Below are 144,179 nucleotides of genomic sequence, written 5' to 3'. Positions count from 1 at the left end.
ATCTGTTGGTACGATAGTGAACCGCCAAGTGAAGCAAAAATAAAAAAGCGGCATGGCCGTATTACACTTTTCTCAAATTATTTCGGGCCATTTTCGACCTATAAGTACATTTCGCATTAAACTTGACGCCTATATTTCTGGTAAGCAAGAAAAAAGTAGCTCAAGCATTACAACTAGACAAAGTTCTTAGTTTTGTTAATTTTTTTCATTCACTGACCGTTGTCAGTATAACATAAGGTCATTATCCAATGTTCTCTTTGTTTCCGTAGCATTCTTGTAGCAGATCGTTGCATATTGCTTGAATTCATACTACTTCATATTATACAATACACGAGATCTCTACAGTTTCGCAGTATTTTTTAAATATTTATTCTGCCTGGAGACTCGGAATTCGCTTTAAATTTATTATCGGAACATAAAAAAACAAAAGAATATTACATTTTATTTTTTTAATTTAATTTTTTATAAGGGGTCTGACAATGTCTTGTTAATGATACATATTTATTGCAACTTATTATATATTTCTGTTCATGCCTATGTCTATGTGTGGGTATATATCAAATGAAATAAATCAAATTATAATGGTAAGACCAATGTAAGGACTGACAGTTAAAAGTACTATTTATTTATTTATTTATTTATTTAAATAGGAAGCCAACGTTTTATACAATTATAGTTCTTAGTCCTAATTGATACTTAATAAATTAATTTGTTACATGCATTAATTGTACACCCCACTTATAGGCTAACTCGAATTTCGCATGTACATGATATGTAATAAAATAACATTCTTTGCATGTTCACTCACGAACAAAAAAAAATAAATAATAATAATCTAATAATGATCTTAAACAATAGCAAATGTAAAACAGTTGAAAGTAACAACTGGTAAAAAATGAGGTACAAATAAAGTAAAACAATTACAAGCACTGACTTAAGGAAAAAGTAACGAGAACCAAAAAAAGAAAAAGTGTGATCACAGCTCATAATCAAAACGCAATAATAATACTGGGCTGATAATAGAGTAGTAATAAAAAATTATGACAAAACTAAGCCCAAAAACCAAGACATTCTTGCGCAGTATATTCCACAGAGACCTTACTTCGTAGAATTACCTACACTAACCTCAAGTAGTCAGATAGCCTTTTGCTAGTCTTTTGAAAGGTAACAGAGAATGCTTGAAAATATCTAACCCAGCTCCTTTAAATACGTTATTATAAGTTAGAATCATTCTGTTGATGGGAGCATTACGGCCGATGTTAGTCCTAGCAAACCTTTCCCTGAAAGTATGTTTATTCCTTATGTGGCTCCTTGAGTTATATTTTGGTATCGCCAATCCAACTCTCTCTAACAAATTTGCACTATCAAGATCACCCTTCACAATTCTGTGAAGAAAACATAAATCTATTAATTTTCTACGATTACACAGGGAAGGCGTATGGTAAAGTTTTAACAAATCCTCGTAACTGTCATTCTGTCTTAAGACTTTATCTTTGTAGGCCAGGTGACGTAAGAACTTCTTCTGTACTCTCTCGATTCTGTCTCTATGTGTTTGATATTGCGGATTCCATACAACAGAACAATATTCCAGTTTACTGCGTATCAATGAGTTAAAGAGTGCAATTTTGGTTGAAGATTTTTTAAATTCCTTTGTGATTCTTATAATAAAACCTAATACTTTGAATGCGTTTGTAATAATGTTATCAATATGCGGAATAAAGGTCAGTTTATGGTCCAGTGTAACTCCAAGGTCGGATATTTGATGTAACCTCTTCAGAACGTTTTCTTTAAAATTATAATCAAATATGAAATTTGATTCCTTTCTGCTAAACGTAATAGCGTAGCATTTTAAATGGTTTAATTTTAATTTATTCTGGTCACACCATAATCCAAGCCTATCGATATCCATCTGCATATTCCTTGCGTCTTTAATATCGTTTATCGTCTTGTAGAGTTTGAGGTCATCGGCATATAATTGAAACTCACAATTCTTAAAACACTTAGCTATATCATTGACGAAAATTCCAAATAAAATAGGACCAAGAATAGAACCCTGAGGTACACCCGAGGTCGCAGTAAATGCATCTGATTGGTAACCTCCAACGACAACGTTCAAAGTACGCCCTGTTAAATATGATTCCAACCACTTTAAAAGATAATTATCGATGCCATAGTCGCTAAGTTTTTGAAGTAAAATATGATGGTCCACTAAATCAAAGGCCTTTTCCAGGTCCGTGTAAATGCAATCTATTCTCTCCGAGTTGTCCATAGCCTTTGATATATCGTCAACAAAAATTGCTAAATTAGACATAGTAGACCTTTTTTTAGTAAAGCCGTGTTGATTATCTATCATTGTAGACTTCATGTGCCACGTAAATAGAGGGCTAATAAATGATTCAAAAACTTTTGAGAAGACAGATAGTAAACAGATTGGTCTGTAATTCTTTATGTCATTTTTGTCACCACTTTTAAAAATGGGTACCACTCTTGCCTTTTTCCACAAGGAGGGGAATTCACCAAGAGATAGCGATTTGTTAAAAATTACATATAAAGGCTTTGCTAAAGAAACAGCACATCTTTTAATGAATAATGGAGGTATGTGATCAGGACCAGTTCCTTTAGCAATATCGAGACTTTTCAGCTCTTTTACAATGTCACTCTCAAGGATGTGCGTATTGTTCAAATGTGTGTTAAATATTGATTTTGTAATGGGGGATGATGAAGTGGTTTTTAAATCGTTCTTAGCGTAAATATTAGAAAAATGTTTTGCAAATTGGTTACATATATCAGACCCATTTGTGAAAGAGCAACCATTCATTGTCATCAATGCCGGGTACTCACATTTGTTACCGCGCAGATTTTTGACGTACGAGTAAAAGTGTTTAGTGTTTATTTTAATATTGTCTTCCATCTCATTTAAATATTTTCTATAATCAGTGTCAATTAAAATTTCACATCTGTCTCTTAGTATTTCGTATTCAATTTTATCCATGGGATTGTGATATTTCTTAAACAACAATCTGTACTTATTCTTCTCTCTTAATCTTTTCTTTAAATTACTCGTGTACCATACAGGCTAATTACTATTATTCTTCGGTTGCCCTTTTGGAATACATTGCTGGACTAAGTTGCCCAAGTGTGAATAAAATATTTCGGTCATTTTATCTACGCTGTCGCAATTAATAAGTAAAGTTTCCCAGTCAATGCCGGCAAGGAGTTCATTAATTTTTTCATAATCACCCTTTCTAAAGTTTTACCTAACATTAGTCTTCACCTCCAGCGTCGATGGTTTATATTCTAGTTCAAGCTTAATCTGTAGAGGAGGATGAAACTTGTCAACCGAGCATGCTGAGAAGTTGCTTTCTGTTACTTCAACCTTTTTATTTGAACTGAAAATAAGATCTAATATCTTCCCGTATGCATTAGTTACAGAGTTATATTGCGAAAGAGACGTTAACCCCATAAAATCCTTAATTAGAGATATAACTGGACCACTATTGCATGGAAACATTTTATTATTGTTAAGGTCTTGACTCCATTCTATGGACGGAATATTGAAATCCCCTAATACTAGGGTTCGTGATTGCTTGTTATTTGTTATTCTCTCAACATTTATTGTGAAACGTTCAAGAATGTCGTATTGTAGTGGCGATGGGATATATACTGCACATAGTGAAATAGTTTCCGACTCCAGTACTATATTAACCCAAATATCTTCACAATTAGTTTCCCAAGAATTAACCCTGTAAGATTTATATTTTTTTAAGACTGCTATCAAATGTTTCAAATTTTGTCAAAATGAAACCTCATTTTAAGAAAATTATTTGATTATATTTCTTTTGTTTATATTTAAATGTGTTCGTTTATTTATGTGATATTTAGCTGATAAAAATCATGAACCTGAATTTAAAAAGAAAGAAGACGCTCAATTAATTTTTATCGACACATTTACAATATGTCGTTCGAACCACCTTATTTTAAGAAAATTATTTGTTCCTCTGATTATATTTATTTTAAGTCTATATTTAAGTGTATTCCTTTTTTTATGTTTCTGTTTATTTTTAGTTGATAAATATTATAAATGTAATTTTAAAAAGAAACTCAATTTATTTTGCAAAGAGCCGACGCTAACGTCAGTTAGATTTTCGAGTGGGGTTGCGAGTGGTAGTAGTCACCAAGGTATATAAATGGGAGCAGTCACATTGTAAGGGCAGTGTTCACTTGGACGCGCACTCGTCAATCCACGTGGCTCAAATTCATTATTGCTATTCTATAATAGTAAATTACTTTTGTGGTGTTAATCAAATAGTAACAAGTGAAATATAGTTATTTCAAAGTGTATTGAAGATTTAGTCATTGGATTGCAATATGAGTGGTTCACATGACTCTAATGGGCTCGGCGATCCGACGTCAGAAGTTGGGAGTCACCCGAATTCGTACACTCGAAGTCGGAGTCCAATTCTCCAAACCGAACATGACCAATGGAGAAAACTTTTTCAACTACAGTAGCGTAACATTTTTGAGTTAGTAAACTACATGAAGGCGCCCAAAGATTATGTAACAATGGCTGGCGCAAAATTCCTATGAAAATGCAACGTGGCTCGAATAAAAGAATCTGTTCCTCGCTCGATTTGGCACTGCTGAAACACCAGCAGTTGCCGTTTTTAAAATAATGAACAGCCGCTCAAATGATGGGGAGAATATTTCATCGGACGCATCTCCGCAGTACACGTTTCCAGATTTGATGCACATATCCAAATGCTTTCATTTACCACAGAAAAAAAAAGGTCACGAACAAAATTGCAACAGGAATTAATGTCTTTTGTCTACAAGAAAAAGAACCTTGCCAGTGTCTGAAAAAAAAAATTATTCATTGAGTGAAGCCCAAAAGCCAACATTTTACCGTTCTTGCTACAACTGTGGGAAAACTGGACATCTAGCGAATAAATTTGGACGCGTTGTTTCAAAATAAAATTCTTCTGTAACAAATCAGGATCCTATCCAATCAAATGCTTCGATGTAGCGTAGAGGACCATCACAGAGGACTATCATATGTTACCGAAGTGGATATCCAGGACATATAGCATCCTCGTGTCCTACTAAATTTGGAAAAACTTTTGAACACCCAGATCCGACCAAACAACGGGTAGATATCTGCACCATCAGTCCTGCTTCAGTGGACCTTTATAATCTGGGTGAGAGATTTCCTTTTTATTTTGATTCCGGTGCTCAGTGCTAAAATCTGTGCTAATATGTGCTCTAAATAAAGAAAGCGTAGCATATATTTTTTCTGGGAAACGATCTCATAATACTGTCGTTTTAAAAGGTATAGGTAAGAATAGTTTAGTGTGTCACTTACAAATTCTGTCAACGGTATTGATTCAAAACCACAACATTGAGTTATTGTTTTACGTTGTTCCTGATCAGTCACTTGAAATGATATTTTAGTAGGACAGGATCTTGTCGTTTTATGATTTACGGTTGTAATATCACCTGAACGGCAAGTTATTAATAGAACTAAAATAGCACTGTTCAACATCGTCCCTATAGATATAGCATAGATGAACGAATAGTTATTAGGGATAAAATTCGTAATCTCATCAATGCCGGTGTCATACGTGAAAGTTGTTTTTCCTTTTTCTAATCCTGTGTTACTAATCAAGAAAAGGATGGTGCTGATAGACTCTGCGTTGATTATTGTGAATTTAATAATAATATAGTTCATGATAGATACCTATTGCCCCTAGTTGGAGATCAAATACAACGTTTGGTTGGTGCTAATTACTTTAAATTCATATTCATCCCGAGTCTATTGAGAGTACTGCATTTGTAACACCAGATGGGCAGTATGAATATGTCTCTATGCCTTTGGCCTTCGAAATGCACCATCTGTTTACCAATGCGCTATTATTAAAGCCCTTGGTGAACTTACTGAATCTTTTGCAGTTTTCTACATTTATGACATCATTATCCCATCTGTCACAAATGAACAAAGTATTGAAAGACTTAAATTAGTCATAGACATTCTGACCAAAGCAGGATTTTCATTTAATCTCAAAAAATGTGCCTTTTTGAAAATAAAAGTTGATTACCTTGAATATCACGTTTCTTCTGGTCAAATAATCCTCGTAAGATTCTTGCTCTTACTCAACTACCTTCACCAAAAACTGATACTCATCTTCGTCAATTTATAGTGTTAGCTTCTTATTTCCGGCAATTTATCCCAGGATTTTCTCAAATAATAGCCCCACTTTACAGGATTACATCTAAAAGGAGTTACTGATTGGAGTCCTCAACTAGAGGAAATCCGTCAGAGAATCATTACTATTTTAACTAAAAGACTTGTATTGACAATTTTTAACCCTTATGTTCCGATAGAATTACATACAGATGCTTGTGCTGAGGGTTATGGGGCTATACTTATACAAAAAATTGGTAAGAAACCTCATGTTATTGAATATTACAGCAAAAAAACTTCTCCATGTGAATCAAAATATCAATCTTACGACTTAGAAATGTTAGCGGTTGTTAAGGCCATTAAACATTTCAAACATTACTTACAGAATCGAAAATTTTTAGTAGTTACAGATTGGAGCATGTAGGTGCATGTAGGAACATGGAGCATGTAGGTTTTTTGTTATTCCCAATAAAATTACAACCAAAATTAATCAGAAACAAATAAATTTTACTGAATTTTTTATCGTGACAAAGATCTTTTTGGTTTATATCTTGTCAAAATCTGTGTGTTATATATCTTGACAAAGATCTGTGTGGTTTATATCTTGTCAAATATCTGTGTGGTTTATTTCTCGTCAAAGATCTGTGTGGTTTATATCTTGTCAAATATCTGTGTGGTTTATATCTCGTCAAAGATCTAGGTGGTTTATATCTCGTCAAAGATCTATGTGTTTTATATCTTGACAATGATCTGTGTGGTTTATATCTTGATCAAGATCTGTGTGGTTTATATCTTGATCAAGATCTATGTGGTTTATATCTTGTCAAAGATCTGTGTGGTTTATATCGTGACAAAGATCTATGTGGTTTATATCTTGACAAAGATCTGTGTGGTTTATATCTTGTCAAAGATCTGTGTGGTTTATATCTTGACAAATATCTGTGTGGTTTATATCTTGTCAAAGATATGTGTGATTTATATCTTGACAAAGATCTGTGTGAAGTCTATGTTAAAATCATTCCCCTGTTTTTATAATTTTCGTTTAAAAGATACGTATACCAGTTTTTTCAACAATCAACCAATTAAAATTTTGGTTTAATCATTTCAACAAAAATAATAATAGTAAGAGGAGATATAATGTTGACAGTGTTTAAAAGGTTTATGTTGGTTTCTGTCAGAATATCCGAGCGTAACCAAAGATCAAATTACTTTATTTGATTTTAGATTCTGTTAGAACACACGAGAACGTGTGATGTTGCAGGACGGCCGTGACGGCACATCCAGAAAATGTCGCATAAACTACCTCATTATAAGAAAATTATTTGATATTTTGATTATATTTCTTTTATGTTTATTTTTAAATGTGTTCGATTATTTATGTGGTTATATTTAGCTGATAAAAATCATGAACTTGAATTAAAAAAAAATAAGACCCTTAATTAATTTGACGACTCATTTACAACATGTCATACGAACCACCTTTTTTTAATAAAATTATTTGGTCCTCTGATTATATTTATTTTAAGTTTATATTTAAGTGTATTCCTTTTTTTATGTTTGTGTTTATTTATTTAATTATTTTTAGTTGATAAATATTATGAATGTAATTTAAAAAAAAAAATTAAATTTATTTTAATTTTGCAAAGTGTCGACGCTAACGTCAGTTAGATTGTCGAGTGGGGTTGCGAGTGGCGCCACCGTGGTAGTAGTCACCAAGGTATAAAAATGGGAGCAGTCACATTGAAGGGCAAGTGTTCACTTGGACACGGTGTTGGACACACACTAGCATATCCACGTGGCTCAAATTCATAATTGCTATTTTAAAATAGTAAATTACTTTCGTGGTGTTAATCAAATGAAATAAAGTTGTTTCAAAGTGAATTGAAGTTTTAGTCATTGGATTGCAATACGAGTGGTTCACAAGACCCTAATGGGCTCGGGAATCCCATATATAATATATATATGTAAAGACTAAATATATATTCAATAATGTTTCAATATAAATAGATTAAGACTAATAGACTAAGAATCGGATTCGGAGATGAGGGCGTTCAATCAGCCAATCTAATTAACAAATTCTTCTGGCTTTTCACATCAAATAAACATAATAAAACGTTATAAAAAATAAAAACTATAGATTAGAGGTTAAAGGGCAAATAAAACAAAGGAAATTCGACTCTTTTAAAGAGATTATTTATTTATTTTGTTCTTGGAACTGGGAAACATTAGTCATTCATTTAAACGCACCATACCTTTATAATTATATTTTTAAACTTTATCCATTTAGTATTTTAAAATATTATTTTATAGTACATTAATAATAATTAATAAATCTTTTGTAGGTACTGTAGTAGAATCACAAGAAAGAATACGCGAACTCAACAACGCGGAGCCTCTCATGACTTTAAAGTCTCTCCTGTTCTAATATTCTTGAACATTGGAACAGAGTACAGGCTCGCATACGAACGTTCGCAATATGAATACGGTGATTTCTTACAATGAATAATATAATATAGGTATTTACATTCTAAGTTGTACTCGTTTATCTAAAAATAAATAAAGTGATATTAGAAACTCTACATCTATCACTAGTAACTTTTGAAGTAGTCGTATTATAAGCAATTTCAACAATAAATGTTATTGATAAAATAAGTACTTCGTAATTATAATATAATATTCTAAAATTTATTTTCTATCATCACAACGATACGTAGAGGACACTGTCTGCTCTGAAATTAATATAATTTATACAAAAATAAATCTATGCGCAATGTATGTATGTATGTAGACAATAGTCGTCTAAAGCTTCTCTTGATCACTCTGCTGATTAATACTGAAAAAACGAGCGAGGCTCGTTTGAATCACAGAATGGCCGGGGGCCTCGTGTATCCCCGACACATAAAATTTTAGTAAAATAGGGATATATGGATTTACGTAGCATAATTTTTTTATAGCAAGGACTTTGAAAACCCATTCGCCACATTTTCACAACAAATCATAGAATTTCGAACTCTTTCAAACTATTGGCGCTGGCGTTGCATACAGTAAATATTTAAACTCATCTTTATACAATCTTTATACCAAAATATCACACTCTGTGCATCTCTCCGTCAAACTAAACTAAGAACAAACTACAGTAATATCACAAGGCTAAACGTGCAGTGGGGGCGGTTTACGAGGTGCGAGGCGTTCGTCGGCGGCCAAGAGGCGGTCCAATTCATCGTCCTCGTAGAACACAACGAAGTGCTCAGGCTTCGTAACAGCTTCGAAAATAGAGCAGACTGAGGGTTTGACGTTGTAGAAGTAGAGGGGCTGTTGGCGGGCGTGAAAGTCCCCTGTGAGTTGTTCGATACTCTTGGCAGCGGTGTAGTCAGCGCTGTATATATGTGTGCATTCGATCACGACGGGTACCGAGCTGCTGGCGGCACATTTAGTGACGAGCCGGCGCACATAGTCGACAGACGGAAACATGAGACAGCGGTCGGGGGTGATCATCAAATACTCCACACCCTGCTCCGTCTACAAGTAAAATGTCATGACTTTCTCATGTTCCGAATTTACAAAACAATATAACTGTAAATAATTTACTCAAAAAACATTTTACCTTTAACATTTCAACAGAGAATTTAGGGCGTGCTGCGTGGTACAGGATGAAAATAATGTTGACGACGACTCCAGTTAGAATACCCAACTCGATAGGAAGAGTTAAGCAGAGAATGAATGTGCCTACGCCAGGTATCAAGTCCAATTCTAAAAAAAAATATGTTAACTAGTTACAGTTCTCTCCAACCTCTTCATATTTAATAAAACGTTAACTCACTTTTAGCTCGCCACATTGGTTTTATAACATCGTATTCCACCATAAATAAAATTGCAGAAATAATCACAGCAGCAAGTGCAGCTTTGGGTATGTACTCGAAATATTGCGTAAAAAATTGTAGGGCCAAGATAACCATGACACCTGAAACGTTTAAATGATAAATATAATATGAAAAATATATAGATGGTTATAAATAGTCATCTATCAGGTTACAGGTTAACTACCAGTATAAAGTCCATTGAAGGTTGTTCTGACTCCGGAGCCGTTGGAGACGACGGATCGTGCCAGTGACCCGCCGCCCGGGTACGCTTGCATAAAGGAGTTAGCGATGTTGGCTACACCGAGTGCGATCATCTCCTGCGTGGCATCTATAGTTCGTCCATCTGAGAACGCCTTGCAGATAGCGATATCCTCCAGAAGTACAATGATGGGTATCACCAGCAGACCCGAGCCCAATTCCGAGACCATCTCTAAGAAGTCTGCTGTGGTGTTGTCGGCACGCACGTAGCTCATCGGCGGCGCCTGCGGTGTCGGTACTCCCGACGGTATCGCTCCTACGAATTAATGACTTTGTTAAAATAAATTGCTTTTGTATTTATTTCTGATCTGAAATAAATAAATATCTTATTTAGTGTGGTATGATTTCGTGCATAATGATATAAATAAACTTCAAAATATCTAAATCTACGATGTTCTATTTCAGTTGTGAAATCAATACTAACCGTCAGGCACGTTCTCGCCTAGAGGGCGTAAAAAAAAAGATATAAGTTCAATATAAAGTTTATTATTATTGGAGCTAGAACGGAACCTTGAAACGGCGGCAGTATGTAATCATTGTAAAATTTTATTTTTAATCTTCACTAGAAATTTAAAGCCAACAGTCTGACGTTTAAGGGTCGAAGAGTATCAACGCCGTGGCTCACCTGAGCGCTACAATTGTGTAATAATATTTTAAGCACGTATGGATTGAGCCTTATGACACTTATTATTGAACTAAATTTTTATTCTCTTATAATTATTGAACTAAATTTTTATTCTATTCGCTGTTCGTTTCAAAGCCGAGGAATTTCTCTAAACGTATGTAAAAGTAAACGAACTAGAAATAATTGGAATAGTCGTAACGCAAGTAATTAAATGCATTACATACAGCTCTAGGTATATATTATCTATTAACATATAAATGTTTGAGTTTGACCACTCACCCATGAGTCGCACGGGTGAGGATCCCTGTTCGCTCACAAACCAGAATCCCAAAGCTCCCGACGCCACCACCACGATGGCATTCCGACATGTCCCCAACAGCCACATGCAACGCGTCAGAACTTTTTGTCGCGTGCTTGGACCTTCCGGGTTTTTTGCTCCTAATTTAATCATCCCGATTTTCTGTTAGAAATATTATAATTATAATATTTATAAAATAATTGATATCTTTTCAAGACTATATTTACAAAATAAAAAATAATTTACCCTCATTGAAAGAAGTAACGCAATGCAGATGAATCCTAGTACTGGATCCCAAAGTGATGCATTGTGAATATTTTGGAATACAGAAATCCACTGTTGTAAGAAAGTAGTTCCGGTCACAGATATAGCGAACATATCTTTGACTTGGGATGTGGCGATCATCAGAGCAACTGCTGATGTGAAACCTGAAGAAACGGGTCCTGAGACGAAATTGATAAGAAAGCCTAGACCGAGCACTCCCATCATAAGTTCCACGAGTCCCGTGAGCAAATTCAAGAGGATCGCCTTCTCCACTACGCCGCCAGCCACTTGCCAAGTGAGTAACGATGCAATGGCAGTAGGTCCTGCGGGTACGGCCCGGCACCCTCCCAGTATGATGTACACAAAGCAACCGATGAACGAGCCGTACAATCCGTATTGAGGAGGCAGACCGGCGATGTTAGAGTAGGCCAAAGACTGGGGGATAACTGTCAAACCCACAGAAACCCCCGCTATGACGTCTCCGATCGCCTCTTCCACATTGTACCTAAAAAAATACACATGTCTGGCAAAAAATATTTAATGTACGTGTAGTAATTGTAAGTTTCTATTTAAATAAAAACCTTCATCACGAAATAAAACTCATTCCATTTACATAATATTAAAAGGAATAAATCTCAAAATTCTAAATCTATTAACGTTTGAAATAAATATAATAAAACTTCGTTATAGTCCAGAAGAACTTCCAGAATTTGTCCGAGGAGTCCGAGTTCTCACTTAACAAAATGTGTTTGAGATAACTTTGACGACACATCGTCTACATAAATATATAAATTGATGTCAGTAGAAACATGAAGTATACATGCAATATATAGAATCTATCTTTAAGTCGATTGATAACATAATCTGTACATTTTGCACGTTTTTCTTAACTATCCATAAGATTATCAAATCGTTATCTTACTGCGGTAGCCAGGCTGTGACGGGAAATCTCTTGTTAAGGGTTTTCTTATTGAACCGTCTTCGTAGAGCTGCTCGCCAACCCTCGCTCGTGCCATTTTCTGAAACTGACAACACATTTCGTCCAATTCAATCTAAGACTGATCTTTTGTTTAGGAAAAAATATTATAACTTTAATAAAAGCGCATTCTCGCAAGGCCAAATTAATAAGAGCTTTGGTTTCACGATCAACTCCAAGAGGTGTAGGTTCGGTCAAGATCAAGGCCGTTGTGTCAACTTCTATGAGAGTTGTGACAATAATGATAATGTAACTAACGTTTATTTCATACCTCATTTTGCGTAACTGTTTTCAGACGTTTGTACGTCGGTCGATTTAAATACATTATTTATTTTGCGATTGCGCAGTGGTTTTTTGTATCGACTGTAAAAGATTGAATCGATGAAATGAAAACCTGTCCAGTATAATTGGATATTGCAATCGAAACTCAAAGTCGATTCAACAGAGACATACGAAATGGTTTCTCATTATTTTTATTCATAAAGAAATTGTAGAGGAACATTTTTATTATAAATTAATTTGTCTTTAAAAAGGGACTGAGTCATAACAAACTGCGATATGCATACACGTGTTGACAAACAGCAGAGACGGTGACGGCGGTAGGGGCGGTGGTGGTGACAGTGGTAGGGGTCGATATACTCACGAATATAGTCGTTGCTGGCGTTCTTGTCGTCTGGTGGCGGAAGCGACCCTGAAGACGCGTTGTGTTTTCTCCGCGGTATCATTCTAAACGAAAAATTCATGAAAAAATATTAAATATTATCTTGAGCATGGAATTTAGACGGCATGTGAACTAACTAATTATAACTGATCCTTAAACGACTTCTTTGGAGTTTAGTGCCATTTAATTTTTAGAAACACAATCGCAACTAATGTTTAAACACTATACTTTAGGACGAGGCCACGAATTTTACTAGAGATCATGTACTGTAATACATTTCAAGGTATTACAAACAAATATTTTCAATAGGAAATATATTTAATTTAACGAATTGTTTTTATGTCTCTTGTCTCTGTCTCCTTTCATAGTTTGGAACAATTATTAATTTGTAAGCTTTTCTTTCCAGTTCTGTGACACACATGACATTGGTGCCGAACCTATCTTTATCTGGCATACAATAAAATTTGTGATATCCAAGATTTGCTACTTTTCGTTATTTTATAACCGAGCTACTGTGATCAAAAATCCCGTAGTATCCAAAGAACTTGTTTCATTTATACAATATAATTACCTACTTTTAAAAATTATTACTTATATAATTTTATATTCTGAAATTTTAATGTTATTGTTATATAAGAATTAATTTTGACTGAATTTGAATCACATTTAAAAAAAGTTAAATATAAAATTTCCGGTAAATGGTAATAGCACTACTTCTAAAAGTTAACAAACAACACACCCAACCCTACACTCTCACAAACAACACACACACACAAACGATACATTTCCGGTTAGGACGACTTGAAATCGTCGAAATGAGTTAATTACGTTATGGAGAATGAAGGGATGTTGTCAGGCAATCAGCACTTAACATTGAACAGTGGAGAGTGAGCAGTGAATGCATCCGCTACCCGACACCTACCATAAAATGGAAGTGACGTAATTCACGTCACCCTCACGACCGATGACTGACTCGATCATACCAAATTGTTGCATTTATGGAACAATAAGCATTAACGTATGTAAGAGAAAGCAACAGCGGAGAAGAAAGATTTTGGAATACAGAAATCAACATTTTATTTGTTTTGCAAATGTGGTAATAATTTTTCGTAGGGCCCATGTATTAGTAACAAAATATTGAAATCACCAACAAAGGCCATAATTTAAATGCATTGCAAAAATCATATTATAGTATCGTACATACGGGTGTTATCATCTTCTGCGCGGTAACACTTCGGAAGGCTAAGTTATCACTAAATAAAAAATACAACGCAGGCACTCGAACCTCTAACCGAACGTGAATCATTTAGATCCTGTCCCGCTTCATTAACTAATCCACATAATTATTCCTAACGCTACCTACTTTATCTAAAAATAAATAAATAAAGTCGAGAAATCTCTCAGAAGGACTGAATACAAAGTAGAAATAATCTATTCAATAGAATCACTTTACACATAAACACCAGGCATTGAGACCTGTACTAATTTAAGGATAAACCGACGGACGAACGAGCATCACATGTGACTACGGAATGCTTTCTCAATCTGTAAATTATTCAAATTAAACATGAAGATGAAGGATCATCAGCTCGGTCAGCTGGAGGTCGCATCGGTCGCGGGTCCCTTCGACACATCGTCAGGAGCCATGGCGGCTGGCGAAATGAACTCCGCACAACATTTACGTAACTGTGATAACTCCACTTTATATATATGGATAGGTCTTAGCCACATGGACTGTATAAAGCATGACATACAACAATTAACACAGGAGTCCATCAATCATATATTTACCTACATTTTATTTTATTTCAGTCCAGTTTAGAAGAATCGCTGATTAAGTAAATGAAATAAATATTAATATGAGAACCGTTTGGAAAGTTGTCGAAATTAAAACGTAAAAGAAGCTTTTGATCGATGAATTATAGAAAAGCGTTTATAATGTTATGAACGACACAGAGTTCGCAACACAAAAGACGTCTCGTGAGTGCCGAGTGAGTGAAAAAAATAAAAAATTATATCTTACTGTTACGGATTTCGAAGAGCAGTATTTTAATAATGAACACTAAATAAAAATAAAAATAATATCCGAGTGGCAAGGAGCGGGGTGTCGGCGCCGGAGGAGGTCGTCGACGACTCACTTGTGCCTGCGGCTGGGATCGTGATGCAGGCTGTAGTTGGGCCGGTGTCAGGTGCACATGCCGTTCGGTGAGGACGAGCGCTGAGGAGACGGCGGCGGTGGCGTGGTGCTGGTGGGGCGCGGGACTGACGCACGGGACACGCGAGCGGATGCCACGACGGACCGAACGCGACTGACGGAGCCGAGCAGTGAGTGCCGGAGACCGCAGCCGGGGACCGGGGACGGGGCTCGCTGAAGATGCGCCGGACCGCAGAGGCTGCGCGACGCCGCTCCCCCTGCCCCCCCCCCTCCTCCTCCCGGTGACGCTGGTGTTCCCGTCCAGTACATGTGCAATATGAAGTGTCACCTGGCCGATGTTCTAACTCGTCACATCTTCCGTTGTGTGACACGTAGTTTTCGTACCGACTACTACCGAACGACAGTAAAAGGCACTATATATTTATATAAGATTACATTTACGTAGTCGAAGTATTTAAAGAAAATTAATGATAAATCCGTTGAGGTTCGATATATATAAATGTATTTGATATACATAAGAATTATAATTTTAGAGTTAAAAATTAAATTACAGTTAATAGTTAAGGTATAATGAATAAAAAATATTATTCTATGCCCAAAATATGTCACCGTTGAGTACGAAAGTGCATTAAGAATTTATTTTCTTATTGAAAGACAACATAGTACTATAAATAATAGTAATTAGTCTATAATTCCTTATACAATGTGACAACATTTCGTGGAATTTGGATCATAACAAGCAACTTGCCACATTCCTTCCACTGAAAGATATTTTCTATGATTTAATTATATTATGTAACAAAGGTGACACTTGCTGTTTCTCGTTAAAGGCATCTATTAAATGGTAATTAAATTGAATGCAAAGTACTAACGTATAATTACTTAATGACTTGAATCGTAATGGAGACGCTTTTAAATGTATTATATTTATAACGGCTTCATTATTTTTGGTAAAATAGCTTAATATTACCGAGCGTTTTCTTATTATATTCGTAGAAAATCGTATTTATAGCTTTGTAACTATAACCCATTTTTAGTTTTGAGAAGTCTTGCTCAAGAATCCCGTTGAACTCTTTATTTCTACTCCTGATCCTTTCATTAATCTCAAGTGAAAAGTGAACAGAACTATGTAGTGATGGCAGAAATAATGAATATTTCATTTTACAAAGAGGAAATTCAATTATCCTCTATTTATTTCAATAAATTATAAACTGAAGCAAGGTTTGGATTAAATATGTAACATAACAGATCTGAATGTTCGTCATTTCTAATACTTAACCTCTTATACATCTTGCATTTAATGTACACGATAGAGTCACTTCATGACCAGCTCCTTACTCGATTCGTCTTCAAAGGAGTTCCAAAGACACAATATGGGTGTATCAAGTTATAACTTCTTAAAGCAACGCTGATAATTAGCACGGGATATATCATCGGCGGTGTACTTGCCTGGTCGGGTCTCACCCATAGCCGGACGTCTTCCTCACATTCATCGACTGTATATTTTTATCATGTCTCATCACATACTTACACCTCCTTGTATAGTCCGAAGTGATCCCGTTTCAATTTTGTCACCGCATTTGGTAAAGAAATTTATTTTAACTATAAAAATATTGTCGGAACGATCTAACAACTGCCTTAGGTATTGCATTTATAGTTTGAGAAAACGTAATTACTTTTTTGTAACTTCAAATTGAACGAATTTTAACAAAAAACGAATCCAATCATTGTCCAAATGAGAAGGTACGAAAAAGAGTGTGAAGGTATGAAGTGGTTCTATTTATAATTCAGCCGCTGATTGGAAATAGGAGCAATTGTATTTTATATCGGAGTACTGTGCCTTAGAGAAGGAGGGAGGGGTGGGAGGAGAAGGAGCAGGGGGGGGGGTCATTACAGAGAGCACATGATGAGAAACAATCGCCAATTGATTGATACAAGCTATTTCAGGAGTTGGACTCTCGATAAGGCGATGGAACCAATATTGAATGTCGATTGAACATCGACCCACAATGATATCATTTGTGATGTTTCATTGAGACCGCTCTCAGCAGTTTCAGTGACTGCGACTTATTTATTGATGGCGAGTTTTGAATTGCTCTATTTGATTCGTTGATTTCATTATAAGTAATTTTGCTTTAATATATTCTACATATAAGAAAAAATATTGTATTCAATAAACAATGGAACGTGCGGTTTTCTACGCATATTTTGCAAGTGCAGATATCTGGCCCGATCGGTCCCGTTCATTGATGCCGTCGGAGGTGGCTCGTGACGTCAGAGCACGTGATCCTCCACCTTCCCCCTCGCCCTACACAGAGCCTCACCCCCTCCGCCACCCGCAACCAGCTACCAGTTCTCTTTAGAAAGTAATATATTCGTTTCTCTGCGAGGATTTCCCTCGCCGCGTTGTCCCCTACGTGTTTAGTTCCATCAACGTTAAAGCCGGCACATGACGGCCGGAACAGGTTCCAGTCGCGGCCGACTTGACCGAGTCATGTGACAGGCCGCGGTAATAATAATATTACGATGCATTCCCCTGAACACACATTTTCTTGTCCACTATTTGCGGAGCCTTCGCTTCACCCACACCCAGTAACATATGTATATCCACGGAGGATGTCACTTTCGAGTTCTATCAAAGCGTTTTATTTATTTAGTTACAATAATAAAAAACAGCATAACTCTTTCAGTATATCTGACTGTGTGTGTGTGTGTACTGTGGCATATATTCTTATGTATAATATATGATTTGAAGAAGTGTTAAATGTTTAAATTCATTATATTTTTGTTTCATTTGTTATTATTGTCTAAAAGAATTTCACTGTAATATAATATAAGGCATCGCGTACTTTAAGTTCCCAGAGACTCTTTCTTTACAATGGATCTGTAGAACTTTTCGCTGCATCACTTGTTTCTTACTTCACTGACTAAAACCTAAAATTTAATATTTATCAAATTGATACCCAATGTTAAATGTTACTTTGTTTTAGTAAATATTGTATGTATGGTTCGTGGCAGTGCCGCCACGATCACTCACGAAAACGATGCGAGCGTTTCCCGTTTCATGATAAAAAGCTAAATAACTGAACTTCTATAACAGTCACTTTTGAATTCGTTTTACATCTCATGATAGATCAAACACCGATACCCGTGTAGTCCGTGATAACGATGAAAATAATAGAAACTGGTCAAGGAGCGATTCGATTAGTTGGCTGTGACTCATTTGATGAAGATCGCGTGATACAGAGAGACAGACAGCCGCGACCCTCGACCCTCAACCCTCGACCGAGCCTCCTATACGGTAGCGGAAGTCACTCGAACGATGACAAGCAGCATCTCTGTAATCAGTCTAACAAACTTCCCTCTTGTCAGCCATCTCGTTCGTTTGAAGAGCACCGTCATAATAAGTTATCGGTAAAACTAAATCAATGTCGTAACAAAAAAAAAAAAATACTTAGTAGGGGTTTTACGAGGTTAACTTAGAAGTAAAGGAGTGGAGTAGGCAATTAATAATTCTTTACTGTTACTACTCTTAATAAATAAAAAAATTATCTCCAGATGACCAAAAAATATTACAACGTCATGAAAATCCTGAGTCCTCGAGTACAAGTACTGTTGTAAAATATCATAGAATTATATTTAATAATTACTCTGAGGACAAACGCTTCCCATGCGGGAGAGATGTACCTGACACTGTCTCTATAAATATGAAAAGAGTGACGTCAGGGAATAAAATATTAGAAAATGTTTAATCAGTTCAAATGGTAGCTGCTATGAGTTTATTTCCAATTATTGATACAAAAAACCACGACGCTTTAGGTATCTATGGTGAAGATTATGTTCTAATCGTTATTTTTGTCAATAAATTGAAATTAAAAACGTGCCAGACTGTTCGAAGAAAAATATCAGCCTATGAAACTGTACTTATTCCGAACATGGCTATATAATTGTTTTATTGAACATAACATTTTTTTTATCAAATATTCCCGCTTGTTTCCTTACTTTTTATAAGTGTAAGGTCAGATTTGTTCTGTTTCAATCATTCCTTCTAATTTAACGATAAACCCTAACCAGATCTCATCGCACAGCCATACAGAAGACGTCGTAAGTACAATCATTACATAGCTACTCCGTTCTTCTCTAACACGAGACTTCACGGTACAGTGATGTATATTACAATTAAGTCTCATCACACCTTGAACTCCATTTATGTCTTGTACTGGTATTATTTCGCGCCTATTGAAACCCTCCTTTTAACACGCTCCTGCTATTTAAGTTTTCTTAAAACGCAACGTTTCGAAATTTTTACAAATTCAGGACACCACTGCCCAGTTAAAAAATAATTAAAATTATAGATTTTATTTGTGATATATGTATAAATAAATATTCTTAAATGTAAACTGTCTTAGACAATAAACATATTATACGTATGATACGATCCAATCTAACGATAATGTTTAGTTGTTAAAATTTGATAAGTCCTTTCTTGTAATGATATAGTTCACAAAATATACTTACACGATAAGAAATACATACGTCCGTAAGATAACATCGAGTGTAATAGATCGTTTGATACTATCAATAAAATGCTAAGTGACTCGTTACAGATACATCAATAAAACTAACGCTGTGTCATTAACAAGCCGAGACGCGATGTTGATGACGGAACACGTCCGGGGAGAGTAATGTTATGACTGCTTCAGGGATCCCAAGACTTACAATGTTGATGTGCACAAATAAAGAATACAGCGATATATGAAAGGATGAAACAGCGGCTCAGTTTGAACGAGACGCTTCTCGAGCAACGATATTAATATAAATCAATAACAAACAGCGTGTCCATAGACTGTCACGTGTCTTACAGAATGATGTAGCTGTTATGAAATCTGTAAGACGAAGACTCGCTCGTCGGAGAAGGAACAATTACGATTAATATATGCGGAGGCTGATTTAACTGACACTGACAATATATTGTTGACTTTATTATTACCAGATGATACTTTACCAAATCTTTTCATATTCGTTAAGTGTTTCAGAAAAAAAATCCTGTATAATAGCAAATAAAGCGAGGACTCTCAAAGAACATTTTACTGTTAACAAAACAATATGTCAGTGTATAATATAGTTTACAGCATCGGCAACTAAACAGTCTGCTGAGAGATTTTCTTATAAATCTCGAGGCAACACAATTTAGGTGTTCATATTAAGTACTTATCATATTTTTCATATACGCGTAATAATAATTGTACAGTTAGTTTTAGTCGTAACATAATAAATTAACTGTCTATTGTTTTAGCTTTGTGCACACGCGGGCGGTTCCTTGTTTACAACCTTTCCGTTATTATTTCTGATCATGCTGTCATGAGATAAGAAATCCGCGAACTTCAAACCAAAGATGCAACTCTGTCAGATTTTATATGATATGATATGTTGTGATAACTTGCTGATAAAATACTCCTCCAGCGAACGATGACCCGTTCTGAAATGTATTTATTGCTCTCTCTACACTAAATAAGCATCAACTATATTGATTTGTGACCGTTTCCATTGTTTTTTTATATAATATTATAGTAAAAAGCATAGTTGTCATCCGCTGAAATATTAATAATAATGGAAGAAAGACAAATATATAACATCGATCATATAGACGTTGGAAACGACATTTCACTACAGAGAGATGTAAGTTTATTGATACGTAACATTCGATGAAGGCGACCGCAATCTCCTTTACATACTATTATAATGTGTTCAGATGTATGTTAAATGTCTTTAACTAACTGATGTCCATATTGAACTGTTTGTCCGTTCGTGAGATGCTTGACAAAATTTTAATTCTGTATCGGTAATCCCCTAATGCAAAACCAGCTTTATATTATTACAAAACGTTACTCAAAGGAAAGGGCAAAAAGCAGCATTATTTACATTTTTTGTAGTTATTGTGTTGAGAAATAAAGGAGCCAGGTGCAGTTCGCGGGCAGGTAACGCGTGAGAACAAACACTAACCCCCCCCACCATTGTAATCCTCACTCCTCGCCCTTGAAACACCCGTTTCAACGGTTCCGAGAAGTAAGAATAAATAAGTAGTAAGGAGATGAGTCACCGGACTCAAACAGTTTGGAGAACCGCAGTCTCCAACCGGCCGGGACGCTTGACGATACACCCGACACACACGACACACTGACCGGTGACGTGAACTCGCTCCAAACCCGACCCGGGAACAACCCTGATGCAATTATTATAAAGAACAGTAACGTTTTGTACAAGAGAGCGTCATGTGACTACGTTCCTGCGGAGTGTTTCTACCTTAAAATTTTTATATAGGTGCACATTATATGTAATATTGAGGTACGGTGTTACGTAAGAAACAGGAAGCCATTCGTATGTTGTGTGATGTGCATACTTAGAATAACCCTACAGGGTAAATAACGTTAGGTTTGTCTTAAGTATTTCACCTTTATAACAGCTGATAAGAGGATACTTATCCTTAAAGTTTTAAGGAAAAGAAGCAGAAAAATATTTTGTTTTATAAACGACCGATTATAAGCGATCGTAATATTCATTTCACTGTCCTCGTAGTTTTTGTCACTTCTGATTGAGATCACGGCGCGCTATAAAGGCGACTTTTTCTCAAGAATATCGGAAATTCTCTTATCATTAATAATTATCAAAAGGATATACAAAACTGAACTTAGACAAACTAAATAAGTTACAATGCAGTTTATAATATTATTTAACATAAGACCGCTTCGAAAAGTTAGCTAACTCTTGCAATGATTTTTTTCCATTTGTTTACAGACGACCCTTGCAAGAAACTATTTCCGCAAATGTAATATAAACTAGAGTTGGAAAAGTGCAATATTGACGACACCCTACAGGACTACAGCAGAATAAATATCAAACAGACAGACAGGTTGCACAACAAACACCGAACGATAACTGACGAGGAAGAACCTTGGAGCTCTCTGTTTTACACTCAATATTAGTTATTGGTGGAGGGATATTATAATATTGTAATTTTCAAGTTCATTAATTTAAATACATTAAAAGATAATTTGAAATGCATCATTTTTAAGTTTTGGCAAAATAATTTTAAATTCATCGTTTTTCCTACAGAATAATGAGGAAATATAATAAAATGCTTTTCTAAACTAAGATGTGACCACTTGCAGCTACAAGACTGTTCAAAGTAAAATAAATTTTTCTGATAAATAATTTCACAATTTCGACACGTTTTTGTGTTAATTTTACAAATAATTATAAATGTAATAACTACCTATATAAAAATTATCAATGTTCAGGGATAAGCTAATCCACGGCATACCCCCCGATATATGCTTCTGTAGTTGATTTAAAACTTTTACTGGAACGATGTAAAACTTCAGTTGTACAGAGTCTTTCGAAGTGTTCTATATTTGTAGTAGTTGAGGATGTGTTTTTTTTTATATTTGAGAACAATTAGTAAAAAGTTCATTATCCTGACGACTTTATTAAAATCGAAAAATCATATTGTCTTTATTTAATGATTAAATAAAAAGAGATTTGTCAAAGTTATTGATATTTATTGACAATTTTTATTTTACAAATGGAATAATAATCGCTTGGAGCGCCAGCTTTCGACACATTAGTATTTACAAGATCTCCGCTTAGAGCTGAAGACTTGCTCGAACATTATACAATATTACCTGAGGCGGACTCCATCCCACTACCTGTCCCAAGACGGACAGCTCGTGAACTGAGAAACTCGCTCTGGACTTTACTGTTGGCGCTTTTTAACACTTAAAAGATTAAAAAAAATGAGAAATGAAATGTAATATGCTACATTCAGTTCTGTACCAACACACATTACATGAAACTTTTACAAAGTTCTTTGCTTTGAGAACACAACTCAGAAAATTAATGGAAAAATATATATTTTTTTTATTTTTTATTCATCAGTATAGATATGTTTGACCAAAGACATTTATTATCTTCCTCCCGTACATGATCTGCATTTAATAAATCAGTCTGTTATTGGTTTGTCTTTACTGTGTGAGTGATATATCTACTACTACTACTATCTATCTACGACATGGCAGTGTATATTCTACGTATTTAGTGATAGAAGAGAAAAAAACGGCCAGGGGCACCAAAAACACTAAGGCGTGATGATCAGAAGGAGAGGAGGCTTTATAAGAGATTTGAAAGAGTTTTTACAATTTAGAACCAAACTGGTGAAGTGCCAGCAGGCGCTGTGAAGTTGTGAAGTAGGATATTGTTGTTTATTAGTCGCTCGTCTTCATTAATCAATATTCTAATGCGAAAGAAACATAAGTCCTTGATGTAAATTCAGTTTATAAATGGCATGAGTTAAGTGCTTGATTTAGTCATCATGTCGACAGGGGTTTCCCTTCTTCTTAAAATCACCTTCCGCATTCACAGCTCACTCAAAATCAACCTTTTACAAGAACAATCAACATGTTTCAGTTTTATATAAATCATTTATTTACTTAACTTTACTCTGTGTATGGTCGGGTGTCATAAATAGAAATTCACTACAACCGGCCACATTGCTGTGAGAATAACAATGACAATAAAAATGAACAAATATATAGGTATACAAGACAAATCGTTATTAGAGTCACCGCCTTCTCTCCAGTACCGATAGATGAGTTCACTTTAGTTAGTTCTAGAAAAAAAGCAATCAACTGAAATGAAAATGCCAAAGAAATGGCCTTTCCTGACTTAAATAAGATAATGACTGGGTGAGGGTCGGCGGAACAGCCTCCGATAAATAATAAGAATAGATGTTTTAATTGATTTATTAAAATGAAAAAGCAACGTTGTAAATGTTGTGATTACTGTACTCAACTGCAATTTTATTACTCAAAAGCTAGCATGAACAATGAATATTGTTGAACATTCTTCACAAGTTTTGAAAGAATGAAATTGAGAGAAACAAATCAAGAAAAAAAATTTACAAATCAAACGATTATAAAAAAATGTACATATGAAAGAGACGAATCGAGAAATGAAGACTCGACACGACACGACACGACAGGACGCGACACGACACGACACGACAGGACAGGACACCTGTTACTGGAATTTGTTTACACTAGTACATATGACGTAAGTCAGACGTGCATGACGTCATAATATGTTATTCAGTATTATACGGCTTCCATCATACCACAACTTAAAATACTCACATCTCTTTGTGTAGAATTATTATAATTAAGACTAGCAGCTCATACCATCTATGATTAATAAAGGAATAACTGAAACTATGTTCAGTTTATGTCAACAATACAGTAGGAGTATTCATCTCAGCCTCGAGCACCGAGACTAGTAAGTTATAGTTAAGCTAAGCTAGACGTCAGTAGAGGGACGACGACCGCTAAACGATGTTAGAAATGAAACACTGTCATTAAATTAATAAACACGTTTAGTTTAAAATGTTCGCAATAAATTAAGTTAGTTCTATAATCTCGATCACATGATCGCTGGTTTACGAGCACGGAATAAATTATGGAAATAAACAACGCCATGTTTAATGTAGGATATCTGAGAGCGGCTTATTGTATTACTTAAACAGACGTTTAAATAACGCTGCAAATACTTTTACGATTTAGATTTGAAGGATCGTAATAACTAGCGACAGCGTTCGTTGGCCACTTAACGATATTAAAAACAACAGTCGGTATAATTTTGTCGCACGTTTGATATCTTAAGACAGTTTTGAGAACTGAACGCTCTATAAATATGGTAAAATACAATAACCTTCTCTACAAGACAAAGTCCAGGGAAACTTCCAGAGCAAGATAATAGAAAAAATACACAAGACTATAATATTTATAAGACGCAGTTCACGAGCTCGCACATGATGTAACAATTATTATTTATATATACATTAGTGTATAATATAATATTAAAAACGACATAAACACCTTTTAAAAAATGTCGCAACTGACAGTGTTTGTGATTACCTGAGCCCAGTCATTTATATTACATACATAAAGGTTCAAGATATACCCTACCACCTAGCACTTACCACCTACCACATACATTTATGTATATGTAAATTTGTTATGTATAATATACTGTATAACAAAATCCGCTATCATAGTATGCTTATTGAAAAAACGTAAAATTAAAATATATACATGGTTAGGTTCACATACTTGAAGAAGATTCAATTATAATATTTTCCTTGTAATTCGCTATTTCCTATGCTCAATCAATATTAACAGTATGTAAATGAAAAATGCATGTGTCGGATACACATGTACAAGAGACTGTCTCGTTCAGCTTATCAGCTCGGTTAGGACGATGGCATAGACGAGGAGACTGAGGGGTGTGGTGGATGAGGGGTGAGGGGTGCGGTGAGACCCAGGAGGGGTATCTAGTTTCATCATTGACAGTAGAGGACACCGCCGAGATAACGGAATACTGATGACTGGTGAGGAACAGCCCTCGTTATGACACGACAACAATAACTAACTACGCATTACAATATTGTTATCATAACAGAGCACAAATAAAACGTGCCTCTCAATAACAGTTATTATCGCTGATGATACAAGACCTTCATCGTCTTGAGGACGGAACAGTCACTGAGAGTCGAAGGCAAAATATACACACATGGAACATTCAGACAACTTGGACCGTCGAGTCACAGCCTCCTGAAGCTGTCTGGTAGCGGTTGTAATATCATGTTGACTCGTGAGCCTGAAGTCGTAATGCAGCCAGGTACAAGTACTTAATGTTAATAATTAACAAACAAAAAAATAATACATGGATGTGATAATACACTGTTTTTATCTCGTAATGACTTCTCTTTGACAAGATTATGAAGTGATTTCAAATGTAAATGATGGATTTATTTCAGTTACAAAAGTAAAATGAATGTCTACTGATATACTTATAAGACTTTATTTGTGTATTAAAACATGTACCAATTTATGTAATTAAACAACTTCTTCAGACAAACAAAACAATCGAACTCAATCGAAACAACTGTTTGCTTGTGCCGAAACAGTATTTAATTTATCAAAAAGAACATGCACGACATGTTCGTGTTTTAAACACATGTGATATTCTTCTCTATGATTTAATATTATTTATGGACGTCTAATTTTTAAATTAATTATATTCGTTCCTCACGGACCGATTAAGAAACAAGCTCTTTTATTTTACATATACTTTAAAAAAAATATTTGAAAAAAAAGAGAAAAGAAAAACTTTATCATTGACCTAAGAACATAATCAGGAGTTGATTAAGAAATAAAATTGTAAGGTGCATGTGGGGAGTTGATGACGGCTGGGCGCTGGCCGAGATAACGTCAGAGAGGTACATTCTGATAACTCGCCGCAAACAGTTGGAGAAGTTTCAGGCCGTCACTGTAAAACAAATAAAACTTTTCTTAGGCATTTTATTTATGGAGCATTTTTTAAAGAACCCTCTATTTGATCTTAATCTTTTTAAATTACAACACATGATTTGAATCGGTCGATAAAATTTAATATCACATTATAAGATCGTGAAAAACTTCTTTTATGAAGGACCACACGTGAGTTGAAATAAATGTGGCATATTATTGTCCAGCCTTTATAATGTGTGTTTTATGTACGTGTCGCCGTAGGTTCTAGGTACTGCGAGTGACTCAAGTACAGTCTTATCTTTCCGCCACTCCTTATCACCTGTTTTAATTGACATTCTTTGCATATATCCTACGGACCGCTGACGCCAACGTTACTCCAACGGTTTAACATGCGGTCTTAATTTATTCGAAAATATTAGGATTTAAATTTACAAAAAAATGTACATATGTATAGGCGGATGTTCACCACACGCCGAGAGTTATTTTTCCTCATCTTACGTTAATACATGTAACGTGTATAACAAGGTACAAGCTAGCTTATAAATGACATATCTTTTCGTGTTTTTCTCCGCGTCGTCCACGATAATGACATATCACGTCTCGTTAGCACCATGATGAATGTTTTCTGTATACCTACCATGGGATATCATTTCGGCACACTCGCACGTGTATAAGGTTTCTTTCTAAACACGCTCCGCTAACTCCCATGGCGACATTAAGGAGAAGTGCGCACTTCAAAACTACCCTGCAATTATAACTTACAAGCTAGTAGTTGTTTGTTATTATTAACCTAACCTATATGTCCATTGGCCCTTTCGTTTTTCTTGCGAAAGGTTTCGAGTACTAAGATATAGTTTTTTATCGTAACTTCATGTCTTAATTTTATTTATATGGGAACCTAGTTTATTTAACAAAAAATAAAAACATCTCTTGTATTCATAACTTTAAAATCTTAGTTTTATGAAGTTTAGTTTAGTATTTAGGGTGTTTCTTCTTGAATCAAAAACCAACTAACTCCTTCTGTTACAATTCCCACATAGTGGTTACTGGAATCGTCTGAGTGTTTATGTTACATGTAATGTGGAGGACGAGAATGACAGAAAAACGTGTGACGATTAAATAGAAAATAGTAAAAAATATCGCCAAAATATTATTTACAGCAGACATATGAGGAGGCGCTTTACCAAGTTGAAAAATAATTATAAATGCCGGTAAAATTCTAAAATTCTGTACTGTTTTGGAATAACTAGAATCGCAATTCAATAGTAAATTGTTATGAAACAAGCCTTATGACTTGTTTTGTTGAGGATTATTCCCGATCACAATTTCCCGATCGGAAGTGAATCCACTTCAGAAACACCCGCTGATACAACGTTCATATCAAACTTGTTGATGGAAATAATCAAACGCATGTCACACTTCAAATGAGAAATGTCACAATAATAGAGTGTTCGTTAAAGAGTTGAATAATGAAACACATGTTCATGTATAATTAGATAAGAATTTACTTAATATTTAGCAATCATTTCACTTGCCATTATTTTTTATTAATATAATTTTCATCGAGTATTCTAAGTAAGACTTATGTAAAAGTCAAAATAACAAGGTAATCAGGCTTACCGTATCAGATAGCATTACCAGCATTCAAATATCAATAATACAAAGCGAGACTCGTCACAGATCAGTTATCATCGATTGATGATGATCGATGATGGAACAGTGATGGATTGACGTCACCACATCACCAGTTAGGGAACATGAGTGATGAGTTATAGAGATGTTTATATAGAAACAGATTACTGTGGGTAACCTTTACATTAGAAATAACATTCCTATAATAAGTTGTAAATAGTTTTATTGTAACATATCACAGGTATTCGTAAACATTTACTGTTTCTAGGCGACAACTACTAAGAGTAACAGACATAGTTTTGATGGTGTATTTATACGCGTCACTGTTGGTCATTTACGTGCAGAGGACACGACGGTCTTTTATAAAATGGTAATAATCTGGACGTCCCCTACCAGAAAATATAAAGAAGAAGCCAAAGATGGTCGCTCGTACCACGTGGCAAGCTTGTAGTCATACCAAGGCCATATGTTAGAGTACTGTTGTATTAGTACTCCTAAATTTTAAATATTCAATCTGAATAACCTTGTTACCAACATCTCTGCCTGGACATTGAACACATTTAATTCTATAAAACTATAAGAACAATATAAAAACACTACACTTTTTTTTATTTAGTGAACATTATATTACTATCGATTGACTTCAGAATCTACAACTCGTCGGGAATCGTCACTGAAATTTAGAGGTTCCAAGAGTTTTTTTAATTATTAGCAATTTGAATCCCTAGCTATATTTTAGCAATAAGAGCAATACTATCTGATTCTGTTGCAACGATATTATCTATTAAGTTAATAAAATAGGTTATAAATAGATTGCGTCTTATTTAAAGATATGCTCGTGTTATTTTTAAAATGCTATTGATTCTATGTTCGATATCCGCTTCTTCGCGACTTCCCGTTCATTAACATATCTTTATCTTTACGTAATATATAGCAGCCACCGTCATGCCTGTAGTTGAAGGTCGTCGCCTAATTAAGATTATTTCACCTTCGAATATTAATATTATTATTTTGTTAGTTTTTGGAACACAATTTTTAAGTTGACATCAGTTGTTACAGATGCATCTGCAATCCATTAAGTCTCGTGGACCGAACGTTTTAAAGATCCGATTCCAAAGTTACTCGGATAGTTGAATTTTCATATAAAATAAATCTCTATATTTTATAAAATATAATATCGACTGACAATTGACTATATAATAAGATTACGATCGCTCGCTCCGCGCTCGATGACACGGAGGAGTGTTTATGTTCTATTCATTTACATTTCTGTGATCTTTATAATATTTTTATTGTAATGAAAAAGGAAATAAATTCTTTAAAATGAATCAAACGATTTCCATTATCTAAAGTTTTATTGAGCGTTCTACATATATTCCTCTATTCAAATATTTACAATAAAATAAACAGTTCATTCAACAATTTTATGAAAGCATTTTGTTGCAATACGTAATAATTTCAAGCTCAAAGGTACGAAACGCATGAATCATGCGTGTTAAATTGACAGTTGATAAAATAAAACAACAATTTAAACTGATATGGTAATACAAACAATAAAACATCCAAAACATTCTCAAACCACGCGGCTGTTATTTACATTGAACAAACTGCGCCAGGCGATATTTTTATTGCTTTTATAACTGTATATTTGCTACATTATCTGAATCCAAAGCAAACAGTTGCATGATGAAGACGTAATAGTTCATTAATACGAGGTATTACATTCAATTCGTTTACAATGTTGTGTAATAAAATTACTTAGTGGGTACTTATCCTTCTCCGCCGTTTCGTTTTTTAAAGATGTCATCTCGTTTGTGTTTCGGGGCCGAGGATCGGGCGCCGAGGGTCGTCAGACACCTGCTCGCCTCGTTTCCGTGTTCGCTTCGTTCGTCTCCAGCCCCTCACACCGAACGACCTCGATGTTCTGTTTCATTACAGAACTCATTCAGTAAAGGATTATTACAAACATTTTAATAAAGACATTTAAATTACTTGTAATATTTAGATTCTCTATTGTGAATTTTTTTTTCCTCTTATAAAATCTTGCAACAATATTTTGTTTATAAGAATTGTCTAATTAAGTTAACAGTCACATATCTTAACTAAGGGTCACTTCTCGTATAATTTGCCTCAAACAACTTCGACAGGCCTCTTGTTGTATTCAGAAAGCTTAGCTTATTATGAGTTACCATCGAAAGTAAATATCTCCCGACATTTTTCCCATTTAAAAATGGTTTTCTCGGAATAATAGCTTACGTTGCCAATAACGTGCCGGTTTGTAGATAAATTAAGCTAAAGAACTCCACAAACACGTATTATTTGTCTTAATTTGACGCTTTGACGTTGTTTACATTATGGTGTTTATAGAATTATTTAAAAGCTTAAAAAAGAACTCGTTTGGACTTTATGAGGATGAGATGTAATGAATATAACCGTGAAGGACAAATAACCAAGGCCATAGTGACAGGACACTTAAAAAATATTCACATATTATGTACTTATTAAAATTTTGTTCATTTTAAAATTAATGTATAGTGTGACGTGTTCCGGTGAATACCCGCACATTATAATATATTATAATAATTTTAATATATATATTCTTTATAATAAAATTAAACCACCTGATGTGTGACGACTGAAGTTCAATCTGTGGTTCAACTGGTTGGTAGTAGAAACAAAACAAGAGTTAAAATATTATAATTAAACTACACACGTCAACATTGCCTAGGGGTATTTCATTTTTACCTTATTATATGAAATTCTGTATATATTTTCTTGAAACAATTATATACGAAATTGAAGTTTATATTATGGTTTATACTTGCAATACATAAAAAGAGATGCATCAAAGATTGTTAATTTATTTTTTGGGATTTTATTTTTGGGTGTAATTTTTACTTTGTACATAATGGATTTTATGTAGGAAATTATGAAAATTAAAGTCATAAAATAATCAAAAAGACATTCAACTAAAGTTAATAATCAGTATTTCTTCCCCTAACATTAATTAGAGTTCGGCATCGGTTATTTATGCTCAAAATTAAGTTATCCAAATCGAACTGTGCTGTTGTTCTTCTGTTATCAAATTTGGAGAAAAATTTACCATAGTTCTTCGTTATAACATGTCCCATGCGTGTTCAATGGGATTCATGTCGGGGGACTGAGCAGACCAGTCAATAACCCTGATTTCATGTTCCCTAAGCACATTTGATACCAGCTCAGCCGTATGGGCAAGGGCATTATCGTGCATGAGTTGAAACTCCTGGCCCATTTGTACCCTGTGTAGGATAATCACAGGTTCCACTACCTCTTTGCGGCAATCACTGCATTCATGTTCCCTCTTATCCAAATGAGATCGGTTCACGCACCGATACAAATACCAGCCCATACCATAATAGTGCCGCCTTGATATGAATGGACTTCTTGTGGATGCTGGAGACGGCTTCGTCTACCAGGAACTCGCCAAACCCTTTATCTTCGTGAATCCGGATGAAATCCAAATCGAGACTCATCAGAAAAAAGCACCATGGATCATTGCTCGTCACTACATGTGAAATTTTCGTCCGCGATTGCCACGCCGCAAAGCTGGAACCCGAAGTGGTCTGCGAGAATGAAGTCCAGCTTCATGTAATCTTCTTCTTACAGTTTAGTCACTAACCAATAATTGGTGGTCAGATTGTGGCCTTTGAACCATTTGCATAGCTGTAATATTGGGTTGTCTCCTAGCGATATTTTGAAGAAAACGGTCCTGTCTAGGGATGGTGATGCGATATCTGCCTGAATGCCGTTCAGCGACTACGCCTGTACCACGATATCGTGACCATAACCGGGCGATTACATTTTGGCCGGTTTGCATAGTTTTAGCAACCACGCTTTGTATAGCGCCCGCTTCCAACATGCCTACAGTTCTAATCTGCTCTTCCCTTGTCAAATGTCGACGTGAAATAACAATAAATGTAACACACGTTGAAATTAGGAAAATTTAAGAAAAGAAGAAAATGTGTAATTACTTTTAGTTTTTCAGAAATTCACAATTTTATTGTAACATGAACTAACTTTTCGACGGCCAAATTCGAATAATCGACATTCTTTTGTTTCAAAATGATTTTATGTTTTTATTTTTTTAAAATTTGGAAAGAAGTGGTGAAGAAGAAAATATTTTATATACAAACTTTTTTTTATACAGTAAATAATTTTAAGTCAAGAAGTCTTTCATGTAATGTCTCTAGACATTGTTGATGTGTATGTATAGTTCAATATAAACATAAGTTAGATATTTCAGCATGTATTAGAATTGTATTAATAAGATCAACAGAGGGTTTGTACGAAGAGATTAACTGTTTACCTTAAAAAATCTAATCATTATTTCTGTACGTAATAAGGTTAAATCTCATTTTAATTATAAACAAATTCGGAATCAAATCAACAAAATATGAATGTGGTAGTGCGAGTGTTCTCTGAAGCTCCTTACTGGTCGCGACCATTCATTGCATTATATCTCCCTGTGAGCTGACCTTACTAATCAAAGAATACATTTTTCCTCCAAACACTTCGTGGGTAACAGGAACCGACACCTGGTACTCACGTTTCGTTATAGCTTGATTTTATAAATGTAAAAGATTGTTGAATCGTATAAAATCACGTCACGTCCTTGTAAGTGAAACTTTTCTTAAAACTAAATTAGATATTTTCTCTATTTTACTTTTAATCTTATAACTTGACTACATTAATAAGGCGACTAATTTTTTAACATATATGACTTAGTAGGGACGTCAACTTTTTCCTAAAATAAATATTATTTAGTGTAGTGTTGTCTAACGCAATACAATACTCGCTCATCATACATAAACATAAACCATGTTATAAAACAACTAAACAAGGAAATTGTCATTTATATTCTTTCAAAAGCAAACTGGTATTTTGACATAAATAAAAACAAAAAAGATAATCTGGGCTATAAACGTACACAGATAAGTTACAGTATTGACGTTCTTCAAGATGAACAAGTCTGATTTCTATCAATGAATGTCTATTTATAAATTGATAAAATTTATATATTTGATATAAGCAATTGTCGTCATGCATATCTCTTGGCAGTTAATTTATTAATTAATGTATGTGAGAGAGCACCCTGTATCCTTGCAGCGGATCACACAAGCCTTCCTACATAATTACATTAGTCTTTTATTTTAGTATGAATATATTTTCGCATGTGTGTAATAGATCCTCGCCTCCTACTATTCTCCCTCAGACTGTTTCTTTCAGCAAGTCAGCGTCAGTCTGCTCGGAGTATATGTACATTTAATAGTGAGTTGTTTTTTCCTCGTTTCACTGATAACGCGTCGTTTATCAACGTTTAGAGTTCAACAATCTGTTGACACTGTACATTATTATTAATTACCAAAAGGATTTCGAAGATCGCGGTCAGCGATACATCAGGCGGCACCTGACTACATAGCCTGAAAGAAGGTTTTTGGAAGCTGTTTTTTTATTATCATATATCGAAGTTTTTCAAGGTACGCTATCAAAAAAATAAAGATCAGATCGGCTTTTGTTAACATTACATGAAAAATATTTCATTTTCTTATTCTCGACAATGAAAATAATAATAAAATGAATGAATTTGTTTTGTTATGAGGAAATATAAAAATAATATAGAACGTTGATGACGTAGGTAAGCAATACATTGACATGTCTAGAGACGTTTGGAAAATTATAAACGGAAATTAAAAGAATTAAAAAAACAGAAACAAAGAGCTATAAAACTTTAGTATAATATACTGAGGAATTCCTTAAACAAAGAGCAATTAAATAAATCAGTACAAACGAATGTCGCCCATAGAATGATCTCGTACATACGACGCGCGAGTGAATCCCGCGCGCAGAGACGCTATCTGTCATATGTTTAAATATTAAACATTCATCACATTTGATGCAGATTGACAGATCAAAGCCACGTAAATATAAATATTACTACAGCTATTTATCTCGGGTATATTCGACGAATAACTAACAATAAAGTGCATAACATTTCCCAGTCGAGTGAGTAATGACACAAAAATTCATGAATATCTATTTTGCAATTCATAATATCGTAATGCGACTTCGACGACTAATAATAATAAGTCCGTCAACTCGCATATACTTGGCAGACCATCGCTGTACACTTCTACTTCTAGATTTGATCCAAATCAAAAAAGAATATATTTGACACAATACTATAGAAGTGACCCAAAAACTGATTCGTTGCTGTCAAGAACATTCTTAGACAATATATACAAATAGGTATTTTCCTAGGATATACCAAATTGTCTTTTTTTTATTAACATAGTACAAGTTAAAGTGCACCCGCTGCCACGACTCATAAATAATTACTTTTTCTTAATGTTTTAAGCCAGTGTTTCTAGAATACTACGACGAGCCCGGTGTTACACTGACAGCTATAAATATTATGTGCTAGGTATTATTATAATATTATTATTACAATTTACAATCCAAGACGTCACAGGGACGGACAGAGAGGTGAAGGGAACGGTGGTCAGGGGTGTGATGATAAACATGACAAATGCAGTTCATCGAAATATTTTTTTGTTATTTAAAAATATATGATTTAATATAAGAGGGTTGCGTATGGAACATGATTACATGTCTTTAATATTTAAATACCCTTTTATAGTAAACTGACGTTTCTTCAATGATTGAAGCGACCGAACGGTTGCGAGACTCGATACATTAGCGAAGTGCCAACTCACTTGTTTTTGATACATTTTCCTCAAACTACGACCAACCTCTCCCGTGCTGCGGTCGGCTCCGCTCACAGTCGACTGTGGCCTTGAGATTATTTATTTATAATTGTTCGCTGACACATTCAACGTGAATTTGTTTAGAACTAAAAAATACAGCTGTTATCGATAAGGGAGTTCTACCAAAAAACAGAAACACAGTTTATATCTCGTTGGCAAGGAGAGATAATAGCTACAGTACCGGTTTAAAAGCAACAAAAAAGATTACAGGAAACATACTACAACACATTGAATTATAAAAAAATATAATGCAGAAAACTATATACGCGAGATCGTTCCGCGGTTACCGCAGTCCACAGACGCTAAGGACTAAAGAGATAAGTATGGGATCAAACTACTTGATTAGTAATAAATCTAATAAAGAACCACCACGAACAAAGCGTGTTCGTCTGTCTGTGGCTCGTCCTGTGTCGTGTCACGCCGCGGCCCCAAACTCAACTACCTCCGTTAATATTTTATAAACTCAATAAAGTAATTCCCTTTATTAAATAAACATAATTATCTAATAATGAGTACATGACACATTCAATTGACAAAATTTTTTTTTTACTTTGACACCATACGCACCATGCTGAAATGTCAAGGAGGATAATATATTAAGGACACTATTTTTACAAAGTTATACTTGGTTTTTACAAAAAAATAAATACTTACTTTATTTATTTTTTGTTTACTCCAACACAATTTTCTCTCGTTTGTGTCAATACTTAAATAATAAAAAAAAGAACGTCAGGTTAGTTACACTATTCATAAATCAAGAACCGCTCTACAGATTTAGGTGAACATAAGTGGGGATGTAGTTTAAAACGAGAAGACGGACATGGGATACTTTTGATCTCGTTCTATAGAAAAAATAAAAACTTATAAAATCCAAAATCTAGTTATTTACTGCCTCTAAGGGGGAACAGAGTACGTCGGGACAGCTAAGAATTCTCATCCTGAAGTGGACGCGAACAAAGTCGTGGGTAAAAACTAATATGAGAAGAGACCTCTGAGCATTCCATGGATTCACCGTGCGGGTGCCGGGTCCATCGCGTTGCAGGATATATAATATAAACCTTCCAAAATATATGAAAAGACAAAAGTCAGGAAACAAGTTGCTGATAAATGAAGAGGAAGCTACGATCAGCTCATAATACACTCTAGTTATAAACAATCAGAAAAATACGTAAATATTTTTAATTTTAGTATTATATTAGGTATTATAAAAGACAATATTAGAATGGTTTTTCTTGTAATGTAATAAAATAACTTTCCTACATTTTTGTCTACAAGAAATTTAATTGTTCCAGATAGTTCTAAAAAAAAATTGTCCATGAATATTACGCATTACACATGTTATAATAAGATTTTACAGGAGGCGAGGCCAGTGTTTCCCTGTTGAAAGAGCTCGCCCATACTCACAGAGAAGGTATTGCTGGGATCTCTGAATAAGATAATATTTAGAAACAACTTTACATTACCGAAAAATTGTATATTCACAAAGGTAACTGTGGCGCAGTTTCCCTTTATGATTCTCGTAGATATATATTCTTGTTAACTTTTACAATGAAAACTGATCTCCTTTTATCGAGTTTTTTATTTTTGCTTCGGAATGTAGTAAGTTTTACAGTATAATAACGAGTATAAAGAATGTCCTTCCAACATTCGTCTAATCAATATGAAATCTTTAGTAACTGTGCGGGTTTCCCAGGGTTGTCATGTTAACTTTCCCTCTGAACACAGCTGGACAGTTTATGTCCTCTGGTCAGGCGGGTGGTGCGTTCTTCGTCCTGTAGCCCTGTATTATTAGTAGGTGATAGGTAAAACTATTATTATTATAATTTTCAATATATATTATACATTTCTGTCTTAATTCTCACTATTCATTTTTATTATATATGTCGGAGTAGGAAGCACTTTGACGTTTTTTTAAAGAGTGACGTCAGCATAACTGACGTCACCAATGACTTTATTCTTGAATGTCGTCAGGATCTCTGGCTCTTAAAGGTAACCTCGTAGACGGTTCGACGAATCCCTTACTTCGAAGAAGTCCGTACCCTGCAACGACTCGAGCGAGACTATCCGAAATCTGCACTGAGTACTCTCACCTCTATTTATATAGACATTGTTGTGACTACACTTGCACAGGTGGTTATGCGGGTCGCCCGATGAGCCGCGGGGTCAAGGCCCTTCTGGCCTCGCCGCAAAGGGCGCCCGCGGTGAGGGTGGTCAGGGGGTATCGTACGGTCTCCTGGGCTGCAGCGACGGCTCTTGCTGGCGATCCGCCCTGGGATCTTGTGGCGTCAGTTCTCGCCGAGGTGTTCTCTTACGTCTCGGGTAGGAGGGCTCTCGGAGAGAACCCTTCGTCAGAGGAGATCCGGGCGCTTCGCCGGCAGGGGGAGTCGCGCCTTATGCGGGAGTGGGGGGAGGACCTGGCGGGCCAGCCGTACGGTAAACGTACAACGGCTGCGCTCCGTCCGGTCTTAGAGCGTTGGATGAGGCGGAAACGCAAACCCCTCACTTTCCGTCTGACGCAGGTTTTCACCGGGCACGGCTGCTTCGGTGACTACTTGTGTCGGGTGGCCAGGAGAGAGCCGGGAGGAGGCTGCCATGAGTGCGGCGCTGCGGTGGACTCAGCCCAGCACACCCTCGAGGTGGCGGCGCTCGGCGAAGTGGGCTTGTCGCTTTCGAATGTCGCGGAGAAGATGCTCTAAAGTGACAGGTCCTGGATGGCGGTGTCCTCCTTCCAGGAGATGGTCATGTCCACGAAGGAGGCATCTGAGCGGGAACGGGAGGTTGCGGCTGATGCACCCTCCCTCCGAGGACGACAGACGGGGGTGCGCCGGAGGCGATATTCGCAACGCCTCCAATAGCGCCCCTGCACCACGGGCTGGGGTCGGGCTGGTAACCCGGCTCCTGTGAAAGCCCGGCGTCGTCGGGGCGATCCTAATTGCCGGGATCGCCTCCTTTCTCCGAGGGAGTAAGTCCGGTCTTTGCCAGGACCGGCCAGTCACTGGTGTGCCCTGACGCTGACAGATCCGGGGTGCACCAACGTAGCGGCCGATGGCTTTCGCAGTGGTTTTAGTGAGTAGGGACCTGCCCAGGTCGAGTCTCACACATCCTCTCCGGCCCCACCAAGGCCGATGAGACGGCTCGTAAAAAGAGTTTCATTGCGTCATCAAAAAAAAAAAAAGTGGTTATGCAGGTGACACCTGATAATTTCAACTAGCCTCAATTATTAGTTATTCTAATAATAACAATTGCGCCGATATATACAATTCAAAAACACACAAATAATTTAGATGTCTTCTTTATAAATGGCCAAGTACCCAATGAGTGTTTCCCTTGTATTTACATCCACCCAACAATTAAGTTCCAACCTTAATTATTACTTACCCTGACACGACGTCATAAATTATTTCTCGTAATTTTGATTCTTTCTGACTATATTTTTCTTCTCCTGGTTTGATACAGAGTATTATTTCTTGGAATTAATACCGAGACTATCTATGAGTATAAAAGTTACTAAAGTTGAATATCTGTTAATAAATAAAATACTAACGGTGATGAATCAACTGATGGCACACCTCCTCGACATTCAACCGCTTAAACAGAAACACCTCCCGATGCTTAGTTAAGATAAAGTCAGGAAATTAAACATAAACAATGAGACACACAAGTACAGGTAACCGCTGATGTCACATTCACAAATTAGCCAATATTAAAGGCACTTTGAAGCCAAGCAGATGTTTCAAGTCTCTTGGATGTTGCGAGTGTCACATTTAGAAGTAAGAATTCTTCTTAAAATTTTGATATCAATTTCCTGGTGGAAAGATTCTTCTCGTTACTAGCGGTCGATAAAATTTGATCCTTATTATTCGGCTAACTCATATCTTTGTTTACCACTTCTAGGAACTGTAGAAGGATTCAAAAATGTAGATTTTGATTCCTTAGCTTAAAAAATAAATCTAATTAATACCGGGGGTTTAAACTTTAAATCTACTTTATTTGCTACACTTTATGAAAAAAAATATGAGTTGGAATAAAGGGGAAAAAAGTAAAGCTCATACAAACACGCAATCGCACGAGCTCACGAAGGCACACAGACATATTACATCAATTTCTGATTTAACGCAACCAAGTCTTTTTCAAATCAGTTAGTATTTATAAAAGATATTTTGTGGTGAATATTGTATAGCCCTAGAGATACGGTAATGTTTTTAACATTTCATTTATATTAATAGCTTTTTAGGTGAATACCTCATTGCTGCGTTCTTAAGTACCTAATTAGTTTCAAATGACCATACGCATAATATATGGGTCAAACAAAACAAAGTCGAAATAACATTTTAAACGACTACGTACATCATTTAAGTAGATACCATTATTTTTAATATCCACCCTGAACTAAAACTTTTCCGTAATGCTTTCCATTAACCGCCTGGCAGAAAGAAATATCTCTATTATGCTAACAATTTTTTTTTACCGTAGCATTTTTCTAATTTTGTTTCGTAGTCGGTACTCCAATGAAGTTTGACCTGGAAGATGCGATACGTTTCATCCTTCCTCTTGCGTACAACAAAGGATTTGAACAGTTTGTTTGTATTTATGTTTCCTTCCAACTAACATTTGTCTGTCTTCATGACTAGAGTGACAGTTATACTATATTCTGTTGAATTTAATCATAAAAGTAAAAATATAAATATCCTTTAAAATTTTAATCTATGGTAGTTTGTTATGTTTCAACTCCTAATTGACATAGTTTTTTAATTAATCACCATTTATTAAAAGTTATAACTTATACTCCTTTGTATTCTTCTAACTGTGATTTCATTTTACACGAACAGTACTATAATCCAGACATTGTACTTTATGTCCTGATTGTAAGTGATCACCTGTATTGTGTTTTTAATTTTAGTCATCTCGATGATAAACAATTGATGAAAGATGAAGACAAATCTGTAAATAATATTAATCGAAAGTTTGGTGTAATTTTTAAAATAATTCAAATGTAGTTCGGAATCAATCACATTTGGAAACAATTAAATGACAAGTTAGAGAACATTAAGAACATTAAAATTAATGAAATTAAAATAAGACTTCGCTAAAGTAATATAGAATAATTTTGAGTTGATTCACTTGAGATTAAATTCCATACTGTAAGTCATAAAGGGATAATAACCTTATTATATACAAAGACATTACCTTTCTTTGTGTAAAGATGTTACGTTGCTATTTTTTTTTTTTTGGTAATCTTCCTCTCATCTTCATCACTCTACTCGAAACTCTTATTTTTAAATAACTTTGACAGGACATGTTTCTGCACGCATTTGACTAATTCACTGCTATCTTTCTGAATTTTGAATGTACTTTTTTCATTTTAGTACCACAGGTTTCACGTAACACTGGAGGGACCACATATTGGAAATTAGTTAAGAGAAAATATCTAAACGGGAAAGGGTTGTTGGGTTAGGTATAGCCATTAAAAAATACAAAACGTAAATAACTATTTTTTTTATGACAAATGGGGAAAACGAGCAGACGACCTATCTGATGGAGGTAGTACCGACTCCCATGGACATCCGCAAAATTTGTTTTGCGGATGTTTTGCCACCCTTATTTGGGAAAGGGGGAGAGGAAAGGTTGGGAAAAAGGAAAAGGGAAAGGGCGGAAAAAGAAAACGGCAACCGGCTCTCTCACTCATCGGACAAAACGCAGCCGTAAAAAACTACTTCACGCCGATCTACTGTGAGAGGGTGGTACTTCTTCGGTCCAGCCAGCCCACGTTCGAGCTGTAGTTTTTTGACCACAGCTTGGCTCTATCGCCTACATTTTTTATGTAAGTATTCATCACAGATTGGGAAACAAAAGTATATTTTAAATATATATTGCATTAGTGAAATATTATTTTAAGCAAATTAACAACATGTTAGGTTAACAAGACGTTAGTCGTTTCACCAGCATTTAATGTAAAAGAAGTTATACAAAGAAAAATGAATATAAAGACAATGTTTCGGAAGTATTAGCGTCGAATTCCTATGCTTTGAACCGCAAAACATCCTAAAAAGATACTCTTAGTCGCTGAAGCCCAGATAAAAGTCGACCTTCTCGATTAAACTCGCCGTCAAATAACGGAGATCCGTTGTCTTATATTTCAGACCTCTGACTTCTCAGACTTAATGTAAGGGGTAGTTCAAATATAAACTATCCACTCTTCTAGTAAAAAGCAATAGGCCCAACAGCTTATGAGGCATTTTTAGGTGTGGAGTGTGTTGTCCTTGTTGTTAGGAGACATTACATAATGAATTTGCAATAAAATTGTTTTAAAAATTAAATTAATTTCCAAGTGTCAACTATTATTTACACATGACATTGAATTATTTCAATACTTTAACACATATTTTAATCTCAGGATCCTCACTCTTATATTTCTATTTTTTCAAATCCAATATTCTGCTTCGATGGGTTTAAACCTGGTTTAGTTTGTTGCCGCAACTCAAGCTTCTTGTTCACTAATAAGATATCAGAGAACACTTCGTTAACGATAGTATCGGCTTATTAATTAAGTACAACGGAATATTTTTGGTTCAATTAATCGAAACTTTCTTTACAAAATTGTATTTGATTGAAAAATTTAAATGATAGTACTTACAAAGTTTCATTAATCAAAAGCTGGAATGGTTTCAACAGAAATTGTTAGACCTCAGTCACATTCATTTTTCAAATAAAAATATATATTAAACATAAAACCTTCCCTCAGTTTGGTTCGTTGACAATGTCGAACGTTTAAGAGGAAAGGGATCTAAACAAAACAATTAAAACTTTAAAAATACTAAGAGAAAATTGACAATTTTATAAAAACTTTCATCTCTAAAATTCATCAAGATGAACAATGTCCTTAGGTTTATTAAAAATAAATCCAACCTCGTAACCTTACAGAGATCGGTCTGATTTAGTTTCTTGAATTCTTTAATCAAAATCTGCGATCAATATCGATAACAGTATTTTTAAAAAAACTTAAAAAGTCCGATTATTCTCAAAAAGTAATGGACAGTGCGGATAAAGAGCCCCGGTCCTGTCGAGATCATAGATTTCACTAAACATTTAAAAACATTATGTTTTTAAAAATACTTAGTAAATAATCAGAGACTGTTTGAACAACTAAACATTTCCATATATTCTCTGTATAATTTATACAGATGATTTTCTAATTTATACCTTATAATTAAAAGATTTTTTTTAATACTAAATAACATTGAAAATGATCAAAGATGAAAAATTTTTTTTCGATTGCATAACATAGCTCTTTAGTACAGCCCCTCCATATTTTTAAACACTGGAACAAGATCTGCCTCTCAAGTCTCACAGCAGACGCAAGTCGCAACCACGACACTTTAGTATTTTTTGCCTCAACTTCTTGAATCTCTTTTTCTTCCTTGTTTCATGTTGATCTTTTTCTGTTTTGACAGTTTTACAATCTAGTAGGCGGTTTTTTAAACTAACTTTTTTAACTACTGAACATCTTTCTTAATATATATTTTTTCAGCCGTAAGAAGCCGGATGGCCTAAGGAGAGTGAATGTTGTGCATTGTCAATAATAGACGCCACGATTTATATATAATACTGACTTTATATTGCTAGGATACTTCTCAAGCTGTGATGCAGCTAAGTCAAGACTCTGACCCTGAAGAAAAACTTAATCTTCGACCTGGCTCATGTTAACTTGCGAAAGTTACGACATTATGAAATACTGACCAGAAAACCAATCATAATAAAATTTTACGAACTTTAAGGGATGTTAAGCATCAGACCACACACGCTGTATAATGATTCTGAAAGTTAATACGCTTGAAAGCAACAAAAAAAAGGGATAAAATCACATCAATGTATTTTCGTTAAAACTTACTTTGTACATCATATGTTGATCTTTTATTCGTTTTTTAACAAATACTTGTGATATTATTATCTCCTAGTAGTGTAGTTAACGAAATCATTATAATAATTATATCCTAGAAATAAAGTTATTTTACCTCAAAACGTTGCACCACTATATTAAACGGTCTTGTACCGGGATGACTGGCTCAAAGTCTCTAATTTGAGTCGCTTTAAAATAACAAGTGTTGAATAAGGAACGACAAAGCGAAGATTACAAAATTATACAGTTCAACACTTTTAACTTCTTAACACAAATGTTTACTGTTTCTGCCAAGTTGTTTTTATACGCTGTGCTTGAGGGCTTTCTGTTTTTATTTCCAAACCCTTTTGATAGAGGAACAAGAGCAGAAATTGTGGTGTAGGTACAGAAAGAAGAAAAGGACTAAAAGAGATATGCTTAAATAAGTGACATACGTTAATATATATATATACATGAGATCGACCAGAGTATTGGGATCCTTGGGGTTGACATAGCGAACAACGTTCAATTCAAACGGAGACATTCGGAGGATTAGGCTAAACTAGCCTCTAAAAAACCAAGGGTACTGTGTAGAACAACGCAGTACTTCACACCGGGACACTTGCTTTTATTATATAAAGCACAGGTTCGTCCCCACATGGAGTAAGCTTCTCATCTCTGGTCCGGTGCCCCACAGTACCAACTTCTTCCACTTGACTCCATACAACGTCGGGTTGTTCGTATTGTCAACCATCCCCTCACAGACGATTTAGAATTCTTAAGCCTCCGAAGGGATGTAGGCTCCCTCTGTATGTTCTATCGCCTTTACAACGGGGAGAGCTCCGAGGAACTGTTTGATATAGTGCCATCGTCACCATTCTACCAGCTCGCTACTTGCGTAGTCCGTAGGATTGGATTTCATCCACGTCACCTAGATGCATTCAGTTTCAAAACTGACGAGGGTCGCGGTCATTTATTCCACGCACGTGCAGGATATGGAATGATCTTCCGGCCGAGATAATCCCAGAGAGCTACAACATGGGGTCTTTCAAACATTAATTTTCAGGTGGCCTCTCCACAAACTAGGTCGGAAACGTCTCTACAACACCTCTTATGTTGCAACTGTACACGGGCTTCTATCCGTCAGGTATATCTGGCCGTTTCCCCCTTTGAGTCATACAATAAAAAATATATGTCAATTTACTACGAAATAGTATAAAATAAAATTACATATCAGAAGCTAATTGTGAGAGATGTTTCTTACGTCGATGTTTAAAGGAAAGTGCACTTGGACTCTGGTCGTAAACAAAAAATGGGTGTGAGCAAAAAACAAAAAAGGTGTGTACCTTGGACAGAGAAGGATTTACGATGAAAAATAAATATAAATAATGGTAAATCCATCATTGCAGCATCACTAGCAAGCATCAACACTCGGCGAATTTTAGAAAGGCACCTTTAATTAAAGAAATTGACAACTGGTCACACTGTGTGTTTAAAATTCCAAACGAGACGCACACATATGAGATATTACAATATTTTTGAGAAGTGACATCACATCGCGTGCGCTCCTCCAGAACTAGATTTTTCTCTGTTTAATCATACGAAGAATCCTGAGACGGTTTGTTAAAGTATGACGAACCAGCTCCGCTTCCCCATCTCAAGGTCAATATCCAAAAATACTTGGTCACTATTCTACGAGGAAGTTTGACCATTAAGTTCTAACAAATAAGTCTAGATTTATATACTTTTTGATATAGCAAAGACTTATTTCAAAACTATGTTCAGTGTTATTATTTTACCTACTTTTCTTCCACATCCTAAAAGATATCTCATACAGCTCGAACCATGACTGGAGACATACAAATGTTAAATGATAATAACCGAGTGGTTCAGCTCACGGCCGCACTGGCGGGGAGGCGGCGCTAGTGGCGGTAGTATTACAGTATAGTATTACTGCATATATTCCATAAATAGTATTAGATCAAATCATGAATCAAATGAAATTATAAGTGAAATGTATAAGTGAGTATCGGTCAGTCAGAACACATCGATGTAGGGTTAGCAGCTGATGTGTAGAGTCTGTAATGCTTTTTTGTATGTGTGTAGTGTGCGCCGGCTACCACAATAGGCCATAACTTACACGCACCATAAGATAATACAGAAATCTACAAAGCAAGTCGTTTTTTAACTAATACTAAATAGAAGCTCCCCTAAGGGGAACAAATCACTAGACTCTGTGGGTACAGTTTTATTAAAACACTATAGTCAAGTATCTTCATGAGTCTACTTTCTTGCCTCGTGTCCGCGTCTTGTTCGCTTCCAGCCGCTTCTGTTTCTTGATAGTCCTGTACGCGGCCACCACGTCAAGTCGAGCCTGCTCCCTTCTCTCCTTCTCCCTGATCTCGGCGCCGCCCCCCGCCGCCCCTGCGGCCCCCGTAAGGATCCCTGTGAGGAGGAGTTGTCGTCGACCAGGTCTCTGTGCGCCGCCTGTCGTCTTCCCGTGTCTGGGCGGCGGCAGGGCAGGCGGCGCGTGCGTCACTTCCCCGAACGACACGCGCTCGTACACCAGCTCCGGACGCGACGCCTCCTATCACAGAAGGGACTACGTTAATGGTCGCGGCTCCATCACTCACCGGCGTAATGTGTACACAGAACCCTTGTTGTCGAACCTCTTTCGCCTTCTTTCGTTCCTGTTTCTTAACTGCTAGTCTCTGTACTCGCCCGAGCCTCGGCTCCTGCTGCTGGTTGCCATCTTCTTCTTCTTTTTTTGTCTCCTTCTCTCTCTCCAGTCTTCCATGAACGCCCCTCTCCCATCCTCGCGGTCCTCTTCCTGCAGCATCTGTGGAAGTGTTACAACCAAGTACCAATAAAGGATAGAATGTATAAGTCAATAAAGTTATCAACATTTGTTATGTTTTTAAATTAGGTATCTGAGTGAATCTGTTGTCATAATAAGATGCAGGTAGTTGGCTCCTCCACTTCTGGCATCTTTGTAGCTTCTGTCATACTTGGGTTACTTCCTCATTCATAGTTCTTTGGTTAAATTGATTATTATGTTAGTGACTATTTATCTCTGCTCTTTGAAATAATTTCACAATATGTTTTGGAGCCATTTTATTTTCAATACTTAACTATTTTAATCACTAAATTTCTTAAGCAATATTTTTGAATGTTATGGTAGTATGCTAGAATGTCTAGGACTATTTTATCGAGGAGACCTTAACCAAAAACAGAATTAATTCTCAAATAATCAAATTTCCATATTATGAGGAAAACAAATATTTTTGATGCTATTGTTATATGAAGGAGTTATGTTCGGAAGGAGTTTTTAAAAAGAAATTTTTGCACTTGCTTTAATATTATATTATTAATTCAAGCATTAAAATATAAAAAAAATATTTAGAAATAGATTTGACTTATGACCGACTTGTATCCAGACTTCCTGCCAAGTGATTATAAATGAAAAATAAATATCTTTATTATATGTGATCTGTTTTGATCTACAATCTGAGAATGCCTTGGTAGAAGTCCTGTCAGCCTTACCACATACATCTCAGGGGTATAACAGTATGAAGGAAAAAATAATCTGCACAGAAAAAATTGGGCAGAAATGTGTCATCTTTTAGGAATTTCATGTTAATGAAATTTAGAATTAAAAGACATGAAGATTACTTAAATGTATGTTTCACAAATTTTCAAAAAAAAGCACAAATTAGATGAATTACAAAATAAAAAATAATAATTTCAGTCAGGAACTAAACTCAGAAATAACTACATAAATTCTCTCCTTCGTCTCAACAGTCTCACATGTGTGATAAGATTTAAAATTATATTACACTTAAACTCATACAGATTGTCCATTTTTTTATGTTTAATACATGATTGAAAATCAAAATATAACACTCACAGGGTAGTCCAAGTGATCTGTTGGTTCATTCAGAGCACGGATTGCACTGTTTATACGAAGAGAGAAGCCCCGACCGGTTTCACCAGGCAACTGTTTCAATTTGGAGATGGGATTTCCTCCTGCACTTGTTTTTATTGATGCATCTATAGAAAAATACAAGTTAATAAAGAAATTCTTGTCAAATAATCAAACTGCGACTCACAATCGATATATATTTATGACCTACTCGTAGAACAATTTTTCTTTTCCTTTTTTTTTACTAAATCTTGGTTTTTATTTTGAAACGCGAATAGTTGCGTCAGTGAGCGGGGCACCGGTTGTTCATCGGGGTCCTTGGGAGGAGCGTTGATTTTGCCTTTTAAACTAAGAATACAACCAAAAAAAAAAGTTTCTGCATAAACAAATTTAACATTATAACAAAACAAAAAAGTTAAATATCTAATGTTCACGAAATTAATTTAAAAGAAATTTACTAACCTTTGTAATCGTCTAGCTTGCTGTATTAAAGGATCTTTAACTCCTCGGTGTTTTTTAGCAGGAATTTTCCGTCCCATTTTCTATAAGGTGATAAAAGAATAACCCATTTAAATAATATTAATTCAGGGTTAAAAGTAAACACGTGGTTTTTCTATTTGTAATACCTCTATCGACTATTGGCTATGTGTATAAAATTTTATGTTTGTTGTTACCAGCTACGTCTTTCGTTGATATTTGACAATTGTGAATTGACAAAAGAATTATTGTCATAATTTAGAGACATTAGACAACAGTGATTCGTCAAGAAATAATGTAGCAAGTAAACTGTTAAAAAAAATAACGAGGTAATTTAATTAATTTCAGTCAAATTAACTAATTTAAATATTCATTCATTATATGATCATATTTAAGATTAAACAGTTTTTGTAACATTACCAAAATCTTCTATATAATCATTATGTCTAATTACTGGACTTTTAATTCATAAAATAAAAATATATTAAAAAAAAAAAAAATGTACGATTCTCCTGCCACCTATATATCAATTTCGGAAAATTGAACTATATTGAAAGTCGTCCATTGATATAGCGATTAGCGAACGAATGATTTGAGTCGTGCGGGAGGGGGCTTGTTTTTAGCAGTAAGCAAGGTCGTTCTTTGTGTCAAAAAATTGTTCCTCTGACGAACACTTCAATTTTGTTATTAAAACAAGTGAGTGACTGTTTGTGCTCAATAACAAAGGTCGTAGTTTGCGTATGCCTTTAGTTAAAATAAGTTATTAACATAACTCGTCATTTTGAACGCTCCAATGAGTTTGGGAGGAGGTCATAGCACAGAGGGATCAAATGCAGGAGGAATATTTGTACAATTCAACCAGGACTGCACGTAAGTTAAATATTTAAAATTATTTTACGATAAAGAACAGGCGATGAAGTTGTGATACGTTCATATCGAAGGGCTTGTAAATACGTCATCACAGTCGAAGCATTAAGTCCAGCTGTAGGTTCTTTGAGGATCAAGGTTGCTGATCATAGCATTGCTATCGTAGAGAGCTGGGACCCGGGGTCATGTATCTCAGCGCCTCTCTCAACAATCAAACGCAATTGCTGTTACTGTGCTATGATGCAATCTGTCAATGCCAGCTTTTTCGCAACGAGAAACTGGGCTCAGTTGTAAACAAACAATTTTTTTCATAACAAGATGTAAATAAAGAGATGTTAAAGAATACGTAAATTTTATTATTATTAGTTTTACATATGAAGTGACAGTGTTGCACAACTACAGTCTACACTCTACAGTATTAGTCACCCTCTGATAGTGTAGTTTCTTTGTGAACAGCTGATTTTTGTTTTGGTTTGTAGATCAAATTTGTTCACCTGCATTGTATTATTAGTAAATGTTTTTACATTTAGAAAACATTCTCAGTTGTCCTATTTTAATTGATTTCTTATAGAAAGGTTATTTTTTTTTTAAGTATAATTATATAAATAATTTTAGTTTATAGAATTAATATGCATTTTCATATTGTCCCAACTAAAATAAATAAATAGTAAGAATGTATGGAAATAATGTGGTTGTCATTGAATCGTTGTGTTCGTGTTGTTTGAATATTTTTTGTTCGTGTATTCTTTAGAGGATCTACTTGATAATGTCTCCTTCTCTCACCACTTTGACTGTTCTCGGACCATTGTATTCTTTTTTAGTTCTATTATTTACATTTAATTAGTTTATTGAAACCAAATTGGTTTAATCGTTAGCGCCTTCTTATGTTACTTCACTTTTTGATATTATATTTTGTACAGGAAATGGTTGGTGAGGATTAACACCTATCATATATTATATTGTTTTTTAATATAACTTCTACTACACATAAAATGACATAATTATGTGTGGCCATAGCGGTCAATGATATTAAGTTGACCATCATAAAGTATTTGGAGTTTTACATGGCACATAGAACAAATTATGAGACTATTAAGGATTGCAACACACAAGGAAGGCATTTTGTTAAGCCTTGAACATTAGCGACTTTGTGACGAAAACTGTTCACAAAACATTCCATGTTGTATGAAGGTATAGTTTGATGTCGAGGTTAGTGTCAGTGTAGTGGAGATGTTTGCAGGTCGCTGGTGGCCGGCAGCAGTAGCGGCTACCACCTGTTCGCGCTCACTCCGGACGATGGTGTGGAGGAGATCTACGCCAGTCGCTCAGGACTCGACACGTGCTTCGTGGACCGTCTCTTCAGCAGCTCGCTGGTGGCCGTGGTCACAGTCTCCGCTCCGAGGTGCGTGTTCCGACTAGCACACAGTTGACGTGTCGTTAGTATTCCGTAGGTGTCGCGACCTCTAACATTGCGTCGCCGCGCTCTCTATTATTTGCTGAAGACCGTCACCTTGGACCTCATATAATAATTTTAATGCGATTCAATTCGTATGTATTGTTCGTATGAAATCTCTCTTTTAAGTTTTATTAAAAAAATAGATTTGATAAAAATTCATTATTTACATTTTTAGCGTTATTCCGCAGTCCACAGTCCACATGAACGAATCAATACTCTTATAATGTCTAGTGTATACTCAGCTGTTGGAGTTACTAATTGATCTTTTGTTTTGGGGAGCGTCTCGGTGTTAGTTTATCATATCCTATTATATTGTTGTTGAAAAAATTGGGATAACGACCTGTTGTTTGTATCGGCGAGTGAACTTTATCAGTGTCTAACTCACCGAAACAGTGAAATAATTCTTTTAACCGTTTGTCGAATATTAAGCCTAATTTCATTTCAATCTATTTAATCGACATTCAGTTTTTCTGAAAGCCTTTCGAAACATTTGGTGAACTCGACATTTAGTGTACAGTAATAAGACGCGTAGTAAACATCTTAGAGAGACATCCTGCGGTGGGCTACTGAGATGTAACGTGTTTCGTTTGATGAACCGAGATGTGTATCTCATAGTGAGAAACGGCTGATACATGATGTAGGAGACAACGAATTAAAACGAAATTTAAGTGGTGCGTAATGTTAGTTAGCTGGCCTAAGATAAGAATCACAACACCCAATGACGCCGCTCACATAAGTTGTTCCAGCTGGCTGCAGTAAGATTATCAAAACAATAGAATGGTCCACGTCTTATTATGCAACATGAATAAACTCGTCTCCGAGTTCAGAACATGTTATGAACTCTCTATGAACCACACTTTCATCAGACCGGTATGCTTGACGTCACTATGTCAGACTCCTCCTTTCCATCATCACCTTATACCATATGTACTGTTTCTTGAAACTCCACAGAAATTAGTACAAGAGTGTCTCGTCTGGTGTCCGCGCCGGTAACCGACTACACCGCGGTGTATTCAAAATAAAAACGGGCCGTAGTCATTGATATTAAAAGAATCCGTCATTATAACGAGAGCGATGATTTAATGAAATAAGAATTATATTTTAAAGAGTAATTATTGAAATTGAACAAAAAGCGAACGTTACCGTAGTTCAGTGGGGCTTGAATGAACACTCGCTTTACAAAATAACTGAGAATGTAACTGCAACATCGCGGCGGTTTTTACTTCATAGGAGATAAATAAAAATACTACATACAGGCTCTCTCTAGTATTTGCCGTGCGATTCAACAATAACAACGACCAAGTAATGTGTCCTCACACGTTTAATGTTGCAGGAAGTTAATAGTATGTCACTACAAGAAAGGCACCGAGATATGTAACTACAGCTACAGCAACACTATACTCGCCGTCAAGCTGAACAGATCCGTGAGTCCTTTATCGCCGAAGAGTGTACCGGCATGTGAGTGGATCGATGACGTCATTCATTTCCACCATTACAGAGGCTGATCGTGTGTCTGGAGGAGTCGCTGCACATCCACAACATCCGCGACATGAAGATCCTGCACACAATCCGGGACACGCCTCCCAACCCTCGAGGACTGTGCGCGCTGTCCCCTTGCGTCGAGAGATGTCTCGTGGCGTACCCCGGATCGAGCGCGGTGGGGGAGGTGCAGATCTTCGACGCCGTCCACCTGAACGCCAAGTGCGTGATCGGAGCCCACGACAGTCCCCTGGCCGCCCTGGCCTGGTCCATGTGCGGGAAACGCCTCGCCACCGCCTCCGAGCGCGGGACGGTGATTCGCGTATTCGCGGTGCCCGAGCGCACGCGACTCTACGAGTTCCGACGTGGCGTGAAGCGCTGCGTGTCCATAGCCTGCCTGGCCTTCAGCGCCTGCGGGGCGTACCTGGCGGCCACCTCCAACACGGAGACCGTGCACGTGTTCCGGCTGAGGGAGGGCGCACCGCCGCCGCCCGCAGAGGACGCGGCCGCGCCGCCCGACGGCTGGATGGACTGGCTGTCACAGGCGGTGTCGCGCGGCGTCACCTACCTGCCGCCGCAGTTCACGGACGTGCTGACTCAGGGCCGAGCGTTCGCCGCGGCTCGTCTCCCGCGGCCCGCGCGCCACGCCGTGGCCGCCGTCACGAGCTCGGCACGCGCCCTGCGGCTGGTGGTGGCCACGGCGGACGGGGACGTGTACGTCTTCGGTCTGGACGCGGCCGAGGGCGGCGAGTGTCCGCTGCTACGCACCCACCGCCTGCTGGAGCGCTCTCCCTCCGTCACCGAAGGTACGTGTCATGTCGTGTCGTCTGGCGTCGTGTCGTGTCGTGTCGGCCGTGCGCACACGCGCGTCTCCTCGTCTCTCCCCGCCTCACCTCACCTCTCGTTTCTGTTTCTGATCCTTGAAGCCGCTGCTCCTACTACGTTTTTATTATTATTGTTTGATTCCTTTTAGAACTCTGACCCTCGTCTCGATGGTAGATGTCACTCCCTCGTCAGAAGCCTCCCTGATTTTACTTCTACCACTAGAATGAATTATCTATTTCCGTAGTAGTTTCTGCTGCACATATACTTTATTTATTCATTCTCTGCTCGGTCAAAACCTTCTAACCTCTATATATTATATCTTTGAACCGTTTTCTTCACGAACCGACTGTAGGTAACAAATTTTATATCTATGTATACTTGAATTACTATACTCATTCTTTTTAGTACTATGTATGAAATCCAGCAGAAAAATAACTTATCTAAATTTATAACTTAGGTATATTTATGTATAAATTTATAAGTCCCCCAAAACGTCCACACGAAGCGAGCGCCCGTCGCCGTCGCCGTATATTTAAGGCCACGTGCGGCGGCGACGAGCGCTCGCTCACTACTGGTTCCCCGCAGCCCCGGCCGGCTGCAGGTACGCGGGCGCGCTACGGGGACGTCTCCCGGACCACATGACAGGTAGCTAGAGCCCGCACCCTGCCCCGCCCGCCGCTCTCTCTGGCCGTGACTCGCCCTTATTCCACATCACCGACATGCCCGGACGCTTGCCTGCCTCCCTTTTCGCCCTCATCCCCCTACCGTTACCCCCACCCTTCCCCCATCCCCCGACCCCGCGCTTGCCCAGCACTGCCCCGTCGTTCGTGAGCCCTCAATGCCCGCGAGCGATCGGGGCTGGTCGTCTGCTTGCTGTTTATATTTTATATTTGATGTGTTCTCGGATAGCGTAAGTACTCATATTTTGACAAACGAATCGAGTGAGCCTCGTTTCTAACAATCTGGCGTAGACAATCTTCTCACTTTAGTTATTTTTGGCTCACTAGAGGCCACGGCGGATGAGCAGCAAGACTGAGGTGGCGTCGCTGCGGGGGGTACGTATCACGTCGGACGGAAAGACGGATGCACTGACTGTCGGATATATAGATAAATTGATGAACGAATGTTTAGACAGATTGACAGCTAGAAATATAGATAGACTGAAAGACGAATATATACATAGATTGACAGTTAGAAATATAGATAGACTGAACGACGAATACAGAGATAGATTGACAGTTAGAAATATAGATAGAGAACGACGAATACAGAGATAGATTGACAGTTACAAATATAGATGGACTGAACGACGAATACAGAGATAGATTGACAGTTATAAATAAAGATAGACTAAACGACGAATATATACATAGATTGACAGTTAGAAATAAAGATAGACTGAATGACGAATACAGAGATAGATTGACAGTTAGAAATATAGATAGACTGAACGACGAATACAGAGATAGATTGACAGTTAGAGATATAGATAGACTAAACGACGAATATATACATAGATTGACAGTTAGAAATAAAGATAGACTGAATGACGAATACAGAGATAGATTGACAGTTACAAATATAGATGGACTGAACGACGAATACAGAGATAGATTGACAGTTAGAAATAAAGATAGACTGAATGACGAATACAGAGATAGATTGACAGTTAGAAATATAGATAGACTGAACGACGAATACAGAGATAGATTGACAGTTAGAGATATATTACTAGACTGACGGCGAATGACACTCATGAAGAACGGACTAAAGCTCATGAAGAAGACGATATTATGGAGTATTGTTAGAATTTTGAATTAAAAGAACATGTTGATATTGAACAATATACATAGGAGACAGGGTCCCCTTACCTCCGAGTATACCCTTGAAGATAAGATAGTTAAAAACAAAAAAATACTTTTCAAAATGGCGACGATCTAAGACAATATGGATTATCGTTGTTATTGATTAATTATTATTGTTCCCAATATAAGTAAAATGTGGCGAGAATTATTCAGTTTTCAGAACTATAGTACCTTATAAAGGTTCTTCAACAAGAAAAATGTCAAACGTACCGTATTGTAGTCTCATCTGTAACGTGTTCGTGTTCGAAGCTCCTCATACGTTCTGTCCACTCATCTCCATACCGATATGTTTCTGCTCCTGTTATTTAAAAGACGACGACCTTCCGACGGTCGACTGAGCGCCGTTCGTAACGTTCGCAGCCTCAGATCAGTCTTCATGAACCCGCAGGAACTCTTAAAGTCCGTTCTGTGCCATGACTTTTGTTTGTAGTGTTTGCGAAGGCTCCTCCGGCGAGTGTTCATGAACACTGAACGGCATTTGTGTACCACCACCATAAACACTAACCACATGTAAATACTCACTCGAACGAAACTATTGTTGCAACATGTTTGTAAGTAGAATATTGAATGTGATTTTCTAATAAACTCATTTAATATATTTCTGTAGGCTGTAACAGGAAGATGAACTTTCGTTTGTTTGTTAACCCGCGCCATCCTGGCCGGGCGGTGGATGTGAGTATTAAAGTCTGTAGTGCGTCCCGTAGCGTCCGTGACTCGTGCTCAGTGCGGCGTCTCCCTTAGTTAGTCTTAAATTATAGGTAATGTTAAGATGTTGTTAGATGTTGAAGTGGATTCTTGATGTGGGGCCGTCCATTAATCACGTGAGGTTGGAAAGGGGGGAGGGGGTATATATAAAATCACGAAATATCACAGAGGGGTGGGGGGGTTGCAATAATATATCACGTATATTTATTTTTTCGGGATACTGAATCGAAAAGCGGCGTTCGTCTTTTTGGCCTCACGCTAACTTGCCAGCCAGCCAGCCAGCACATGCCAGCGGTGTTCTTTGTACTTCTGTACCAAGAAAAAAGCTAAGGCTCGTGTGAATTCTTGTCATATGCAACCAAATCCGAGCAATAATAGTGAGGTGTACCATGTTCGTCCTAGCCGCATCCTCACGCGACGATCAAACGGTAGATCGAGAGATATTCTCTGCGTAGTGTGCGAAAACGATGACGCCTTGACTTGAGTGGCTTGACGAAACGGATGTTGATCTTCAACCAAGCACTGTGCCAACTTCTGACTTGCAAGATGCTTTATATCCAGTTATTGGTGTAGAAGAACATCTGACGAACCCGTGGTCTGAGGATACTGCACATTAAAGCTGTCTACATTTAAACGTTATAATAATAATTATTGTAGTCTTTAATTTTCTATAATAGAATTAGATTATACCGAAAGCTGTATTTTATAAATATTTAAAAATAGTTACGAAATTGTGTAGTTACTAAAAACACACGTGATAGAGTAAGGGAGGGGGGTAGTATTAAACCAAACCATGTATCACCAAGCGGGAGGGAGGGTGAGAGAAAACTAACTGTTTAAGTTCAATTTCCAGTGAGTTAAAGCTTTTTAAATGATAAAAAATATTGATCCGACTTGAACGTTACCTCAGAAGAATCTCTTGTTTTTTTACTTCATTCTTTGTTGTTATTGTTTTAATATTTATTTTATTAGTAAGTATTTTACCACACATATTGAATCTTAAGTGGAATCCCACATACGTAGCGTTGATCTCTGTCAATAGCTGCTATATTTATATATTTCTTCATTCCACTGTTTTCTCTAATCAGCATCAAGATATATTCAGTTGAATTTTTCCGATATTTGAGGGTCTTTGACCAGTTTCCTCACATCTCCAACAACCTCTTTTTTGTTGCTGCAGTAGTTGAACGTTGGGACTTTTTATACGTAACATGATAATTAAAACCAGATTGTTGTTATACGCTTGAGTACTTGAAAGTTCATCTTCCTAGAACTCGGCCGAAGATTCCACCATTTTTCATATCTTAGTGCTTTTTCACATTCAAGTGTTCAAAATCGTATCGTAATATGAATTAGAGAAGCGCATTAAGTCATTAGTCCAGATGAATAACTAATAAGACGTTAATTTTAATGTGAAATAGTACTTAAAAATAGTAAATGTTTTTATTGTTTGATGTCAGACGAAAGAGGGAATTGAATGTTTAGTGTAGAGGCGGCGGGTCTGGTCGTTTGTTCAGGTTATGTACACACTTGTAAATATAACATTCATTTGTACCGACGACAGAGTCCCGCGATATAAAACCACGCCGTTTTCAGTTCCTGAGATTGAATTAGTTGACGGTGACTCGTTCACAGACATCGTTTTAATGGAAAAAGATACAGAAACTGAAAACTGTGTAGTGTAGCGTCAGGCGGCCGTGTGTGAGTGTATGTGTGTGTGTCAGTGTATGTGTGTGTGTGTATGTGTGGGCGGCCTGTGTCAACCTGTTCCCGTGTACAGAGTCGGAGCGCGCCTTGGAGCTGGGCTCGGCGCTGGCCGGCTCGCCTCCGCGAGGTTCTTTCGATCTCCGCGACCACAAACACTTCCCGCCGATGAGAGCCCCCGCGACGCAGGCCTCCGCCCCCGCCGGGGACGTTCCGCCCTCCACAGGCGACAACTGAAGAGGAAGACGCTCCCTCCGGCCTTCGCCGGCGGACGGACGGACGAATCTTTTTGTATATATTTATATATATAATGGTTGTGCGTCCGTCGAGACGTACTTGTACAATATGAAAATGTAATCTTAATGTTAGAATATCAGTTGTGATAGTTGGGTTCGATGGCCGGCTGTGCTCGGCTGTGCTGTGCGTGTGTTCTTCGTCTGCCGATGGATGTTTGTGTCACGTCTGTATAAAAAAATATTAAAAAAAATCAATGTAATAAAAAAAACAGCGACGTTCCTTCGTCGTAATAGTGACCGGTGACACGAGGCTTCACATATCAGTACCTATGACTTCACCGTCAACAGAGTACATACAATAAAATAAATATTTAAAGAAGTATGTATTGTCGTGTTGAGTATTTTTTTAATATATTAATTCAATTTGGATTTCAATAATGTGCAGTTGATAGGTCTTCGTCTCGTCTGTCGCTTTAAAAATATATTGTAAATAATAAATTTTATTAAATTAAATTGCGATGTTTTATTCCCTTATCGATTCGTTTTTTTCTAATGAAGCGTTATGATAGAGAAAGAACTTCTTACCGATAAACAATGCAAATAAAAAATGGGGAACACGCTATGACCACAGCGAACGCAGATAGGTCCCACGAAGAGTGAATTAAAAAGTTTAATATATACATTTTATTTCACAAAATTTTAGAAAGAAGCGTAATACTTTACATATGAAAAGGCATCTCGACCATCTTCTCTGTTGTTTCTTCGCGTCATTTACAAATTACATGATCATACTTAACTAAAGGCAAACTTTCATCACTGTATAATGACTAAAATTGTAAGAGTGCTTAATGATAAAGCTATTTGGTTGAAAACATAAAATAAATCTGAGCCGGAGGTAGCGACTAGCAACAATCTCTCTGTCAGAACACGGGAAAGTTCTGCGTATTTTGATTAAATAATAAAAAAATTATAGGATTGTTATTTTTAGGATAAGATTATGCAAGTAGGCATTTAAAACTAGCTTAGTAAATATGTAATTCTTTCAAAATGAGTAACAAATAAAAAAAATATGAAATTATCTAAATTCAAGTTGAAACAGCGTTTTCAGTTGTAAATTCCTACCAACGCATATGCCAGCACGAGCGAACATTGGCGAATGGAAACTGGAAACTAATTGCTAATTTGCAAGATTGTGGTCCGTCTACCAGTAGGCATACTCACCTCGTGCAGGCGTCCTCGCCGTGTTGTAATACCTTCATCAGACAATCTAAAAATACATTATTCCAACACTTGTCCTGACTTTTACAGCCTATCAAAAACAAAGTCAATTTAAATCATTATGCCCGAACACATTCATAATGTACGGATCCTCAGAGTGGAGGTCGGTTATGGACCCGTTGAACTAAAATTCTAAGTCCTAGGAATGATTTTTCTATATTGTCTCATCGAATTCATGGCAGTTTTCAGAACTAAGTATTTGGGTGAACGTTAGACCCTTGAAAAATTAAGAAACGTAATTAAAGGAAATAATTTTTTTCTAAATTACATTATATTACATATAAAATATGAGAGGTAAAGGTACCTAATCAATAATCATAAAGTCGCGCATAAAGTTGAGTTCGAGTCGAGGTCAATAAAAAGTAAAAAATATGATAAGAAACTTTATTATTCCCATGTTGTACTATCTGTGACCTCTAAGCTTGGTGTACACTCTAGATTCTGAACGAGACACGCAAATACAAATTATAATAAAATAGGAGAGTTATGCAAATTAGGTTTTTCCATTTCTTCTAATTTGGTTATAAAAATTACAAATAAAAAGGTAGAGAGATAATGTAATTTAGAATGCTGTTTCTTTTAGAGTTATTAATAAAAAACGCTCCGTAGCTAGGTTATGACGTCACAGAAACGTCACAGGAATTCATCGCCTTTTTAAATATCACCGGTTTTTAATATCAAACTAATATGTCATGTCTGTGAGTGATCGAACATTCTTAATGTTTTTGTTTTAAGAGAGAAGAAATCATTGAAAGTACAAGTCCAAAATATTTATTTTCCTCGTTAACATTAGCCGATAACCGATCATAAAACATTCTTCTCATCCATCGCACGATTAGTTTATTATAGAAATTAGAACCCGTACACTTTAAAACAATAGTCAGTATGTACGTCTAGAGGGGAATTCCGCTATCCCCTGCCATTATCTAGCATTTGTAAATGTTGGAACCCCAACCGCCGGCTATAAGCCGAGTGCGGAGGGTTCCCGAGCCGGCGTCGCGTCCCCCCAACACACCATGTCGTGTCACACGTCCCTGAACCTGTCTCTTTAGCAGTTTCGGATGTCACAGTCCGTCTTCACTCCATATACTAACATCAATCCGACGCCCAATCTCAAGCTGTGTGCTCTATCGACGAATATTTTCAATGAAAGCTTGATTTTCAAACGTTTGCATGGTTATGATTGTCTTATTTGTGAATCAAATCAGTTCTTTATGAAGCGACCGAATATAAGTGAAAAAGATCGTCTCACAAATTGTCTCACGAGGAGATTGACGAATGTGATTCAGAAATGAGATTTTTTTTATACTATTAAAGCCTGGGAGTCAAAGAACGAGCTGTGACTAGAGACCTCACAAGGGGGCGGTGATATCTATAACAGCCGCGTGAGTATAGAAGGTGACGGCGATGAGATCGCACAATGAACTATACCAGAAAATATCATTTAATTTAATGTCTTATAAGTAAATAATATAAAACAAATAGCGGCTAGCAACTAGTAATTTCTATAGTCCGTCGGCGAGGAAGGACCGGCGGCCGACGGCGGGCTCGTTACATGGCGTTCCTGAAACACGAGAGAAAGAGCTGTACTGACACGAGTCACCTGACACAGAAAGAGACGGGGGGGGGGGGCTAGCTGACCTGGGCATCGCGCACATCTCACAGGCGTCCAGCGGGGCTGCGTTGTGGAACGTGCACAGCGGACACGTCCACAGTTGTGAGGCGGGCGCGGCGGGCGCGGCGGCGGCGGCGGCGCGGGCCAGCAGCGCGGCGGCCGCGGGCGACGCGCGCCACGCCTCGGCCGCGGACGCGTCGCGGCGGCGGACGGCGTCCAGCAGCGGCGCCAGCTGCTCCAGGCTCAGCGGCGCGGCGTCGTTGGTAGCCAGGAACAGCAGCACGTGCAAGTCGGAGGCCGCTGCCAGGAACGACTCGGCGCGCTCCACGTGCGCGTGGAGGCCGCTCAGGGACTGCACGTGCTGCTGCAGGGGCCGGTGCGCGGGAGGAAACGACGCCCGGGGGTCGAAGGTGGGCTCGCCTGCCGCGGGCGCCACGCCCACCGGCACGTCCACCAGCAAATAAGCCACCGGTAGCCTCTTCGCCGACACGCCTACTTCGTTGCCGTACGCATCCTTTTCCTGGATGAAAAATTAACATCACTTTGATTAATCTGCACCTTTGGTGTAGACTGTACGTGAAACTTTATATATGTGATTCTTTGTTAGTCACTCAGTAGGAAACACGATAACTATAGTATATATAGTATAGTGTAGTAAACCCTTTGAGAACACTTAATTTTACAAAACAATCTCAGATTGACTTAGTCAACAAGCGGTGTTCAGGAGTGCGGTAGAGATGTGTCTAGTCTAGATAACTAAGTAAATTCCTTATAACAATAGCAAAATAAACTGAGAGAACACATCCCAGGTTAGTAAACAGGCCCCGATAAGCTAAATTTTTTTTATATTTATCCATAAGCAAAAGATTTAATATTTTTTACACTATTGGCCCACCTCTTTTTAAGGACTAATACAGTAACCTCAACTTGAAAACTTGCCACCGCGGTACCTGTACAATGCACATAGGAAATGACGCGAGACAGACCCTGCTGAGTGTGGTTCGATTCAATTGACTTCCAAAACCTGTAACACTACAGGACGCGCGTCGACCGGACCCCTCGCATGAGACAATGAGCTTCTGGGTGAGCGTCGATACGCGTATACCGAGTCAGTGGACAAGGACTGTTCCGGTTCACGTCACACATTTATAGGGAGAGCTGTAGAGACGACGGTGAAGTGCTCGCAGCTTTACTCGAGGTCACGAAAACTGACGAATCCGTATACTTAGTAATATATATAAATATGAAAAGAAATGATGTTGTATTTTAAGCGAAGGAAATGAACACAGGGTTCGACCACCGACCATGAACCATCGACCTGCGATTGTACGGCTGACGTTTTATTAGCACATTACCGACATCTGGCGTGTATATTCAAATAAACAACGGACAGGCGAATGTAGTGCCATGTCACGCCAGTGTCAGCTGTCGAGTTACTGAGAAGTGTGAACAGTCATTACCTAAAAGAGTTTATAGTGCACTTCGCTCGTCGCGGCCGCGGCAGGGATGTTCCATACAGTACAGAATGTAAATATTGTAGATATACTTTAAAAGAAGCCCACCAACACCTACTGCGGCCGACGACTCGTAAGAAAAGAAGTGCTGTTCCCCGGAGCGCTATGTTGGTACAGGGCTTAAGATTGTTTTATTGCTCTTTACAGTTTTTATCCATACAGACGACTCTTTGACCGTCGGATCATCATAAACGTATAATAATTACAATCAGCACTAAACAATGAAATCCTAAATCAGCTAAATTCGAACCTGTGACTGCGGCGTCACTCGACTCAGCCGCTTTACCGATTGAGCTATCGGGTCTTAATATACCTCACTCATAAAATATATCGATTAATTATCTTTTTAGATGTCATTTGTTTGAGTTTTCATTCAAGAATCAGAATTTTGTTTTATTACAATACTAGTAGACCTTCTCTTGTCATATCAGAGACATCATTCAGTCCGAGGAGTGATTGAGAAACATAGTTCGTTTTGAAAACCATAGATTCTAATTAAAGCAACAAAATAATACAACGTTACTGTGAAGTATGAGCTCTTCGTATGCTGAAGGTATGCGATCTAACTAAACAACTGACAGACAACTGTCAAACAACTGACAGTTACCTATTTAAAATATGTTCAGCAAAAAGTACATGAAAAAAATTTTGCAAAATACTTGTTAAATTTTCTAATTTACTCGCAATTTTTAATTTTTTCTGTTATAATATACTTTTCCTGAGAATAACACAACAAAACAAAACTGTGAATCGGTTCAGCCGTTCACGAGCGATGACGTGACCAAGACATGCAAGGGGTCATTTTTACATATACAGATGAGACCAACCCTAAAACAGCCGACAGTAGGCTCTAACCCTGTGTGGACCGGACCATGGTTAGGGGAGGCGTCCGTGACAAGTAAGCGACACACACGAGTCTGACAGGTCACAGGTCGACGATCACGATTAACAGACAGGACACTCATTAGAGAAAAATATTAAAATGTCAGCTACTAACCTTATAGTAAACGTCAGGCACGTACTGTTCGGGCGAGCAATCCCGAATGTATCCGAGTTCGGGAGCGTCCCTGGTGGGCAGTAGGATGCCGTCCCTCACCAGCGCCGCGCACTGACCCGACACCTGATAGCCCTCCAAGTGGATGTGGTTGTCGGCGTCGCCTGCAACAACCGGCTCGTCACCCGCTCGGCACCCTCCTCACACCTTCCCCGCACTCTCCTCACCCCGACACTCACCTGTCACGCACACCGTCACGAATTTAGAGCCAAAGTAGCCGGACGACGCGTGCCTACACGCGTTCGGATGCTCGTTCTGGAAATGTCCTGCCGTGATACATTCCTGAGCGGAGAGGAAGTGCGTGTCCACACCCCTGAGGAGAAAACGAGCCGGTCAAGGAATGCGGAACGATGAGCGTGTGTGTGTTTGTGTGTGTGTGTTTCAGAACCTCAGACACTGCACCGTGCCGCTGACTAGATCCAACGGCAGCAGGTCGGTGAAGATCCAGCCGACACGCTCGAGGCCGAGACGGGCGGCAAGGCGGTCGAGGAGTGCGGCGTGGTCGTCCGACGCCAGGCGGACGGCGTCCCGGCTGCACTCCTGAGGCGGCTCGTAAACGGCGGCCACGCGGGCGCGAATACCTGCGGGGAAGAGGCGTCAGTGGTGGACAGTGGACGGGCGCGAGATACTCATTACGAGAGAGGAGGGAGAGCGCACCCAGCGGCACGTCGGGGTGGAGCTCGTAGCGGCCGTACAGGAAGCCCACGCGCTGGTGACCCGTGGCGCGCCAGTAGGAAAGGAAGCGCTCCACGGGCGCGGCGTGCTCCAGTAGCACGTTGTCCACATGGCGGTAGGGCTGCCTCGTGAGCGTCACAGCGCCCGGCTGACACGAAGAGCAGATGCCGCGGGGCCAGGGAGGGTGTTCCTTGCAGCCTGAGGAATAATACAGCTCGACGTCACCGACTCACCCGAGAGCTACCACTTCCCTCCAACCAATCGCCGCCTCACCTGGCTTTATTTTACATGACAGTTCATCCAGTGTAATGAACTTCCCTGATGTCATCTTGCGAAGGTAGGCGTGGAATGACATATGTTTGATGTTGTGTTCTTTAAGATAGCCCTCATCCCAGGGCTCCAGTGCCGAACAGTGCACACAACATCCTTTGGAATTGTGACGACATCTGCCACATATGTTCTTTTGGGTTAATTATTTTAATAACTAATTTTATATTAAGCATTAATGAGGACATGAACTGTCTCGTCAGTTGCTACCTCTTGTTTTAAAAACGTCTAAAATGTGACCAATGAAACCATACATTTATTACATATTATTCTTAATCCAGTCATAAAATAAAACCAATAATATCTAAAATATTATTGTATCTATTTGCAAAAGACCATTACATTAAGACTGATAATGACTTACAATTTTTCATCTCTCTGTCGGTGAATGCTGCCCGAGAGACGGTACAGTTGTAAATCTACCTCATGTTCTATTGGTCCCTTACTGACAGCATTTGAGGGAATCACTGTGGAAGGACCTGCCTCTGTTGATAGCTCTGTCAAAGGTTTGTTGAGTGGCTGCAAAACAACAGTATTCTATAGGGTTGCTGAGATGGAGAAACTCTTACAGAAGAGTATATTGAAGGGTGTCATGTCCTACCTCAGAACTAGTAGAAGGCTGGTCAAAGAGAACTGTTCCATTGACAGGACTCAAATAGAGCATGTCTCCATGTTGCAGACCGTACTCTCGGAGTTGACGAGATTTACTAGACGAAATTTCTTGTTTACGCGCGCGGTCTTTATGTAAAGCGAAGCCGAATGAGTTCAAGTTGAGAGTGTCGTGGACTCGCTCGTAGAGGCGCGATGTGACCTCGGTGTCCAGCATCTCCACGCGGGCTGTGCCCTCCGACGACTGGACCCGTAGCGTCTGAGGAAAACAAAACAGATAAGCTGAAAGCGACCCTCCTGTCAATATGTTTATGACAATGCCCTTCAATAATGTCGAGTCATCACTTCCAATAAATATATTGTATCCACTTATCATACAAATTTAAGTCTTTCCAAGGAATTGTTATATTTTGCAACGCAACGAAGGTGAGTAAGAAAATTTAAATCGTTGACAACAAATTTCAAAAAAAATTTGTCCTTTGTAAATTCCTATAGAGAAGACTACAGTCGACGGTATTTCAGGGATTACAGAGATAGAGAACTAATAACACACTTGAAAAGTTTACCATTTTTTTTGTTCCTGACATTTTCCTTTATAAATAAAATAATAAAATAACTACACAGCTCTACACTGACATGACAATTTTAGCAATTGACAATTAGACTATATGTCAACCACAAGCCATGACAACAACTTTCGTTTATTAACAAGAAAAGGAGTTCAACTTTAAAACTTGTATTTATGACATTTGTTTTATTTATGAAAACTATTAAAGATAAATGTAACATATACATTATGTTATTGTTATTGCCGTATATTAGTTACTATTATTATACAGTCCATTTTTAAATTATATTATAGTTATTAAATATTTATCTACGATAGCTATATTTTTATTTTTAAAAATAGCGAGATCTTTTTGAACACCGCTAAGAATTCATAAGCCTCATTTTCTTAGTAGCAAGTTGAGAAATAATTTCTATAAATATACAAATAACAAATTTTACATTAATATTTTTTTCCGTCAAGTCATTTCAAAATTTTACAATCACGTCACTGTTATCATCTGTCAATTAGTGTAAATAAAAGTTAAAAATAGGAAATAATAGCTAAAAATAATCCTCACTTGTTAAAAATAACTAATGAAATAAACGGTAAATATTCAAATAAAACATTTTTATGTATGAACTATAAGTCAAAGTCAGTAATTGTTTTAATATTCTTGTCTGAGAAATGGAGATAATATTTGATATCCAAATAATTAATACGGACAATTTTTTTGTATTGTCATATATTACATATTAAATACGATAATCATTAAGTGAAATCGAATCGTTAAGTAGGAGCATGTATAGCTCTACATAAGCTTCACCTATGTATGTTGTAAAAATAGTGTGTATTAGGTGGGTGTTCGATGTTCGTCGGTAGTCCTAGCTCCTAGCAGCACACGGCAGTCCGTGCCAGGTGCTCGTCTCGCTGCAGTCAGCGTGACGCGCGCTCTTTCTATATCGGAACTGTTGTCGTGCTGTTTGTTTACTGTGATATAACTTAGCAATCCTACATTTAATATTTGAAGGTGCTCACTTTTTTGTTGGCACAGTTCTATTTAAATTTAATTAATCAAATCCCAATTCCACTTTAAATGGATGCATTTGTAATATATTTACTACAATATAAAAATTAAAGCTATTACATTTCTATGATCTTTTCGGCCTGAATTTGTAAAAGACATTGCTGAGTATAAGTTGAGAAAATTTTACAATCAACAGGCCAAGAAAGCAGTGACGTCTCAGAATGTCTACTGAGGAGGGGGAGCCTGTGGACCTCTACATCTATGACCTCACAAAGGGTCTCGCTTCATTACTGTCACCAACTATACTTGGTAAGTAAAAGTTTCCCTTAGAACCATTTCCAAGATTTATATATAAAATTAGTCTTATTATCTCAATGTACATCAACAGCTTTGGCCATTTGTCTGAGATTAGAACATTATTCAGACTGGAGGTTTCAGTTTGTGATATATAATAATATCCTTTACTGTGTGAGAGCCTGTTAAAATGGTTTGTGTTTGGATATATGTTAACATTATAATCTTCCAAAACAGATTCTGTCTTTATAACATTGCGGCTAACTCTTTCAACTTTGTTATAAGTTATAATAGCATTTTTTTTAAGACCTGTGTGATGTGGACACATTCTTAGTACATAATATATCCATGTCAACATTATAGCTTGTAGTGTATTTTGAAAAGTGTAAATATAGTATTTTTATTTTATAATCTTAACTTCTTATGAGAATACTTTTCATTCTGGTGAAGAAAATATTTTCCTATCTCATATTTATCGAAATAGAAATTAAAGCATGAAGTCACTGATCCCTTGTAATGTCACATGTAGAGACATCCTTGTTTTGTAACTGATTACAGTTTGTGATCAAACAGACTCATCTCACTCATCATGTTAATGTCAGGTGAAAGTGCTCTAGCTTCTGTTATGTTGAAGGACACATTTTCCACTTTAATACATATTTACATAACAATAGTCACAAATCTGTATTAGTACTAAAAAGTGTATGTGTATGTGAGTGTGTATGTGTGAGGGTAAAGGACCCGGTCGCCTAGAGCGATTCTTAAAGTAACAACCCAGAATATGTTATAGTTGATTGTATGTGTGGTGTGTCGTGTGTTGCAGGGCGCCAGGTGGAGGGCGTCTGGCACACGGCGGTGGTGGTGTTCGGCCGGGAGTACTTCTACGGAGGCGGCGGCGTCACCAGTTGTGCGCCGGTGGGTACCCACATTCTATGAAGGTTCAGTGTGGTGCAGGCGGCCGTGGTCGACTTTCGACGTTCAGTCTGACGTCATCAGTCACACGACCTACTACGAGCATGACGTGTTACATAATAAAGACATGTCACACTCACGATACGTTCACACGTTTGTCCATACATTTTAATTGATGGACGGATATTTTTTGCAAAGTAAAATTAGACTCATGTTTAAATAAATCAAATGGATGCGTTTGTTTTATTTTTGTATTCGGTACGTGCAATAGTGGTCGCCAATTTAAAGGGACACCGTCAACCGCGCCATTCGTTTGTAGACGAAGTTCACATCTCGCCGGTCGATGTTTTAATATTATCAAATTATAAACATTTCACCGGAGAGCGGGCTCGTCGCCAAGCTTTCAGGAAATAAACACTAAGAATGGTCGCGCATATTTTCGTCATGATTAATCTAAAAATATCTTCTCCATAGTAAATAAGAAAAATACGTAGTATTGGATTTCATGTTGGTAGTATTGGACTCGTTTCATTTTGGTATTGTGAAAGTTGTTAAAAATATAAAAAAGACTGGAGACAGGACTTTCAGGACTACACCCTAGGACAGAAGCGACATATTATAAATCAGTAGTACTGTGAAAGAAGTGCATCATAAGTATTATGAACGTATAATATAATATAATAATATACCGGTAGCTACATGGACTATTGTCCACAACATTCATCCTGTCTCAGAGGTGACGCGCTTCACGTGTGTTCTATATTTCCACTCACTAATAATTCTCATATCTTCCATCTCCCTCGCACTCGTAACATCGCCGCATGTATTTAGCTCACTCACACTGAGACACATTTCTAATAGGAATGCTGTCAAAACAGTGAAAGGTGACTTATTTTTTTCGTAAATGTCACGAAACTTGGTCATCTTTTGTTCTTGGAAATGGAAGACTTTGGAAAGAAGAGAAAAATGTTACTGTTATTAAATATATGCGACTACCTATGTATATGCAATACTATTTTAGATATACAATTTCCTTGCAAAAAAAGAATTTCCTTACTTAGGTATAAAATAAAATTTTGTTGAACTAAAAGCAATGCTGAAACAAGCTGATAATTATAAAAATCTCTTCATTCACAATGAAACTAGCACAGAGCCATCAACATTTACCTAGTTCCCTACATTCTTGTCATCATCCGAATGTTAGAAGAAAGTGCTTCCCAGTGTTCCTTAATATAGATCAGAACCCCGACCCGTCTCACTCCGCTACAAGCACGACACATTCACAAAATCTCCCACTGTCAGCACTCACGACCACTGGACTCACCTCCGGTAAATATTACACGTAAGACAGCACGAGGACCTCCCTGATGACGTCATGCTCACTGACCAGTCACACAGTTAGATGATTCCAATTTACAAAATATATACCACTGACAATGAGCGGGCAGAGGATATTAAAAATAATACAGTTCCTGACGAACCCTCCATTAAGTAATTTTAAATAACAAAACCGTAATGATTGAGAATCATTCTTCTAGTGGTAACTCCAAATACTTGTTACTGTTATACAATAGTTATTAATGTTGAATGTTGCGGTGTCGCTCCCTCGTTACACTATGAAGACTCAAACTGTGTCTGACAAACGACAAAACTGAATTGGTGTTGAGAAGACAAAACGGCTTCGCAAACCTGATGACTAGAGATCTGCAGATAGACGGCTCGCTGACTGTACAAACATTCGTAATCACCTCTATTGTATGTACATATAAAACATGAGCCGGGTATTTTTAAAAACAAAGCGGTTTCTTACTAATACTAATACGTAATGTGAACAATAACATTTGCTAAACTGTCTATGCATATATATGTATATATACATATTATGGCTCGTTTTCATTTTAAAATTGTTTTAATGAGATAATCTCTTAAATTATAAAAGTTTTATCATATTAATAATGAAAGTCTCGTCACAGACCTGACACCGCTAACTTTATTTACATTTTTCATTTACTTCAAACCTTCCAATTGAACTCCTTATATTTTGTATACTTGTAAAATTTGTCTACTTGTAGTTTTACATACTCGAAGTTTTAATATGTCCGTTGTATGTTCGCAGGGCAGCACCCAGCTTGGGGCTCCGTACCAGGTGGAGCGCCTCGGGACCACGTACGTGCCCTTCCCCGTGTTCCAGGAGTACATCCAGGGGCTCGCTACTAGCTCCTACACGTCTGTACCATTACAACCTGCAATGAGACTGCTGTCTGATCGTACCGTAGTTTTCACGTGTATGTGTGTGTGTGTACAGAGGCCAGGAGTACCGTCTGCTGGAGCACAACTGCAACCACTTCAGCGACGAGGTGGCTCAGTTCGTGTGCGGAGCTCGCGTCCCCAAGCACATCGTTTCTCAGGCCGAGCGGGACCTGCCCCCGCCGCTGAGGGTGGCGCTGCAAGCCGCCCTCGACCACCTCGTGCCGGACGGAGCGCCCGTCTACGGCGGAGTGAGACACAGTCGCCGGGACAGCCCCGACTACCTCACGCTCAACGACCAGATCGAGGAGGCCAGGTGAGACGCGCCATACGACACGCGACACGACACGACACGACACGCGACCGACCGTGGCCGTGACTGTGCGCTGTGTGCAGTGCTCGGGGGAGGAGGCTGCTGGCGGCGGCGGCGCTGGCGGCGGCCGTGTGGCGCGTCTGGAGGCGAGTGACGGCCTCGACAGACGCGGACCACACACACGAACGACCCTTCTGAAGAACATTCGCCATCGGAAGAGAAGAAAACCGATCCCCCCCTCCGCTCCCCTCTAACCTCCAGTCCCAAATAAATGTTCAAATACCAGTGGAAGCTATTATTTGTAGATTAGATTTATATACAGTTCGTCAATGACTTATATCAAGCGACTCTTCTATCCGTGTGTGTCTGACTTCTCACGAGGTGACGACTGTCGGTTGGACACAGAGTGGCGTCCCAGGAGCTGGACGCGAGGCGGAGCACGCTCGCGGAAAAGTTGGCGAGGAAGGAGAGGCGGAAGGAAAAGAAGAGGAGAAAACAGATGGGAGGAGATCAGTCAGGGGAAGAGGGGGGCGGAGTCGAACTTGGACCCGAGGACACGGAGAGGGGAGGCGGTGAGTAAGGGGGGGGGCAGGCCTGATAATGTGTATGTTTGAGAGGATTTGGTAGTAAGTGTAGCTTCTTAAATGTAACAGACTCGGTTATATGATGTTGTCTCGCTAGCAAGACTAGCTAATAAGACTCACGACAGTAGCAAGGGTTCTTGAAATAGTAACAGCAGCCTCCGTACGGTGATCGGAGCCGGCCGAACATAATCCACTTCAGGCCTACAGAAAAGTAACTTTTTATTTTTTCACTTCGACCATAATGTCTTATTTCCTCTTTCGTCCACTTTATAATCTATTCTCAAAAATTACAAGATAATATGTAAATAAAAGGAAAGCGGCATCAGATGTGTTCGACAAAACCGTAGTTCATGGGATGTAGTGAAAGAAAGTCGTCCGGGTGGTCGTTGTTACTACCGGAACTCGCAGTTTACTTACTGCTCGACGACATTTTCAAATCTCAATTTGAATCCTGAAATTTAAAACTACATGTATCACCTAACGCTGTATAGAAATACGAGCAGGAGCTCTAGAACAAGAAAGTCATTAATTACATTTTGTATTGATGCAATATTTTAAACAAATGAATACGGCGGACCGTTTAGCAGAATCTCTTGTAAAAGTAGGCGATGTAATCCCCCTCGTCTATTTATTACTGTAGTTGAACGATCCTCAACTGGGTCAGCGACTCCGCTGACTCGGGCTCACGTGGCGCTCGGTGAGAGGTACTCTCGAGAACTCGTACTACAGTCATGCTATGTAAATCGAAGACTATTGAATGAGAACGGACAGTTAGGAGTTAAAGAAGGGGTCGTGGAGGGAAGGTTGTGATGGGTGGAAGAGGACGCGAAAGGCTGATGGCCGCCGGCTGGCTCGTGGCCAGCGGGCTGCGGGTAGCGGGTTTCGGCCGCCTCGCCTCACTCCCGGCTCGCTCGCTACCGACACCGCCCGCGCCGCGGCGACCCCTAGCTGGTAGGAACACGTCGTCTGTATTTATAGAGCTGACCCGCACTCGCTGGAGAATTCCGCGAAGTACTCGCCGACACCCGCTAGTAAACGACGCACAGTGATCCGCCGTCGACGAGGCTAGAAATAGATCGTGTAATAATAACCTAGTGTTTGCGGGACGATAGACGGTATCAGCTTCGACCACCTCCAAAGAGGAATTCTGTGGAATCGGTAAATAATTATTTTGTATATAGTACATGGTTCTCGTTCCGGTTGTGTGGAAGTGATTCGTTTTTAACTATTTATTATTACCGTAATCTTAAAATATCTGGCGACGGCGCGGCCGCCGAGTCTGTTAATAATAACAAATAGTGGAATCGCACCGGCCACTATCAAACACGCTCGGTCTCGATTACAGATATATATTTTGTGTAATATGCTCGGGCCATGCGTGTAATAACCTATAAAATGAACCCAAACATATAATACATATACGTAAACATTCCATTTCTTGACTAACGGTCAAATGTCGTTCAAGCCTCTAGCATGTAGAGGAAACGTTCTGAAACATCGACTGTAACAATATTATTACGTATAGTATAGACCCTGACCCAGTATCCTGCAGTATACAGTTCGTCGTTTTTTGTTCGTTTATAGAGATGTCTGAAGCGGTGGAGGTTTTGGAGGCTCGGCCCGGACCCAGCACGCCGCCCCGCGAGGATGATCGCCCGCGGCCCAAAGACCCTCCCATACTGTTCAAGGACATAGACGTGAGTCACACGAGCCACAGCACACCAGACACCACTCGCCGCACAAAACACACAACACACCTTGCGCCTATGAAGTTTACTATAGTTGATACATCTAGGTTGTCAGTTCATTCGGGTATATTGTATAGGTCCAATAGGAAGTTGCCGACATTATAAAAATTGTTTTCGGACCCTTTCTAGAACTATCAGCATGTGAGTCGGCGCAGATGTCGTTATGAATAAGCGAACATTACTCGCTCGGCGCGTGGGCGATACTAATAATGAATAATTTTGTACTTGAAAACAAAAATAATGTTGAAGATTACCTCTACGATGCCGGTCTTTGAAAATTAATAGTTAATCGAACATTAATTGGATGTTAACGTATTGTATGACTTGGTGCTAAAGATAACTTCCAAAGGTTTTCTTGGATCATAATGTGTAATTAAAATTGGCGTCGACTTAATTTGCACGTAACGAATACGACGCCAGGGCGTGGCGGAGTACGAGGCGCTCGTGAAAGCTCTGGAGGGAGTCGACCTCAACGAGGAGGAGCGTCGCAGCTTGGACGAGTTACAGCAATACCTGGTGGCCGGGGAGGGCTCCTGGGTGCTCGGGGATGACTTCCTCGCCTTCGTCGGTAAGTGTCTCCCTCCCCTGCCCTTCCCCTCTAGCGGCCCCTCTCACCCGCCGCTGTGCGTGTGCAGGTCGCGTGCTGTCAGACTCTTGCTTGGCGTCGGCGGCGCGCGTGTCGATGCTCCGCTGCCTGTGCTGCGCTGCGCTTCGTGAGGACGTGTCGCTCGTGCTGCATCAGGACCGTCGCCACCACGCGCTGCTCTCATACGCGTACAACATCGACCGCCTCCCGGTGGACGAGCAGCTGGCGCTCCTTCTGTTCGTGAGTATAGCCCTCGCCCGTGTCTCTTCTCGCCCGGTGTCAAAGCCGTGACGTGTCCGTGTCGTGTCGTGTCGCAGATGGTGAACCTGTTCTCGGGTCCGTCGTCGTCGGAGTGGTTGCTGTACATCAGCGAGTGGTCGGCGGGCGGGCCTCCTCTGTCCAACATCCGCGTCACCACCAAGGTGTGCGTGCACGGCGTGCTGGCCCCCGAGCCGGCGCTGAGAGACGCGGGCACCGCGCTGCTGTACAACGTAGCCACCAAGGAGGTAAAGACTGTGGTCTGTATCGCTCCTTACTACACTCCTTCTAATATTATAATATGTCGTGACCGTGAGGACCGCATCCGATAGCGATCAGCTGGTGACGGTGTTCCGGAAACGAGCGAGCGGAGGCTGCGTGATACGAACGACGGACGACTTGATCCCGAGTGTCATTCGATGTTATCGCACGATTTATGAGAGATAATATAAGAAAGGACACTCTCATATAATATGTCTGACAAGTGAACAAATATATGTGACAACATAATACGTCCCTGACATGCGCCTCCAGCTGACAAACAAACATACAGTAGTTTTGTTAAAGGTGTTAAAAAACGCGCAACACGCAACGAGTCTCTCTATGTATGGGTGTGGGTTTGTGTGTGTTTGTGTGTGTGTGTGTCCGTACGTCCCCCTGCAGGTATGTGTGTGTGTTCCAGCGCCTGTCGGTGTGTGCGGCTCTCCGTCGCCCGCTCCCCGCCGCTGCCAAGAGCAAGGTATACGTCTGTGAGGGGCGGGGCCTCTCGTGTATGTACCTATATTGTTGTATGTTTGTATGTTGTGTTAAGTGACGTCATTAAACACGCCGGCGGCCCTCACCTGACTTATGGTTACAGTGTTCTTACATGTACTAACGACAGCACTGTTCTGCTTAACATGATATTTGTGAAGTTTGATTAAATGAAGCATTTCACAACAGGAAAATAGTTGTTTACAAATATTAGTCATTTTATTGAACTATTGTTAATGATCAGAATTCCCGCTCGTAGCAGTCAGCTAATATTGACTCGAGCGTTCGTCATGTTTGTCGCCGACATGCTTTGTTACGATATCTCAATGTATGAATTACCTGCAGTTCTGCTCTCGCACGTCCGCAGGCATGTGATGTGCCTACTTCTATTATTATGATACATTAATTGCTAAGGCAGCCGTCACCTGCGTCTCGATAAATACGTATTCTCTCCTGTCCATAGATACCATTCTGATCGCGGCCAAAAACTTAATGTTGGAAAGTTACTATTACTCCTTGAAATAATAACTTAATATTTGTGTAGCGACTGCCGGCTCTTGTCATATCGCAATCGTAATAATGTCCATCTTTAATGTTGCACCCGCCTGTTGTTTGTATGTCATCATCTTGTATTGGGCGTCGACTAACACTTACATTCTGCTCATTAACCGTATTTTTTAACCGAACAACTTTACTCGTTCAGTTTTGACTTATTTTGTACGTAGAGAAAATCGTGACGCTCCCTCACTCGTCAGACTTGCAGCACGTGTACTAAGAGCCAGGTGAAGATAAGATGGTTCCGGATCCTCCTTCTCTCCTGCCATCGGTACTAAGCTTAGTACACCTTGGAAACTACAAAAAAGAAATAAATACGAGCTCGTGATCGGTCGACAGTGCGGAAACCCTTGCTCGTGTTTACTGAACCGAGTCTGGCCGCTTACATGATGCCGTCATATTCTTCGGGAAGTCTTCCATCGGCCACTGTATGTTCTCTGAACCTGATCTTATCAAACGGCGAGGACAAGAATGTTACAAAGTATGAGACGGTAAGAAGTCGTTGAAGCATAGTAGCGTTAACTGGCACCGACTGTTTCTAGGAAGGAAGGTAGGCTAGGGACAGGGGAACAACCTTAACCTGAACAACCTCATCCGTCTGAGGGGAGGAGCTACTGGCTACTCGATCAACACTCAAGTGACATCAGACACATTAAGCTGATTGTCCTTTAACACAAACCTCTACCAGCAGTACTAAAATGAGCAGCGGAATGCATACAAACTTTTCAATGTAGGTGTGAACAAGGCTAGACGATCGACAGCGCTGTGTGATGAATCTACAGGATCTCAAACATTTGAAGAATAGTTTTGTTCGCTTTTCAAAGATCTTTAGTCCGAGGGTCGTGTCAAGTTCACGGTCACACAAAGTCACGTTAATAATTAATAAATGCTTCATTCACATTTTTATCGACGCATATTTCTTGCCGAATGTGCGACATTAAATTAAAAGATATGAAATGACAGATGGCGTATTGTGACAGTAATGGAACAAACAAACCATAAAGTGTTTGTTTTTCGTAATATTCGTATCTCCCGCGAGCGCGTCGTCCGCCTCGCGCAGGATTACTTCGTTTACTTAACACGGTCTAGTTTATTAGCGCTCTGATCAAGTTCGCCTCGCACGCAGCCTCCTTTATTAATGTATTTTCAGCAAGTAGTGGGGAGCGGTTGCTAGGACTCGCTCGTATATTGAGATGTGCGGGTCCGATGCCGTTCGTCGCATCAGATGCGTGTCGTATTTAATATGATACCATCTCCTTCCCAGTCTCGTATCGGATGCGGTCCGAGGGCTCTTGTAGCCGTCAGTTACCGAACAACTTGTTACCTGATACATATCTCTGTCTTGTAGTCGGCCTTTTGATTCCTTTTTTCTTCTGTGTGTTGATCGTGGCTGGTGTGTGTTTGCGTGTGTCTCCCAGGTGTTCGACGAGGTGTGTGTAGAGCTGTGCATGGCGGCGCTCCAGCTGTGCTCGTCTGCTCCGGCCGAGGAGCTCCTGTGGCGCGCGCTGGCCTCTCTCGCCCGCCTCGCGGAACACTCACACGACGTGCCGCAACTCGTCGCACTCGTCGGACCTGACCCCAGCGCCTTCAGGTACACACACATCAACACACACAAACTCCTTCACCACTTGTCTACTCGACTGTACATGACGCGGCGCTCTGTGCAGGGGGACCAGCCCTCGAGTGGACGAGCAGGTGGACCTCATCACACAGAGAGTAGCGGCGAGGGGGTAGAAGGGGAGAGGGGGGAGATGGGAGGCGACCTGTACATATAGAAGACGGCGGAGAGGAGGGGCGGGGGGACCGGTACATTATTAATGGGTTTTTAATGTTATAATTTATAATAAAAGTTAGACTCTGAGCTGACGAATTCTCGATATATAACTTATACATACATATATGATTGTCGTTTTGTTAACGTCGCCCGGCGACGAAGAGAGTTGCTATGATGTAGTGTGAGATATGAGCGGTTGAGGTTATAAATAAACGGTTTTAATAAAATGTTGTATGCAGTTTGTATTTCACTATTCCTTTTATTTGATAAGTTTTAAATATTAACACGGAGGTAACCCTTTGGTAGCCATCTTAACACCCAACACGCCGATAGTTGAACTAATATTTGTATGAGATAAAATATTTACAATGAATATAAAATGTTCGGTAAGGAGTGACATGCAGCGGCGCTGTAGTGGAACCAGTTAGGAATTATCATCAAATAGAACGTCTTCATTAGAAGGCATCAATAAAGTAATCACAAGTTGCGACATCGACGACTGACGACTGACAACTGACGACTGACGACACTACGAGCGAGCTTATCGCCAACGAATATATAAGGAGTGACATTCAACGGAGAGGAGCACAGGAGGCCGCACCACGCAGCGCTCACACAAACAAATAGATAGAGAGAGATGACGAAACCGGAACAGCTGGAGGAAGAGGAGGAGCTGCAGCTGGACAGGGCGGGCGGGCGGCCAGCCCTGGAGCGCCTGCTGCCGGCGGCGCGCTGGGCCAGACTGTACTCGCGGACGGCGGCCGCGGCGGACCTGGTGGCCGGCCTCACGCTTGGCCTCACACTCGTGCCGCAGTCCATCGCCTACGCCGCACTGGCCAACATGCCCGTCCACTACGGCCTGTACTCCGCCCTTGTCGGTCAGTCCTCTCACACGCACATTACATAATGCCATCATTTGTACACACACACACACACAGACAGACACACGCACACACACAGACAGACACACACACACACACACACACACACATCAGACACGAGTGTGTAGACATGCATGGTATATGTCAGTCTAAACATCTAATGGAGTTTCACAGCCGAGGATAGCTTGTGTATTATTTCATTGATTCATTAAAATTAATTTGTCGGTGGCGGCGGTGCGGTGATGGATTCCATGCGAAAATATCTGAAATGATTTTTGATAAGATTGTATTAAAGATGTGAATACTTAACACAAGCCCTCGCCTGGTCCAGCCCGGGCGGAGGTTCTATGTGTCGTGTGTTGAGGGCGTGTGTATGTATGAGTGTTAATAGACACGCTCTTTTATAATTTTGTCCTTGCTGCGTGTCACGGTGTGTGTGTGTCAGGGTCGCTGGTGTACTCCGTGCTCGGCACGGTCCGTCAAGTGTCCATCGGCCCGACGTCCTTGACGTGTCTGATGACGTTGTCGGCGACCCGCGGCCTGCCCCCGGACGCGGGCGTGCTGCTCTCCTTCCTGGCCGGGTGCGTGGTGCTCGCCATGGGACTGCTCAGACTCGGTGAATAATACTATATTAAGTCTGTAGGAGCCGCGCGTCGCTCCCCCCGACCCGAGCAGATAACAGAGCCTATTACAAATATTGAATGTATCTTTTGTTAAATTTTATTTACACACTTCTAAATATGTTTGCCTTAGCTTTGGAAGTTGAGTAAATGAGTATGACATATTTATATAATTTAAATGAGATTAATTAATTGTGAATCGTCGACGCAAACAAAAACTTGGTCCATATTAAATGTTTTAGCAAACGCGGGTTCGTTGTGGAGGTCGAAGCCAGAGTGTTTCTCAAACAGTTACACGTCATCACTCCTCTGAATTGATTCCTTAGATGTCTCACTCGAACTCGTATCTCTTATTTGGAAAAATAAATTCGCAAACCTTGATTGGAAATACGTTTAATGTATAATTTTCTAGCAAGACAACACTATTTTGAAAGACACAACAGGTTATTTTAAACGACATTGTTTTCTATTGTAGGATTTCTGGTGGACCTGATCTCTCCAGCGGTGACGAGCGGCTTCACCACCGCCACGGCCATCATCATCGTGTGCTCGCAGCTCAAGGGACTACTGGGACTCCGCTTCACGGCCGAGTCTCCCGCCGAGAACCTGACGCTCATCCTGCAGCAGTGGAGGCTCGTGAGGACCAACGACCTCGCGCTGGCGATCATCTGTTGCACCGCCCTGCTGTTACTACGAGTAATATAACAATTGCACATGCACAAACACACACACACACACACACACACACACACACACACACACACACACACACACACACACACACACACACACATTACATTCCTGACAAATATTTTATACTTATGTATTGCAGAAGCTCAAGGACCTGCCGGTGAGTCCTAAGAAACCGAAGCTGAAGAAGGCGCTCTGGCTAATTTCGATCTCCCGCAACGCGCTCGGGTGCTGGCTGCCTCCACGTTCGCTTACTGCAGTTACGACCAGCGGCAGCCTCTGTTCCTACTGTCAGGTGTCGTCGCGTACCGTCTATTCAACAGTTACTATTATTTTCAGAGTTGTTAGTGATAAATAACATAAAATATATTGTAGGAAAAGTGGAGCCGGGCCTCCCCAAGCTCGCTCTGCCGCCCTTCAGCACCCGACTCGGAAACGAGACCTTGGGCTTCGTGGAGGTAACGCGCCGCCTCGGACACAACGTGCTGCTGCTGCCCTTCATCATGGTCATGGCTAACATTGCCATCGCCAAGGCCTTCGGTGAGTCTCGGTCCGTCCATCTTCTCCCCCTCCCCCCCTTCCCCGGGTCTTATACTGTGGTGATTGTGTCGACAGCGGAGGGCGGGCGCGTGGACGCCACTCAGGAAATGTTGACGCTGGGCGTGTGTAACATCCTATCATCACTGGTCCGCGGCCTGCCCTCGTGCGGCGCCTTCACCCGCTCGGCCGTCAGCCAGGCGTCGGGCGTGCGGTCGCCGGCGGCCGGGGTGTACTCAGGTCAGCGTGGTTCCTCGGCCGCCCAGTCCGTCCTTCGAGCCGACTCTCTCACGTGTGACCGTTCCAGGAGCCGTGACGCTGCTGGCCCTCGTGTACCTCACGGAGTACTTCTTCTATATACCGAGGGCCTGCCTCTCGTCCGTCCTCATCTGCGCCGTCGTGTTCATGGTGAGTGTCCGCGCCCGCCGCAGGTCGGAGGCGGTCGGTTGGGTCTCATGCGCTGGTCGTCCTTAGATCGACCTCTCCTTCGTGCTCCGCGCGTGGCGCTCGTGTCGCTGGGAGGCAGCGGTGGTGGTGGTGACGTGCGTGTCTTGTGTGGCGGGCGGCGTGGGCGCTGCCGTGGCAGGAGGCGCGCTATGCTCGGTGGCAGGCCTGCTGCGGGCGGCGTGTCCCGGCCCGCTCGTGCGTCGCCGCGGCTCGTCGCTGCTGGTCCGCCCCCGCCGTTCGCTCGTGTTCGTGAACGCGGATCGCGCGGCGAGTGTCGTCCGGTCGGCACTGGCCGCGTCGCCTCTGCTCCGGCGGGTGTCGTTCGACTGCGGCTCCCTCGTGTTACTCGACTACACCGCCCGGAGGGTGAGTGACACCATTAGAGGTCCGCAGTACCGTCGGTCGCTCGCGAGTCATCACTCTACCAGCCGCCCGTCCGCAGGTCCTGGAGCGGTTGATCGAGGAGCTGGAGGCGGCCGGGTATGACGTGGTGTTCTACAACGCGAACCCCGAGGTCGAGGCCGACTTGCGGCTTGTGGCGCGTCTGGACCCGAGCTGGCTCCTCGTGACTTCGTCTCCCGCCCCGCCCCGGAGCGCTCCTACAGGCGAGGAGGGGGCGCTGCTCGGTGACGCGGAGGTGTAAAGAAAGTAACGTCAAAAAGTAGAGGACGATGTTCTACCTCAGTTAATAATAATACTTAAATTATGTATTCCCCTACCCGTTTAGCATTACAAAGTTTCCTTCTTTCTATATCGTTATAGTTGGTGTCTGTAAAATATTAAAAAATATGTGACTAATAAAAACTTCTCGCTGTGTCCTTTCCTTTTGTTACGTGTAACGTTTCGTTGCTCGTGTTTATTCTGCTGTCGTCTCCTCGTACTTGTTAAAGCTCGTCCTCGCGTCGCCGTACCTTAGACGTGTAACTTGCGGATCAACTGAGCTGCATAAAGCGACCTTTGTAACTTTTTTGTTAAATTATATTACTATATTATTGAGCTGTTCTTGTTGGACGAGTATTGTGTTAAGACCCCTGCAAATATTTGATGCTTCAAACTTCACTGTGGTTAGTTTTATGCTCCCTTTATATATATCAATTATGAATATTGTTTCGAAATGCAAAGATTTATTTTGCGTTTTATTTTCATAAAATATGAAACCATTAAATGAACAACAAAAACCGTGTGAAACCTTGTACTCGAATTCTCCGTTGTTTTAGACGTTGAATATAAATGAATGCTGACTTTGTATAATGCTTTCCTTAGGAATTATAATTTCAAAATAACGGCCAAAAACCTTATAAGTCGCAGCCATCAGGGCCTATGGCCGATATGTTAGAAGTTAGAACGACCTTGTACCTTGTCTTCCATTCGGTCTTTATGTGACTCATGAGTCTGTACTATTTATAAGAGAAATCGCAGAGACTCGTTATTGAATAAGTGTCAGCGAGACGATGACTCGGAGAAGGGAGGTTCACCACCACAATCTGGTTGTGAAAGTCGACACAAGTGCTCCGGCATAACAGAGTTCTGGGTTCTGACTCGTTTTTCTTTCCCAAGAAGATACAAGAATTTCAAATGTTATAAAAGATAATCGCTGGTTGAAGTTGTAGTCTGTAGGATCCCTAAAAGCCTAAGAGCTCAAATCACACATCGTTGGGGCAGCTTATATCTTTATAATTTTTTTGATAACCGGTTTATATTGGATCCCAGATACTTTAAAAGCCCTGAGAAATATCCATTCAGAATAACTTTTAGTAAGTTTCTATTTTGTTGTAGATTTAAATATAAAAATATCTTCCCGATTAATAAATTTGCGAAAATCGCTATATTATGTGAAGGTTCACTGGTGTTATTTACTTGGGCTTTCACAATAATACTTTTTAAAAATTATATATAAATTTATGTATTTTTTTTATTTTACTCGGTACACATTTTTAAATTTTAAATAAAATTTTAACTATATATTATTAATTTATCCAGACTAGTGTATTATTTAATTCTTTGATTTTTAGCCTTTTTTTTATGTGGCAAGTATCAAATGAACGAATGAAGTTGGTGTCGCTACTGTAGCTTTGACAACATTTAAATCAATCTTCATTCATTCAAACTTAAACTGCAGTCTTCATAGAATATCTGCTCAATACTCATTCACCGTTTCGCCCATTGCAAGAGCTGTACTGTTTGTCATTTTAATTTTATTAAATGACAAAGAAAATATTTTGTAAAAAAAGATGACTAAGAGCGTCAATAACATTGAAAAATAATCAACGGTTATCGTAGAGTATTCAATATTATAGTGTTTATTTATGTTTTGTGAGCGGGTATCTTTGTACGTTTGTTTTGCAAACATATAGTTTACCTGAGTATTGTATTGTATTGTAAGTAATTAGATCGAGTGCTATCCTGATAATGTGTGTGAAGCTATATTGTGTGTAATGGTGTGATCATCTATCTGATGAAGATGTGGAAGGCTTCTGTAGCCGTGGCCTTAGTGGCCCTAGTGGGCCTAGCGTCGGGCCAGACGTGGCTGTCCAATATCACGGATCACTTTCGTGAGGGCACTTCTAATGTAATGCGGATGTCGGAGGTGAACTACTCCAAACCGATCATCAACGTGACTTACATGGCGCGGGTGGAGGTAGACATGCGGGCCATGGGACACCTGTACAACTCCACTTACACCATCATAGACTTCATCGCTAACAAACAGGCGTATCCTGAAGGTCAGTTCATTCGATTTCGTAACAGTCTTTTATATTATAAACTAATATTAATGTGAAAACCACCCACTGCACTACTTTTCCTTCTCGTAGTTATCAATAACTTGTAACAATATAATGTTACATTGCTTCATAAGACATTTGGCAAGTATAGAAAGTGACAAGGTGAACTAGTGGACTGTTGATATTTATGAAACACAGTACAGTCCACTGAGCCCGGATGTAGGTATTTGTATGTAATAATAATTATTGACAAACAAATGAAGCTCCCAAAATATAAAGTTAAATCAATCTAAATATTTTGAAAGCTGTCATTTGTGCAATTATTGCACACTATGAGAAAAGAGAGGTTAAAAGACTTCTTCACCTTTGTTCTGCTATGTCTTTTATAAAAAATCTATATATTTTTAATAAAGAAATGAAAAATAATTCAATTCACCAAATTACATAAAGATATAGTGATGAATATGTAATGTTGAGATCAAAAAATATTAAAATGACAAAATAATAATAGTCATATTTTTTACAAACAAATCTTATTCCAGATAACACAAAGCTTCTACCAGATATTTACAATAAACATTAATTGCATAATATATTTTTATCTCTTCTTAGAACTCTCACAATTCTTTTGAACATCACATTAGGTGGAGTGTGGTGGAGTGGGTCTGCATATTTTATTCTTTAGATAATAGGATTCTTGAGTGTGTGTGTGTGTGAGTGTGTCTGTTCTGTTGACTGTAACATGTGAATCATGAAGATGATTACATTTCTACAAGCCGTGTGTCTACAAACTCAACATTCAACAGAGTGTTGAAACACCTCCATGATAATAATAAAAACTTGTTTGAACAAGAACTTCTTGGTTTGATTCTTTTTCTAGTCACCTTTTGTCTGCCTCTGTGATGATCATGATAAGGATGCTAGAGGTTGCTCTTGTGTTGTATAAATGACATCCTGTGTCATGACTTCTCCCCGGTGTACAGACAAGTCGGTCTAACATGTACAGATCAATGTTGATGGGTGAAATAGCTTGATGACATGTCACAGTTCTTTGACCTCACATCCTCTATCCAGTGTGTCGCACTCATGGTTAGTAGTCACCGGAGCTATTGCTGGTGAGTGAGTCTACAACCTGGTAAGCCTTGTCTGTCTCTGGTAAGGCTGTCTAGTAAGACCTCAGTTAGATTATTCCGAGTCTTATGACTCTGAACCTATCCTATAACTGTGAGTAGTGTCTGTAAGCATGAGCCGGCCATGTGATACACCTCTTCCTTCTACATACAACTGAAGGTGAACTCTGAGGCGACCTCTGCCGACAGTACCAGTCCCGATTCTTATTTCAGCCAGTTCCCTCGACAACTTTGCAATAACAATACAAATTGAAAGAAACCTTTTATAAAGAGTCGTAATGGCTCGCTCCATTAACGAGCGAGTTTGTTATTCAGTAATTATGGTCATTGTGATAAATATTTCAATTTATTTATTTTTAAACAATTACTTGAATATTATATAGTCACATTGTATCTTCGTCTGTGTTTATCTGTTGCTTACCTCATGACCACCGTTACAACTACAACCCCTCCTCTAAACTATTTAATCTATAACAATAACACTAGACGAGTATGTATCAGATTATTGCTCGTTTTCATTATTATTGGATCGATTGATTTACAGAAGGTAGTCGAGCGGTGCGGTTGTCGATACACACTGCACAGACAATGCATATTATGAAGAAAAGGTTTAGTGTTTATGTGAAGTTACTTACGAAAAAAAATTGTCACTGTACGATCTAATAAATCTCATCCATACGACACACACAGAGACCGTTGACGTCGCCAATAACCACTGAGATAAGTTAACAAACACATACATTTGATATAATGATACAACTATCACCTACTGTTCTCTTCCTGTTGCTATCCTGAGGAATGTTTCTTTAGAGCATTTTTATGAGGTTACAGGTTTTTCTGTTTCACGTCCCTGTGTGTCGCGCGGAGCTCGTTCAATTCATTTTATAACATCATCATTGAATGACGATCATTAGTCGTCAGTTGATGGCTCCCTCTATTCTGTACAGTATCATAGAGTAATCTTATTTCTTTCCATTCTTCATTTTTTTTAGGGACAAGAAATTTGCGACGTCATAAAATTGTCACTTGTTTTTATGATATGTCTTCTTCTTGTATATGTTTAGGGGTTGAATCTCCAGGTGTAATTTTGTAAGCCATATGGTATATTTAGGGCAGAAATTTTTCAGATCTGCAGTCAATCTGGTACTCTACTGCTTGTGGTTTGAGGTATACAACAGTCTGAGTTGAGAAGTCAGAAGAAGCCAGCTCTCCTTCAAGTCCTATTTGTAGGTTGTGCTCATATTCCCTTACTACAATTCAATTCTGACACACGTGTAGCACATTGCCTTTAGATTTTGAATGTGTATTGAATTTTTTATCTGTCTCATCTCAGATGTAGAAGACCCAGTCTTGTGTCAAACATTGTGAAGTCGTCTTGAATTCTTTTAAAAGACGTCGTAAAGAATCGGAAGCCATGTGTGTTTAGTTCAGTAGGTCACAATGTGACAATTATTATCCTCACAGCACGGGTTAGAGACATCACACCTACAACAATATGAGGAGTGTTGAGGTTTTACACACATGTGAATGAAGTTGGTGTCATCCGCTAGTAGTTGGTAAAAAACACATCTAGTGAGAATAATTTTAACTATGATAAATATTAAATATGCAAAATATTAACGAAACATTCCGTAAATTACGTCGTATTCTGAGAGCTTAGTTGTCGCTGGTAGCTTGCTGGTTGCTTGTTACTAGTTAGTGCATTCAAAAGTTGTTCATGCGACCTCGTTACTGTAGGCTGTTGTGTGACGTCATTCTCGTGACTCACTCGCCCCCGCCGCCGTCTGCGATATATTATATAAACGCTGGAAAATATATAATACAAAATATACAGGATAATTTTGGACATGTAAAGTCTCTAAAATCATTCGATACATTTCAGTTGACCTAATATCAATGTTTGTAGTGTTAATACACAATACACATGTAAGACTCCGTCTACAGATCGATCGAGATGACAAAGATTGACGATTGTTTGATTTCATTGTCTTCCATACTATATTTTTTTATTTTCTAAATTTTCACAAATATTACTCACTGATATATAATTTTTATATTATCCTTATTGTTTGTTCACGTTAAGCTTTTTAAATCAACATATTTGATGACTTCGCTGTAAGTGTTCGGTCAAATAGGATTGATAACGCCATTAACGGCATTTATATACTTGAACCTCAAATATATACTTTAAAGTGTACTACGAGTCCCCATGTCATAATACCATCATGCATCATTGTAAGAGGAAGCTGCGGTCAGTCGACGTCGGTACGAGGTGATAGCGCAAGGCCGATACTCGCTCAGGATCCGAGGTTTAATTAAAAATATTATAAGATTTATATCCAAATTATACAGCAAGTGAACGTGCGAACTAGACACCAAGAGGGTTCCAAGCCTGACTTCTATGCGCCGTGAGACACATCGGGACGATAAAATATATAAAAATAAAATGATAGAGGTTTGCAATTACAGTGGCAGGCTAGAGATCTGGAAAAAATTTAATAAAATTATATAAGGTACATTTATTGCACACCTGACCACATTAAAAAAATAAGGCATTTCAAAAAGTTACGAAACAATTCTTATTTGCACTACCTGCACAGTGGTGCGCGGTTAAGTGCAAGTTTGAACTCCTATCAAATAAAACGGACAAAGCCTCGTTTGTGAGTTAGTAACAAAAAGAGGGAGCTACAATGTGAGAGGATTTGCCTTCATTTAATATAAACAAACACGAGGCGGGTCGGAGCGGATCATAAACACTATATGCAGAGCTGCGCCAATTTGAAGAGGCTTTTAGCAATAGTGATATAGGTCAGTAGGAATCTAGCACGAGGGCACCTGCGGCACTGCGCTAGTATAGGAGTTGGCAGACAGCTCGAATGTTTTAAATAACTATATTTTAATGATATCTTTGATCGCCACAAAGGGCATCGGGCATTCAACTGGACAATCAAGTATTACTTTTTATTATTCATTACAATCTACATCATCCTGGCTATAATTATCATGAATGAACGGCCAAGGACCGTGTTGAAGGTGCCGAGACGTGGTCCCAGCGCCCTCCCATGGTTTATTGTTATGTGAGGAGGAACAGGTCTGGGATGAACGGACTGTGTTAGTAACAACAGCTTGTACGAAATGTGATCGAGGTAAAGAGAACACTCGTTACACGGAAACGTTTCTCAAACATTCAGTGAGTGTACAATGCGTTGTTTGTTTTATTGGAGTCCGTCCTCAATGAGTCTCGTCTCACTGAACACATTCATACATTTATTTAACACTAATTGCATCGTTAGTTTTAATCGACTATTAACAACGTTTTTGTTTTTGTTGTTCAGACACACACATACACACACGTTCTAAATCTTTGGGTTCGTTTGTGTACCTTCACTCCGCTGGTTGCATGATCAAGGTTATCTCTAGCATGTATGTTATGTGTATCAATCGTGTATTTAATACGGCGTGTGATTAGTTTTTAAGGAGCGTGAGTTCCGTTCACGTTACACGAACCGTCCCGAGTTGTACTGTCCAGGACCGCTAGTTCTTTAAACGTTCACAAGCTACGAGTTTTGAGATGATCCGCTTATGCATACGGCGGACTTCATGACGGGACAAAGAGGGAGGAGACACGGACCGAACGTCATTGGATGTGTGTATGGTCTTCATAAATAAATAAACAGCGTAGTTATCGAAGACTTATTGATGAACGACCAGTAGAGTTAACTAACTAACTGTATTTATTTATGTATGTCGCGTGTGTGCGTGTGTGTGGCGAGGTCATCGGCCGATGCTGCCTGGTCACACAGACACACAGTGTGGTGTCTGTTGTGGAGGCGATGACTTGTTATATAATGATATTTATCAACATGTTCTCTATTCAAGATCACGACACACTATATAAAATATTTCGCTACATGTACCGCGTGTCCAACCTATGCATTTAGGAAAACACGGTTATTATAAATATCGCAAACAGAAACTGCAATTTTATTTATCGGTACTTTGTAAATAACATGAAATATTCATTATGATGTAGTCCGTGTGATCAGTTCCTCATGGCGTATGCTGTTAACGAGTATTATTCCCTGATAATGACCCGCTCTACGCCATTACCAAAGTGCTGAATCAGTATTCCCTGGCCATACCGTCGTCGATCTGTTATCAACATGTAAAAGAATTATTTATATATATTCTTGTGTCAATACCGAATACCGATACATTACTGAAACACTGTCCTCCTCGGCGACGCTGTCGAAGCTGATACGGCTGACTTCATTTATGTTAAAAAAAAAAGTACATGAGATAATGGTTTTGTATAAAATATGTAACAATGGTTTTTGCCCGCGACTGCGTCCTTTTATATTAGACTCGGAGAGAAATATATGAAGTGTATTGAAACAACAGATATGGGAGTCGACGAGCAGCGACACCTATAGTTCGCGTCATGTGACTTCATAAACTATACAGCTGTTAGGCCGTGATCCCGAGGGAACTACACGGAGTATCAGGACAAATTATAGACGATCATATTCTGATGTCTGAGATACTTTGTCGTAAACTGTAATGAACATCCGTTTACGAGCAGTTTTTGAGTGAACGAGGAACATACATGTATACATAAGTCCTCATAAAGTATCACATCTAAAATATTGGTAGGATGAATTTGTTTATGGTGCTCGTTAAAAACAAACGTTGATGTTTGTTGTTTAAAGTGTTGATGAAACAACAGTTACATATCTGTTACTCAAATGACGTTGGGCAAGGCTATTACGTCTTTGGACAAAAACTAACAATAGTCAATGTATAAAGAGTTAAAAGAAGAACAAACATAATAATAATAATAATGAGATACACTTGGGGCGCCTTCGTCAAAACGTTTAATTTTCGAAAACAATGTTAAAATGTTCTATTATAAAGATGATATTTTTATACATGATACTATAGCTGTTATTATCAAGGGCCGTTGCACCAAATGTGCCTTATATAATTATTTTATAAAAGACAGTATCTGTGTCAGATGGGGCCGGGTTGTAATGAGTCCGAGTGTTCGTTTGTGAGTTCGTCTGTAGCCGAGCCGAGTGTATCTGGGTCGATCTGCATTGCGTCTAGCGGCGACCTCAGCGCTTCACGCCGCTCTACCGACGGTTATTATTGTAACGATCGATGATTGTTACCATACGCCGTCCGCGAACTTTGACAATAACATCCCGGAGCATCAGCTCGACCGTCACAAGTGTGGCTGCAGTCCGGCAGCGCTGGCGTGGACTGTGGACTGTGTAGAGCGACTCATGATCGTTTATTTACGTACAGCTCGGCTGGCGAGGCGCAGAGGAGGTCGAATCTATTGACCGCTCCCTCTCCCTCACAGACACACACACATATGCAGCCGCTCCTCCGGTGGGGACGTACCATCGTATAGTACAGTCGAACAGTATTCAAACGCATTATGAAGTCTTAAAGTTTACGTATACGTAACGACATTTATTAATAACAATTCTCATTACCTCGCTCAGACGGCCACCAACAGCATTATAAGTAAAAAGTTCCATCGAAAGTTACATTTCATAAAAATGTGACGTATTTATATTGTTAAGAAGTATGAAGTGTGGCTTACGTCTGTGTCCCTCAGTCTTGTAATACGATCACCAGACGTTGGAGTGATCCCAAAGTCTGACAGTTGTAAACTATAGGGGAGGAAGAGCAGGGGATATCTGTAATAGTAGAGGAGAGACTGGCCCGCGATTCTGTTGATGAGATGAAACATCGTTTAAGGACGAGACGACACACAGAGAGATACATTCATAGACATTGTATATATGAGGTAGCTGTGTATGAGTGTGCTGTAGGTGGTAGAGATAATAGTCGTCCCGGCCTTGGTACTTAGTGATATCATTTGTGTGACAAGAGAGCCTCCGATAACACATCGATTAATTAAATATCACGATAAGTCGAGCAACAGAAGAGACGTCCAGTATAACCAATAAACATGCACGAAACGTCAGAAATAGGGAACATAACACGAAATACAATATTTTTCTTTAATATAGGTTTATAGACTGACGTGAAACAAGATGATAGGTACACAGTAAAGATTAAGAACATGTCCTTGAAGATCGCTAATGAATAGATTCCGTTCAATGATCATCACTGAGAATATAAGATTCACAGTATTGTCTGAATATAAAGTTTGTTGCAGTGTGTGTGTAGACGCCGTCTGTGCTACATGAGAACATACTGTACAAGAAATATTATGCAGCGGATTGTTAGGAAATAAAAGAAGTCGGGCAGTTACAAGAACGAGAAGGAAATGAGATTAATAAAAGTACTGGATGAAATTATACAATATACCTACCAGATTGTATGCACACACACACACACACACGCACGAGCACGCACGCACGCACGCACGCATGCACCCACACACATGAATAAAACAAGAAGAAGTCGATACTATTGCTTGATACATTTTTATCAGTGGCTAAAACTGGTACCCGTCATCGGTAATATTAACACATAACTATTGGTTTGATTAAGACAACCTTCTATGTTCATCCAGTTTTGATATTAAACACTAAGGATGATGACGCTATACTCCTTCTATGTATTTTTGCACATTCCGAGGAAAACGTTCAATAATTTAAATTAACTGACAAGTATTTGTTATTGCCGAAACCCCGTTAAGGAATCCGTTGTGAGTCACCAAGTCACGCGGACACGTCCTGGTCGCCTCACTGCATGATGTCTCTGTATAATATTTCCTCTAACCGTCTCCGTTCTGATGATCCTCATCTCGATAAAATTCTACAACAGCGTTGTCGTGTCCTAGTATTGTGGATACGTATGTAAAACTGAACCGATTGGGATGAAGCTCAGTCAGTATAGAGAATCCTATAGCGATGGAACAATACAGAGAACCTCTCGTCAAACCACAAGTGATGTCGCGTACTTAACTATGTACAGCTGTCGTCTGCTTGTTACTGAAATAGAATTGCATTATGGTAACGTTTCTATATAATGTAAATGTGAGATGTCTCCAGTGGCAGTAGGCTAGGTACATGAGCGTGTGGACAGATCGCTTCCCTCCGAGAAAGAACCGCCTCATGACTCACGTCAGTGGACGATGCCGGATGGGTGGCAATAATTATAGAAAACCAGTATCACATCGCCACCTCTCTCTCAGACCCATGTGCCATATGTTATTATAATTATTATTCGTCATATTGCAATAACACACAACAAATATAAGAATAAATTTTGTCACTGAGGGTTCGATTGCGATCCTTTGTAAATATAGAGAGTATTTCCTGTACCTGGCGATGCAGCTGTATCCAGGCTCGTGTATAGAATGTTTATTTTAGCGAACTCTTATTACTATGGAGACAATGGAGCAGAAGGTGTTCCTTGAAGTGTGACGACCGGAGACGGGAACAGAGGCTCTACAATGCCTCTAGCGTGTATTAACAGCGTCACGATAGATATAGGGCGATGACAGATTGAATGGTACAAATAAATAAGTCCTTGATGTTTTTTTGTTGTAATTTAAAGTCATTTCGCTCTTTTTGAAAATCAAACCTCGTTATAGTTGCTGCATTTCTTATTCGCTTATTTGGTCGCTATATCGACCCACATTACTCTATGTACAGTTATATTTGACAGTTATTTATATCGATACCCGTTCTCAGTTTATCACCTGTTTCTAATTTTGTTTTTCAAAATTCTTTCATCAAAACAGAGACGACGTTAATAAGGAACTAAAGACTAATATTCCAGGCGAGGGAGAGCTTTTGTTGTCATCACGTAGAACTTGAAAAGGCTTTTGATAGCGATGTACACTTCTTACTGTACATCTTTGAAAGGTAGTTTTTTTTGTAATTAAAAATTGTATGTTTTGTTAAACACAATGTAAAAAAAGTCGCGTAAAAAACTCTTTGCTAAACGTGCTTTTAATTTGTAATAAATAAACATGATAACTCTTATTCCATAAGAAAAGGTTTTCATATAACAATGTTTTTATACATTTTAGTCTGCGACTGATAAAATAGGATACTGTATGTCACGTTACATTATAAGTAACATAATATTGTACTTTAGTAGTTATCATCCGTGGCTCGCGGAGCTCCCGTCACCGACTCATCTCGTCTCGGCTCCCCATACATATTATATCATACATCATTCAATAACAAGTGAACATGTCCTCATTAATATAAAACATAAACGCATTTCGCACACTACTCATAGTTATCGTCGTCACTTCAATTAGTTAACTTATTGTCTGGGTTTAATTAAAAAAAAATTACAATGGGTCTTCAATGTGTGACCGACATCAAACGAAGTTGCAGAAAAAGTAAAAACTAAAGATTGAAGAGCGTGTTCCGTAAAGTGCACTTGATGTTAAGGATGAGTAACGATCAGAAGAAAACAATGGAGACAGTAAGAAGATAAGTTAAACGATAATATACGGAGAGAATAATGTACAGGCTATAGTCAGGAAATTTTTATTTGTCGATATCTGTCTAGTTACAGTTGAAAATACTAAGTATTCTGAGAATTACATCACACTACTATAAACGAGACTACAACTTAGACCTTAGATGAAAATACATATTGGATCCCATAGTCGTATTATTATATAGGTTATAAATTTATACCTTTTTTTTCCTGAAGTATATTGAAATATTAAAATTTTAAGTAATTTTAAGTAATTCAATTGCAAAACTTTTTGTTTTTTTGTTGTTAAGAAAAAAGGTATCGCTAAAATTTTGAAATTTTATTATTGGTTTGGTTATTGCAATTATTGATCCTATTGATTGTAGAATGTTGGTATAATACAAGGGAAATTATAGTTTTCTAGAAGTTGCTGAGACAAGTGCCTGCGACAAAATACATAGTCAAACAATTTCAGCACCTTATAATTAGTAGAGTCAAAGTAGACAATGTATCGGAAGTAGCTTTACAGCTTACACATTGATTATGTGCGATTCAAAAATAAAATAAGTTTTTGAAGGCGCGCTTGTTCGTTTTAAGTGGAACAGTAAAATGTCGAGAAAGCAATTATAAATCATAAATGTGTGTCAGTAGTGTGCCTCGCTTGAAAACGAGTCACATTTGACTCGTCGATGGTCGTTGGAAGATGATAACGTCCTTTTAATATCACAAATCACATATCGTTGCGAACCCCCTAAACATTCACCTCTGCTGTCTCCATAATCCCCCACCTCACACCTCTCAGTCCCCATTCCTCTTATCTCCCGGCTGTTTTAACTGTATTGATAACAAGGTGTCTGCGACTGATAAGATCAGCTTCATGTACATCTTAGCAACAGTTGACGTATAATTTCTTCTGTTTAACAACCATGACTCACGAGTTGATGATATCTGTTGAGTCACTTGTTGCCTTTTAAATATAATACAATGATCGGAAACTGATGTGACACTAACTATAATAGATACAGCAAATTAAAATAACAAACTCCATTTCAAGACATGAGAGGCGATGACTTTTATATTTAGTCGATTCTCGATAAGTCGAAAACCTCCAAATCTAGAAAAAATATTTTGTTCCCTTTCTTGAAACCCCAAATGTTCCCTCCATAACTCGAAAAATTAAATTTTACCTCTGTATCTCGAACATAGCAATGTTTTATTTTACAACCTTTACAACTCGATTATTTGAGACTCAGCTACATCTCTGTAGTTCGAATAACTATAAGATACCGACTTTCAGATTTTTTTCGTTTATTTTACCACTAACTCAAAATTTATAAGAATGCATCTCAACCTCTTTATGTCGAATAAAAATCCGTCTAAGGCGAAAACTCTCTAACTCGAATTTTTTGGCGTCTCCCTTGATATTCGACTTGTAGAGGTCTTACTGTATATGTATTTTAGAAAAATGTACTAATGTATTTTAGAAAAATCTCTGTACGGATTTCTGATATTAAACAATACTTTAACTATATCACAACATTTTAATGAGTAATAAACTCTACTGTCCGAGGACTGACGCGTCTCTATCAAATGGAGTCTTTCGCGGTAAAAGATATTTCGGAGAGCGGAACATCTCGATCTCAGAGAGATGGTTGACATTTTATCGAATCAAGCCGAACCAGTTAGCTGTCTCTGCAGCTGGTTTTCAAGATCAGGACAACATCTTTATAAACAGATCCTTACCTAATAAATGATATTTAATTATTCCTATTTTTATATCACGACTTGTGTCATCCCCCAGTCCTCTGTCAGCACCCCCACTAAATGGTTACTACATTTTAAACGTATGAAGATTCCTCGCACACCCGGACCAGAGTCTTTCTGCTATTACAATATTGCAATATACTGTGGTTTAGTTCTTCTTTACGTTTCTTATAGATTATAATAACCAATTACGTATGTATTGGTGGGATGTGTTCTTATGGTTGATTAAGGTCGGACGAAAGGGCACTTCAAAGTTTAATAAAACCAGAAATAAAATTTTCAAGATAATGTTTGATATTAATCGATATGGTTATTAATAAATGTATAACTTGAATTATTAAAACATAACACGATTCACATGACGATGTTATGTACTTCGTAATACGATAAATACTATAATAAAATGGAAATTTACGAGGGCTTATGATAAGGCGGATAAAAAGAAGATAAAAAGAATAAAAGGATAAAAAGAAGCACACCTCCTATAATACATGAAATGTTAGGAGTGGACGAGTGAATCTATAACAAGTCAATGCATTGAACATTCGTTTAACACGTGTGTCCATGTTGCGCTAGTCACAAACCGGGGCGTCGTCTGCACCGGGCGGAGGATGGCGGAGGGCGGCGTGTATTGATCCATCGTCTCTCACAAAGGGCTGCTGCTCCCCCTCCTCCCGCGTCCTGTCCCGTCTCATCCGGCGCCGTGCATAACGACGTCCTGCCCGGGACATTTGACTCAAAATTTTATTAAAAATAACTCTCTTCACTACTACTTTACGTTACGTTATAATGAAGGAAACGAGCGCGTCACATACAATTATAAAGTTATCTGATGTCCTTGACCTCGATGAAGCCATCGATCATGGTGCAATGGAGTTGGTAACAATAACTATAAGAAGGAAGGTAAAGAGCGAACAGCTCTTGACAACAATGAACACGTTGTACACGTTAGTAGCGACAACGAACAAACAAAATTGCCCACTCCTTATCGAATTTGGGTATAATTCAGGAGTTCCCAAACTAATTTTTTGTACTGCCCGCTTTGAGAATAAATAATTTTAGCGACCTCAGTCTTTCACCCACTAAAAAACCACCAACGTATTCTGGGTTAATGAAATTAAAAATCACCCCCAGGTCTCTACATAAAGACCTCCTCTTACTCCTGGGTCTCATACCTTTAGGTCAAGGAGACGTTATCGCCCACTTTGGGTAAGGCTGGTATAAATAATTTCATTTGTAATTTGACTTCAACCTGCAGCGTAGATGGTATTAAGACGGTAAACAGACTGTCTTTAATGTTGTAACAGTCCGTTGTTCACGAATCTGCTCCGCGTCGTTGATTCTTACCTTGGCAGCAGTAGATAGATGAATCAAAACTATTACGACCTGTTACATCGAGTCACGTAACTGTAGTGTATGATGTGTGAGTGCTTCAACAGCGCGCGACGGCCAAGGTTCGAATCCCCGCGGCCGCGTACGACACCTACATATGTAACATTATTATGGAATTGCGGACATCGCTTAAGGAATTTGTCAGATGAGGAAGGGTATTTGATGTTTACATTATAAGCTATATAAAGTTTCAATATGAATGAAGGGAAAATAATTTGGGTAAAAAATAATCACAGAGGCACGATTTTTTCAACAATAATTTGTAACTACTGAGCTATAATGTAGCAGGGGTAGCTCTACCGCAATTCCTTGTAGTTTGAAAGTTGAGAGTGAACTTCATTCAAATAGCAACACCAACTATAATTTTCTAGCCTTTTACGTCACGTCGTGTCGTTACATATTTACATACACACATTGATATTGTAAGTGAAAAATCTTTTTTCAATAAAAAGGGAAGAAGGATGAGGAAGAGGATAGAAATACTTAACGTTATGATGTGGAAAACTGTACGAGATTATATTATTATGGTATTATAACAGGTTGGAAATAATAATATTGAGTTCGTAGCTCCCGTCCGGTCTGCGCGTCGCTATAACACATTGACTGTCTGTCTGACCGCCATCAGCATTAACGTATCGTTTCAGTGAGCGACCGCTGCTGGGAAACTTTTGGAACAACAAACCATGGTCATCGCGCGACTTGATGGACATGTTGATACTTGACACAAAATACGAGAAGATTAGACACGAACTTGTCATTTATTAATAATATATGTACATAATATTAAGTATAAGAGAACAAGAGAACACCAATTCCAGTACGTAATGTTATATTTTGTCCTGTTTCATATTCCTTGCTCGTGGCAGGTATCGTGTCGGTGTCTGACGGACATGTGGAGCTGGCGTCTCCTCGCTCGGAGTGGAGGTCTCTGCTGGCTCACTACGCGGGTCCCTTGGCCGTGGCTGTGCTCGTCATACTGTTCGCTGCCGTGCTGCCGCTCTCAGGGTACATATTATACATAATTAAACAGCCAGATACACTACACTAATATGACTAATCTGTTGAATTGAGACAAAGTTAATTAGTATTACTGATTACATTGTCAACTGGCGGACAGGTTGTTCTGGTGCTGCTGTCAGTGGTGCAGGGTCGGGCGGCGGCGGCGGCCGTTCGACCGCAAGTATGACGCCTGTCTCAAGGGGATCCTCGCAATAGTTTTCATCGGACTGCTGACGCTGTTCTTGTTTGGCGTGGTCTGTGCCTTCGTCACCGACTCGCAGATGGAGACGGGCGCGAGCGCCGCTCCGAATGTCGTCCGTGCGGCAGTGAGGGACGCACGCACTTTCCTTGACGCCAGCGCTGGTCACGCGCGACACCTTCTCGTCGATAACTTCCGTGAACTGGAGACTCAGCTGGATCGCTCCTTGGCGGCGGGCGGCGCGGTGGTCCTGCGACAACTAGACGAGTTCACCAACGCGACGTCGGTGCGCCGCCTCGAGCTGGTTGCTTCTACGCTAGAACGTGTACCCGATGAGCTGCGCCGTGTGCAAGCCGCAACGGCCGCCCTGCGCGCCGGCGCTGACTCACTCGACGAGGGCCTGCGCCGCGTCAAAGCCTCGCTGTTCAACACGTTAGCACGCTGCCAGGAGCCTCAGTGCGTCACTCTACAGGAAAAATACAAGATCGGCCAACTCTACACCGACATTCAGTACGACAAGGTATCGAACCCCGCTCTCCCGACGCTTCTAGTCTTACACGGTTCTCGTTTTAACAGATTTAAATTCTTTCATGCTCTCCTGGATTAGATAATAGATAAATATTTTCCAACGGTGAGTGATACGTTCGATAAATTGGTGAAGCGTCTTACTAGAGCGATATTCACTGTGTATTCGAATCGTGACAGATACCGGACGTGTCGGAGCTGCTGGACAACGTGTCTCGCCTGGTGGACGGCGACATGGTCCGGGATGTGCGCGCCGGCCTCCAAGTGTTCACAGGGATCCGTCGTACCGTGGATCAGCACGCGCCACGCGTCAGGGAGGCCGTCGCTGCGACCGGGGAACGACTCGCCAGGGTAGCGGACGAAGTGTCCTGGGCGGCCGGCAACCTCAGCGAGCGGCTGCGGACCTCCCATGCCCCTGACGTACTACAAGAACACTTGCGACAGTACGGGCCGTACGTGCGACATCCCACCAGAGCTGTAGCCGCGGCGCTGTTGGCGGTGAGTGGTTCCGTCGCGACTGCCCTCGTCGGACGGGCGATGGGTTTCTTTTCTCTTGGGCCTCGCTGACCTCGGTGTGTGCAGATCGTGGTGGTGATGTCGTGGGGCCTGGTGTGCGGCGTGTGCGGGAAGCGTCCCGACGTTTACGGTGCTAGCGACTGCTGCAACAAGGGCTCTGGAGCGTCTTGTATCACATGGTGATAAGCTTTTTATATTATAACAAAAAATATCACATTCGATTTCAAAAACCAAATCATCACATCCCTACAGCGGAATGGCGCTGACATTCGCAGTGGGCGGAGTGGCCGCGGTGGCGATGCTTGTTTACTTCATATTCGGAATCGCAGCGCAAAGACTCGTGTGTGACCCGCTGTCGTAAGTTCCTTTACCTTGTTAATATTACTCATTGTTCGTTCTATACCAAACGTGTGACGTCACCTTCCGCAGCGAGCCTCGCGGGAGTCGCGTGTTCGTAGACGTCGAGCGGTTCGTGGAGCTAGAGCGATCGCTATATAACGAGCGCTCCGACCCCGACTTCAATCTCACATCAGTGCTGGTGGACTGTCACGCCAACCGCACCATATACCACGTGAGTATCTCCGTCTGTCTCCGGTCGAGGATTTGAACTCCTGGTAATGAGGAATTTCCTCCCGTTCGCAGACGTTGCGTTTGCGTCGCGCCTTCGACCTGGAGTCAGTTCGTGACCGCGTGTCCTCGGACGTGTCGTCGCGTGTGTCGTCTCTCCGGACCGACTACCCTCCCCGCGGTCGCCCGCTGCGTATCCTGGCGCCGGCCGCCCGCGCTCGCCTCGACCGCCTCGCCGCTTCCGGCCTGTCCGACTTCGACTTCGACCGTATCCTGGGCGCTCTCGAGACCAACGTGACGTCACTGTCCCTGGAGGCCCTCGCGACCCAGCTGCGCTCTACGTCCCGCGCGCTGCAGTCCCGCCCCGGCTTCCGGACCGTGGCCGGAGAGCTGACCGCCGCCGCCGATGACGTGTCCTCGCTGCACCGGGACGTCGTCGGACCCATGCTCGAGCGTACCAAAGAACTCAACGTCAGTCTCTCTTCTCACTCGTCCTCCTTGTGTACTCGTCCGAAGACATATCTGACCACAGACACGATTTCTCTTTCAGAAAACGGCTTCCGAACTACGCGACGCCCTCCGATTCAACGAGTCCTCGCTAAGGGAGGCCATCCTGTCGTGCGTGAGGGACACCAACGAGGTGGAGCTGTTCTTGAACACTCAGGGGCCCGACCTCGTCCAGAACGTCAGTATCACACGTATCTAAGTCCTCTAGGGGGTCAGGGTTCCTCTTCGAGTCTAGTGATGGTCCGATCCTCGTTTCCAGCTGACGCGTGAGTTCGCGGAGACCCTGGGCGAGCGTCTCCAGCAGTACTTGTCGATGGTGGCGCGGGCGGCGGAGCGGGACGTGGGCCGGTGCGGGCCGCTGAGCAACGCCTTCAACGCAACACGTGACGCCGCCTGCCGAGCCTTCGTGCTCCCCGCGGTAACAGCGCCCTCCCTCCCTTCCCGCTTCTAACCTCCTCCCTCCGTCCTCTAATCGGATACAATCCGTGGTGTTGCAGAACGGCTACTGGGTGTCGGTGTGTTGGTGCGCCCTGTTGATGCCCGTGGTGCTGTGTGTGAGCGCGCGCCTCGCCCGTCTGTATCGCCGCGCCGAGCCCTACCCCGGGCCGCTCGTCGAGGCGTACGTAACTCCATGCTCTTCTTTCCCTTTACCGAGTGTGTCGGGACTCCTCCGCATCGGCACACGCCTGGTCAATATCGCTGTTCGTTTAACTCACACAGCCGAGGTGCCGATGCGGAGGGTCGGCGCTGGTCTCCGGTGGAGGCGGCCGCGTCCCGCCTCTCGACTCTTTATATTCTAATAGGAGAATCATTCACCCGACATCTTTATTGTTTGTTTGTTGGGAGCGATTGCAGTTTGGAGCCGATGTTTGAACAAATTAAAAAAAATCAAACTTGCAATGGTTCCGTTTATGTTCCGTTACGTTTTATAATTTAAGTTCTTTTCTGAAATATTTTTTTTACGGTTCAGTTTGAGTTTCTATGGTTTCCGATCGTCTGAGTTTGTCGAAGCCACCCCCTAGGTTTGCACTCCGTCCCGTAGTAGTGTCCCGTCCCGTCCGTCCCGCGTCGGAGAGTACCGTCGTCCGCGCACTATGGCCCGTGTGATCCTTTTTGTAATTATTATTTGTTTTCTGTTCACTCACCGCCATATAGTTGATAACAGCGCGGCCCCGCGTCGGTACAATCACATCTACTAACCGCTACGTGGAGACTCAGAAACGCGCTTCCTCTTTGAATTCGATCATACATACATGTATATGAATTGTAGTCTTTAATAAACGTCCGGCGTGCACGAAGCATGCCCGCCAGTGTTCCGTGTGTAAGGCGTGTGTTGTGTCGCAGCGAGTGCGAGGCGCTGTGCAGCCGACACGACCGGTGACGTCACGCGACCGCCGGTACGCACACACACTCACACACACACACACACACACACGCACACAAACAGAGACCCACACATGCAGTAGGTACTTGACGCGTTTGTAATTCGGTTGTTGGTAGTTTCGCTCGAGACGTGTGCTCTTCGACCGTCACCGACCGTAGCGTCGTTCACTCGTGTGTTTGTTGTTTGTTGTTCTTGTTGTGAGCGATGTATCTCATAGTGCATGTTCTGTGGAGGGCCCGCCCCGGAGCCTCGCTTGTCCCCTCACCCCTGTAGTGTACTGTACGCTAGTCTCCTAGCTAGTCTCCCGCCTGCGACTAGACCCGCGTTAGTTTTTTTAATTTATTTTTTCACCGTCATCAACATAACCATTTTACTTTTCAGAATCCGTAGCTTTTCTGTGAGGTGTAATGTTTTCGCTCGTGCTCTAGTCCATGTCGTGATGTTAGTAGCCTCGTCGGACACGAGCCGCCGACTGCCATTCTGTTTGTGTGACTCTCACTGTACCGTCGGCGTGTGTGACCTGCTGTGACCTCGACACGACCCCTGCTCATATAAATGATAGTTTGATATATAGTGTGTACACCTGACGCACGTCTCCCTGGAGTGTCGTTCGTTGAGCTCGCGCTAACCAGCGTTTTGTCTGTTGCAGCGAGTATTTGTATGACGCGTACACGGACCGCGATAACGTTCCCCTCGCCAAGTAAGTGTGCACACACTGCATGGGTGTGGAATGTGCTAGAGCCTCCCTGTGTCTGTGTTCCATGTCCGCACCATCTATATATTGCGCCTCATCTAACACCGCCGCCTGCTCTAGTTCATTGCATGTCACTAACAGCACGCCGCCCGCCGCCGTCACTGCATGCGAACCCCTCGCCGCTCGACAGACCTCAGTCATGTTCCGTTGATTTATTTAAGTTTTTATTATTTGTTATTATTTCGGTAGGCGGTAGGACGCATCGTGAGACCGTCGGCGAGGACCCCCGGTCGCGGGTCCTCGCCGACGGCGGACTATAGTCGTAGCTCTAGACGCGTCTAGACCTTAGAGCGCCCCTTACAATCGTACTCGGTGTGTGTGTACTAGCGGCTCCAAGAGAAGCACCCTCGACCTGGAGGGGAAGATCGCCGAGTGGAGAGGGAGGGGGGGAGCTACAGCCGATGGGGCGGGGGGGACGGGCACGAGGACGCAGGTGGTGCTGGAGGGGAGGGAGGTAGTCTGTCAGCTGATAGACGACCTCAAGACACGCCTTGACGCCAAAGACGAGGACAACGAGTCCGGCATACACGAGGCAGAGTAGATTATGGTTATGACGTCACACAGTTAAGGAGCGAGGGAGAGGGGGGGTCAACACACGGAGCGGACCTGCGAGAGAAGAGCACGGGATGTAGATCGTTAGTTCACAGACTAAGGTACTGTAATAAAAGTGATAGCAGGATCCATAGACTCAGTGTACGTTTTGTTTTAAAGAGTCTTCCTCGTGTGATAACCTAAGATTTTGTATGAAAATGACGCTGTGTTGTAAGGTTATTGCTTTCTGTTGACCTTTTTTTTTACGAATTCAAAAACAAAATTAATAGTAACATTGAAAAAATCTCATTAAATACAGTTTTCTATAACTCGAACTTAAGATCAGATCGATCAATACCGAACGCACAAATCATGTTCTAAACATAGCAGTAAGCTTTATGACGTTACCGTATTCGAGAGGTTGTCATTGTAGGCTAAGCTCCGAAGCAGTTTCCAAGTTTTTATGAAACAACTCGCTTTGAGACATTTTGATGTATTTTGAATGAACTTTTTACGTCATTTCAATGGTTGTATAAGTTCGATGTCGTTTATAACGTTTTGGATGTTGTGACTTTTATATAATAGTTGTAAGAACTCCTTTATACAATGTTTCATGTGTCCCTGTATTTGTATTTTGAGTATTTTACATCTAAGGTCCAATAAGTTAAGCTTTGCCAAATCCTAACAAATGTTAGTGAGTGTTAGGTTCTGGAAATCGGTAAGGGCTCGTGTGTCCAGACAGGTTCATACAGGTTTAGACGGGTATGGTCAGCTACACTGGAACACTCGTATTCCACAGTTTTCTAATGTAATGTTTCGTTGGGCCGTCAATCAGTACGAGGTGTGTGCGCGCTTCTTCATCGAGCTTCGCCCGCCTGCCGTCGCCGACCGCTTGCCTTTATCGAGCTTCCACAATACTCGCCATGACTATATGTTTACACGTTCAGAGGAATATTATTTTGCTATCTGTATGCACTGAAGAATTTATTAGTCGCTGTCCGCACAGGGTCAAGGAATTGGAAACACAGTGACGCTTATAGTAGTCGCGGTCCGTGGTGACACACGACGTTTCCTCACACTTTAGCAATTCAAAGGATGTGGTGTTTGCAGAGTCCGACCGTCCGTCACCAGGGAGCGCGATGAAGTAATAACGTAGTGTATATAATGACAGCTATTTTTGATGCTTTACATACTTGATCTGATTATCCTTACTCACATATGTCACATGAAGCTATTTATATCGAAAACGCTTGTATATTGTTATGAAATGTAACCGAATTATTGTTGTCAAAATTGTATTCCATATCAACACTGTATGTTAGGAAGCAAATGTAAAGGAAATAGAGTTAGGGCGATATTGATGTACAATGAAAACAGCTTCGATAGTTGTCTGCACTGAAGAGAATTGATAGTGATATAAGGGGGAGACGGGTTGGAAGACGCGCTCGGCCCGGCTCCCACGCCTCCGTTACTTAGTGGTAGTTATCGAGGTGTACGGGAATGTGTAATCACTAGTGTTAGTTCAAACTGTCATTGTCATTAGTACATTAGTATATAATGGCGCATCGCTGGGAAGTGTTGGCGGTGGGCACAAGGAGGGGGGGGGGGAGAGGATCTCACGGACGGTAACTAATGATCATGTCATGAGCCATGTAGCATGTGTAACGACAGAGCATGCCTCCTCCACACGACACACGAGTGTCCAAGACACTCCACCCCGCACAACGACACTTACACTACCTACGACAGCATGTTTATTACACTTACAATCAAATAATTATATAAATAATATAATGCCTATATCGCTTGTACGTATTTGTTTTATCGATGGAATATTTTTCTCTTTCTTTTGACATTCTTTTCTTAATTCTATGAATACTCCACTTCTCTTGTCTACTTTCTGCACATCGCCTTCGGCTATGAGCTCTCGGTTCAAGTTTCATATACAGTCATATAATGTACATATGTGTGTTTTTATTTGTGTTAACATATCCAAGGAGCATCAATCCGTCCGTTGTGATGATGGTCCTGTGCCGTATACTATTACTGCCATTAATAATTGTCCATACATTCAGTTTCCTTTCGTATTGCCACAGCAGGGACCTCCATCCGATGACGCGACGGGTTGAGCGCTTGTTGTTCACGGCAGTGTGATGCGAGCGCTTGTTTTAAACTTGGCTGTTCAAATGTTTCTTAGCATGTTCTATTAATGCATGATGTTGTTAGCCGATCTAAGATCGAATACCTTCGATATGCAATCTTGTGTGGTTTTGAATTCACTTCCGGATCCGATACCTGCTGTCTCCATCATAATACTATTAAATACATTGTCGTTTATATTTGATAATTTTTATTATTAATTAAGAACATTGATATTCTAAAGTCAACTTTTACAACTTGCAATATGTCAAAGATTCATGATAGTAGCCATCGTGAAGCTTGTTTTTTAATAATAAGTCGATGTATGGTATCGGTTCCGGTGGAGAAGTTGTCGGCGGAGATATTGAGCCTCGGCGCGCTGTTACAGCGCCTACAAGGAAAAACGTGGCGGCGGAGGAACAGGCTCGGGGCCGGGGGGGCTCGGGGGCTCCCAGGGCGGGGGGGCCGCGCGCAGGAGGACCGAGGGACCGGAGGGAGCGGGGGCCTCGCACGCCCTGGCGCCGCCTGTCGACACACACCACGCGCGCAGATATAATGATATGGCGCCAAAGTGAGCAACTCACCACACAAACACACTGGCTCGGGCAGTAACTAGCCACGACACTAGCGACAGCCGGCGGCTTTATTGTTTCATTTGATATGTTTTGATCGTCGACCGAGCACTCCGCGGCGCCAGGACTTTGTCTCACAGTGACCGGTGTGTTGCAGGCACTGGGAAGAGGGTCCTCCCCGCTATCACGGACCCACAGAGTACGAGCGACCTCCGCCCTACTACTATCCCGGACCAAAGTGAGTGCCTCCAGGTGAAACGTCTTTGTCAAAAATGTTTAATGTTCGTAAACAATGATCGCCCTGTCTCTGTTCTAGTGATAGACAGTAAAGTCGCGCTCACAGACCTGGACGATGATCTGCTCAAGTACTGAGTGGCGTCGGGAACCTGGGAGGACGAGACGAACCTCTCGCGACTACAAGGAAAGTTAAAGTGTTACAAAATGACAGTTCACGGTAGAGATAGTTCACACATAGAAATATTCAAAAGATATTCTCCATAGATAAAAATATTTTTGTAGATTATTGAAACGCTCACACGTACTGTATCTCGATGCTCAGTGGTGGGGGCGGACGAGTTGGGAGTTCTGCTCTCGGTCACGGTAACTGCCATTAATCGACTGTATTCAATTTTACTCTTAGCTATTTTCTATATGAGTGCGTCCGACGTGGGTCCTGCAGAAATGTCAGTCGAGTGTCGGCCGGCCCTGACGTTAGACGTACTCCGTTTTTTGGCTCAAGGTATCTCGTTGTTATATTTTTTCCTTTATCGATGTTAACGTGGGAGCTAACTCCGCACAAATATTTTTAAAATCTGTGAGATTGTGTTCCTCGCGACTTTTATTGGTCGATAAGTTGTGCCGCTTTCCCTGATTATTATATTAGTATCATTTCGAGTGCGCGGTGGGTGGTAGGTGGTAGGTGTAGCACGGTACGGATCATGGTACTGTTTCAATCGATCCGGGTGAGGGGCGTCTCTGAGATACGGATGCATTTATATTGTGAGGTTAAGGTAAAGACGTCTAGTGTTCTATATGAAGTAGTTTAAGAATATTTGTAATATTATTAGTGTGGGAGTCGCTGTTGGAGCGGGCGGAGGGACGGACGCGACCTTTATACATATATATATATACCTTCACTTTTATTATAATCGAAGCATCGTGCATTTGATAAGATATTCATATTAAGTGCTCGGTCCCTGTCGCTGCCCACACGCCCAAACGGTCACACGATCATTATACAATGAATCAGTCAGTGCTGTATGTACGTATATGTTAGTTCAATAATGTGATAGTTTTATTTGTGGACGACTGTTCAAATCTTGTAGACAATGTGTCATATCGTTTTAGTTATGCCAAATATTGGACGTCCCGGCCGTCTGGAAGATGGGCCGGACTGTATCGTTAAGCGTCTCTATTATTATTACTGTATTTACTCCACCTAAGTATAACATAGAATAAAGTTTAGTTTAATTATTGAGAGTTCAGGGAACAGAGCGTCACCGGTCGAATTTATTATGATGTAACGTGCTCGGAGGTAGGTCGCCAATCTATCACTGCTCAATATTAACAATTCTTTTGAACCTTGGTGCATACGTCGCGTAGTTAAATTTTGAAGAGTCGTATTATTGTTTAATCACGTATAGCAAATTAAATATAAGGTTGAAAGTGGCATGTAGTGTAAGTTAGGTAAGCGAAGAGCGAAAGAGGCGATGTAGCCAACACAACGTCCACCAGTCTTGCTCGCTTTTGATGAGTAACGTTGGAGAAGTCTGGAGACGCAGTCTCGACTGTGACTACTGAACAAGGATCCGTCTGAGTCTCAATTATATACACTGTGTAGTGGATTCTTATAATAGAGAAGATAGAGGGTTTAGATCGCAATAAGAACAGGCGGTTTGTTACAAATATGACAGGTAGTTAGTGCTACGGTACTGCTGCTGGCGGCGGCCATGAGAGCCGTACGATGAACGTCAGGTAGATGTAAGTGTAATTACAAATTGTAATAAAACTGTAACTTGAAAGGTGGATGGAAGTGAAGTTTTGTACGAACCGACCGGGACTGTGTCGAGAACGAAAACAATAAACATTTAATAACCTGAAGCACGTGAGTTTCATTTGAGACATCCTCCAAGTGAAAGAAAACACGCAGCAACGTCTCATAATTTTTATTGAGTCAACAATTCCATATACTAATACTGTTAAAACATTCGCTATCACTTCAATAAAAACTACCTACTTACAAATACAGAATATTACATCTAGAAATACTGTCTACACATCACAAGATACGACTGCTCATTTAAAACAAATGTTTGCAAAATATCGACAGTGTAATTAAAAATAATCATAAAAAAATATTTCATTGACTACCTCCGTTTTGGCTTCCCTTCCTGTTTTGTTGGTCACCAGCATCACGGAATCTGCAACGGACGATTTAAATTAAAACACGATAAATTCGTCTCGACAATTATCCGACTCGGCTTAAGTGGGGTCATCACCAGGTAAGTTCTATAACGTGTTCTGTGACGTCATTACTCTGTCATGTACGTCGCTCCGTCTCTGTGTCTCCAACAACAGGCGTTCTAGCTCGGCGCGACACGAGCAATGCACGAACTGGCGAGGACGAACACCGCGGAATACCTCCGCGATGGACGGCTTCACGTTGTAGAAGATGAGAGGTTGGCCGCGGGCGTGGAAGTCCTCGATCAACTGAGCGATGCCCTGCGAACAAAGACGGCTAAAGTTACGAGACCAGAGGCATAGGAGATTCACACTCAGAGGAGGGGAAGGAGAGTGACCCACCTTCGCGGCGGTGAAGTCTGCGGCCTGGACGTGGTGGGCGTCCAGCACGAGCGGCGCATCGCCGGCTGCCTTGCGGAGGGCACGGCGCACGAACTCGGCGGCGGGGAAGGCCAGCGCACGGTCAATTGTCGCCACGGCGTAGCGCACACCACCCTCCGACTGGCGACAATACTCTTTATAACCGAGACTTTGTTGTGTGTAAAGTAAGCGATCGAGTCGATAGAGCGGAAAGAATGAAGATACTGACGACGGCGGTGGTGACGCGCACGGCCGGCCTCGCCGACGCGTAAAGCAGGAACAACAAGTTGACAGCGATACCGAGGACGATACCTAGCTCCAGGCGAGTCACCAGACACGCGGTGAAAGTCACAACGGCTGGGATTATGTCCACCTCTGGAAATATAGACGAATGTGTCATCATCTATACCCGGAAGACTGTTCTACATTCACAGAAGGAGATCAGTAACTCACTCTTCGTCCGCCATATTGGTTTGAAGACGTGCAGTTCCATCATAAACACTACAGCGGCGATGATGACGGCTGCCAGTGAGGCTTTCGGAATGTAGTAGAAGTAGGGAGTGAAGTACTGAAATGAAGACTGTCGCTTCTTAAGAGACAAGAGACATAGTCACATGTATGATGAGGTGTATCCCCGTATGTACCTGCAGCGCCAGTAAGACCAGGGCGCCTGTATACAGACCGCCGGCGGGCGTCGCGACGCCGGAAGCGTGGTTGACGGCGCCGCGGGAGAGGGCGCCCGACACCGGCATGGACTCCACGAATGACGCCAGTACATTACACACGCCCAGAGCGACCATCTCCTGAGTAGCGTCCACGTACTTACCCTCCGCTGTTATGTAGAATTATATGTAACGATGTCGAATAATTACAATGACTTTGATATACTATATACATATGTACTTACAAGTTACTTTGATATGATAATAAATAAATATTACTTTAAAACGTACATTTTAAGTGAAGTGCGATGTTTCAAGAAAAATTAAGATACAGCAGAGATGGAACCAGAGCTGGAACTGGAGAGAGATAGAACTGTATACTCACAGAAGACCTTAGCGAGAGCGATATTTTCTAGGATGGAGAGCAAGGGCACCACGAAGATCGCAGAGCCGAGAGTCGATGACATCTCAGTGAAGGTGTACGTGTGGTTACCGACTGTGGCGGAAAAAGGCGGGGGGGATATCTGGGGCAGACCTGCCTTCACCTCACCTGATTAATAAAATATTTTTCAATAAGAACTTTAACTTAGGCCATACATTTTATGGAGCTAACTTCACTCCCTCTGTGTAGACCATACTTTACATTGTAATTAAAATTTAAACGATGTAAACGGAGCTTTGCATGAAGATAAGATCCATCATTATAAAAAAGCCGTGATATGAAGGTATAATACACGTGTCCTCCAGCACTGACCGGTCAACACGAATGGCTGTTGATTCAATGTGTCGAAGTAGTAGGCGAGCGCCGCACACACCAGCACCACGAAGATGTTCCTGGTAGTGGACAGAAACCACAGAGCCTGGGACACGAACGACCGCACCCGAGACTCCTTGTTACTCTCCGCCTCCTTGCCGATCTTGATGTCCTTCACTTTCTACAATGTAATGTTTCATACTTACTAAAAAATATAAACACTCTCATTATATTCGCTCAAAAGTAGGAACATCCGTTAACTTTAATTCATATACGAACAGATAATATGTTGTTTTAAACATGGTTACAGCGACAGATTATAATAATTATCAGTCGATAGAACCGGAAGCGACGAAGTATATATGTGAAGTACTGAATGAAGGCTGCACGTTCACGACTGACGTCTTTATTTGGTTAAGACGTGATTTAATCACAGATAAAATAAATTATAATGACAGAAAGATATAAAAAAAACAAGTCTTAGAGTAAACTATGCCAGCGAGCTAAGTTAGTAATTAATTATTGAATAGTAGGTAAAGTAATATAAAGAATTATAATGAAATCTCTTCAAAGAATAAAAAATACATTTCAATCTATTAAATCCTATACATAATGATGACGTCGCCCAGATCAAGTCTCTCGTAGTCGTTACCCGTTCAGTTGAGTAAGGACCAAAGAGTGTTGAGATGTCTTACCCTGAGCAGTAACAGCACCACGATACAAGACACGCCCAGCACGGTGTCCCACAGTCTGGTCTCTCCGATATGTTGGTACATACCGGTCCACACCTACGACGTTCATATCAGTCATTACATTACTTAAACATTTGTAGAACTATGAAGTGCAGTTGATTCTTTGATGAATTACTGTTCCGGTATGTGTTTTAAGAGGCTATATTATAACATATATTAAGAAAATATATTCCTAAAAATTAGCACCGTCAGCTACGTTCATATAAGTAGGTCCATGATTTTTATATTTTTTCTGACGAAATAAACATCATTTCATTTTATATTCTTGCATAATATCACCCTCCGGTATATAAACAAACAAAAAAAATCGTTGTCAACTGTAAACAAATTAGTTTGTCGAAGGCCAATAGAAAGTGACTTCGCCGCGCAAATTACTTTAGACTCTCGTAAAAAGACGATTACAGTAAACAAAAAATATGACCAAAACATAGGAATTGATACAAAAACAATTATTTATTTAAAATTACATGAATTTGTAAAATGAAAAAGGCACCTACTGTAGATACAATGAGGTGGATGGAGGTATGGCCGCGGTTTGATGAAAACTATCCTTATGATAACATAGAAAAGACAATACAAAATGTTTTCTTTCTTATGATCCGTGCTTACTAGACGACCCAAGGATTCTCTTGTGATGAGTATTGGGTACATTATTTATTAATTCCGTTTGGAATAATATTAAATGATACTTCTTTAACGGCGACACTCTCGTGGTGCGACAATACATATCCTCGAAGGAAAGTGTCTGTGGTACCTGTAGGAACTTTCCTCCAGGAAAGCTGAGTCCGAGGATGTCCTTCACCTGGGTGGTGGCGATGATGATGGCGGCGGCGGACGTGAACCCCACAGACACCGGGCCGCTTATAAAGTCGATTAGGAAACCTGAACAAAGTCCACTCGCTATCTTAATTGTAACTTCCTAGGCACATACAAGACCTACATTTTGTTCACATTTTTCCGGTATAGAATTTGTAGACAAATAATATATAAAAAAATTGGTACATTAGTGTTATATGCCGATAACTTAATTTAATAACTGTATGCTACAGATTTATTTATTTTCATAGACTCCCCATTAGCGGGCGTGTGCTCGTACAGTGTTTCCATCGTTGTTCAATCATTATTTAATAATGGTTCTGTTGTTTTGGTTTGGGTCACAGTGTGTGGTCGGTGGTCACACCATTGTTATGTGTCCTGAATTGTATTTATACTTATGATATGTTTTTGCTGTAACTATAAACTCACGTTTGAAACTGTCGATGTAAAATTTATTACAATAAGTTCTGTACGTTATATTAGAACGCTCCAATACAGACAAATTAAAAACATAACCCTTCCGTTTTGGACGCAGCAGGCGGTTAAATAGGATAAACAATAGAAGTAGACTTCCAACGCCGCGCGCGACATTCCGATATATTGAGTGAAGGGCGATAAAAAATGTTAAACTAATTACGTGTTGTCCTTGAACTATCAACAAATACTCGAAAATGGCAAATAATGGCAAAATAATCCTAAGGCGCAGTATTTTATTTTACTCCCATTTTAAACACAAACGGTTCTGACGTGATCTCATGTTTTTTTTTATTTATAATATAATTTCGTTATTACCTGATGAGGCGGAAACTGAACAGTAGTGTTTTTTAAATAACAAATATAAATCAACAGACAGATAAATAAAAATGTAGTATTATGTTATATGAACGTGAGTTTAGGTTCTGCTCTTTTGGGTTAATTTTTTGTTCTTTTAATATTTTTTTGTGCATTATAAATGAAACAAAACATTTGTGGGTATTTATTTGTGAAAGCGATTTCTCGTTTTCTTGCAAATTGTAATAATGATCGACCCGAGTAGCGAGGACATTGTTGTTCTAATGTTGGTATTTATATCAAAGTCATTATTTACATCTCGTTTGTTTCGATTATATGTTGTGATAAATATGTAATCGATGTACTTCATTGTGATGAGTATGTTCATGTCATAGTGACACCTACCTAACTGTAGTATGCCCATGATGAGTTCCACACAGCCGGAGAGAAATGCGAGCAACACCGCGAACTCTGGGCCCAGGCCGTGGAGGTTCTCCCTCGTGAGGATGGCGGCGATGGCGGTGGGGCCTATCGCGGAGTCCTTGACGGACCCGAACACCGTGTACACGAAACACGCCATGAAGGAGGAGTAGAGGCCGTACTGAGGGGGCAGACCTGCCACGCCAGCGTACGCGATGGCCTGCGGGATCACCGTCAGCCCCACTGTTATACCTGCACACAAACATGAACTACAGCTTCGGTAGAAACTTTAATGTTCTAAAACATCTCAGAGTCCGCAGACAACGGTCACGCCGACACATTATCATTAAGTATAAAATAATAATTAACGGGTGAATCTTAATTTTTAAAATGTAATCTTCGTTCTGATACGTTTCGTAAGCCGTAGTAGGTAGTGAAGTGTTTCGACCTCTCATATAATAAATGTCTAGACCTAGACAGCAGATTGCAAAACGTTATATACAAAAACTATTCCATTAAATAAATGTCAGTAACGTCACGGTTCACTGTTCTAGTCCTGTTCGAGGGAAATCATCGTTTGCACAACATTAGATACGGTCAGTATTTTAAGTATTTTCTGATAGTGTCTTTGGAGGGTTGGTTGAGGTCGTAACTCATACCGACTCGATATGACTAAATGTTATAATTTCATATAGGGTTGTTTGTTGAAGTTTACAAACGTATATTAAATGTGTTGTCTTAAATTACCATAATATTGTACACTTCATACAACGAACTTTGATAAATAGAAGAAAACAGACTGGAAACTGGAAAAGATTCTAACGTAGGTAGGTACTGGGACATAAAGAGCTCATTAAAAAACTGGTCAAGATTTTTATGTCGGATATGAAATGAATTTAGGGTCTAAGACTCATATTAGTTGACCGAAACACGTCTAGCAGCAATATGACGTCATATCGTGTTAGAAGTTTGATCTCGACCGGTTCAGTCAGAATATAAACGAGTTTCTGTCATTCGGCAGTCTTAAGGTGAAGCTAAGACTCACTCTGGTGGCTCATTAGAATAAGTGGAGAATATTTCAGTGTTAACTTGATAATTTTGATTGATATGGACACGTAACATTCGAACGTACGATAATCACATACTTACTTACTTACATACGTGGTCGTTTTCACGTAATAAAGTATGTGATTATAAGTAAGAACATTATTAGTACGTCAAAGAGACGGTTAACACGAAGTAAATCGAATCTATTCCACGCTTACTTAGCTGAGATAAATGACCGTTCGCTGGAGCGTGTCGCCGGCCGCGGCGTGCGAGGCGGCGAGCGTGGTTGACTACTAGGTACTGTATCGTATTTGTTCGATGATCGGCATTTTTTATATAACTAATAGACTTATAAATAATAATTCACCGATACAATTTCAAATTTGTTGATATTTTATATTGCTCTAATAAAACATCGGCTACCTGCTATGACGTCGGCCAGGCCGTTCCTCACTGAGTACTTGGGCAGCCAGCTGAGGATCGGCAGTCGTCTGAGGAGGGTCTTCTTGGAACAGCACGCTCGCAGTCTCTTGACGACGTCGTCCCTCCAGTCATGTCGAGCTGGAGGAGGAAACGGCGGGTACTGACTGTGCGCTGGAAAACATGTTCAGTTACAGGTGCATATAGAAGACACCGGGGTACAATCTAAATAAAAACAAAGGCTCGTCAACATTATTGCGACGAATAAAACAGAAAAGATTTCTGTCATTCATTACTTTTCCATATAGAATATATTTTTTGAATTTATAAAATAAAAATAATTATAAACTAAATAGTTTATTTACAGAGAATTTTTAGTAATGGATTTCATTAAATCGATAACAATCCGTAACCAGTTGTTATCAATCCATGACCCGTCAGAACTATAAATCGCGAATGGCATTTCAGAATCGATTTTAAAGCCATAATGGAATTAAAATGTTTGATTAAATTACTTAAAACATAATGAAATTAATTTATTTATTACAAGTGGCATCATATCATAAGTGGCGTCAAAAAAATGAGACATTTAAATCTATGAAAAGTTTTGGAAAGTAATGAATCCCGGATGTAAGAGAATACAAATATAATGAAAGTTATTGTATTAATTATTAAATACCTGGAATGTATTTGACGTCAAGTGAAACACAGCTGTGGAACTAATTGTATCATTGTGTCGTTTGTACCCAACAACATAAATAAATATATTGTGTACTGAACGTATGAGATGTGCCGAATAAAATATATGTATGTAACAGTATTGTACACAGAATTCAGTAGAGAGCTGTATCGTGAACAAAACATTGCCATGTTCTATATTAAGGTTGACTTTTGTTCCTCAGATTGGCGTGACATGTAATTATAATAAATATTGAAAATGTTTATATTTCAAGTGGTGAGTAACATTCAAGAGTGTCGCAACCTTCGCCGTGTATGATCGAAGGTAGCAATCCAACCGACGAGTTCAAAAAACCTGTAAAAAGCTGTATTGTATTGCGAAAACTGAACTCAATAAATATTAACAAATTAAAAACTGTTTGCAATTAGTTGAGATCTGCTACGGTTAGTTACGCTAATCAGGTCCATTGTCAAGGACAGATTTACCTAATAGTTAAGATAACGGTCACGAAAACACACAGAGAACTTGATTTTGATAGCAAAAATAATGAAAAGAAACGCAAAGATAGAAACAAGATCAAGCAGAATCGGCTTTTCGACGACGTTGTTGCCCTTACATACTACAAGCAGGGAGATAAAAATACACGCAGACAACACTAACAACGCCTTTGTAAGTAATCTACCATTATGATGAGTTAAAGCGGTAATATTTCTAGTGACTGTATATCAGTTCTTTTATACATACATAATGTAGATGTTATGTTCGGATGTGGACATACCAGAGTGAATGAATAATGATAGACATGGCACATAGACAGTCCTCGTGTAATTTTGAATCCTTCTTTGGCAATTGGTTAATTTAATTGAAATACAAATGTCATGTAACTTTGAATATATTAATTGGTTGGCGTATTAAATATTAACTAAAATAAAAAGCAGTTTCAATGAATCTTTATAAAACGTCTTAACTTTTTTAATGGCTTTAGTGACAAGTGATGTCTGTGGTTGTCGGGATTTATGTCATTAACGTCAAAGGTGACTTATGTTACAAAACTATGTGTAACTTTGACTTTTAAACCCCATCTTACAGTCTTCAACAAGATACATAAAGTATAAAAAACGTTATTAAAGTACGTTTTATTTCATTTTTTGTGCTACTTTTGAACTCATAATTTTTTGGTATCTTTAAATCTTTTTAACCAGTGAACTGAAAGATTTAAACATAAACCTAAATGAACTAAATACATAGATGTTCAGTAATTGAATATTATTAGATAGATTTGAAGAATGTACCACTATTTTTAGATAATTTGACTTAGTGGTTCTCCACTGACTAGAGTTAATGACTTTATTGAAGGTATGGACAATAAAGTCAGTAGTTCTTGGTAGTGTTAAAGTGATAATTACAACACAGTCTATGCGAAAGTTTTGTAAATTCTTGCACATACCTTTCTGTCTTAACATATCACGTTTTTCTATATCTTTAAGTCCCGAAAGGTTGCCATCTCATTTGCAAATATAATGTGTCTCTCAAGTGGGCAATACATTTTTCTTGCGGAAGTCTCCTTTTTTTAGTTTTTCTGAGTAAGTATATTGGTCTAGAAGGGAAATGGAAAAATACTCCGGAGGGGACTCGAGTTGTCTTACACGACACTCATCAATTGAGACGTGTCTGTAATTCACTGTAAGTGGTACAGGTCAGTTTGTACTAGTGAATATTGAGATGAAGTATTGGCAACACACTGACGGCAACTCGATAACGAAGGACGATTGATAAAGGAGAAGACAAGTAAACAGTTCTGTAGCCTCAAACAATCGCTCACATCTTGTGAAAAACATTTGATTCGCATTCGCATTGACTTTTCAGGTGATCTTCCGATTTTTTATCTCATTCTGAAACCTGTAACTTAAACCAGCTCATACGAATGTGACGGACTGGTCAAGGACATTAAAAATTCAAAGACCCTCGTGAAATTACAAATTTTATAAGTAAATATTCGTGTTATCTTGAAGTTCGTAAATGAAGGTATTAAATCAAAGGTATGTCAATATACAAACGAGTACATAGCCAGGTACTTGCGTCACTGACGAGCGATACTCGCAGCAATTCGTGCTATCAAAATAATTACATATTTTTTTTACTTACAATTACATTTAATGTATAATTGTGAAGGTGATTGCTTCCTGATGACAAAACAATCTTTTGTTTCTCAATATTATTTTTTGTAATAATTGTTTTATTATTTGTAATTATTTTATTATAATTATTTAAGTATCAAAAACACATTAGACGTGACTATATATAAATATTTATTTTATTAGTTTTATTTATTTTTTATTTTTTTGACATGAAGCCAAAAAGATAAATAAAAATAACAAGTAATATGTGTCTTAAAAGTATTAGTTAACTCAAAGGGTGCACATACTTCTTTCGTGTGGAGGCGACTTCTCTATCTATCGTTTAAAATTTAATGTTATTTTTATTAAATCAGTTCAAACACTTCATTGGTCACTCAGTACAAGAAGATTAATCGAGTATAACATAGCGTGGAAGTGATAAAATTTACTGTAAGAGTGACATAAAATTATATATGATTCGATAAGTTTTTCTCTTACATACTTGATGCTTTTACTCGTTAAATAAAGTGATTGGTAGACATTTTGTAAAACACTGCGCATTGACGAGATTTTGAAATATTTGTCACAAAGCTGGCATCATTATAAATATATTATATCAATCTCAGTTTAGTTCGAGCCTTACCTCCGACTCCTAGTGCTTACTACCTACCTGATATGTCGCCGTCAGAAAGCTCGCGCCAAATATTTGTGTCGACCGTTACTGATTACCATAAAATATTCCTAAATGTAGTACTTTATTTAAAAGCACTTTATATCACCATTAGCGTATCCATCTTTTATTTAAATTAAATTTGGATAACATTATTACCTCAATTTGACCGACACTTCTTATATTTATAAACGCGGTTTTTCGCTTCATTCCATCAGTGGGTAATATTTGTCTTCCATGTAGTTTTCGCCCCACGAGGGATGTGTCAGCGGCCAGTAATCGAGTTTTATGGCTATCATTACAGCGAACAGCTCAGTCCTATGAAATACACACTTATTGACGTTCGATACAAAACAAAACAAACAATTCAAAAGAAAATATTATCATAATACCATTCGAATGATCGCATTTTTCTAAGAAGATGTAAGAGGCAAATAACGATCTAAGATTTGAGAAAGGTCGTTGTAGGTTGACTGAACAGCTCAATTAACACTTATAGGTACATCGAGAAACGAGTTAGGTATTGCTTGATTTTTTGACGCAAATCTTTATGATCCCGCCTCAATCTAGAAACAAACGAACGTTCTCAATAAAACACCGACTTACTAACAATAATACGTTCAAGCCGAGGCTAAGGTCTTGTCGCCTCCTAACTCCGGCTCTGCAGGTCACTGTTCAATACACGGATACAGAAATCACAAACACATGACAGCGCTCCTTCCGTCGAATGTGAGCAAAACAAATACTTTCCTATGTTTACTACTTCATTAGATTTTTCTTATGAGTTAACAACGCAGTGTCTAAAATATATGAGATAAATTTGTTATATTTAATGGAAAAACGAGAATTCCTATTTAATATTAATATATGCGACATCAATCGTCTCATTAATTCATTTCTTAAATCAATTATCGTTTTCATACTTCGACTTGTTATTCATAAATTTTTTACATCAGAGTTTGGTTAGTGACGTCAGCGTGAAATTTTCTTGACTATTAATAACCAAACGATAACTAAAAATGTTTTCTCATATTCAGAGACTTTATTTGAAACTATTTTTCAAAACTTTCGACATAACACTGTGATCAACAATTCAAATCTACCCTCGACTCCGCTTCCTTATTAACAGATGTGGAAAAATAATATGTGAGCCACGTTGGAAGTGAGGCTCCATTGTTTGGCATTCGTTTGTATCGTGTATATAGACGTTGTTTCATACTTTAATGTACATTTCTCCAAACAATAAAAGAGTTTTTGTCGTCAGCTTCTTATTTTATATAAAGTTGAAATATTTTTTTAATTATTATTATTACATTTTCTAAAAATCGAAGTAACAAAGTAAGACTTACGTGACTACACACGGAGCCTGTATAATGCAATCTTTTTAGTATCCTAGTCGCTAGTAGTTAGTACACAGACGTGAGGTATCTTTGTATCATTTTAAATAAATCACAACCTGATCTACAGTAACTATTAATTCAAACAAAGTAATGTGAAATATATTGTAATAATAAAAGTCTTTTGCTTTCTCCTCGATGTACTTACAATAACACTCTATAACATGAGCCCTATTTGTGTAACACGGGGGCGGTGTATTCCAATCCGTGTGTTCCGTCGGTGTCATTTTCGTATAAAAACATACGACGTGCTTATTAAAAACAGAGGACTGCTGGTTTATGAAACACAAAAAAGAGCACACTCACTTACAAATATGCTTAAGAAATAATTTTTAAGTCATAAAAAGTAATATGTAAATAAGGTCTACCAAATGTTTATCACACTATGTGTAAACTTCGAACCGTTCAGTTTTCTTGCTGTCATTGTCTCCTGCTGTTTTGTTGAACAAAGAACCGTCAGTAGAAATTTGATTTCAAAACATTACACCGTACGTAGGATCGAGGTTAGAGAATTTATTCATAGAAAATTTGTTTAGTATGTTACATTAGTAAACGGGGGAATTTTTATAAACGCGGGGTAGGGAAATAAATCAAGTGATCGAGAGGTACGATCTCATCTCTAGGAGCAGCTCAGACTGAACAAATTGTGGAAGGATTTTTCAAACCGTATCTTGTTCCGACGCCGCGTTAACTCACCAATATTTCTTGTAAAAAATAAGCTTTCCATAAAATATTTAAGAGTTACGCACCATGAAAACAAAACATTTCAAGTCACAATATTCGTACAAGTAGTTATAATATTTGCCTACTTATTCACTGACTTCCCGAACTTTTGAAGTGTCGAAAAGACACACACAGACATTAATTTAACAGTTATTATATCACGGAAATATTATTTAAGATATTTCTCAAACCTGTAACGAAAGTAATGCATTAATCCAAATATCACGCTCGTTTTTTTATTCGTTTTTGTTGCAAACTCTTTAAATGTGCAACAATCTGTATTAAAGTTGAATTAAAACGCAACTTTAAACGTCTATCACCTTATTCTCTTGAAGCATTTCTTGTCCACTGCCTATAGTTGGTACTATTGGACCGGATGTGATTCTCTTTGTCGGTATAGAAATACTTTACTAACAACAGAATTAAAACATTGAACTGAAACTGTATTTTCGGATTCGATCGTGTTTTTGCTTCAGCCTGTGGTTTTTATCCTGACATCACCTTGCAGTAACCGTTAGCTCATTTCATATCGTAGCCTACTCGTCACTCGTCGTGTTAATAGTACCTATTTCTTACATAAACCTTCGCATATTACAGTATTAAGAAAGGTTATTGGATGAGAAGTAGGAAACCGCTTCGCATATATTGTGACGAATGTAACCTTAGAATGAGCAAACTGTAGGTATCTACTGTACTAGGTATAATATTATATTTATACTATAACTAGCAGTTTCAATGATTTTTGTTTGTAACTTTTCTCTTGTAGAATTTTTTGAAGTTTGTAAGCTATAGAGTTTACAGTTCAGAGGAACGCTACGACTTCTACAACTTCCAGAATTAGGTAGTATTTTAAAGATTTTGTTTTAATTCATATGTAAATAGTATTCAACTTTTAAACATTTGTGTTTATTGAAAGTACTAAAAAACTTGTAAAGTAAAAGGAAGGCGCACTCGAATGGCTACCTTGAAGCTGCAATTAGCCAATAAAAAGATAATTAGCTCTCAGTCGGGCTCAGGAAATTAAGAATGTCGCAAAAACAATACCATCTCATTAAATATTCTAGAAAGTTCAAATCATATGCACGTTTTCTATGACTAACAAGACCTTACAGTTCCAGTCTAAAACAAACCCGAATGAATTTACACGAGTAAACCACCTTCACTGTGCTAGATATTCTGCGGGAATCCTTGTAGTGTAATGTACGTTAGCTGGAATTCGAATTATCATTTTTTTGTTCATTATAATTATGATTAATAGTTATTCTTTTAAACAGATGCATTGTAATAATTTTCGGATAAAAAACGTGACAATAATATTCTCATTAAGATAACGACGAGTAAGTAAGGAAAACAAAAGCCAATCGTTATTATAAATAAGCGTTGCTAATTCACAAATTGTTTGTTTCCGCGTTAAAGTTCGGAAAAACTGCAGGATTTTATTAAAATTATTCTAAACTGCAATAAAATTAACATTTATATATATTAGAAATTATATTGATATACGTGGATACAGCTGATACCGTCTGTGGGCTCGGAGAACAAGTCTACTAGGTGCTTCATCTGTTCTCAGTAGTTAAATCACAATCTGTCCTGATCTCAGTCGGATGAGAATAATTATTACAAGTGATTAGAATTGAGAATAAACCGTTTCCTTCGTCTGAATCGATTGCGATCTAAAACGTTTCCATAAGAATAATAAGTGGTGATAAAACACATACGTGCTCAGAGGTTGCAGTCTGCGACGTTTATCGACACAACAGATAAAAGAAAAAGAATTGATGACAGAATATATTATAAAGAAAATAGCGACCGAGAATTAAATAGCTCCCTGACCTGAATTTAGGAGAGGTCTATTGTGTGTTAATATTAAAGAATTATTTTATAATTATATTGCTAATAAATAATTCAATTTTTATAAAAAAAAATATTTTAAGCCACTCATCGAACGCGTGACGCCTTCCAGTCGGACTGTACGATAGAAAAGGGTTTTGTTCATAGCAAATTCAATGAACTTCCTTTACTTTTAATTAGTTTTAAATATCAGTAGAAAGTAGGAAGTCACCGAGGGCCGACATATGAGATATTTAAGCGCTAATCTTGAAAAAATTAATGAGAAATAATAGTTAAGTCTTTTATTGACATTAAGGACTGGTGGATCTACATACATACATAGCATAGCATAGTGTACGATCTGTGCGGCCTCCACTGTGGCCGGGGAGTCTCGTTTACTAGATGTAACAAGTGTAAGGTGTTTAATAGTCGTCACCTAGCATATGTGTGTGTGTGTGCGTGCGTGTGTGCGTGTATATGAGACTGTCATTGTTGTCTTTCGATCCCGTTCTTTTGTTTTGTAAATATTTTAAATGAAATGCGTTCGAATAACAAAACAGTTGACAAAAGTCAACAATAAGTTTCGCGCGACGTTAATATATGTAAGTATATACTCTAACATTTATAAAACGCAAAATCTATAAGGACTTGAGAATCGAAAACTTTTATTTAGAACACGAACATAGATTTCTCTTGTCGTCTTTCACTCGTAAGTTTTTGTTGTGATGGTAAAAGTGTCCACGGTATTACATAAGTGTGTCCAAACACTTGTGGGCCGCGGTTCGTGCTACTTGGCAGTAGGCAGTAGGTACTTATATTGTAGATTGGTAACTCACAGGTGTTCCGCGGCCCGCAGGTGTCTCCGTCGCAGGCGAGGCAGGACTTGCCGTGGCCTCCATCGGTGACTGTTAGTGTGGGGGCGAGGCTCGCTCTCTGTCCGGGACATAGCTTGCATCCTCCGTTGTACCTCTCACACAGGCAGCCCCTCGCCAGCGTGTCCACCTTCAGCTCCTCGAGGCCGCACTTGTCGTACCTCTTCTCCGTGTCCAGGTAGAGGCAGGTGTCCGGGCAGGTGTGGCATCTCCCGTCCTCTCTCCGCTCTCCTTCGCTGCTGCCCGTCATGTAGGAGGTGAGAGTCACCTCGGACGAAGATCGCACGTTGTTATTCAGTTTGTATTTCGTCATATTATTGGCGTGTGATGAAGACCGATCCTCGGGACATTTTACGTAAACTGTTCGCGAACGATCAGCGCTCGGACATGACAGCTTGCGATCGACTCGAGCGCTCGCCGCTGAATGACGACTGACGAGTGGCGGCTCACGAAACACAGGTCTGATAGAATACCTACTCACGACAGGGACAGAGACAGGCAGTAGGAGGAGGAGACAGAGGACCCAGGGTAGAGACCTCACCAAAAGGGAGAAGATTCAACAAACTTGGAATATGGAAATTAAGAAAAAAATTATATGAATTAATAAAAATATAACGTTTCATGGTTTTAACATTGTTATAATTTTTATCTTTTATAAAATTAATAATTAAAATATGGTAATTTAAGTTCATTAATATTTAAACAATTCAAATTAAATATTTGGTTTTATGTACATTTAAAATTGCTTCATATTTTTTAAGTCAATTAAATAATAATTAATGTGGTATTGTTTTTTTATAGACTGCAAGAAAAATATTGTTATAAAAATTTATACATAAATATAACTCCTAACATATAGTACATATTTAGATATACATATTTAATAAAAAGAGAGAATAAAATGAATTCCAAGAAAAAATTTAGGCCCGCCCGAACAGGGACTTGAACCCTGGACCCTTGGATTAAAAGTCCAATGCTCTACCGACTGAGCTATCCGGGCTGTTGCTGAAGGGATGGAAATTAAGAAACTATTGTTATTTCTTTATCTGTTAGAATTCTGTGAAATAGTTTTCTCAGTGTCAGACTATTAAGACATATCTAATTAATGACCTGTAGTATTAGGAACTATAAGGTAAAGAACGTTCTTACTTTGATAAGGATTAAAGCAACCTTGAAAATGGTTTCAAATTACATTCAGCATTATACTGGAACTACTGTACCGATTATCTTTAACCGACCTTATTAAAAACCGATAAAAATAAGGCAGTTTATAGAATAATATCATGACTGTCGTGGTTTAGACTACCACACAGTTTTTTTTAATTATCTCTTAAATTCCCACAAAGATAAGTTGAAATGATTTTGGTACATTACTTTTACCAAATTATAAATTTTAGAAATTACGTGTATGTTATAGTAACGAAATTAATAAGTGAAATCTGATAAGCAATCAATAAAAAATATTAAATTTAGGTTAACGAAGAATGTTGAACAAATTTGGAAAGCGTAGTTAGTGTGTTGACTTCGTCGTTCGCTCTCATGAATCTCGAAGAGCGCTGAGGCTTGAGTGCGTCTTCGGGACGATATACACACCCAATAGATATTTAAATATGTAAAGTCTGCCAACTACACTAATTATATAAATATTTATTATTTCATTTATAGACATGACGAGAGACAAACAGTATTGTTTAATAAAAACTCTTCAATTAAACCCATATAAAGTGCCTATTTAATTCCACCTGTATTCGGATGAACATATTGTCTGTGTTTGGTCTCGTCGCTGGTCTGCTGGTCCCTCGCCGCTCGGAGCCTCTCGTTACGGAGTCTGCGACACCGGGCACCGGCTACATGTTTATGACTTATTGTGCATTGTGTTTTCGATCGCCGGCTCGTATTCACTTTATGTAATAGGACTTCTATACATACGACTATAATACCCTCCGCCAATGACAATTACAAATTTGTAGTACGGCACGCTAATGCCGAGAGGACTTATTTGAACTGGTTTCGTTTATTAAAAATTTTTCTTTCTCCGTACGAAGGCAACTTGCTCCATGAGTTGAAATAAAAGTTGCACAGTATTTTTATTTTTTTATTTTATATGAATACAATGAAGTCAGTGGAGTATTATGAGGCGGGTATTTTAAGAGACATTGCATTATATTTGTTGTGTTCGTTCCGTCCACAGAGTAGGAAACGTAATGTCCGTAGACTCTGTGACATCTGGCGACGATCGTCCCTCGTCGTGGAAACGGGCAATTATGAATGAGTTATGAAGGTAGTGTGAAGTGTGGACTGAGGACCGAGGACGGAGTATAGACGGAATACCCATCATTAAGATAATTGTTTTTTTAAAAAGATGGTCATTTATAGCACTTTAGTTACGAGTCACGAAAATAATAAGATCGAGAGGCTCCAATCTCAATATCACAAAAATCGGAGATAAATATGAATCTATTGTTTGATGAAGTGTTTCATTTGAAGTGAGCATCCAGTGTCTAGCGAGTCGCGAGCACCCAGCGCGTCTTTTAATGGTCTTCAGTAGTCGTGGGTGTCAATAGTAAATGGTCACGGTTAATGCGTTATGTCACGGAAGCGCGACCTCGCGTCTTCCGCTTAATACAAAAACAGATAGGAACTATGGCTGGAACGCGTAGCTAAAACGGTGCAAACAATTGATCTAAACTAACTGAGGATTTTAAATATATATTTAAATTTAACTTCACAATTACATATTGAGATCCAAACCCTAAATTACTGCAAAGCGCCATCTCTTAATGAAATTTATAAACTATATCTTTTTAGGACACCATCTTAAGAAACTCGGTCAGAGGTATGTTCTGTCTTAGTAACTAAGGGTAAAGCGCCATCTTTCCGTACTATGAGGAAGCAAACTTTTAATTTTGAGCATGAAGCGCCATCTCTCTGTGATTAATATCAAACATAACTTGGTGTCAAGGCGAACGCCCTCTATTAGTGATATAAATAATAATTTATCGTTTGAGTTTTTATACCTGGTAGATTACATATTTGTATAACTTTGAAAGTATAAAATTTTAAATTGAAAATAGTTTTAACAATGAACTGTTTTGTCTCAGTTGAGATTTTGAAGTTATTGTTCATGAGTTATATAACAAATTTTTGGTGTTTTTCAATTAATATAAATGATTTATGTATAAATAATAAAATTGTTTTTTTTAATTACATGTTACTACTCCCAACTAATATTACTAATATTAATAACTGAAAAAAATATAAAAACTGCAAAGTATAATTAAAAAAAAAACTATAATAATATTTCAAATCAGTCTTATCACCTAACAGTATAAGAATCACCTAATTGATATTAGACACATATTAGTCGTTATAAATAAATAATATCAAATTTATTTGAACATAAAACTTTATTTAAATTAATATTTGTTTTCATTTTAAATTCTTTCAGAAAAAGTTGTTGATAAATAATAATTAGGTTTCCTCGTAAAGGTTTTCAACAGTTTTAGTGAATTTTAAAAGTACAAGAGCTAATAAGTATCGTATAAAATGTAGAAACAATAGAAAACAGCAGGAATAATGGCAGTTGAATGGGTTTAGGGAAAAAAATATACACAAACGTTACTGTTATTTGTCTAAGTGCTGCCACGTATCGGGAAATAGGGCAACTTAATACTTTCATTTCAAACTTGTTTGGCTTTATTCCGCTAGATGGTACTTTCAAACTATTTTTCAGTAATGAATTAAATTATTTATCTAAATATAATCTTAAGTTTAACATGAACATGAATTAGAAATGTAAAAACAAATAAAAATGTAAATTTCTATTATAATTCTGTAAATGTTAGATGAGTCCTGAGAATGTTTTCCTTAGAATAATAAAATATTACATAAAAGTGTACCGAAATAAGGTAAATCTGTGAGAATTAAAAGTTACAGTTTAATCGACTTCAAAATTACATAACAATCACGTGTCATCGCAATATCCAGATAAAGTAAAACAGGTAAAGTAACTACATCATCCCCTTTGTATTCCTTCAATTCGAGCATTATGAAACTTCTACCGAGAATTGCAAATTTGAATGCAGTGTTTCAAAGCACTCCTACTGACAGCGCCTTAAACTTAACGGCGGTAAGGGATTGTTTTAACTCTTTTGTATTTATTAAAACTACACTTTATTGCTATACTAATGACGTTACTAATCCACAACTTAACGTCTAGAATACAAATCAAATTATGATATACTGAGTCTGTGAGTGACTTTATTCCTACTAAATATGTTATATATGACAAGGATTTCCCGGGATGAACTAACGTTTGAACTACAACCACCAGCCGGGGGAATGGAAGGCTGAGTAGTTTCGTCTCGTGTATATTTGTTATAAGTTTGTTCTCTTTTCCAACCAATAATATTTTTAACAGTGCTTTATATTAAAAGTCTTCATCGAGTCACCGACGCCGCTCCTCCTTGACTGCTGCTTCTTATTAAATTAATATTTTTTTATTTTCATTACATACTAACACAATGATTGTTGTTGTATCTTGTCTTCTTACTTTTCAATCAACCTTACATTATGACTGTTTTAAATAGGAGAAGGAATATTTTTTAACATATTAGTTTTTAAAAATACGTACAAAAATATTTTGATGTCTGTCTTATCATGAAATATGTCTTCGATAGAGTAATTTCTTTAAGAGTAAGTCAAGAATGTCGATTTTTTTTACATAAAATTAACAAATCCATTTGATTCTTAATTTTTGCAAAAGCTTTGATTACATTTTTATTTAGTTTTGGTTTTCAAGGAAATGTATTGAAATTGGTTTAGAAATGTTATCATACTACAATCGGCTGACCAACTTTTATAATACATATTTTATTAATGTGCCATGTGAAAGATTTAAAAATATTAATCAGAATGAAACGTGTACAGTATCGAATATTTGTTTCATAAACAAACAACTGTTGTACAAGAAAAGTGAAACGTTATACAACCTAGTAGAAGGTATGAGAGCGCTGACGAGGCTTCGTAGGCGTTTCTCGTCATCGTTACGTTCAAGGGAACTCCAAAAAACTCAGTCAGCGTTGAGACAACGAGATGTGCTCACACATTCGTCTGTAACACTAACGATGGACGCAATAACTTATCAGAATTGTTTTAAATATTGTTACATTTACAGAGCAAAGCTTTGTTTGTGAGTTAATTAAAATGAGAATTTAATGAGTAAAATTAAACATAACATATTTTAAAATATTTTTTATACTAGTACAAATGAAAAATACACCTCAATATATTGTTCATCCAGTAGATTAGAATAGTTCCATTTGATAAAATGGTTACAACAAGTTTAGTTGGTAACAATCAGCAGAAATCGTTTTATAAAAATATCGAGCGATCGATGTATCGATTTATTAAATGAAAATCGTAAAATCAAACCTCACATCCGAAGGATCGCAACTGCATCGTTCAGAGTTACTCTCTTTACTTTTATCATCCTGATAACCTCACTACCGACATCTCTACATCAAATATACTATTTTATTTTCCCCCTTCGAATGCTAGTGAATCACACTCAGCATGCGTTGAATCAGGTACAGCGAGCACAGAACAGCAAGTCATCCGTGATTAAAGTCATTTATGACACGATTTGGAAATATACTTTGTCATTGTATCGTGACCATAACAGTTACAGAGAACAGAGACCGCCCGACGTTGACTATCTCTCAGAGGGTTGATTTGAAAGGCTCTAATAAGTGAAAACTTCAAATTGATAGTTGTCAAGATTTCAGATTACATCTATCTCAATACGAATGATACAATGTCAATGTATAGAGATGTAAGAAATTTTTTTTAGAAAAAATGGTGGTACTATGAGTCACGCTTGGTGACTGTGACCAGTGATGGACAGTCAGCTCGTCCCAGTCGCCTGGAATTAGTCACAGGTGAGACGTGGACGAAGTCTGCGTGCAGCAGTAGACTTCGTACAGCTGATTATAATAGGAATATACATAAAGTACAATGAACTAAGTAGGTGTCTAGTTCGTCATTATTCAAAATCTTTCTTAAATAATGTTTATTTTTTTAATACGATTTCCATAACATAATGTATTCGTATTGATGCCACAGTCAATCCAGCCCAGAGATCATTGGCAATCACATATTGAACGGTCGCGACCACTTCTTGTATAAGTAACTGGTAAATACTAAGGCGCTATTTTAAATATTTACTTCTAAAGCTTCTATAACTACAAGTATTGCGAATATTTTGACGATAACACAACAAGTCCGTGTCTTTATTAAGACGAGGGCTATTTTGAGTTCTTGCTCTGTTAATGTCACGAGCATACGTGTTAGACAATACGGGCGGCAATTGCTTTTAATAAGGTTATTGCATTATAACGATCGAGCTCACGAACATATTTCCGACTGTCAAAGTGTCTAATGTGCAATGGTGTGTGGATGTGTATTTCGTCAGGTCATGGTGTTAGTCAGCGACCTCGAGGCCCGTCGTTCCCCTGGCAGCTCCGTGCTCCTCATCATAATGCGATGTTTAAGATGCGCGACCGCGGCCGGCAATGGAATCAGCCCTGATGCTCTGGGTCGCAAGCCTCACCTTGCTCTCTTTCGGCGACCACGTTAACAGAAATAATTACCATTGTTTATATTTTATGTCTAAGACCGAGTTCGCCTTCATTTTTTTTTATATTGCCATTAATTCTCGAATATAATTTAAGGTCGTCGGTATGTGGAGTTGTTTACTGAAGTCGCACGTAGTGACTTGTTTACAGAACATAATACAATTGTTGGAGATAATGCCAGCCAATTAAATAAATAATCGTTGTTGGGATGTAATGTTATTTAATTAAAATAATATTTATAACATTATGAAAGTTTCGTTTTGGGTCGCTGTGGAAATCATTATAATTTTTTTGATCTTTCTAGAAAACACTGAACGATTGTTGTGTGATGACGAACAGCAGACAGGGTCTCATCCTTGACAGTATTTTGTTATGTGACACGACTCTCGTAACACAAGCAGACCTTACGACACGACACGTCACGAGACGAAACTACACGGCAAGACATATTACGCTACCATACTGATAGCCGTTGTAAACAACTCGAGGTCCAGACGAACTTGTAAACAGTGTTATACAAAGAAATAGCTTAAAATAATGGAAGGAAAAAACATTTATTAGAATACCTTGTTAGATTACAAGAGGAGAGAAATTCATATTCATTAAACGAAAGAACTATAAAAGAATTCGTCTTATATCCAGATAACAACAAGCACCAGTGTGTCGGTCGGGTCATACAAGTTATATAGATAGGTTAATTTTTTAACATATTTTAATTTTAGTACATTTTTATACAAAGACAGTAGAGGATTTTTTTTTCTAAATTTTTGTTTCTGACGAGCGCGCCTCTGTAACAGATTTCAATGATACTCTAACAGTCTACATTAACAATGTACGTGAGTGTATGTATGTATACTTTCAACGAATAAATCCATCACACATGTGTTGTACAATTAGTGAAATAATATTATAAAACATCTTACTTATCAGAGCTTTATTTAATTCATAGTAAAAACTATGAAAGTGATTAAAACCTACACACCTCAATCAAAGCAAGTTTCGGTTGCTATTTGTAGACCAGGACAACATATATCACGAGAGTACTATATTATAAAGTTTAGTTCATTATATTCGTCTCAAACGAACCATCGTATTGTTGCAGCTGAGATCCATGGAACCGATATTCGCTAATAATTCGACCACATTTCTGTATTAATTAGTATTATCTATGGCGAGCTGTAATGACGCAACGCGATAATTTTACCATAAATAAGCATTTGCGGTGATATGCTTTAATTACCGTCCAACGAGGCCATAACAACATTTATTATTACTATTTAATTAATATTATATGTTACAGAGCATTATTATCTACGCGAGTTACACCATTACTGGCCCCTGTTTAATACACTGAAATAAATTAAATATTATAAAGAAATAACACATAGAGTTACAACTACATACACCATGTTAAATGACCGATAGCTACCAGCATATACCTTTAACTGAAACAAGCACTCGAGACGGTTCTTATAATACTAACTGTTGCTTTCTATTATTAAATAAAATAAAAATGGTGACATCAAAAATAATTATTATAATTACTCAAAACTCGTTCGGGATGACGCAAGGTCAAAGCTGCTGCAAGAGTCCTGAACTGATCGCTTTCCCAATATCTTGTAGGAGGAAGGGATTTGAAGAACTGCACAAACATAGAGAACACAAATGTAAATAAATATCTATGCTTTTAGGTTTCAGGTCATTTTTCGGTTGTTACTGCTGTACGTAGAAATATTTGAGAAGAAAAATGGCTTCACCAAAGAACGTAACACACGAGCAGGCGCCGCGTGGTGCTTGAAACAATACCTACATCAGGTTATAGATACGTGTCCAGAACGATAACTATTGAATGATTACGTTCGTAGTGTTACATCACTTAGGTCAGGTTTTCAAACTAATCATCGCATCTGATTTTGTGTAATAAAATATTTTATATGTATTTAATGTGAATTATACATACATATTTCATTGGGTTTTCACGGATACACATTTTGAGATGGAGGTTGTCTGGCAGTATGGGCGAACCCCAGAAGGCTTCATGGCCCGTACAAGGATAACAATGTTACGAGACCAAGGCAGGGTTTCCCGAGTCGTGATGCGAGGGTTTTAAAATGATTTAATTACTCCGTGCGAGGAGAGTGTTCCAGCTCATTTGATATACAATTAACCTTCGCGCATTAAACCCCTCGCGATCCAACGTGAATTATAATATTAGTACATGCATTTTATCATAGCATGCATTTATATATAAATCTTTCAAAGGCTCTTTTTTCCTATACGTACCGTGTCCTAAATACACACGTAAATATATACCATACGTATATATATACGTATATACATATATAACATATACATAATGAAAAAAGTAACTATTTGTGGGATTATGAGATCTAAGACTTTCGCGAGTATTCATTTAAATAAAACTAATATTTTTCGGATTACAAAGCGTATTTATTACAAAAATTTATTAATATTACTTTTTTATATTTTATTATTTTAAAATCTACCTACTCCCGACGGTTCGGTTACTTTAACTGATAAGTAATAATACTTTAAGCAATAATAAAATACGCGTAGGAAACCGAAAAATATTAGTTTCATTTATTTGTGGGATTTATCAAATTCCATGACGTTTATAACGTATTGAAGTCAAGTCATATTAAAGAATATTATTTATATGAAATGTTTTTACAGATGTGACGGTTCCCGGTCCAGGCGATGAGTGGAGCCTCGTTGTTATGATTACAGACTTACTAACAGAAATGTACAAAGAAGAAATACTTAAAATATTCATCCCTTCACATACAATAGCTGGGAATATATGATACAGTATTGAGGGAATTAAATGGCATCTCCACACCTTTTTTTTCTATTCATTTAAATTCACTTTAAATGTTTGATGCACAAGTAGATGCAGTACAGTATAAAGTTAGAAGCCAACTTGGATTAAATAAATTAAAGTCCGCAAGCCTCAGACCCTGACCTTCCGCAGGTAGCTGAGAACCAGTCTAGCCAGAGTTTGGTCTAAAAAAACAGCTCAATAATGATACATACGTTATTATTCAGATATGTTTGATTAACATTTAATTTTATGTAAAACATGGACTCGAACATTGAACTAACTTGACGGAGACAATCAATTGAATATTATGAAATCTTACTTCTCATATATTACTTCTCATATATTGCAGCCCTCAAAAGCTCTCAAATAATCAACATAAAGATGAAGAAAATATGGTCGTAGATTTTATTTTAAGTGATATTTTGATTTATAAAAAAAATCTGTCAAAGAGGTTCAGTAAAGTTCGTCTTTACGTGGAACTTTTACGCTAGTAGTTTTTTATTTTTATTTGCACTGAATGAAATAGATGTCAATAGAAAAAAATTGTCAATAGATTGTGCTGTACGGGTTTCAAGGACGTGTTTATGGACACATGCAGCGTTTAAAGTCAATAAATCAATATTTACGACATCAGGTACTAGTACTGAGCACTCTTTGTCGTGAAGAGGCTTTAGGTCTTACTTCTGTAATGGCGCCTGGTGGCTGGTGGCCGACCAGCTTCAAGCGATGAACACATGGCGATGGTATCTCCAAGGCTCTCCTCCTGTCGGATTTCATCTCAAGGTCGTGAACTGGTCCACTTCTAAACTACACGTGTGCTCACTCACCTTGGGAAACTACAGGTCATTAAACAGATTTTTTTTATAATAAAATTTAATTCTTGGATTTTACAACTATGTTTAAGTTATTATGTCATTGAAATAAAACGTTTCTATTTAATATAGAATACGTTTTATTCAGTGTTATTTATAAATTATGAGATATACTCTATACAGAACTCACAATATAACATTTTCCTTTGTTTCTGTTTAATCTTAGATCCAATATAACTCAATAAGTAATAACAAAGTTTCAAAAATTTTTTTATTTGTTTTATTACTACAGATCCTTCTTGAAACTTACTAGTTATTGATACAGAGTGTTTTCTGTAAAAAACTTACTTACTTACTACCAGTTATCATACGAACAAATGGCTTATGGCTGACATAATTTTGGAAAAGAGCTTATACTCTTACATCGCTGGACTGACATTAACCAAAGTTAACTAAGAAATACCGCATTGAAACTCTCATTCAAATAAATAAAAATGCCATCGAAATCTGTGTATTACAAATCGATACACACACACACACACACGCACACGCAATTTATAACTTATAACGACTCAAAAAGAAGGGTCCTCTGTTAGGGGGGTTTAAAAATATTCAAGATTTACGATCAGTTGTACAAAATATTTACCTATTCTACGTTTTTTATCCTACAATGTAAGTTTCTTTTAAGTAACGTCCCAGTAGCATTGGAGTAAGGTAAGGTACTCTTTGCATGTTACATTAAAGCTAAAAAATATTTATATATTGTTGGTCGGAAGTAGGATTGTAAGGAAAAAGTAAGGTAATGATGTAATTGTTGGGTGCGTGACGAAAATCAGAGTTTAGAACCTTGTTTATTGACTTTGACTGTGTAGTGGACTCCATCCATTCAGTTATGGTGGTACAAGACACTATCGATGGATCGGTGTAAAGTGTATCAGAGATGTTATGGAGCAATCATTATTTTCATTACAAGCTTTCCTTATAACAGGAGCTGGAGCTTCATCATCATTCACGCGAGATTGTACGCTCTTATCATGAGATGGGTCGTCCTTGTCACTTGTACTATAAACTGAAAAACAGTATGGTTGGGTATAACAGATCCCAACGGGTTGCGAGTGAGGAACTCGTTTGAGAACTTTACTATAAATTAATAATGTAAGGAGTCGAACTTAGCTCTACACTAAATCGTCACATCTATAATAACACAGATTCTCATTAATGCCAGCACGTTGCATGCTAAGGATCGTTTTATTTATTTAACAGGTTCAGATAACCCTTCGCGTCTATTCATTAAAATAAAATCTTTTCGGATAAACGACTAATGTTACTATTCGTTTTTATATAAGAAATCGTAGAAGAAGGCCGTAGATGACAAATAACAAGACCAGTTGACAGACATTTTCATCTGGTCCGTCCGTGATCATGGATGCTGCAAGGAAACCGAAACATCCGGAGAATGTAGTTTAAAATAATAAAAAAACACTTAGTATATCGGAAAACGTTAGTTTTTCATTATTTCAAACAAGTTCTCTACTCTTTAGATTCGCATATGAAAATTCCTGACAAAAGCAAGTTAAAACTTAATATTATGTTTCAATTCGTTTCGAACAAGATAAATTAGTAAGTGGTTTTATAGTTTTTAAAGATTACACATTTTATAAAGGAAGTTACTTAATATTTCATTTAAAATACAAATTTGAAACTATTTGTATATTGTCTCTAAACTTTTACCCTCTACTTTGAGATTAGTTGTACGTAGATTTTTTTTACTTTTATATAAATATACATATACATCTTACAAAGAGAAATCAACAACGATGGTTGGACTGTAGATTGAAATAAAAAAAAAACAATATTCAGTTGCTAAAAAAACTTTTAAGAAATTAAGTTATTCTTCAAGAATCGAAGGCATTTCTAATGTTAAATGTCTCCCAGTCATCACAGGGTGTATCGACCAGCTTCTAATGAGTCGACATCGACTACCAAACAGTAGCTGCTTAAAAGTTTCCTACGATTAAACTTCAGGAATATAATTGTGTACGAAAATACCTTAAAAATATTGCTATTTTCCACTGAAATACTTTTCGGGAGCATATTTATATTACACCCACGATATAAATATTAAATCTTCCTCTTCATATCTTGATTATAACGAAGGTGCACAAAACACTATCTGTTTGCAGTAGAATAATAATTTCAATAAAAACAGTTCTTCTGAGGTTACATACAGGTGCCAATATAATACGAAGTTATCAGTGAACAATGTAATCATTCGATTCTCTGATATTCGCTTTATTATTCGCGTTCAGAGCGATTAATCAAAACAAACCAGTCCTTCTGGTTCTCAGCTGTCTGACTCCGTGTTACACAAAAACGTGCCATATTACTGCGGAGGTCTCGTATAACTTCCAATGATTTTAAGGCTTTCATAAAAACTTTGATAACGTTACAACGACGCAATATAATGCTTGTCGTTGTACCGGCTTGCGGGGACTCCAAAACAGGTCCAGGGTTTTCACAGATTTTGAGTCGGAGTCCACTTCGGGAAGCTCTGAACTTAGCAGAAGTATAACACTTGAGTTTTCATAGGTTTTCCTAGTTTCTAGAATTTATAAGTATGATAGTAAGAATATGTCTTTACAGAATATTAAATTAACTCTGATTTTGATGTTAGATAAATCATTGTATTTCATATTTAGAGAACTTACTGGTATTATTTATCTTGACATCTTTTTTGATAGTTAAATAATCTCAGGGCAAGCTTGAATATGAAAATGATTACTTATTGTAGACTTGGTTGCCAAGTGGCGGAGTCGATTTAAATGTTTTTGTAATGACTTGCCTTCCATTATACTATATAATTAGAGGCAATTTGTAAGAATCACGCTGTGAATTAAATTATCAGCATCACAGCGATCTTATATATAAACATCATATGCAACATAGTGTTCTTCTCTGTTAGGATATTATATATATATAATGACTCTCATTAATTTTATATAAATTCAATTAGCTCGCCTTCTCTCTTAATGTATATAAATATTTGAAAATATTTGAATATAATACAGTTTTAACATTATTTAAACATCAAAACGTAAAAATATGTTGAACACTGATAGTTATATAAGTACTATTGACTATTCGGGATAAAATGACACTAACATTGTGAACGACTCTTTATTTGTAATCAATCGGACAAAATACTCTCAGGAAGTCACAGGAGCGCAGCTGTTGCTTAATAACATCATCGTATTTGTTAAACTAATGGAAACCATTCGATGGAAGGAAAGTTCATTTTAATGTTTTATTGAGACAAAATAGTAAATTGGTCATGAAAGAAACAAATTCTGGCTACTTTCTACTTTAAATGCTAGCAGAGCTTTTACAATTGTTATATGTCTATCTGTCTGTCTTTATCTACTTTTAAAATAACGCACCTACATATTTTAACTCTTTTCTTTGGTTGGAGCTCCGAAATAAATATTCATTAAATTTATTGCATGTCGTCTGTTGCTGTAGGTACCTACTATAGAGTATGGATAGCAGTCAGTATGAACTCACGTTGCTAAAGTTGTCTCGAGACGTGGCCGTCCGTGTGAGTCGTGGGGAAACACTAAAGGTTTTTGTTAATATTTAATCAAATCTGTATTTTTCAACTTTATAAATAAGGTCGATAAACGTGTGCGAACGGGACTTAGCACCTTTACATATTGAAACTTCAAAGCCGTATGTTTACCAATCATACGGCGACAAGTATGTTGGAAGAAAGCTGATATTTTAAAAGATTATTATTGGTCACCGTTGAACCCGTTACGTTGGGCGTGATTCATCTTATTATGGCTCGTTTCTTGCAACATAATTACAAAAGTATTCCTCACCTCTTATATTCTGACACTGTAAACACGTGCCAGGGAAGGGGATGTCGGCAGATTTTCAGGTTAGAAAATATAAAGCAAGCGAAAAAATAAAACGTGGTCTTAGAGATGGAACGACACTCGCATTGTATGAATATTTAAATATATAATAGTTACAAACGATGTTTTAATAGGTCCTTATTTTTTTCGCGTCCACAAACACCAAACCGTTTTGATTGGGAGATTATAATACGAATTTACAGAAAGGAGTAATGTGATTGGTGCGAGCCGGTGTTACGCCGTGCGGTCAGCAGACGCCACGAAAATACAACTGTCCAACTTTATAATTTACTATTTTTGCCATTTTAATACGTTTTTTTTTTTTGGTATATATTAACCGAGAGGTTTTACAGGTTCTAAACAAAAAGCTGTTTTAAGTCTATTGATATTATATTACCTATCGTTTCTTTCGACAAAAGGACTAAGAAAGATATAAAAAATTTAAATATCAAAAATAATTCTTTAAGATTCATTTTTATAGTGATGAATATATCTGACATATTATATATAAATTAGTTTTAGGAATCTGTGCCTACCACTGTAACGAACATACAAGAGCTAAAATGAGACAAGGTTTTTTATTATTTTATATCTACATAATCCTGATGTTTCGATCACCCTACACCGGCCGTGTTAACAGGCAGATGAAATGAAAAGGAAAGTGAAAGACGGTTAGATTACCATCGCATAGGACCTGTCTGTGACAATAATCATTACAAACTTGAGTCGTCTCCGAGTCTCAACAAAACCAAATAATTAAAATTAAAATCAAATACGAGTATCCATGTTTTACCTTAACAATAAATTTGTTATAAATAGCTAATTAATGTAAAAATTCAATCTCCTTAAAGGAAAACCATGAGTTTCCTCATTCGGATTATGTCGTTTCGGATTTCCTTCAATAATTGTACGAGTAATTATTGTAACAAGTACAGATACCGCGTGCTCGAGCCGCGCCCCGACACACGTGACATGACACAAACTAGCATACATTACCATACCTATTGTAAGATAGAAATATTAAATCTTACGGCGGACGTGTTCTTCCTCAACGTTATGATTGTTGATCCACTCGACATGGCTGAAACAACTAACTTCTGTCGTTTGTAACATCAGATTTATTAACAGTAGTCGCTGTGTTTCGTGACGGTATTTTTTCGTCAAGTCGAATATTCATAATTGATAATAAACTAATTTTATTGTTTTAACATTTTATATTAAAACATTATATATATATATGTATATATTTTGAAACATACGTAAATAAAAATATGATTATGGTTAGGTACTTATTTTTATTTTATTTCTGGCATCAATGCGATTTGAAACACGATTTAAGTTTCATGACATTTAATGTAAGTTAGTTTAATAACAAAGTACGGCGGTTGAGAGTCTGGTAGAGTCCGAGAACTATGTGTTGTCTACAGAGAAATATAATGATAGTTTATAATGAGGATCACGTGAGACACGTGTCTCAGAGACGGGGAAGGATCAGCTCATGTTGTGTTACAGAGTTATTCTGACTAATCATTGTTAGGTATTTTAATTGTTTATTAATTATTTTTTTATAATAATTTTTAAATAAATATCTTTAAATTAAATTGAACAACTTCTGCTTTTAGCAACCTTGGAACTACTGCATTTTTTGTTCATAAATTGTAACGATGTTACAAGTGTTGTATTTTTTTCTTTGTCAACGGCTCCCGATCGATAAGTGAGCCTCCGACATACTTCCTTAGTGTTTACAAAATGTTCATAGTATTATGTAATGTATGCAGCTATGAAGTAAATAAGCGACGAACTTATTTATATAAAATGCTGTTAATTGCTATGTTGGTTTGCATCCGTGTAATTGTATGATGTTGTTCTATGAAGGTATAATTACGTGCCTCCTCACGTCCATAACTGTGATCGTGTTCAACGGGCTTCTGCGATCTGCGTCTTGTTTAAACATCGACTGAATCATAGTTGGCCAACAAACATCAATCAAGTAACGACGACGCTTAAAGAACTTCGTCGTTATGTATGTCTGTCCTTGTTCATATATAACCCGTCTTGTAACCCGTGTGAGATACATAACGACGCACACACGTGACAGAGAACAAAAATTATCTATAATATGTTATACTTATAAACGAATTCAAAAATGTGTGTGTGTGTGTGTGTTAATACTATTAATTCCCTCCCCACCTTTGGCATCGTCTTAGGTGAATCCCCTGCGTTTTTATAAATTATAATAAATTAAAATCAAACTAGTTTATTAAATGTTCATCTTAATATCAAACATCGAGGCTCGAGACGTCTCGTGTCAGACTGTGACGTAAATGCCAATAAAGTTTCGTGAATATATTTACGCATAATTTTTGTAACAGGTTCCATCGTAACAGCATTCTATTGAAGTCTAATGATGTTATTTAGTTTCTGAAACTTGAGGTGATAGAGTCTACTATAACAAGCATTCATTCTTTAACTGTGCCATGTCAGCAGGTTAAAAGAAAATCTGCCCCCAATCATAGCCGCGGTCTCCCTAGCCGCTGTCTCATCAACTTTTTTAGATTAGATTATGAATTGTTATAAAGATGAATATAATCATATGTCATACAAGCAATATAAAATGTTATATACAGCAGGCACGTCGAGTTATCGTTATGGTCGTAGCGCCAGTCTCGCGGTAATACCCGGCCTAGGGTTTCCCACTTTGTTATGGAGGTGTTACGTAACGGCCGCTGAACTGTTCACTCGTTGTTTATATTAATATATAATTCTAGTTATTTGTGTTTGTTTCGGTTGAAGTCACGTGATGTCCGTCAAACATGTTATAATAAATATTTAGCCGCTTATTAAGATAAGGATAAACGTGTTCGTTCAGTCTCTGCTATTATTACATGAAACCGGTCGGTCTCAGCCGACTGAGACCTGTTCTCTATGACATATACGATGATTTATAGTTATTAATAATAATTGAAAATCCTATTCGTAAGATTTTATAAAACGTGACAAGACACATTTGTAGCGGTCCCTCGAGTTTTCTACATAGTGGGGTCTATTAAGTCACAGCAATGATAGTGATCTGCGAATTATTTCTAAATCAATGTATGAATAACATTAAAATATCTTATAACATTTATCCAAAACTGTGTCACTTGTTTTATCTTTTTTATATCATGTAAACGTATTTTACGAACTTACAAGTATTTGATTTTTCTTTATCATTTAAGACTAGGTGCGTTTGAACTACAGTCGACCCTCGGTAAACCGGCCCCCGTTCATTTCAGCACCCCCGGTTTTATTCAATTTCGTCAATTATTTGTCATTGATATTTTTGCAAATCTTAGCTAATGCATGGTTAAACAACTTATAAGTTGTACGCACCATCACTATTGCGCTTTACGCGTAGAGTAGGATATTATTATAGTCTTGATTGTGATTGCGTAGTTAAATTTGACTACGTATGATGAGGGTAAAAGTATGATTTGTCCTTCAGCGCATATATATATAAAATACACAGCTATAATTAGACGGATTACAGGGTCTCTTTTATAAAGAAACACTCGGACTATAGGGGGTCTTAACTGTGTTCTCTAAAATTCGATTATCCGACACTGAGACCCGAAATGTTTATCGGCTAACAGGAGGTCCACTGTAATAGCAATTTTAGGCTTAAGGTCGATTTCGACAAATCATTTAACTAAGATAAATTGTCGTGAACTGACCTGAGAGCTTAAATAACATGTTCTTCAAATTATATAAGATTATTCTTTTTCTATCCTTATTTTTGTACTCAGATCGTTAATGAGAATAAATAATGAGAGACAGTCAGCGAGTCTTGTTATATGCGTATTAAATCATAATATCCTTATCGGTATTTTCGGTTACAGAATTATATTGCTTAAGGAATAGGTTAATTAAAGACTATAAAGAAGACACATTTATACACACATAAACAATTCAAATTGATTAAAAATGTTATTGAATTCACTGTCTTACTAAATAAACTCTTAATAGTTAAATGGTTGGTCTTGAAGTAGCGATAACTTGCCTACTGTTCCTAAGCTTAAATGTGACTTATAAAATATAAACTTTGTAAACGACCATGTTACATGTCTGTATAAGCCACTCGTATTGTAATATATAATACATGTTGAAAGTCACATAAACAATACTTGTATCATAGCGAACTGATGTTGCTCGAGTTCGGAACGTCTTATGTGTAATCATATAGCTGGTATGAGTCAACTGAAAAACCACTCAATGGAATTCGGTCGATGGCAAACTCTTCAATGTTCTTTAGAAAAAAAATATATCTGGAAACACGGCCATCAATCGTTGATCATAACTTATGCGCGGTTTATCTAATTATTAAATAAAAAAAACTTTACACATTTCTCTTCAAAGAAGAATTAACGAAGGATTTAAAAATTATATTATTATCAGTATAGCATCAATCGGTACGAGTGTTCGTACCGGGATTACCTGTTATGTTACCGAAAATTGGCCGGAGGAAAACACTTGCCTAGTTTTGTTGGCATTACTTTCTGTAACACTATGAGTAGAATTGCATTGAAGCAAAACCTTTTGTAATTATTAAGTTAATTGCATCAGGTCTGTGACGTCAGCATTTTAACAGCACCAGGTTGTATAAGGTTGTTTAAAAATTTATGAACGTCAACATACCTCTTATAAAGACGTCAATTACTCTCAATTAATCAGTTTGTAAGGTGATACAGCAAACACAATGTAAAATACAGCTATATTCAAAGTATTTTATAATAAGACAGGATACGTGTATCCTTAGTCCAAGTTGGCTTCGTAACGATACACACTGAGCGTTCCGAGTTTGTAGATCATAAATATTCGTACATTGTCGTATTAACGCGGTTTATTGAATGTGAATCAGGAAATGCTTCGCATGTGTTGTGACGATGTAAGCTTGAACTAAGCGCACTAATCGACAGTTAATATCAACCAAAAATAAAGCGTGGCTTTATTGTTTCAAATAACAAAATTACATTTACAAATAAAAAGCTGCTAATGGCGTTCGTGTTAGAAAAATATTATACATGTATAATAACATAACATGTGACTTCATGTATGTCAATATAAATGCATATAAAATTAAAAATTTAAAGATAATACTAAGCAACATTTTGCAAAAATATTCATATTTCATTAGTAAAAGGGAAAAATCTATAAAATATGACGTGCATTTACATGATCAGAGTAATAAAGGTAGTTGAAAATTTTATAACTCCACTTCGATAAATCTCGCAAGCCGATTGTACATAGAAGATGGAAAAGTAATAGATCACTGAAGGTTTATCGAATCAATAGATTTATTTTGATTTTTAAACGATTTGATTAATGTGAGAAGTTTTTTAAAATATTTGAGGTACTTCTACTTTACTAAAAAAATTTAACAAATGCGACAATGACGTGTCATGCTTGGATCGTCAATGGTCTAAGGAAGGTCTTCTGACGTTTTACTTTAAAGGTGACTGAAAGGTTTTGTATGAAACCTCACACTGCTAGTTTGTAATACAATATTCTGTAAGCGTTTGAAGTTTGTCGAATTTAGTTTTTACAACCGGACCGTGTGTGTGTTGACAGAGGTGACGATTGAAACTAATATGATAACAATTTTATAATATATAGGATTCTTGTGATTAACGACAGGAATGCTTGAAAGTCTTAAATAATATGAATTATCTTTTAATGAGCTTGTATATCCCTACGTTTTTTTGAAGTTGATTTTTCTTCATTACGAAAGTTTTATTATTTTTAAAGATATGTTATGCATAAGTATATTTAATCCTCTTGTATTCGTCTACTGACCCAGCCTCTATTCCACAATTATATAAAAAATAATAACAAAATTTAATAAAATTACAATAAACACATTAATTGCATTTATTGTAATTCAACGATTGGCAAGCGCGAGTTTCTCAATTGAGTAATCAAAAGCCAAAAATGTGTTACACTGATTTGGAAAAGAGCTGATGTTCTTTCACAACTGGATCAGTGTTAACATCGGAAATAGACTCTCAAATTTAAAAAAATCGCATCCAAATCAGTCGACCAGTTTGAGAGCTACGATTCCGTAGACAGATACACATTCACACACACGCGCACCTATAATCAATAACAATAGATTTGTTCCTATGACGTTCCTATTGTTTTACCTAAATGCTAGTTAGTAACAAATGTTTCAGTGTCAGCTGTACGTGGGTAGCACTGAAAATGTCTAAAACTAGCCAGCTAGAAACATCGCTAATGAAAACTGTTTTTAATTTTAATTTTAGATCTCTTTGGTAACCTTAAGTGGAACATATATAGCATTCATTTGTCATTTGTTTTTGTGAAATGGCGCCAAATCTAACACTCTTGTTACACGTGAAAATTAACATAACGTGAGTAAATTTTCGGTCAATGGTTCAACTTCGGTCGATTAACAATTCTTTTAGGACCATTTTATTATATTTTTCGTTTCAATTATTGTCTGATAATTTATTAAATGAATAAAAAAATACATTTTTTGATAATCTGTTTCGTTGTAATGAACGCACTTCTATTTAATTACAAAAATCTAGTCTAATTTGTTACTGCTCGACCAACTCATACCTATAAGACGTACTATTTCCAACTCTCTCGGTGACGCTGTCAAAACCGCAGGGCTAACAGCACTATACATTACAAAAAAATATATATATCCCAACGAAAAACAAAAACAACAAAAAATTAACTGAACAAAAATTCATAGAGACGAGTCGGATTCGAATCTACACAATCGAACATCGCGTTATAGTTGCTTTACGACCTAAGCTGTCGTCCTGTATTTAACAGTCACTCATTACCACCTGTATACATTAACTATTTTCTTTTTTTACTTAAAACTGAGTGTTTAATATCATTTCTTTTTTGGACATTATTTCATGATTTCCAAGGAAACTTCAGTATAACTACCATAAAGTACGTAGAAAATCTGTTTAAGACTTTTTAATTTGAACATTTTGTATATTTAATTTTCTTTTGTTGACTGTAACTGTGTTAATTCAGTGTTAAATTGTGTCCATAAAACTATAGGAATGGCTGTACAAACAATGGATTATTCGTGTTTATAACAAAGTTCCATTCATATTATTAGTAGTATCCATTGATTACTTGGTTTATAAAAAAAGAAGCTTTACAATAGCTAATATAACTATGGCGTAGTAATGAACGAAGAGGACGGAAAAAATATACACTGGTGGCAAAAATTTAAGCATTTTTATACAAGTAGTTGTTTTTTTAAGTAATGCATGCCACATATTGCTAATCATGATGTAACAATTAAAACAGCATGGCATATTATTTTAAAATTTATCCTTTTATTTAGTTACTTGGAAAACGGAAAAATCTACTGACGTCATAGTGATGTCAGCCCCTGACCACTGCCCGATATGTTTTAAATGTAACGAGGTAAATATTGTTAAAAAATATTACAAAAGAAACAATTAAATTGACAAAGAAATTCAATATGCTGTTAGATGAACTATGAAATAATAAACTTATTTAGGATGATAACAAATGACAAATGAGAAGACAGTTCTCTTTTCTTGAGAATATAGGGTGCGGGAGATTTTCAAATAAAAGTGTTAGATAATTTTTGCTGTCAAGCCCAATTTTATGTGATTCACAATTATCAATAACAAGAAAAGCATCCATATCAATATCGAAATGGATTGCTCAAAAATATTTTAGAGAAATTTTGTTTATAGCTGTCAAATATGGTAAAAATAAAGGATAAGTAACATAAACAAGGGAAATATGAATATTATTTCCTTGTTTTTTAGTATCCAGGAAAGAATTATTTGAAATACGTGTACAGACATACATAATTTTTCAGGCATTGTCATTACAGACCTGCGTAGCATTTTTGATGTTACCCAGACGGAGACGATACGACGGGCAGAGTCTAAGTGGACCTTACCTTGGAGCCAAGCTGAAGGTCTATAATTACTGTACTGGGCTCACGCTACGTTTTGAACTTTATATTTGAGCAAATATTGTAAAAGTGATTATGTATTATTTTATTTGCTCGACTGCTTTAGAATCATTACGTGATGTTAGACGAAAGTATTGAAGTCAATAACGATGAGTGTTAGCTAGAAATAAATGAAATTATGAATATATAAATAAAACAATTCTTAAATCCAGAATCAGATTATTCCTATGGATGATATCTGAGATTTTTGCGTGTATATATTGAAATAAACACGAAACGGGGTAAAAACCTCTCAGCAATTCAATGGATTCACTGTACGGGTCTGTGTCTGGGACTGTCTGGAACTTGCGACCCAGGTGTAGGTTTAAAGGGCTCCTATCTAACGCGCGTTAAACGCTGACCTCTCCAATCCAAGCTCTTCTCATCACCTCATGGAAACGAACTTTCTTAATATTTTCGGAAACTACGCGTTTTTTTATTATTTTAAAAACTAAATACTCCCGAAGTTTCGCATCCTTTGTAGCAACCATGTTGACGGGTAGACGAGATGAAAGTGTCAATCTTAGTTTTATATAAATTATACCTATTAGTGATATGGGACTAATCTTCGTAGGGTTTGATTTCTGATATTTCTGATTATATTTTTATTATTTTTTTACTTAAAAATAATAATAAGAGAAAATCAACTTGTATTTATGACTTATTTGTTACTGGAACTCATGTAAGGAAAATTTGTAACATGACTCCGTTTCGGTTCAGATATTAATCACATAGAAATTCTCATTGAGATAAATAATTTTATGACATTCAAGATCTTCAACAACTACTAGTGTCAATGGGGTCCGTACCTACTATTATAAATATTTTTTTCTGTGAAAGACTTTTTCTTCAATTATCTAAACTTAAGTGAATATTTTAGGGAATTTTAAGAAACTGAAAAAGACAATTTATCAACAAAGGGTCCAGCTGCTTTACCTACTTTAAAACTTCGGCTTTTCATTTAAAACATTTCTTATTTTACGTTATTTTCAAACATAAATCAAATTGAATAGATGATTTTAATTTACTTTCTATCCCACAGTTAAGACAAATTTAAAGAAACTCTTACACTGAATTGCATCAAGTCGTTAAGTCTTTACTATTTGTCAAAGAAATATATATACATTACAATCACATAAGTATCCTTCTGGTGCAGTTTTGTGAAAAGGATTGGGTTAAAAAATTATTATGATTTCTATAAGTTCCATAGAAAAAAAACACTTTCAGGAAGATCTTTGATTGCTTGCGAATAAACAGTGAATCAGAGCTTAAAAAACGAAGGTCATTAGACAAGAAGATATGACGAAGTCAAAAGTGCTAAATGTAACAGAGATGTTACGTCTGAGTAACGTGTCGTGACGTCACAGTACAACACCTTACACTTAGCGTATTACATGTTTAATATTTTTTAAGACAAAATATTTCAAGAGTGTTTAATATTAACATCACACGCGGCGTGATACCTTGAAGTGTTTTCAACTCAAATAATAAAAAGGCTGTTGGGGATTACGACTTGAATCAACACACGTCTGTATTTAGTGTACCCATAGTATTACTTTACAATAAAATGTTTTTTTTAAACGGTGTGATAATAATCTGCCTTAAAACTGTTTCATAAAAAAATAAAACTCTAGACAAATGTTAACAGTAAAATGAAATACTTCATATAAATATCACATAACGTTGCCACAATATAAATTTTTAAAGCAAATTTCATAGTTTTAAAAGCAAGAGAGCAGTTATTGTTTCTATTTGGATAGATGGACGGATTTGGATCTTTCTCAATGAGTTTATAGCAGGTATATTGATGATAGCTATTTTCTAAGTGTATTTTTATAGTACTATTGTGTTGTTGAGTGTGTCCTCTATCACTCTGACGGGTGAGCCTCAAATAAATACGAAGGCGAGGCGAGGGTGGGAGGGGGAGGGGAGATAAGATAACTCACAACTCCTTGCAATAGAAATTGATATAATAGAAAATTATAAAGAAACCCTCAAAATGCATTGCGACATTTATAAAGCAACTTTTTTTTAAATTGTTTTCTGATGTCGTTTCTGATGACTTCGAATCTAATGCGCATTTCATTTTAAGGCGTATTTTATTTTCAAGAATTCCAAGGTCAAACAAATAAATTATATCTTTAATAACAAAATATTCTTAAGTAGAAAAAATAGCATTCTTGTAAACAAAGTGGTTTTGAATTCATTCAATTGACTTACGTGACATTATAATATACTCTACTTAAAGTTGCCTTCGTCCTCTGCATCAACATCCTGAAATCAGAAATAAACTATTGTTTAAAGTAACAACGGTCACTATAAGTTTTAAATAATACCTTTAAATTTAATAGTGATGAAGAAAATCACTAATGTTTGCAAATATTTCTTAAATAAGCTGAAAATAGGCTAACCAAAGTTTTCTTTTAAAATATTTCTAAAGAAGTCCTAGCCATATATTGTAGCAGTAATATTGTTGTAGGGACGTCTCTTAACAATATGCTTTAGCAGTCTTGCAACAGGATTGAAAACGTCAAAAAGATATGAAACATTGAAAAGAGTAATTGTTTGATTTACATGAAATATGAAAAATATATTAAATTAAGCATTACACAACACCACTACTTTGACACACACACACACGCGCACACACACACACACACACATAGTATATCAATCCTTCCTATTATTCCTCAATGTGTGTAATGTCACTAATTGTCAAACATAGCGGGCATTTCTATTCTACTGTTTCACTT

The 144,179-nt window shown here is 38.3% G+C and overlaps 8 protein-coding genes, 3 long non-coding RNA genes and 1 other non-coding gene across 23 annotated transcripts; 6 read left to right on the top strand and 6 right to left on the bottom strand.

The window, feature by feature from the left end:
- Positions 1 to 8,349: 8,349 nt before the first annotated feature.
- Positions 8,350 to 15,446, bottom strand: LOC116771691 (sodium-independent sulfate anion transporter). 2 transcript variants are annotated; one of them, XM_061521182.1, is made up of 9 exons: positions 15,144 to 15,446; positions 13,103 to 13,185; positions 12,406 to 12,508; positions 11,466 to 11,988; positions 11,201 to 11,381; positions 10,223 to 10,552; positions 9,999 to 10,139; positions 9,783 to 9,928; positions 8,350 to 9,697 (listed from the first exon to the last, which is right to left on the bottom strand). In XM_061521182.1, the coding sequence occupies exons 2-9, from the start codon at positions 13,182 to 13,184 to the stop codon at positions 9,329 to 9,331; spliced, it is 1,875 nt and encodes a 624-aa protein (XP_061377166.1). In that variant the 5' UTR covers position 13,185; positions 15,144 to 15,446; the 3' UTR covers positions 8,350 to 9,328. The 2 variants fall into 2 exon arrangements, with proteins under 2 accessions (XP_061377166.1, XP_032519512.1); XM_032663621.2 differs by having other exon boundaries at positions 15,259 to 15,446.
- Positions 15,447 to 21,367: 5,921 nt separating this feature from the next.
- Positions 21,368 to 22,836, top strand: LOC133318884 (uncharacterized). Its single transcript, XR_009752615.1, has 2 exons — positions 21,368 to 21,620; positions 22,071 to 22,836. It is a non-coding gene; the product is annotated as an uncharacterized LOC133318884 (long non-coding RNA).
- A 3,328-nt stretch (positions 22,837 to 26,164) lies between these two features.
- LOC116776899 (uncharacterized) lies at positions 26,165 to 29,396 on the bottom strand. The gene is made up of 2 exons (XR_004353968.2): positions 27,273 to 29,396; positions 26,165 to 26,654 (listed from the first exon to the last, which is right to left on the bottom strand). It is a non-coding gene; the product is annotated as an uncharacterized LOC116776899 (long non-coding RNA).
- A 15,783-nt stretch (positions 29,397 to 45,179) lies between these two features.
- LOC116774430 (uncharacterized) lies at positions 45,180 to 47,648 on the bottom strand. Its single transcript, XM_032667164.2, is given in 7 exon segments — positions 45,180 to 45,533; positions 45,616 to 45,701; positions 45,704 to 45,785; positions 46,854 to 46,996; positions 47,080 to 47,216; positions 47,331 to 47,410; positions 47,495 to 47,648. Coding segments are annotated over 6 exon segments (837 nt in total). The 5' UTR covers positions 47,408 to 47,410; positions 47,495 to 47,648; the 3' UTR covers positions 45,180 to 45,221.
- Positions 47,649 to 47,907: 259 nt separating this feature from the next.
- Positions 47,908 to 56,995, top strand: LOC116771668 (WD repeat domain phosphoinositide-interacting protein 2). Of its 4 annotated transcripts, XM_032663583.2 has the most exons (7): positions 47,908 to 48,215; positions 49,453 to 49,614; positions 51,002 to 51,092; positions 51,167 to 51,953; positions 52,558 to 52,617; positions 52,980 to 53,027; positions 56,323 to 56,464. In XM_032663583.2, the coding sequence occupies exons 1-6, from the start codon at positions 48,139 to 48,141 to the stop codon at positions 53,006 to 53,008; spliced, it is 1,206 nt and encodes a 401-aa protein (XP_032519474.1). In that variant the 5' UTR covers positions 47,908 to 48,138; the 3' UTR covers positions 53,009 to 53,027; positions 56,323 to 56,464. The 4 variants fall into 4 exon arrangements, with proteins under 4 accessions (XP_032519474.1, XP_032519455.1, XP_032519482.1 ...); XM_032663564.2 differs by lacking the exon at positions 52,980 to 53,027 and having other exon boundaries at positions 56,323 to 56,995; XM_032663591.2 differs by lacking the exon at positions 52,558 to 52,617.
- A 2,199-nt stretch (positions 56,996 to 59,194) lies between these two features.
- On the bottom strand, positions 59,195 to 64,247 carry LOC116774264 (nuclear protein localization protein 4 homolog). The gene is made up of 10 exons (XM_061521212.1): positions 64,121 to 64,247; positions 63,547 to 63,813; positions 63,310 to 63,464; positions 62,892 to 63,064; positions 62,601 to 62,816; positions 62,332 to 62,524; positions 62,123 to 62,256; positions 61,887 to 62,047; positions 59,402 to 59,895; positions 59,195 to 59,324 (listed from the first exon to the last, which is right to left on the bottom strand). The coding sequence occupies exons 1-10, from the start codon at positions 64,139 to 64,141 to the stop codon at positions 59,312 to 59,314; spliced, it is 1,827 nt and encodes a 608-aa protein (XP_061377196.1). The 5' UTR covers positions 64,142 to 64,247; the 3' UTR covers positions 59,195 to 59,311.
- Positions 64,248 to 64,579: 332 nt separating this feature from the next.
- Positions 64,580 to 75,382, top strand: LOC116770986 (uncharacterized). 4 transcript variants are annotated; one of them, XM_061521214.1, is made up of 13 exons: positions 64,580 to 64,709; positions 65,325 to 65,437; positions 66,246 to 66,337; positions 68,451 to 68,560; positions 68,640 to 68,897; positions 69,300 to 69,466; positions 71,063 to 71,175; positions 71,647 to 71,794; positions 71,862 to 72,052; positions 72,130 to 72,318; positions 72,753 to 72,809; positions 74,797 to 74,969; positions 75,046 to 75,382. In XM_061521214.1, exons 2-13 carry the CDS (start codon positions 65,350 to 65,352, stop codon positions 75,110 to 75,112), a joined length of 1,653 nt encoding a protein of 550 aa, XP_061377198.1. In that variant the 5' UTR covers positions 64,580 to 64,709; positions 65,325 to 65,349; the 3' UTR covers positions 75,113 to 75,382. The 4 variants fall into 4 exon arrangements, with proteins under 4 accessions (XP_061377198.1, XP_061377197.1, XP_032518566.1 ...); XM_061521213.1 differs by lacking the exon at positions 64,580 to 64,709 and adding an exon at positions 64,964 to 65,131; XM_032662675.2 differs by lacking the exons at positions 64,580 to 64,709; positions 72,753 to 72,809 and adding an exon at positions 64,964 to 65,131.
- Positions 75,383 to 75,523: 141 nt separating this feature from the next.
- Positions 75,524 to 79,143, top strand: LOC116770981 (sodium-independent sulfate anion transporter-like). Its single transcript, XM_032662642.2, is given in 10 exon segments — positions 75,524 to 76,030; positions 76,479 to 76,649; positions 77,129 to 77,349; positions 77,486 to 77,567; positions 77,570 to 77,638; positions 77,719 to 77,883; positions 77,959 to 78,120; positions 78,188 to 78,288; positions 78,355 to 78,693; positions 78,770 to 79,143. Coding segments are annotated over 10 exon segments (1,752 nt in total). The 5' UTR covers positions 75,524 to 75,789; the 3' UTR covers positions 78,971 to 79,143.
- Positions 79,144 to 80,399: 1,256 nt separating this feature from the next.
- Positions 80,400 to 104,553, top strand: LOC116771044 (prominin-like protein). Of its 4 annotated transcripts, none has more exons than XM_032662727.2 (15): positions 80,404 to 81,050; positions 94,627 to 94,765; positions 94,878 to 95,478; positions 95,664 to 95,981; positions 96,066 to 96,178; positions 96,252 to 96,356; positions 96,429 to 96,570; positions 96,642 to 97,037; positions 97,117 to 97,251; positions 97,333 to 97,491; positions 97,571 to 97,692; positions 99,107 to 99,157; positions 102,270 to 102,452; positions 102,611 to 102,691; positions 102,770 to 104,553. In XM_032662727.2, exons 1-15 carry the CDS (start codon positions 80,783 to 80,785, stop codon positions 102,780 to 102,782), a joined length of 2,826 nt encoding a protein of 941 aa, XP_032518618.2. In that variant the 5' UTR covers positions 80,404 to 80,782; the 3' UTR covers positions 102,783 to 104,553. The 4 variants fall into 4 exon arrangements, with proteins under 4 accessions (XP_061377194.1, XP_032518618.2, XP_061377193.1 ...); XM_061521208.1 differs by having other exon boundaries at positions 80,405 to 81,050; positions 102,280 to 102,452; XM_061521209.1 differs by lacking the exon at positions 99,107 to 99,157.
- A 50-nt stretch (positions 104,554 to 104,603) lies between these two features.
- On the bottom strand, positions 104,604 to 119,516 carry LOC116771077 (sodium-independent sulfate anion transporter-like). Of its 2 annotated transcripts, none has more exons than XM_032662766.2 (13): positions 119,168 to 119,516; positions 110,919 to 111,089; positions 109,434 to 109,700; positions 108,196 to 108,323; positions 107,385 to 107,477; positions 106,690 to 106,870; positions 106,321 to 106,485; positions 105,918 to 106,105; positions 105,727 to 105,841; positions 105,503 to 105,648; positions 105,256 to 105,414; positions 104,952 to 105,174; positions 104,604 to 104,873 (listed from the first exon to the last, which is right to left on the bottom strand). In XM_032662766.2, the coding sequence occupies exons 1-12, from the start codon at positions 119,514 to 119,516 to the stop codon at positions 104,962 to 104,964; spliced, it is 2,175 nt and encodes a 724-aa protein (XP_032518657.1). In that variant the 3' UTR covers positions 104,604 to 104,873; positions 104,952 to 104,961. The 2 variants fall into 2 exon arrangements, with proteins under 2 accessions (XP_032518657.1, XP_061377195.1); XM_061521211.1 differs by lacking the exon at positions 119,168 to 119,516 and adding an exon at positions 113,042 to 113,745.
- Positions 117,174 to 119,834, top strand: LOC133318847 (uncharacterized). The gene is made up of 2 exons (XR_009752594.1): positions 117,174 to 118,933; positions 119,188 to 119,834. It is a non-coding gene; the product is annotated as an uncharacterized LOC133318847 (long non-coding RNA).
- Positions 119,835 to 120,130: 296 nt separating this feature from the next.
- Positions 120,131 to 120,203, bottom strand: Trnak-uuu (transfer RNA lysine (anticodon UUU)). Its single transcript has one exon. It is a non-coding gene; the product is annotated as a tRNA-Lys (tRNA).
- Between the last annotated feature and the right edge of the window lie 23,976 nt (positions 120,204 to 144,179).

This window comes from Danaus plexippus, chromosome 8 (assembly GCF_018135715.1).
Source record: "Danaus plexippus chromosome 8, MEX_DaPlex, whole genome shotgun sequence".
NCBI lineage: Eukaryota > Metazoa > Arthropoda > Insecta > Lepidoptera > Nymphalidae > Danaus > Danaus plexippus.
The sequence above is the reverse complement of the archived record's forward strand: the minus strand, read 5'-3'. Positions and strand labels throughout refer to the sequence as shown.

Excerpts from the sequence above, each read along its gene's own strand:
- LOC116771691 (XM_061521182.1), bottom strand. The coding sequence starts at position 13,184 with ATGATACCGCGGAGAAAACACAACGCGTCTTCAGGGTCGCTTCCGCCA. Across the intron at positions 10,553-11,200 it reads CTCACCCGTGCGACTCATGG|GAGCGATACCGTCGGGAGTA; the intron begins GTGAGTGGTCAA and ends ATTAATTCGTAG. Across the intron at positions 10,140-10,222 it reads CTTCAATGGACTTTATACTG|GTGTCATGGTTATCTTGGCC; the intron begins GTAGTTAACCTG and ends TAAACGTTTCAG.
- LOC116774264 (XM_061521212.1), bottom strand. The coding sequence starts at position 64,141 with ATGTCAGGAACAAAAAAAATG. Across the intron at positions 62,048-62,122 it reads CGTGACGGTGTGCGTGACAG|GCGACGCCGACAACCACATC; the intron begins GTGAGTGTCGGG and ends CGGTTGTTGCAG. Across the intron at positions 59,896-61,886 it reads TGCCTGACGTTTACTATAAG|GAAAAGGATGCGTACGGCAA; the intron begins GTTAGTAGCTGA and ends TTTTTCATCCAG.
- LOC116771044 (XM_061521208.1), top strand. The coding sequence starts at position 80,783 with ATGAAGATGTGGAAGGCTTCTGTAGCCGTGGCCTTAGTGGCCCTAGTG. Across the intron at positions 95,479-95,663 it reads CCGACATTCAGTACGACAAG|ATACCGGACGTGTCGGAGCT; the intron begins GTATCGAACCCC and ends GAATCGTGACAG. Across the intron at positions 96,571-96,641 it reads CCAACCGCACCATATACCAC|ACGTTGCGTTTGCGTCGCGC; the intron begins GTGAGTATCTCC and ends TCCCGTTCGCAG.
- LOC116770986 (XM_061521214.1), top strand. The coding sequence starts at position 65,350 with ATGTCTACTGAGGAGGGGGAGCCTGTGGACCTCTACATCTATGACCTC. Across the intron at positions 68,561-68,639 it reads CTCGCTACTAGCTCCTACAC|AGGCCAGGAGTACCGTCTGC; the intron begins GTCTGTACCATT and ends GTGTGTGTACAG. Across the intron at positions 71,176-71,646 it reads TACTGTTCAAGGACATAGAC|GGCGTGGCGGAGTACGAGGC; the intron begins GTGAGTCACACG and ends ATACGACGCCAG.
- LOC116771668 (XM_032663564.2), top strand. The coding sequence starts at position 48,139 with ATGAGTTTGGGAGGAGGTCATAGCACAGAGGGATCAAATGCAGGAGGA. Across the intron at positions 48,216-49,452 it reads CAATTCAACCAGGACTGCAC|GTCGCTGGTGGCCGGCAGCA; the intron begins GTAAGTTAAATA and ends AGATGTTTGCAG. Across the intron at positions 52,618-56,322 it reads TCTCCCGGACCACATGACAG|AGTCGGAGCGCGCCTTGGAG; the intron begins GTAGCTAGAGCC and ends TCCCGTGTACAG.
- LOC116771077 (XM_032662766.2), bottom strand. The coding sequence starts at position 119,516 with ATGACGAAATACAAACTGAATAACAACGTGCGATCTTCGTCCGAGGTG. Across the intron at positions 106,871-107,384 it reads TGGTGCTGTTACTGCTCAGG|AAAGTGAAGGACATCAAGAT; the intron begins GTAAGACATCTC and ends ATTACATTGTAG. Across the intron at positions 105,842-105,917 it reads TGGTCTTACTGGCGCTGCAG|TACTTCACTCCCTACTTCTA; the intron begins GTACATACGGGG and ends TCTTCATTTCAG.